Genomic DNA, 144,179 nt, shown 5'->3' with positions numbered 1-144,179 from the left:
TTTTCAATTTGTGTTTGGAGTCAGATTATGGACCTAATAGGTTGAGTAAGATGCTAACATCTATTTCTTATAAAACATACATTTATTGTTTGGGCCAATTATGGTGGCTTTAATAATCTTATATAAATTCCTAACCTATCTCCTACAATTATCCTTTGTGCGCAAAGCACGCTATTAAAAAGGCAGTCATTGTTCAACCTTATTGGCATAAACACTTTTTTACCTGAAGCCCGTCGAGACGTCATTACCGGCATTAGTTTTGAGCGTCGATCGCCGCGACACAGGGTGACTCGTCCGTAAGTTATCGTTAGGTCCTCGTTGCGCTAAATCTGTTATAGTTTGAGCGAACTTCATCCCAATACCGGGAATAACCGGGAAAGTGATTATCAAACAGTCAGGATACTTGTGTGTGAGTGCGTGAACTCGGGACCTGCTCCAGCAATACAGCTGATCAATATCAAGGTTAGTACCTGGATTGAATCATGTATAAACCGCTCTCCTTCAGCATCCTGAATTGAACCCCAAATATACGCCACATAAAAAGCGTTATCATCTGTTAATACAAACACCCACTCTGTTGAGGCCCATATTATAATCTTATTAAGATCGTACATGGTCTAATAAATAAATAATATTTATTCTTGTCTACATAGAATATAACAACAGTATATTATAAATGTACAGCTAAATAAGTATCAGCTGAGACTTCGTAGCTTAAAAAAGCTCCTACTTCATAAGTCTTCTTCTTCTTCTTCTTCCACCCTGTCACGTCCCAACATTGGGGCATAGGGCAAACACAAGTTAGCGCCACTTCCCTCGGTCCGTCGCCAACGCTTGCGCCTCCCGCCATATCAGACCTGCAGCACGTAGGTCGCTCTTGTAGCACCGCTGCATGGTGAGGGAGGGCCGGCTACGGCGACGGATTTCTTGAGGCTGTGCACTCTTTGCCGGCATCCGGAATACGTGTCCTAGCCACGTAAAGCGTCTCTTCGTGATAAATTCAATCACCGAAGGCTTTTGTGTCTGCTCTTTGTGTTTGTAATGCGGTCGTACCAATGTACCCCTAAGATTCGGCGGAGACATCGATTCTCAAAGCTCAAAAGCCGAGACTCTTGAAGCTTAGTAAGATGCCATGCCTCACTGCCATACAGGAGCACAGGTAGCACTCACGCGTTAAACAAACAACATTTGGTCCTCACAGAATACAGCATTGACCTCCATGTGACTCCAAGTTGATTGAACGCAGAGCCCGCCACACCCATGTGGATTCCAAGCTCACTAGAAATACCACCATCATCGGCAACTGTGGCACCTGGATATATAGTATTTGAACCTGGACACCAGCTCGATGGGCAGACCGGAAACCCGCAGTTCAACCCGCAGGAAACACTTCATAATAAGGTACGAATAATAAATTTATCAATAATTACGCCATTAGAGTACTCTGTCACTACTTAGGAAAATTTACGTTCCAACGTACCAATCCAACGACTTACTTGCCCTCGGATATAGAATAGCCAACGTAACAGTGTAAACTACGTGGGGTCGATAGTAATCCGATAACGCTTTTATAAATAAATCATAGACTTTAAGCTCTTTCCTGGACTTACTAGGTGGACAGGTATTGAAAGATAGCATGATAAAGCTTTGAGAATGAACCCGGCTAAAGTATGGGTAATGGAATATATTACAGGATTTAGAACATATCCATTGATGGTATAAATTTACGCTTAACCTGACTACTTGCTAAAATTATAGAGTGTGCAAACGGAATATTAAAATACTCGGTGAGTACTTATACAAGGCTCTCCAAAGATTTTCTTTTAAATTCAATATTAGGTAACATTTTCCAGTACATTTTCCAGTGTAGTATACATTTTTATATTATTTTCCGTCTCCATAATCTTGGTTACCTCGCAAAGATATTTCTTTTTTTAATTACGAGAAATATAATATGTTAGCCACTTGCTTAACCTATTAAGTCTGGTAGCATGTAAATTGTATGTATATATTTCACCGAATCACAGTTCACCGTAAGCCATCGTACTGGAAAGAGACCACAGTATATTTTCTAGCATTAAGATAAAAAAATCGCGTTGTTCATGGAGAATTGCAGATAGAAATATTTCATTTTTATTAGATTCAATAAGAACATTAATTAATGTTTGGCCTAACTCTTTTTTTGGTTAGTCTCTTTGCTAATTCATCGTTCTTTATGCAGTTCCCACGACATATCCAGCGTAGTCTTTAATCATAATGACAAAATGGATCGTTTACATTCTATAAAATATAAAATCACGCGTTTATATGAGATGGAACATTCTACATTCTATAAAATAAAATATTTTATATTATAATGACATGGAACATATGAATACGTGTATTAATTAAGGCGTTAAGTACCAAAAACAAAAAAACTGACATTTTTTTAGAAAAGTGTTCTACATACTAACGCCAATAACTTCAACTATGGTCTAAGTGCCTCAAGCAAGTCAAAAAAATACAGCAAAATATTTAAACCTGTCGACGTTGTAAGTCCGTTGGCCTGTTTTATTTATAATGGTGCAACCTCATTCAATATAAAATGGCTGACGATGGTGTGTTGATACTTGCGAGTTCTTAATACCTAAAATTATAGAAGCTGTCGTGATTGCTTCACACTGTAAAACCACATTTTTCAAAAGGTCTGCTTCATGAAATTTTACTGCAATGACCCGGTATTTTGAAACTACAGGCAATACTACTTTTTGGTACTTAGAGCCTTAATTAATACACGTATTCATATTGTCTCATTATATAAAAATGTGATATTCTATAAAATGAAATATTGAACCAATGTAGCTTTATTCATTCAATGATGACGGTTAATAATTTATAATTTTGAATAAATACTTCGCACCTTTTTACGCAGATTTTCAGCGATAAATTAAGACTATAATCCTAATTCTAGTTTAATTTTAATATGACCTATAACCAAGTGATTTACGTGAGGATTTTTGCCATTAAAATGGAAGGTAATATAAACCTAATTTATGAGTAGAGATTATTTAAAACTCGTGATAAATCAATTACTTATCTTAAACACGCAAGGCTAATTCCAAGAGTATCGTAAATTGAATAACCCGAAAGAAATATATGTTTATTATGCCAGATATAATGTAGTGTGATTTTTCACGATTTGGAAAAATAATAAAACGAAGGACATTTTCTTTCTTTTTTGTATATTTTTAAATCTTAGAGAGAGTTGTAATACTTATGGTCATTGGCATCTCTATCTTAGGGGTCCAAGGGAATGATACCTGGTAACAAATAAAAAATGAAAATTATGAAAGAAAACAAAAATGAATTTGTTTTACAATTTCAATTCAATTTCAATTTCAATTTCAATTCAATTTTTTTTTTTTTTTTAACATATTGTGGACATTACAAATTATAAGTTTAAGACGTTCACAACATGACATTTAGAAACAAAGAAATATAAAACAGTATTACATAAAAAAGAGATAGATAGTATGTTATTAAACAGTAGAAATATGTACATACAAAAATATTAATTAGATAGGTACATGGAAGTACAACGGATGAGTTAAGCAGACCCTATTTCTTCTAACTATACGATACATTTATTGTTTCACAGACAAATTAATATATCTACGGTAGAAATTAATTAAATATATAGGTGTCTACTTAAATTCATTTTATACTTTGTCCATCTATAAATAATAATAATAAATCAATTTTATTGTACAACATGGTGAGTGCGCAAAGTGAACGAAGATGCCGAAAGGCGAAACGCGGGTCGCAAAAAAGACTCAAATAGAATAGTACAAAACTTAAATCTATTATAATATAAATTCAAATTTGATCACGTACTTACCCTCAGTCAATAGTATTAATATTATTAATTAAGTGTATGTATATATTTCTAACGTGTTACAAATTATGTACCTACATAATATTGGATATATTATATAAAATAAGACTTCAGTGCTACATTTTTGAATTATGGAATTATTCATTTAAAAGATAAAACTTAACCGTTAACTTAACTATTACGTAAATCGTAATCGAATCTCTCATGAAATTGTATCCATCGAATAACGACCAATGTACGTTACTGATAAATTTAAATAATACTATCTTAATATTGATAAAATTTACAAAATAATTACGCATACAAAGTGTTCTTCTTCTTCGATGGCGCTACAGCTCAAGTCGAGCCCTGGCCTCTTCCACCGCCGTCCTCCAGCTGGTACGGTCCTCCGCACGTCTTTTCCAGTTCCTGATTTTTAGCAGCTGGTTGGCATCTTTTGTACTGTTATCACCCCATCGTGTGCGTGGCTTACCCTCTGGCCTTTTCCCTCCTGGGTTTCCTTCGAGGATCTTCTTCAGTATCCGTGACGCATTGAACATGGCCTGCCCAGTTTAGCCTCTGAAGTTTTATGAAGGTGGAGAGTTTTGAATCTTGGTATAAGCGGTATAGTTCCGTGTTGTACCTTATTCTCCACTCCCCACCATCATTAATGGGTCCGTATATCTACCTCAGGATCTTTCTCTCAAAGCAGTCCACCATTCAGCTGCTTTCATATTCAGCGTCCATGACTCGCACCCGTATGCAACGACTGTGCGTATGACGGTTTTATAGAGCCGGATCTTAGTTTTTCTGTCGACATTTCTGGATTTGTATACAATGTGTTAATATTGCTGACAATGTGGAGTAAGATTAGTTTATTTTACCTTGATTCCTAAATTGCTTAGGATCTTCCCAAATGTATTTATTTATAATTCAACTATTCGCGTCACTATAGCCACCAGAGAATGAGACAGTCTCCCTTACTTTAAATCTACGCGTTGCAGGAGTAATTCTACTATTAATTATTGAATGAATAATTTACATTATTTTAGAATATTGCAATTTTTCTTATGACTTACTTAATGCATATTTTATTACCACGTTTTTCTTAGCTCATATTCTTGTTTGTCCGGTGGTTGTTTATCCAGTACAAATCTTGCAATCGATTTTTAACTAACTTCCCGACTAGCTAAATATTTGAAACTTTTAGAATATATCAGAACACGATGCCAATACATTCTTTCAATTTTTGGCCATCTTTTAGTAGAATTGAATTCATTTTCAGTTAATTCTGTTTTGTATGAAAAGTTATTTCTTAAGAAATCCGTAATCCAATCCACTATTATTGGTTGCTAAGTGGGTGGTCCTAGCAACTAAATTATTAATATCAAAATGACATTTCAGTATTCTATATTTGTTTGTTTGTTGCAAAATTGCAAAAAAAACTGATTTGTTGACAATTGCCTTATTTGTCCTAAATTATTAATACATAGAATTTAATACATAGAACAAAGAATCAAGTTTATATGATTCAACAGAAAATTTTAAAACGTGGTATATAATAAGTTCTTTTTATCTTGTAATTATTTATACATAGCTTTTAGATACTTAATCTTCTTTATATTGACGGTAGTTAAATCATTTTAGCTTAGACGACTTCAAAAAAATTTTCAGATACACCTACTAACTGCCGTAGCTTATAAAACAGTATTTTAAATGTATTGAAAATCCATACAATCTATTATATACGATATGTACGAGAACGGTTTTCTAAAATCATTACCGTCACTGAAATCCGATAATTATTCATTAAGTGATTATTGACCTTTCATCTGACTTCTTCAATACTCTTCTTTACTGGTGGCATACATGATATTTATCATTCAAATTGTCGACTATCTTTCACCTTTCATATTATTATTTAATTTACAATATTGATATTTTTTAAGTGCAACACTTTAATCGATTCTAACATCCATAAGAAGTGGGTTTCTAATTTACCCTTATAATATTTTTTGTCAAAAATGCGATCCTTTTATAATAAATAATAGCTGTTTCAATATGACTTATCACATATTATTATTATCAAATGCGAAAGAATACGCTGTTAATATTGTCATACCGTTTCGAATTTAAAATGAATGGAACGTTTCAAAAAAAAAATGGCGAACATTAAAATGTTGCGAAATTCCCCCCTTTTGATTATACGGGGTGAATAATTTGAGGGATCCTCACCCTTATGACCCAGTAACATAGCGAGCTTGAATGATTATACAATATTTATTTACAACGTCCGTATATTATTTCCAACACCCTATGAATAGCGTTGATTTGTCTGATGTCCACACTCAACAAACTGTGAACAAAAGCTTTGGTTCAGTAAAGGTCTAACATAACAATATTACATAAAACATTATAAATAATATTTTGAAACCTAATTTTAAGATTATCAGTTTATTAAATGATTTTTTAAATTAATAATTGAACTGACATAATTATATGCGGTACAACTTCATTGAACTGGTTATGAAACAAAGTTTTTGTTATATTTATTATTTCGAGGATAGGTTAATAGCCAGAAATAGATATAGTCCAGTGCATAAGGCGCTGGCCTTTCATCCGGTGGCTCCTATTCTCGGTCACAATACGTTTATGAGATTTTGTCAAAGTCTGGATGTGGATCTTTGTGATTGTTTCTCTTCTACTCGTATTACGAATTCCATAACAATTAGCATTAGGCCGCATAGCCTGATGTGATGTTCAAAAATAATATATAGTATAATAATTTAAAAATAAATGTTTCAGAACAATAATATTTGATTTTTAATATAAAATTATACTGAAGAGAGTGGATATAGAAAATCATATGAAACGTATTTTATAAAGATTGTTCTGTGTTACGAGTTTCAAACAAAATTGAATCAAGATTTAACAGTGTACTATTTTTCATTTAAATACATTGTATTAATTTCAAACCTGGACGATTATTGATGAAATTCAAATCCATATATTATTATCTGAAGATTGTATATTATGGTGTTTTGAACTCAAGTAGGTATTGTTCAAAAATATTAAATTTTTAAAGTACCATTCTTTTGAGGATTTTCCTAAAATATGTTTTTAATATTATTACTAAAGAACTAATTCACTATTAAAATTCACCCCATAATATTATTTTAATAATTATTTTTGTACCACACTCTACAAGAGATGACATTGGGTTTATTGTCTTTACGGTGAATGATGGGAAACTTGATATGATTTCAATTCCAGGTAGAGTATACGTTTTATAACTTTTTTGCCCTTTTTACTACACTGTTTCGCCTCTTTGCCTAATTACTTCACATAAAATTAGATCAAATGATATTCACTTGATTAATAAATGTAGTAATAATAAAATAAATAAATAATATAATATGTAAAAAATATTTTTAGAATATAATATTACATCATTTTCATCCTAGAGCCGAGAGTGCAAAGTTATGAAGAAGCAACTCTAACTCTAAGTATAGGTAATTGATAATAGGTACTTCATATATGATCTGGTCCGACCAAACCACATTTATATGATAATTATTCACAGTTACGAACATAATTTTTAATTTATTGGCGAGGCTCGAGATTAAAATACGCTTTCTCGGCCCGAAAAAAACTTAGGGAAACTACATTTTTAACTGACTCCTGCCTTACGGTATGAATTCAATGTTACTTCATGCGTTAAAGTAGCACGCATATCAAACAAAATCAATCTGGCTTTGCTTTGGTCAATTAATTACGATTTTTATAATACATCATTTAATACGTGTTACCAAAGTATTATGATTGTGGTGATGGTGATGACAAATAAAATCTCCATCCACAAAACCATTATGGTCTCATGTTTGGCGAGTGAGAGCAGATATATTTATTTGCAAGGGTAGTAACAATGTACAGTGGGTGTATAAGAGTTTTGAATAGAGTCGATAATTTACCCTTATGTGATACGCATTAAGGGAAACTATTCTATTGGCGCACTTCAATTGAAGCAATAATAACACTGACTATGCAATTTTAACTATTCGACATGAAAAGATAATTAACTTCAATTGTGAGACTGCAAAGAGTAAATTACTCTGCCATTAAAACAGCTGTCAGAGGAATTACTTTACACTTAAATTTTTGAGTCATCATCATCAACATAGATTAATCAAATATAAAATTAAGATCTCCCCAATTTGATTCTACTCATTCGGTTCAACTTTGAATTGCATTGCCATGTACTTCAGCAGAACTATTAAATTGCTAAATAATTTAATTTTTCTATTACTCGGGTATAACTTTATGACTTGTTATTTATTTATTTAATAAAACAAAACATTGTGGAGATAACAAATCTAAAGTCAAGGTGTTCATAAACAATTTCGAGATTTATCTCGTTCTTGTGGGATATGTGGGTTGCCCCCATTAGATATAATTAGCATTTTATTTAAATGTGGTAATTTGCAGTGAATGGGTTTTAAAAACAGCGGTACTCTGAAATGTCAAGATACCCACCAAAATATTTCCTATACATATAATCTTCAGCAAAAAAATTTAGCTTATTTTAGTCAATATCTTAAGGGCGCGATGAGATGGGTCAACAAATGTATTATATCTGGCTTAGGACATTAATTTACGATGAAAAATAATCATTTTTCAATTCGTCAAGAAAACGATAAGTTTTTCTCTTCTTTTGGCATTCGTTACACTTGTTAAAATTGTAAAAATTGCTACTATGAAAGGGGGTTGCGATCAGTGCTTTATAATAATTATGAGTGCCAACAACTCAATAATTCAAGTAAATTTATTGAAAAATAGAAAAAACGTTAAAAGTACACGGAACACCTTTATTATACCTTGCAGAACCATTGGCTTCTGCGAAATACCATTTGGGGAACTCTACTGAACATCAAACTGCCCTTAAACTTGGCGATAGGTAGGGGGCCCGGCAAAGATCCTGACCTGGGTGTGGGGCCCATGATGTTCCCCCTGGCGATCGGTCACTACGCGTCCCGCCAGAACCTGCCTACCTTTTTTTAGTAACACGGCTATAATTTACGACCATAATCAAATATTGATATTCCATTATCTCGAAGGGATGTAGGTAATTGTATCAATAAAGGCGCAGAAATATTAAATTTGATCGACTGTTATGAGAGAGTTTGGAATAAAGAATCTGGAGGATTATTGTGCAGTCGGTTATAGACCTGAATGGTCTGTGGCGCTAACTTAGGGAAGTAATTTATTTTGCAGTTATTTTCATTTATCCCGTCGAATTAATTAAATTTATTATTCCATTATATGCCGAGCACTTCTCCAAAAATGAATAAATTTCGAATTTTTTTATATTCCGTTTCATCTTTCAATTCTATTTATATTCCGTATTTCTACAAACGCCGATAGCGTATCAATTTATCAATACAGCATTCACCGTAACTGAAATACTCATGGCTCATTACCATAAATCTTACATGAATAAACTTTATTCAATGCGAAATCCGAGTAATTTTACAAAGCCAACCGCACTGCATGCGAGCGGGTCTCATTTGGGGGGTTCTAGAATGGTCTTTTCTAATTCGCCGAAAACTTTTGGCACCCCAATTTTTGTGGCGGGTTTCTTTACTCGTTTTTGAAGTTTGAAAAATGTGCCACGCTTGGAAGTTTCTTTTAAGTATTTATTTAGAAAGGCGACAGGGTGATTGGAATAATTGAAATGGTTCTACAGTTGTCGCGATTGACGTATACACGATAAGGCACTTTGGCCGGCGTGACGCGGTTTCTACTTTGTCAACGCTTTTGTGTGACTGGGCTTTGGATAGTTTAACTAATATCGATGGCCTACCTTATTAGTACCTATACTATAATTGGCTATTGCAATCCGTTTTATACTTAAGTCTAAAGCTAGACTTACTAAATTATTTAGCTTATTCTTGTATATTATGATTCTTGTCTACAACTATCAATTCTTTGTAGTAAGATATTGTATCAAATAAAATAAAATACGTATAACCTATTTAAACTAAATTAATTATACTAATTGAAAATGAATAATATTAAATTATAATTATTATTAAAGTAATGGTTTCTGTGAAGGGAGGTAAAATTTAATTGACCTTATAATCAAATCTTTATCAAATGATCAAATCATTTCTATCAAATGTATTTAGGTATGGTCCTAATATTGAAGCTCGATTTGATATAAGTAAATAAACAGGATTTCAAGTAACACATATTTATATTTTTATAAAAATCGATATTTTTAAAATAGATTAAAAAAATATGATAACTATGAATTAGTCAAAAATCTCTTAGGCGATGCTTAGTAAACTTAATATTTAAACTATTTTTACCACGTTTTTATCAGCTCGTATTCTTGTTTATCCGTTACAGATTTTTTCTTGTTTGTCCAGTATACATTTTTTCTTGTTTGTCCAAGATTTGTATTGGACGGTTGAAGATTTTTAACTAACTTCCCGACTAGCAAGACATTTAAAACTTTTAGAATATATTATCAGAACACGACGACAATGCATTCTTTTAATACTTTTTAAGCAGAATTGAATTCATTTTTGGTTAATTCTGTTTTGTAAGGAAAGTTATTATTGTTAGTTGCTAAGGGGGTCCTAGCAACTAAATTATTAATATATCCGTGCGTTACTATGGAAATCAATATGAAATGTCAAAATGACATTTCAGTATTCTATATTTTATTCAGAATTTCTATCAAGTACAATAAAAAAGTTTTTATTAATACCCACATAGAATTGTCAAGTTTATATGATTCAACAGAAAACTTAAAAATGTGGTTTATAAAAAGTTCTTTTATCTTGTAATTATTTATAATAAATATGACTATAAAATATAAATATGTAATAATAAAATGTGGTCCAATTCGACAAAATCACATTTTATTATATTTATTACAATTTGTTACTTTATCTTTGACTTAAAATAAAAAATATTTTCAGATACATATTTATATCAAAAAAATGTCTCAAATATTTTTCCGCTAGGTACCTCTGGTAGATAATCGTGCTCACGTTCAAATCTTGGATTTCTAATTTAATATATTTATTTTAAATCAAATATTATTTAACTAACACACATTCTAAGTGCACGTTTTTTTTACTTACGCGAAAATATTATTCGAGCACATTTTTCATGTCATGAAAATAATATTACGTATTCTGGTTCAAAAAGGTTGATCCCGTGCCCGTGTGCGACTTTGATAAACTAACTTCATAAGTCTTCCGCTTAGAACATGCTGCAGGAATCGCAAGAGAATCCAGTTACTCTGCACTCGAGTATTGCTTCTGCCTGCCTAACTATGCATGTCACTTCTAAACATACAGACCAATTTATGGAGAACATGTTTCATGCTTTACAGTGCTATTATAAAAGGAAATGAATGCATGAAAACATGCAACAAATTATAATAAGATTACAATAATAAAAACATTAGAAATATTATTACAGTTATTTTAAAATACCATCGACAGGTTATAATATAAAAATATTTTTATAATTATTACCTGTGGCATAGAATATCTAAATTATGTAAAACTAACTAGTTAACTATGTTTCGATTAAAATAATCAAAAATATAAATAAAAATCTTGACACTCGAATCCTGGGTCTGATAAATTCATATGTTGTTTTTTAATGTGTGATTTAACCATAGCATATATAGACTTACGTCTATTTCTCGTAAAAACAAAAATCTGTTTATATAACCTGTACTCTGTGGAGGCCCATGTGATCTTCTTGGGATGGGACATAGTATATACAAAAAATCTACTCAGTTTGATAATAATCAGGACCGGTTACGTCCGCTTCAAAACGATATCGTCAACTGTCACAAAACATATAGATATGAACATTTATTGAATCAAATTCTGTTAAAAATTTAATATTTAAATTTCCCTAGCTTTTTGACAATATTAGTAAAGTTGTGATTTAAATTTCACACGGAAGTTCATTGGTCGGCACTGTTGTTTAAATTATGACAGTTATTTATCCACCATTTACCAATTCAACAACTCACCTGCCTTGTTTAAACGCACTATCTCCAAAATTGTAGACAATCGACCCTAATCGAAATTCAAATGTATGTATTTTCTCATTCCTTACGAGTATTATTATTATCTTTTTATTTTCTTCGTTCTCTTTCACACTAAAAATATGTATAAAATGAATTATTATATATCTTTATTATTATGAAAATGTTTACTTTCGTTTATATTTATTATTCAGTATTATTTTATATTCTTTTTACTATTTTAGGTTATCGCTATCTTGCTAGGCTTTATACATATTTATAAACAATAATATTACTGTTTATTTTACTTAGGTATTTAATGAATTGAAATGAGATAACGGTGCATTTAACTATAATAAAATGTAAATATGAGTACATCATGGCACATACACATCTCAGTGGCAATTAGTATGAAAAATTACAGAGGCATTTTATTTGTAAACTCCGATGATAAGTTTTAGTAGAATTTATTTAAATGTAAAATGCACGTCTCAACTAAATGCTATAACCACGGATATCTTGTGTAGGTACCAAAATATTGTTAGATCGTTTAATTTTTGATCGATGACGTTTTGAATGTTTAATACTTTTTGCATTAATATATTAATTTATCTAGTCACGCGCATCTACTCTATACACAAGACTACTATCATCCGCTATCGGCGGTTATCGAGAGTAGTTTATGTTTGTATTGAGGTGCTGTTAAAATATAGCACTTATTGTAAAAAATATAATATTTCATACAAAAATATGAAAAACTACTCTGGATACCGTCTTGTGTAGAGTTGGGTTTCGGGAATTTTAGAGATTTTCCATCCCGAATCTCGAGAATTGAAATTTTTAACATTTCTTTATTATCAAATATTAATTAAAAAAACGATTTTCTATATGAAAAAAGTAGACAGAAAACACAAAACGTTCAAAGACTGGTCGAGGCATTTAACACAATTAAGCCAACGTCGACTGAAAATGAGCGCAATTTTTGCAACATCGGAGAATTTTGTGTTTTAAAAGCGTACATGATTGTCAGACATAGCGATTGACAGTCTGTGTTTTTTGAAACTCTATTTTAATGAGTAATGTTTTGAATTATTTTTGTTTTCATTCTTCTTTATTTGTCTTCTTACATAAATAAAAAAAAAATCATATTTTGTCTGTTTTTTACACTGTTTTTTTTACAGGCTTTTTTTTGATTTCCCGATTTCTCGAGAATTCTCGAAAATTCTTTTCTGGAAATCCCGAATCTCGAGAATTCAAAATTTCGAATCTCGAGATTGAGATTTTCTCGGGAAATACCCAACTCTAGTCTTGTGTATAGAATAGATGCGCTGAAATGAGATTTTTTTCAAATAAACGAAACAGTATATATTATATTTAATGAGCATAATAACTTAACTGTATTAAATAATAAATAGCTTTACTATATTTAACTTTATAAATACTATATATATACTATTTATATACTACTTATATATAACTTTACTAGATAATAAATAACTTTACTATAAAAGGCGCCGCCTTTTAACTAGTAATGAAGATTAAAATATTCAAAAAAATATGTAATAATATAATATTTACCTACTATTTAAGCTCTTTTCAAAACAATTTATAACAATGGTTTAGTGCTTAATGGTAATTAAATGATAGTCATTAAACAAAATATCCATTATGTTATCTAATTGCATCCAAAGTTAGCAGCTGGATTTCCTGAAACAAGAACTGCAAGCATTTCTAACTAATGTGCACTAGTTGGTATCCAGTTTGTGTAGAATTATAGAATATAATAACTCGGGCAGGTAAAACGTAGGCACCAGACTGGCCGTGTAATCGGCTTACAGTTGGACTTTAATGAAAGTAGTGGACGCTGTACGGCAGAAAGCATCCCTATAGAATGGAGCTTTGAGACTATCATGGGAATATTTACTGAACGAGGGGAAATAATGAAAAGGACTCGTGTTTTTGGGAGAACATGTTAAATTTGTTTGGCTGCTAAGTTTTAATTGATTTGAGTCAGCGAATGTGTACAACCGAAATGTCTAATTAGGCCTTTTATTATCCAATAACTGTTCTAGTATCTATATTTATATTGAGGTCTCCATACACATATGATTAAAAAAAACAGTTGCTTATGTATTATGTAGTATTGAATTAGTTTAAATACACAATATCTAATAATTACTAAGGTATTCCAAATGATATTTGATCAATAAAGAATGCGATATAACTAATTTCAAAAAAAAATATTTCACGCCAATGTGTTTTAATTAATTATTATTAATTATTATTAATATATACTAAGTGAGTTAAGTAATTGCTTTGTGATATATTATCAAACTTGTTAATTTTATAATTCAGATAGTCAGTTAGTAAGTTGACTATTTTTTTTTCTTTTATTTTGTTAACTGTCAATTCATGGTGGAACTGCATTGTATTGTTGTTTAATTTAATAAAACGCAATTTTTTCTAGTACTTATTCCACTTTTAATCAATAAATTAGGACCGGTTTCGTCCGACTCAGAGGGACAGTTTCAACTATTACTATAATATACTAATAACTATAGTTGAAAATGTCTCTCTGGGGCGGACGAAACCGGTCCTAATTTATTGATTAAAAATGGAATAAGTACTACAACAAATTGCGTTTTATTAAATTAAATAATAATACAATGCAGTTCCACCATGAATTGACAGTTAACAAAATAAAAGTCAGTTATTAAGTTGGCTATTATTAATTAATAATTCATTTTTTTTCTTCTTTCTTCACACTATATGCCAACTATCTTCTTTTGAAAAAATACTACATATTATAGACACCCGACGAGATTTGAATCTGTATATGCACTGAAATCGCGATATGTGCTTTAACCAATGCTACGGTCATCCTATTTAATTACGACGATTTTAACTAGGTAGTGGTTCTTACATGAAATAATGCTTATCAAATTGCGTTATTTTTAACAGTTGGTTTTTTGATGTTGTGCTTAAAGTAATTTTCTCTAGTAGGTATATATCTCAGTTTTTTTCAATGTATGTATGTTTAATAATATATAGGTTATGTATTATTGGAATTAACTATATTTAATTTATTTTTGTTAACAGTGTGAGGTTTCTTTGGTTAATGATTATCAATTATCGTCTATTTCATGATGATTTATTAAATTTTCCCTAACTATTTATTTTGAAATATTGTAATTCACTATATTTATATAGCATATTAAGTAAGTACCTACTTAAATTGGATCATAATAATGTTTAATGAAAAGCTATGTAAATTGATTTATTTTAAATAATTTGATTTAAATATTGCTTCATATAAATATATCTTCAATATCTGTATTATTTTGTATTATGTTCAAGTTGCAAAAATTAAGTGGAATTTGTATCACAAATAATTACGTGTTTTAATTATTTATTTAAGAATAAAAATTGTGGACATAACAAATCTAAATTTAAGACGTACACAACATGAGATTTACATTATAACAAAAAATATTACCCTCACAAGAGAGAAGAAGAGAATATAATAATAATAATAATACTTATAAAATATTAACAGAAAAAAATAAATCAAAACATACTTATTAAGTATAATAATTTAATACAGAAAAATAAAGTTTTGAAAACAAAAAACATACAATATAATACAGTTAAATAAAGTTTCAAAAATAAAATGCAACGTACATCATTGAAAATGTATATGTCTTTATTTGCGCTCCCATTTACTAATCTAGCACCCTTCGATAATGGTGCCTGATAGGCTTGATACGAGGAAACGGTTCCGCTCCTGAATAAATCATGGCTGCGACCACGTAAGTAATTTACAGGCGCATGTAAATTCAAATTCATTAGGACACCAGGATTGGAAACCATCCCTCGCTTAAATATTTTTAAGTAATAAATTTTTATCGTGTAAATGTAAAATCGATTAGTCGAATAGCTACTTAATAAAATGCATATGATAATTCTGGAGAAATGTCAGAAAGTACAATACTTTTATAACAAATTATGATATTTTAATATAAATGTATGTTTTAATAAAGTTATATCCGAGGCGGTGAGGCAGAACTAACCTGAGACTATCGAAATCGGAATTTGTCCAGGCGGCATCGAGTCATAAAGTCTGCGTCTCAAACCGTATGGAAAAAGTTAAGGCTTCTTATCTTATTGGATTTGATGGAGGTCATTACGCCAAATCGAGCAGAATAAGTCCGGTGCAGCGGTCCATCGGGAACTAATGGACGGTCCCATTGATTCGTATTGACCGGTCGAGCTTTCCGGCTGGACATCGAAAGCTAAAGTTCGTAAGTAAAAAGATCGCTCCAGTATCGACGTGTAAAGCTATATTCACACACTCTAGTATCAGCATTAAAACAACTATCTTAATATTTAATAAATACACAGGATTAAATATAAATAAACATACACGTCTCGACTGCGATACGTCAAATTTATCGTTGTGATTTTTTTGGAATTTACAAAATACATGTACTTAACTTCTTTTTCTTAAGACTATACCTCAGATGAGGCATGGTATAAAAAGATCGTGACTAGGCGATGCGCGGATTGCGGGTCGCGGGTGCAAATGACGCAAGCCGAACGAAATATAATCTGTCATAAAAGTTCAACATGCGTCCTTTTTATGTTATATTCATTGACATTTTTTCTTTTTCAAGTGCATGCGGAACGTTTTTTAGTCATCTTTACACGATTTAAGAATATTTTCATCCAACTCCATCACAAAATAAATTGACGTGCGAACAGGTCGACTATCCCTCTCCGAATGGCAACGCGCCGCAAAATTTCATTCCACATAGTGTTGAAAATTATTTGCCGTTTCACTTATGTAGGCTCTTAAGTTCTCAGAGCTCTTTGTAGCGTAAGGTGTAGTAATTCTCATGAATATTTTGTCGTATTTATTGGGCAATGAGAACTGTTTTTCTCAAAAAATGCGATTTATAGCCTCATTGTTCGTAGTAAGTATTCCTATGCTGTTACGTGCAAAAAATTTCACTCGACTCGGTCTGTATGTTTGACACAGCAAAATTCTCTTTGCGTTTGGCTAATTGTTTTGGCTTAAATTTTGAACGTTTTTATTATATTTCGATAAAGTTATGATAATAAAAAAAAAATGCGTATATAGCTCAAAATATCTACACAAAATGGTACTTTGATATTTATTGCATTGACACTCATAACATAACAAATGAGCTTTTTTGACCATATCAGACCCTAAGAACGGTCGTATTTTTGTTTTTATGAGAAATGGATGTTAGCCACGTAATCAACCTATTAGTCTCATACTGTGCTCCAAATATCCATTGAAAAACAATATGTGTTTTTGACAGACCTACGTTTTGAACCTGAGAGCCACGACATTATAAACCGACGCATTAGCCGCCCGGCTATCGTGGGCGTTATATGTAATCTATGTGATTGTAATAACAGTCAAGTATTGCATAATAGACATTGTTATGTGCTCGAATTTCATATAAAACGAAACAGCTTAGTTGAACAAATGCAAAAATTAAATATTGGTAGTCATAAACATCATTAATATTACTTATTATACACCGCCAAAATTATATTGACACTATGGCTAAATAACCGTCACTAGACGGCTCTCGTTGTGCAGTGCCTGAGAGTTCTGGGTTTGATTCCCGGTCAGGTCACAATATTTATGTCTTTTTCTTAAAGCCTAGGTGTTTTTGATTGTTCAAAATTTACTAACAACCACCTTGTATGAAAAAGCAAGGACATGATTATGAATAATTCTAAAATTAAAAAAGTCACTGACTGAAAAATGAAAAATACTGATCCGATATGTGTACATAGGCTCTATACATCCTCGTACCAAGGACGCAATATTGTGTAGCGGATAAAAACGATGAGTCGGGCAAAAGCTCCGTCCCGTGTGCACATATGGGACCGGAAGCTCGAATTAAATGTTTTGTGAGCGTTTGCAATATTATAATTTGATCGAATTTGCTGTAAAGTCAACAATAATTATTAATTGAATTGCAGAACTAGTTCGAAAAGTTTAATAAAATTATCTAATATTCGAAATGTGCATATGATGAATTTATGGCTACATTTATAATAATAAATACTATTATGAATGAAAAATTATTTTTGCTGGAAATATATTCCTTTATAAGACTATCGAAAATATATCAATAGTTTCAAAGATGGGCTAGAAACATTGTTCGAAGAAACGACAATCGTTGGACAAATCTAGTCATCCAGTGGTACTTAAAAGGTACAAAAACGTCCTCAAGGTAGACCTAAAGGTCACTGGATCGATGAAATGATAAAGTTTTGCGGAAGTACGTGGCAACACAATGCAAAATACCGAGCGAAGTGGAATCAGCTTGGATAGGCCTTCATCCAGCAGTGGATAGATTCAAGCTAATGATGATGATAATAAAACTATAATAACAGCCGTCATAGTCTGATACTTAAGTTTTATGATAATTTCCATCCTGGGGGGGCGGGTTTAAATCTCGATAATATAAGATTTTATGAAAGTTTGAATATTTTAATGATTGTTTCACTGCTACTTCTACATTACTTCTTTACTACTAGAGTCCGTATATTTATGATGGCGTGCGGTTTTTCCCCCGCTTCAGCATCTTAACACTGCATTCCCTCTCGTTTCTTCCCATTGAAAATTTGCAACAGTCGAACGCGATGACACAATGCTTTCCGTCTGCGAGTTCGAGGCACCACACTACTTTCATTGGGTCTTATGGCTTATTGTAATCTTAAAATAAAAAAATACATTAATAACCTTGATTTTCAAGTTGTTTAATATATTAAATTACATTCTTACACTCAATAACTCTGTTTTAACCGATCTTCGTGACCTTAACTGTGTCATTTTATATACGAACAAGAATACCTTCGGAAGAGGATGCAAAATCTTGCAAAAATGAAAGCCACAGAGAGCGATAAATGTCTCGAAGACTAAAGTAATGAAAAACTATATTGCTGAACTAAAAAGGATTCTCATTAATGGTACTCAAATCGAGGAGTTAACAACTACGTCTATTTTGGACAACAAATGTCAATTGATTAATATGAATGACGAGATTGTTCGCAGAACTAAACTAGCATGGAGTGCATTTGGGCGACTGAATAGTATCATCAAAAGTGATTTTCCATTGTGTAGGTATTAAGCGTGTGTTCAACCAATGTGTGATGCATGAGTATCGAAGATATAATCACCGGATAAATCAATGCAAAGTTATTTGTAGCTTACTTATCGGTAGAAAAGAGCTTTCATATTATTTAAGCTCCATCTCTACAGGAGAAGGTTTTTTTTTAAATATTTGGAAACTAGTCATATTGGTAACTGAATAACCATATGCAATATTTACGTTATTTATTTACTCCATTCAATTTAAAATGAAATAAATGCTTTATATGAATTTACAATAATATCGAATTTAATAGATTATAATTTAATAAACACTACTTCCGAGGTATAACAATTTATATTATCAGTAATAACTAAACGATCTAAATACAATAAAGTGTATATTACTATTATAATAGGTATTTGTTAATCGTAATAATTTAACCCTTTATAGTCAAATTTAAACTAAAATACGATAGTTTGACGTTTAATAGGGTAAAGCAGCAATAAACGAACATCTGCAAATTTAATTCTGACCCAGCTCTTATTTCCATAAATAATCATTAAATTTAATATGGATAATGATTGTGAACTGTGTTTCAGTTTAATACTTTAGCAAACAAAACTTGTATTACATACCGGAACTATTATAAAAGTTAATCAAAATATATTTTAATTTTAATTAACAACAAATTTACGGCTATAAATGAGTACTTAAACGTGAACTGCCGTGTAAGATCTTTTACAAGCTTTCATATCAACGACCAAGAGATGAAGGAGATAGGGGGCCCAGCCCCGGAGCTCCATCCAAATGTAAAAAGCTATACACCAATAAAATAATAATAAGATCTTTTATGAAACTTCGACAGGTGACCATGATCAAAAGTAGACCTTATTAAAAAAAAAACAATAAAAGCACCATCAAAGCAATAAAAGGGCCCACGTAAATAATCTTACGGCGAATTTATTGGAGGTCTCTTCTAACGACAGAATACAAAGTATGCAATTTAATACAATTTAATTAGTATTATTATTTACGTGTTTAAGTGTTTTTATTAATCAATATATTTATTGGTAACTGCAAATAGTAATAATTATAACAAAAATTAATAAATTTCAAAGATAGACTAACAAAGTATTAAAAATAAATGTTATAAAATTTGCGTTAGATGGACATCTGATGTTTATTAGTATATGGTATTTTATAGTTATTTGTATTGTAATATATACGTTTATTATATATATTTTTACATTTTTAATTTTTAAGCCTAAAATGCGCATGGGTCTTTGTTACAATTCCAATTTTTAAAACATTATTTTTAAAGTCGATAACAAGTGAACAAAAAAGTTAAAATAGCGTTACTGTCATTCATGCTACGCATTGAAAAAAGTTTTTAATTAAATTATACGTGCATATTATTATATATTTTGGTGGTGCTTTAAAGTAATATGGAACATTTTGCAAAGCACGAAAATGATTTATTAAAAGGTTTATGAAGATATTCCTGCCATTTGAATGATTTCATTAATTATTCATAATATTACTTTTACATACGCAAGAGATTCTTCCTTAGCAATGTTTAAAAAGTGGAATAAGGTATGTAACAACGTTATAAAAGGACTTTAAGTAGTTTTTTCTGTTATTTATAAGTTCTTTCAACACACATATTTTTTTTAATATTATAGTGTTAAGCTATACACATTTTAATTTAAAAAAATATATATCTTGACTTTTTAAATAATAAACAATTGAGCTTTAATGCGTCATAATAAAGCTTGTATTGATATAGATAACAAGAATTTAGCAATTGTTTATGTATTTTATAAAAATTGATGATTTTTTTAACTACAAAAAATAGATACCTAAGTAATATAAAATATTTCAAAAGCCGTTTGGTCATCTTCTGGACAAACCACATTTACATGATGAAATTAGTGTGTATTAATAAAAATCAGACTTCTGAAAAAGCGTAGATACATACAGTTTTTTTAAATTTTATAATGTTTAAAATGTTGTTGATAATGTTAAAAAAAAAATTTAAGTTGGTATTTTGTTAAAAAATTCGGTACAGTTCGGTTATGAGGAATACAGCGGAAAACACATTTTGAAAATACCCGAAATACTTGATTATTTGTTAGGTTGGGTTAGTTTAGATTTGGTTAGGTTAACCTAACAAATAATCCAGTATATCGGCTATTTTCAAAATGGGTTTTCCGCTGTATTCCTCATAACCGAACTGTATTAAAAATTCTTTTTTTTACATATTTATGTACGTCTAGTTTAATTACTTATTTAAAATAGAATATTTTAAATTGCTATTTTCAAATTTGTAATAGATGCATTGCGCTTACAATTAAGTAGGTACATGTTTTTAGTTATATTAATATAATGGCGACTTCTTTGCAATTCTGGCCATCGAATGCAAACGATACGATTGTGTGAATACATTTACTAAAATGTATTTTAAAAACTTTCCCTGAGGCACTCTTTGTTATTTTCATTTAATATTCTGTATATGGTAAATTATCAATAAAGAAAATAAAAGCCAATATATATCATGTTTCTTTCTACTTTGACAGTTTGAATTCTTGCATATCAGGAAAGAAGCTTTTCAATTGTAAACTGTCTGCAGCTAAGTGGTACATTTGGAATAAATCTATTTTGAGAGCACACTCCTTACATAAGTCAACGGTTTTCACTTCACGGGTCATTTGTTGCAACTTCTGAATGCTGTTACGTGTAAAGTGATTTAAGCCACTCTAAAAAGTGCTCGATCGCTTTTCATAGAAAAATTCAACTGGTTTTTCAAGGTAATGCGATTATGTCAGGGGTATACATTCTAGAAAATAAATATACAAGAACTACACACATTTTAAGATTCCATATTAATAATATAATAACATTATTAAATAGAATAGAGAATCTTATATTATTTAATTAGAGGAAAAAAACAATTTTAAAAAACCTCAATAACCTACATTTTAGAAAAAAATCTAGAAAAAAGGTTGGACCGAATGGAATTCTAACTCACGTCTTTCACTTTTCAGGTGAGTACTTTGGCACTGACTGAGTTAGACTGAGTGTAATCGGCTAGAAGCGGAGAGAGCTCAGGATAAAGATGTTTGAAAGACGGTTGTGCAGTCGACCATGAACCTGAATAGTCTGTAGCTCCAGCGCGTCTATTCTCTACACAAGACTGCTTTTCGGCCTCTACGGCAACTATCTAGGGTAGGTTTGTATCGAAATATTAGCACATTGTAACAATTACAATAAATTAGTTGTAATTGTCACAATAAGTGCTATGTTTTCAGCACCTATCTTGGCTGTGTTAACTTTAGAGTGAGATAGACAATTTTGACTGTTTAGACGGCTAACTTATTGTAGCAATTATTTTACCTCAATACATATCTAAATATGATAAAGTGATAATATTTATCACTTAAGCGGTCGATAATTATAGAATAGAGTGAATAGACCTACAGGTTAAGTAAGAAATAATTAGAAAAAAATGCCTGTTTCTCCATTTTTGGCTATAATGGATGCGCTCCTGATCACAAACTAGTTGGAAACCTCTGGCTTAGGTAATAATCTGTTTAAAACCTTTTTTATTCAATTACATTAATAAAATTACTGACAAATGACCAAAACACTGTATATTATTATCTTACATAAGTTTCATTCTTATACGCGACAAGTAATAACTCATATTGTACATAATTATAATTAATTTTCATTGTTCCCTAGTCAGTCACAAAGAGCACAGATCCAGACTTGCCAAGTAATTTCTCCGAATACAGACTAACTTTGCGTACAATTTAACTTGCTCAAGATTACAGATAACAGTTTGTTGCTGCGAACGTAAGCGCTAACGTCCCTCCAAATGAATCCTCGCAAACAGTGCTGTACCAGGTGTGATGAATGTTTATTACTGGGTACAACATTATTTATGTTTGTATAATCAAAACTTATTTTAAGTAATTACCTACCCAAATAGTAATGCAGTATTGAATACTTATACTAAATTTTTCAAATTAGTATGGATATAACCAATGACTATTTCGGATTACACACAAAATAAAACTGACTAAGATCTAGGACGATTTGGCGCTTTTGTCTAGATATCAGGGCAACTGGACAACGAACATTTGAACTGAACACCGTTACATAATTATAAAGATTTTGTTGAAAAAATACACATACTAATTAAACAAGTAGACTACCTTTAAGTAGTAGGCATACTTAAAGTATGAAGAGAAAATATTGTTGACTTTATGACTCAAAATGACCGGAGTGCACCGGAGCACTGCTCCAGTTCATGAAATCCCCGAGATTATCATTTCGTCTCGTGGAAAAAGTAATTTGACAGTATGAACTACGTAGGCCGTATTATAACAAAAAAACTAACACTTATTTTTATAAAATATTCATAACAATTCAGACAAATTTAGTACCTACTATTTTCGTAAGATCATCGAGTGCTCCACTTTGTAAAATTGTCTAGTTCGAGCGCTGGATGAATTGGCATAAGTTTTTGTGATTTTTGATAGGTGGTTGGTTATTGAAGATTGTGTTCACTGAATACAGGCGTTGCCAACCATTTTTGTCCGTTCTTAGAAATCCTGCGCCGATCTGGTTTAGTTCAGTCATTGATCATTCAGCCGCTTTCTTAGTGATGTTACTCCACATTGAAGGTACGTGATTTCATTCCTTCGACGTCACTAGTGACCACCGAAATCTCCAGCATGCTATTCTGGAACAACTTAAACTTGAAATAGCGCAGATTTCGAGTTCTTCTACCGCGCACGAATTAGATAGGGTATATTTAATAGATAGTGTATATTATTTCCAACTGCTCTTAAATTAAGTCTATTAATTGCATTGCATTGCTCGCCGTTGCTCTAACAATGTCATATTTTCTGTCAAAACTCTCGAAATTCACGCATAAATAGTATGTTCACTATTTATTATTAAAAAGATAATATATCGTCAACTCAATGCTACGACTAGATAACTTGATTTTTACTATTTTTGAGATAGCTATTGAATATTATTCTACGTTTTCTTTTCAAAAAAAAATGATAAAACTAGGTAAGTCGGAAGTTAATGAGAACTGTCTTAATTGAGTTTGAAAATGTTAGATAACTTTAAAACCGTAAATGCATTAAAGAAATAAAATAATATATCTACAATATTTTTTCACGCAATTGAACAATATTTAATTGTTTCCAATTAGACAAGCACAATTTTTCATTTCAATTTTAAATAATAATTATAGCCTAGATTTATGTTAATCAAGTAAAGCTTAAATTTCATTTTCCCAACAATGACCAAATCTATCAAAATTATCTAGTTGTAGTATTGAGGTGACGATATGAAACAATTTATAATATATCTCTAAATTAACAAAATGGTACTTATTTATATATTTAAAACCCAAAGGTCCATAAAGATACTAATGAAACATTTTTCATTAATAAATTCATTCGCCGGGGTAAAATTTTACTTATGGGACTGCTCGAAATTGAAAATCAGTTACCGCATTTCCTGAATCTTACTTCACAATCTTACCTCTAAGTGACTTTCCTTCGCTCACATTATTCATTGATTCAGTTGCCGCCCCTTTCCGATAGCGCCTCCACTCATCCCGGTATCTCTCCCATTCCACCCCCTTGCCATCCTCATTTTAGCCTTCTACCTTTGGTTCTGCCGCCCGTGTCGCTTGAAGTTCGATTTCTGCTTGTAGGCTTCCCGTTTGAATCAATGCTACCTACTAGACACATAAATAATTGCTTTAACCCTCATTCAACTGAATATAACCCCTGAAACAGTTCGCAAGGTTAAGAAACATACCTTCTTGTTGGATATTGATTGAGTTCGCTATCTATATATTCGATATAACGTATTAACCAGAAGTAGTAAAGTAGTAATTACTACACAAAGCCTCACTAAACTTTTGCGAGATTTTACTACTACATAACACCATTATTTTTTTCTGTCTTACATTGAGTATTTTCTCAACATACTATACATTTAGAATTTAGAGGCATTAAAGGAGATCTAAAGCTACATATAGAGAATTCTGGAGATATCTAGAGGCATTACAATAAATAAAGTTCATGAAATAAGCTTCAAGTGAACCTTTACTACTTTTAATATAAAATATTCCTTCCAAATTTCAAGAATAAAATTATATTTTCCCGAAGTATTGTAGCCTAAGATGTTAGACTACCTTTGTCAAGTGAGGGTGTTTTTTTAGAGATGGTTGGATTTATTTAAAAATAGGAATTATAACATTGTCATTATGTTTTTATTTGAACACAAAATTTACATTATACATTAAGTTACCATACAAAATTTGATACCGTTGTACAATACTTCCATAATAAAAATAGTGTAGGATCTAACCTTCCCCCAATAATAATATATTGTATTCACTACTTTATAATAATATGTAAGCAAAATAATATAATATAGTGTCGTATAAAACATTTTATTTGGCATAGAATTTAATATCACATAATTATTTATATATCACTATTAATAATTATTTAACTAAAATGTAGTTCGTCCACTTCACATGTAAATAAAGCCACCATATAGTAGGTATATTCGTTTGTTTTGAAACTCTTCTCTCATTGAGTACAAAATGAAACGACCTGGGAAAAATGTTTCATATCTTTATATAACTGAAAATATCCCTTAGGATTTATTTTAAAACTAGCTGCCTGGAACTACTCCATTTGAGAGCAAATGTAGTGTGATATGGTGTGAGATTTGTTATTTAGTACTGAAAAATAAAATTGGTAGATATAGTGTAAATTTTTTATTTTGGTTTAAATATTATATAATAGTGGAAGATTCTGATCATAGTAATAATAAATGGTATATTAGGTATATAACTATTAATAATTGATTTTTAAATAATGTACTTCATGTTTTTTACCTTACCCACTCCACACGAAATTTTATTAAATGATCAATTCATAATTTATTTATCGTAAGTCATCTGAGAAAATACATCTTAAAAGTTCTCTGCTGATCCGACAATACCACCATATGTCTATTGTCTGCAGGTTGGTATGATAGGTTATAAAATTCGTAGCAACCAATAAACTTGACTTGGCTAGCTTAAACGATCAAAAAAAATTGTACTTGACATGTCATATTTATTTCCATAGTAACGCACCTATATATTGATAATTTAGTTGCTAGGACCCCAGGCCCCCTAGTAACCAATAATGGTATCGAAATAACTTTTCATACAAAACAGAATTAACTTAAAATAAATTCAATTCTACTTAAAGATGGCGTATTAAAATAATGTATTGGTATCGTGTTCTCATATATTATAAAAGTTTGAAATGTCTAGCTAGTCGGGAAGTTAGTTAAAAATTGATTGTAAGATTTGTACTGGACAAACAACCACCGAACAAATAAGAATACGACCTAAGAAAAACGTTGTAAAAATCCGTTTTAAAAATGACACTTTCTGACAATTTATAAATTGTCACATAAAAATAGATTCTATTTAATTAACATTAGATGGAATGTTCTATTGTTTTTTTATAGCTTGCATAAAATCAGTATCATATTTTTGGAATAATATTTTTCAATTGGAATAACGGAAACGGAAGTGGTCATATAAAAAGATCGAAAAATACCCCTTACACATTCAACATAATATAATATATTATTACAATTTTATACAACGGAGCATTTCTTTTCTTTTTGACCATATTCAATTCTAATAAAATCACATATGCCTTCATAGATAGTAGGTTTGTATTAACAGATTTTTGTTTATGTCAATTTATTAATGTCAGTCACTTGCTCAACCTAGTAGGTCCACACTCTGACTCCAAACACAATGTGTAGGTATCTATGTTCCAGACCCAGGATTCGAACCCGACCAGTTAATTTATTACCAATTTCTACAATTTATTTTAGATTCATTTTTACAACGTTTTTATTAGGTCGTATTCTTATTTTTCCGGTGGTTGTTTGCCCGGTACAAATCTTGCAATCGATTTTTAATTAACTTCCCGGCTAGCTAGACATTTGAAACATTTAGAATATATTAAAACACGATGCCAATGCTTTTTTTTAATAATTTTAGCCATCTTTAAATATAATTAAATTCATTTTCTGTTAATTCTGTTTTGTATGAAAAGTTATTTCGGAAGAAATCCGTAATCCAATCCACTAATATACCTATTGGTTGCTAGGAAATTATTAATATATACGTGCGTTACTATGGAAATCAATATGAGTGTCAAAATAACATTTCAGTATTATTTCTATCAAATACAATTTTGTTTGATCGTTTAAGCTAGTCAAGTCAAGTTTATATGATTCAACAGAAAATTTAAAAACGTATATAAAAAGTTCTTTTTATCTTGTAATTATTAGTTAGATAGCTCTACAGTATTTTTTCTTAAGTACCTTCCATGTTTGATCATACATGGTGTAAGTTACTAGAAATGTGTGTTAGTCTCTTGTTCAACATATAAAGTCCATACGTCGGGTTCAAACACACATTCAAAAACGATATTTAAAATTTTGCCTGACCAGGAATTCAATCCTGGGACCCACGACATTACGGGCTGATATATTACCGCACGTTTACCGTATGCGTTAAATAGATATGTAAGATATAAATCTAATAAAATAGTGATACAGAAAATCTGTGGTTTTAATTATTATGAAGAGTCAAACAAAATCACAGCCCGTCTTTGAGATCATCCAAATCCAATCGGGGTCTCCACCCCTTTCATGTAGCCTCGTCTACTGTCGGCCGCTTCACTTTGCCTTTTGAAGAATAATACTATTGTGCCACCCCTGCTTTTTAAAATACGTATTCACACAATTCGCATCACAGTAGCTGATTTCAATATGACACGTATATTTAAACTTTATTAGACACAACGTTTGCTATATATTTAAAGATATCTTCTTCTTCCACGGGGCTACATCCCGAGGTGGGATTTGGCCTCCTCCACAACCGCTCTGCACTCAATCTGGTCTCTCACCACACTTCTCCAGTTACCGGGTCTTCCTATATGAAGACAGTCCTCTTCTACGGCGTCAGCCCATCTCCTTCTTGGTCGGCCTCTGGGTCTCTTCCGTTGAGGTAGCCACTTCGTCATGATCCTTGGCGCGCTAACGTCAAGCATTCTCTCCACATGTCCCACCCATTGTAGTCTTTGGAACTTACAGTATCTTATGATTGCTTGTTGTTCAATCAGCTTTTCCAACTCGAAGTTCATTTTTCTTCTGTAGTTACCATTTTCAAACGTGGTTCCAAAGATTTTTCGGAGTATTTTGCGCTCGAAGACAGCTAATTTATTTTCCTCTTTTTGAGTTAAGCACCAAGTCTCACAGCCATAAGTGACCACCGGCCGTATAATTGTTTTATATATTAGAAGTTTACTTCTTCGGCCTAGAATTTTCGACCCCACCGGTCGCTTGCAGGCATGCCAGCATTTATTCCCGGAGATAAGGCGGATTTTTATCTCCTCTGCTGTTTTATTTTAGGTATTCAGGCTGTATCACACTTAATTAAATAAATAAAAGATAATTAAAAAAAATCATTAAAGTAGAAAAACTTATATCTTGCAAAACCAGATATTCTTTATCCATAAATAAACTCTACTTGTGTGCCAAATCTCAGCTTTCTATTTTGTTATATCTATAACCTAGCCTAGTATTGTCCAATTAGAAAATATTACCAGCTGGCTCTACCTCCTACGACCACCTCATACGTTTACGTGTATGCTCTGTCTTACTATTATTGTGGTGTTTCAGGTGACAGACACAATTATTTATCTGTGAGTTGCTTCATCAGCCTGGCGGACTATTTGTAGTCTCCTGACTTTGCCGAGCACGCCATCGCTGAACTCGTTCATACGTCAAGCAGCAACGCATAACTGATGATTTTTCTTTATCTATAACTTCTCCATTTTTTTATTGATTGTGTATGTTGCCTAATGTTACAGTAGGTTATAGTACCTCATCCCTATTATAATTACCATTAAATCCCTTGGATAACACACTATTATTTTTTTTGATACACTGTTATACGATATGCTATTACCGCACTGTAAGCATTTGTCAAACTATTATGAAAGTACCATTAATTTTATTTCACGACCCAATTAAAATAAACGATTTCGCCGATTTTTAAAATATAGAATATGCGTTTATGTCTTCTCCGTGTCACTCTCTTTTACACATTTTGATATGTTTTTTTTATATTATGTTATAGATAATCTAAGACAAATATATTATGTTAGGTAATAAATTAAATATATACATGCATTATTAATACGTATAAACAACAACAAAACAAGCCTAATAATTTTACTTAATTTTTCACAATAATTATTTATTTTGACAAGACCGATTTTATCCTAACGAATATTTACGATTGGTGACAATTAGTTTTACAATACAATATTATTATACTATTTCTGTTGACACATACCTACAACTTAACATATTATTATTATAATCACTGATAAATAGCACATACTCAAAACTCAAATATACATTAAAATGTTTGGTTTGTCTATTACCATGTCATTCCATATATTCGATAACAGTGCCGCATATTCAACGCTTGCATTCTGACGGTGCTACTTTACGGTAACGATCTATGAAACCTTACAAAGACCCAGAGCGACCGTACACAGATCTGCGAGAATAGATGTTTGCGACTGATACTGTATGTGCGGTGATATGACTTTAGAAGTAATGAAGAGATAATAAAATGGACATTTTATTACATTGCTAGTGAAGAAGTAACATTGGACCAGCCTCGGTCACGTGATGGAGATGCATTTAAAGAACTTCAAACGGGCTTAACTATTCTTCAAGCCAACCGAATTCCGGCATCCTATAAAACTGCTAAATATCATCTACAGGGGTATAAGTAGAGATACAGGATGCTGGCATAATCTGACAAGTGACAGGGATTCTTGAAGATATCCAATTGACATGCTCTAATTAAAGAGAGGGCATGGTTGAAGAAGATGATAATCAGAATCATAAAATATTTTATTAACTTGATGAAATTTACATGACATCACGGCTGCCGTGTCCCCGTTAAACGGCCATTAGATGCAATTAGTATCTTATTTAAATGTGGTAATTAAAAATTAACGCCCTCGGTGGCCGCGCGGCTTAAGCGTTGGACTATAACGCCGTGGGTCCCATCTTCGAATCCTAGGTCTGGCAAGTACACATTTTGTTTTTCAATTTCTGTGTGATGGACCTAATAGGTTGAGCAAGTGGCTGACATCCATTTCTCGTAAAAGACAAAATCTGTCAATACAAATTTCTACTCTGTGAAGGCCCATGTGATCCTATTAGGATCGGATATGGTCGAAAGAAGAATTAAAAATTAATTAAAAGGTACGCAATGATAAAAAATATTTTTTATATCAGAACATTGTTTATTTTTATCTGTAGTCGAAATTCGTGCGGATCAGACATCTCCGAGGCAAGCGATTTCCTATCGAAACCCTTGTTTCTTTATCTCCAAGTCACGGATGAATGATCGAAGCGAGGCGTGATTTGGGAAAGTGGAAGGCGTGAGACAATAGCGCAGCGCCCTACAGATTAATGATCCCATTTGCAATCAGCGGGAACGGATTGTTACGATTTTTATACCTCAGGATTGCCCATTAATAAACCATCAATGCTATTGATATATACGTTCTGCTGAGGTTTTTGTCAACCTTTAAATCACAAATTCCTTTCATTCAATAGAGAATATCTTTTATTGTAAATTCACAATAACAGGTAGACTCACACCTCTAAGAATTAAATTAAATATATGGCGTTAAATATTACTATATACGACAAAAACAAACTTTTCGTTATATTTTCGACATCGGGAAATGTCCGGTGTCCGTAGAAATATATGTACCTATTGTTGTCATCATCATAATTGGTTCTTAATAGTGTAACAGTTTTTAATTTAACTGAATTTCATAATTTTCGTTTCTTCATATGAGTGTTTCACAAGCATAGTGAACCAAGTCCATTCTGGTTATTTTTGAGTAAGCTAGATTCCAACATAATATTTGAGTATTTCTTATTCTCTAAGAATATAATTTCCCTTACATAATAACTTAACTGTACTGAAAATAATACTTTAGAATTGCAATCAGATTAATTGCTTACAGAATTAGAAATACTAAAATTTTATGTTTTGAACCTAGCTTACTCAAAAATAACCAGAATGGACTTGGTTCACTATGCTTGTGAACCACTCATATTATAATAGCACATGTACACTTGCATGAATTTACTGGCAGCAATAGTGCGTATTTTAAACTATCGTGAGACTAACTGTTTACACGTAAAAGTGCTGACTGTCTCTCCAATCTCATTCTTCAAGAGTAAGCGAGGCGCGATGTTGTCATGTTATGGTAGTATTTGACTGGTAGTGAAAATTGGTTAACCTCAAAATGAGTATAGTTAATTTTTTTGCCGGCAGGTTCGCCACTATCGTTTTACTGCGCGGGCGCAGATTGAAAAAATCCCTACTGTCGTGTGAAAATTCAGAAGCTTCCAAACTTTTTTGATTCAAGCATGCAAGCTTGCAACTGTAGGATAATACATGTTTACCCATACATTTTCTTATTATGGCCGCGATAATACTTACTGTCAACAGCAAATCCATGCACGTGGTAACGGGGTATAACTGTTGAAAAAAAAATCTTCCTGAATAGATTTCGCTCTAATTCAGTTATATTATAACTATGATAATGCATCTTAACTTAAACAAACTCAACATTCCAAATAAATACACAATTGCTTAAATGCAGGTCACGTGCTTCCTTTATTTTTCTTTGACTATGTCCAATTCTAATAAGATCATATTATGAGCCTCCATTGTGCAGGTATGTATTAACAGATTTCTTTTTATGAGACATGTGATATATATATGAGATATGAGACATTACCCACCTGCTCAACCTATTGGGTCCATACTCTGACTTCAAACACAAATTGAAACCGAATATGTGTATTTGCCAGAGAACAGGATTCAAACCTGAGACCCACGACATTATAAGCCGACGTGTAAGCCACTCGGCCATCGTGGGCTTACTTTGAGCGGGATATCAAAAATATTGCAATTAGCTACTTTTTAGGTGAACTTTACTGAATTCTCACTCCGAGCTCCGGTTAGAAAATATTGCACAAACAGTTCCGACGTATTTATTGCCGTCATAGTGAACGATCACCCTAAAGCTAATGATTTTAAATGTTAACATCAGAATTCTTACCCGCGTTAAACTATAATATATATATATATATATATATATATATAATCCGTATTTAAATTTAATAGTGGTTGTATTTGGCTTTTGATTGCATATTTAACAATTGATCGCCGACGTAAAACGAGATATTCATTACCGTCGAAATTAATCCGACGTCAAACTCTGCCGTATAAGAGAACATGCACATTCCTTTCTGGTTAATTGTCAATTTATTCGCTAATTCAAACAGTCGTTACGCACCTTATATTGCCGGATATAAACTTAAATTGGGCGGTAATTGACGCTCTTCCGCTTTCGTTTTCGTTTACTGCCGCTGGTGGCGCCCTCTCTGTTTCTATTTTTGGGACAACATCGCGAAATTGTTTTTGCATGCCCATTACAAAAATAAATTGAACCCCCGGCATGAAAATAACCGTGTGCGTTTCATTTTTAATGCACAATTCTATCCGTTTGCTTTGTAATCGCATTGTGATTTTTTTCAATTTCAATCTGTGAACCCTTTGAAGGATACTATCATTAACTCAATGTTAAAATAATGACGTTTTTCTAATTTATGAGAGCTTTACAACTATTCAAAATAATCATGTTTAGCGACGCGAGTTTAATTTTCTAGCTTTAATATGCCAGATACCAGGCGGCTCTCGTGGAGCAGTGCATAAAGCACTTGCCTTCCACCGGAGAATTCCTGGGTTCGATTCCCGGTATGATACACAATTTTTATGTGTTTTTCTCAAAGCCTGGGTGTTTGTGATTGTTCAAAATTACTAACAACCACCTTGTACGAAAAAGCAAGGACATGGTTATTAATAATAATTCTAAATAAAAAATGTCAGATACCTACGGTATGACAGTGTTGTATCACCATCAGTCGAGATTAATCCACTGCTAGATGAAGGTCCTAGCTAATTCCACTCTTATAGATCCCTAGTTCTTCTACATAAATGCTACATAATCCACGGATTACATTTAAAATTGATTATAATTTATATGCACAAGTCTACCTAAATCTCTTTTCTTTGGCATCGAAACAACATCAAAGCGTTTCATTATCATATCATCAATTTACTGCTGGATAAAAGCCTTCCCTAGCTCCATCCACTCTTATCGGTCCCTAGTTATTTAATGCTACGTTCGCTTACCAAACTCGTCGATTAGTGAGATTGAGTGTATCTGTGATCGTTTATTGCCCCTTCGTTACCACTGTATGATCAGCGATTATCCACTAGCCAAGCAACACGTCCACCGCATTTCCATTTCATACATAGCGACCTTTATCTTTTTCCCATTTATGTCCAACGTGGCGTACCTCTTGATATTCTCCACCAACCTCTTTCGTAACAGCCCACGGACCATTAGTAAACTGTGTGTTTATTGTAAAGGAGTCGTACCTAAAAAGAGAGCCGATACATTACGAGTATATTATAAACACGCGTTGCCGCCATGACTAGTATGTCACTGAGAAGTCTTCTATATGCGACTACAACGACTTCCGGTTATCGACGAGATCTTGTTGTCGGGCAGTAACAAGGTGTAGCAGCTATATCAGCCAAGACATTAGCAGCTATATTCGATATAAATTATTTGCAAAACTGGTCATTCGTACGGATGCACACACCTTTGCGTTTCTTTAACTAGTTCAAGTATTCTAAACATTTCGTTTTGGTATACTTCAATAGCTTCATCCTGTTTCTTTGTTAGGCTACATGTTTCACTTCCGTATAGAGCGATAAGTTTTATGGAAAATAAAAAATTTGGAATTAGTACAAAAAATAAAATGAAATAAGTGTCAAATACAATGTCTTTCCATCAATAATTAACAGTGAAAATAAAGTATATAAAATTGTAGGACTCATGGTGTTGTGGATGAAGAATTCCATATTTGTGGGTGCTCCGATTGGTGGAGAAACGAGTTTTATTTGCAGCGTAATCAGTTGGTACAAGAGTATGTTACAATAATACTTATGATACTGTTCCAAGGTCCGAGTCTCGGTAGAATAAGATGTTGTGCGGAGCGATAAAGAGACTGAGATACTCACATTCCGGGAACTTATATTCGTGTGACATGTCCAATGAATTATGATGCGCTATTTATTGACGTACTCACAATCAAAATAATATCTTGAAAAGAATATTTAGGAAATAATTATTATAATTGAATCAGCTACTCTATATGGAGTTTACGTCATTGGATATGGCTGACTATGTGAAACAGTGGATATTGCGGAAATTATAATAAAATTGCAGTAAGCTATTTACTGATTTTGCCATAATTGGACAGTACGGGAATTAATAATTTTGGGCAGTTTTTTAATATCGCAATTCAATATGCTGACACGGATTGAGTTGTTTATCCCCATAAAATGATTAGTAAATTATTTTTGTATCTTTCCCAATCCATATTTATTTTGTAATAACACAATATAATCGAATAACTTTGTAAGTAGATCAAGTCTCAAAGGTGAATATTGCTGCGATAACTAACACGTTATTATTTCAACAATATTAATAATTGATAGAGCATAAGCTACCGACTTGTAGATTCTGTTTTAAATTTAGTTATTACACTATATTACGCCAAAATTTTAAACCCATGGCGACACGTTAACTACCTTCACTATTTGCCGCGTTAAATTGTCTATTAAAGGGGGAAATTTTGGCAAATTGGCAATACAAGCTGCAGACTAAGTGGATAAACGACCATGATATAGTATATTATAATATATATATATATATATATATATTACATAGTATATATTATATCAGTTAATTACACGAAACGCGAAGTCTATCGGATTCATAATTACGTAACATCAGTACTGACTTTCATATTTTTCAACATCGATTATTATAAACATACCAATAAGCGTAAAGATCAATAGTTTTTACATAGTCGGAAATAATAATGGTAACAATATTTAAATTTACGCTCTGTACTTCGTGCGCTGTAGAAGAAATCGCAATCTCCGCTATTTCGGGGTTGAATTATTGTATCAATGTGACAAGTTGACACAAAACATATAATCGATAACATAAAAACATAAGTTAAAATCTGCAATGGTTTTCTGTGGCGGTCAAAAAGCTTTTCATCCTATTTTCTATATACCCACAGACGTTAAATTTGGTACACGGGTGGAAACGCTTTGGAACATATTCTATTAGAATTTTGAGGGCGGTCCGCTATTTGAAAAATAGCGAATACGTACAATGTTAAAAAATCATTTTTTTTTAATGACACTATCAATCTGAACCTTCATTGATAGATTCCTCGTGGACGTTTTTCAGATAAAAAAAAAATTAAAAACAAAATGGATCTTGTTGATCTTCTTTAACCGTATATGGAATTTAAACATTGTGTTCTCGGCGTTTATTTTGGGCCTGTTGTAAATGGGTGGGTAGAAACTCTGCTTTGGGGTAAAGCCTCGTAATGGGTGGTTGGGTTACCGAAGGCTGATAGTAGTGTAAAAATAGGCAAAACTTTGTCCACTTTGAAATAATTTGTTTTCAAAAAGTTAACTTATGAAAACGGTAACGAAAAGTTATTATTTAAATACTATCGAGATTATTTATAACTGATAAATAGTGTAAACTATTACAGTTTCCCTGATACTTTCTAGATTGTCGAATTTGTAAAACTCAATTAAAAAACTGCTTTACGGGCAAAAAGAGTTCCTTTTCAATGGCACTCAGCTCAAACAGGTGAAAAGCTTCATCTATCTGGGACAGCAAATGTCAATAGATGGATGTATATTTGATGAAATTGTTCGCAGAGTAAAGCTAGGCTGGAGTGCTTTTGGCCGCCTGAATAATGTCTTCAAAAGTGACCTTCCACTGTGCCTAAAGCGTAAAGTGTTCAACCAGAGTGTGCTTCCCGTGATCACATATGCGTGTGAAACATAGACCCTAAGTAAAAGAGAGATCCAGAAACTTAGAGAAGTACAACGTGGTATGGAGAGGTGCATGCTGGGCATAACGCGAAAGGACAAAAAGAGGAATGAGTGGATAAGGAAACAGACCAAGGGTTTGCGATGTAATAGAGTTTATTAAAAGCCTTAAATGGAGATGGGCTGGACACATAGCTCGAAGAAGAGACAATCGTTGGACAAAACTAGTCATCCAGTAGTATCCAGTGGTATCCAGTGATATCCAGTAAGTACAAAACGTCCGCAAGGTAGACCTAGAGGCCGCTGGATCGATGAAATGATAAAGTTCTACGGAAGTACGTGGCAACGCAATGCACAGGACCGAGAGAAGTGGAAGCAGCTTGAAGAGGCCTTCATCCAGCAGTGGATAGATTCAGGCTGATGATGATGATGATACCTACATATAAAACAAATTAGAATTTAGTTTCCATCAATTACTTTCAGTCAACTGCATACTTTTTCTTCTACCACCAGCAACGTCTCTAATCCATTTTTTATCGTATACAGTAACCTTAAAAATGCAAATAACCCTTTAAATTTATGCCAGAAGTATGCCAGTAATGTTACGCCAAAGACTAGTCTTAGCGTACACTATAATATACGAGATCATTATTCAATCTATATCAGTTTTTTCAAACCGCCGGCCTGTGTACCAATGTCGGTCCACAGAATTTTTCTGCGGGTCAAAAATTAGTTGTCGCCTATTTTAAAAAGATGGAAAATATCCATCTCGAAACTGCAAACACACTTAATTATTGTGCTGCATTTTTGACTACCTATTCGTGTGAGAAGATTTTTTCGGCAATGCCCAATATTAACAGAGAAACCAAACGGATGTGCAACACTAAAGCTTCGATTATCAAACTATTCTAGCAAATATATCTATAGCTGCAGATTTCGCACTATTTAAAAAAAAATGCTTTCTCAAAATAAGTAATATATTATTCGGTTTTTAATTATTTCAATTAAAAATCGAATCACCTGTTATAGTATTATTTTCTATTCACAATCGAACTGTTATGTTTATTGTTTACTTTAAATACTATTAAACAACATTTATTATATACCTAAATAATATTGTTTATTTTACGTTATCGGTCCGCATAATATTTCTCCTGTCATCACGGTCCGCAAGTATAAAATAATTGGAGAACACTGATCTATGTTATACAAGCTTCGATCGTCGGAAGAGATCTTTTTTATTTCTTCATAAAATGCTTCAATATATGCCTGGTTCAACCGATAATCATACCGACTTCAGAAGGTTTTTTTCAATCGAAATACTATATTATAGGATACTGATTTTCTGTATAAATTGAGTGAAATCTAATACCTCACACCCAACGTATTTTCACCGGGTGCACTACTCACCCGGGTTTTTGAACTTGGTGAAAATTTTCCGATGATGACTGTAAATTGTAGATGCCACCTCACCCACCTTCTTCAATGGAAGAAAATAACTGGAACCCTCGAAAATAAAAACCAACAGCTGTCGGCTCTACATCAGCACATGGTCCCGTGTTTGACACACAATGACTTTACCTATCTAATAACTCACTTTGTCACCTACTAATAGTAACAAAGCCCCTGGGAATCTTTAATCTTTTCGTCAAATATCGCAGAAGATCGAACACCTCTCAAATGCATAAGATTAGGGCCCAACATCTAGGTGCCAGGCGGCTCTCGTGGTGCAGTGGGTAAGGCGCTGGTCTTCCACCCGAGAGTTCTGGGTTCGATTCCCGGTCATGACAAAAACACTTATGTGTTTTTTTCATAGCCCGGGTATTTGTGATTATTCAAAATTACTAACAACTACATTGTACGAAAAAGCAAGGACATGGTTATTAATAATTCTAAAAAAAAAAATCTAGGTGCCTTTAAAATTTTCTTTTACATAATTGTGAACATTACAAATTATTAATTTAAGACGTTCACTATATGACATTTAGAAATAAATAAATATTATTAAAACAGTATTAGGTATGTAAAAGTTATTAAACAGTAGGAAAGTGTAAATAGAAAAAAATATATTTAAATTGGATACAAGAAAATAGATACACTGGATGAGCTAAGCAGACCCTATTTTAAGAATTTATAAAACAATGCCCACCTATCTCATCCTCACGCAGGTGGAATATGTCAATATCCGAAGTGATTTGGTTGAATATAGTTATCGCCCACCCAATTGACATTACCAGTGGCCGGTTGGTTCTGCACATTGGGAGAATAAACAACTGATGCTCTCCATTTCTAAGATAGTTATCAGGGACAGGGAGAGAGTTCTCTTTTTCATTATACCTCGTATGAGTCGAAAAAAATACGTAGCAAAATAAAGATCTCTTCTAAATTGCAGACTGCAGTATATGAGCATACCTTGTGCAACGTTGATATCCAAATTCAAGAAGAGAGTTAGTTAAAAATATGCATCGAATCTTGCAATAATTGCAACTTGCAACGAGTCATCTATCTTAACATCAAAAAAATAGGCAGCAGCCCAACAGTCAACACGGAGGATTGCGACAATATATGATGAATAGCGATCCCTCCCGGGGTTAGAGGCACGAGCCTTTGAACATGCATCACTTGCAAGAGAGACTAGTGGAGGGTCTCTCGACGGCGGCGGGCCACGCGCCTCCCTTGAGATAGTGGGCGGCCGAACGGGGCGTCGCGGCGTCCCCGGCGAAGCCTATTGTAATCATCGCGGAACGACGCCTGCCGGACGACGTCTAACACTTTGATGTCTGGTAATCTGGAGTAGGTACTTTCAATTTCAGCACGAATATATTATAATATTATAATAGTATAGCATTTTTTAAACGAACAAGCATTCTTGAGTTTGCAAAAAAAAAATATTAGTTTACTTAAAGGTTGTTAAATTACAATTTTGATATTCATGACTTAAGAATATTGCATTCTGATAAGGTTTTGTAGGCATGCTTTGATCAGAAAGCTAGCGTGGGGCAGGTTCCAAAAATCAAGATTCATAGCGGAGAACATTATTCATTTTAAGATGAAGTACACTTAAACGTGACTATTTATTACAAGATTTAAGCAGTCTAGTAGCTATATATATATATATCGACCAAACGTAGAAATTAGGGTGACTCATGTATAATATTTCAACAACAAAGATACCCTATTCGATTTTACAATATAAATATATACCTACAAATTATGTATTATATTCTATAAAAGCTAAGTTTGTCCCACGATTTCATATTAAGCAAACCTGGCGTACGATATCCGATAAAGACTGCCTTCCCGGAATTGAGCAGCCACTCTCTCAAAAAATAGTTTTTCCAAATCGTATTCAAAAATGAAACTTATTCCAACAATTTTGAGCTAACTTAATTTATTTAGCCATCAAATGCCAGTTTTTGCTTGTATACAGAAGGCACCTAAGTACACGTCAAATTTTCTTTCAATAATATACTTAAATAGTTTTACATAACATACCAGAAATTAATTAATTGTCAATGAGCTGGCCATAGTAGTAAAAGGAATTGCCAGTGAGCAAGACAGGTTCTGGAAGCCATGAAATATACAACTATTGGAATATCTCATTCTAGATATAGATGACACACATCAAATGCAATCGAGAGAAATAGCAGACATCTTCGTACAGCAGTGTACTCTATTAAGCTGGAAATCAAAAATATAACATTATGATCCCCCACTCAATTAAAATAAAATATATTATGTTTATTACTCGCTCCGCATTATTTAATATATATATCAAAACTTGTCTCAGTCACGTATTAAAGTTAAGGGTGTACTGCTTAACGGATAAAACTAGTGAGTAGTCATAATTTCAAAATAAAATTAGTATCATATTATTTTTTGGTTGAATTACCTAATAAAATTTTTGTCCGCCAATAATTGACAGTTAACACAATTAAAGTGAGTTAGATTTAATCGATTCCAGACAATCACCAAAAACCTCAATTGAATAAAAATCTAGTCATACAGTGGTAGCGAAAAGGTAGAAGACGCCCGGAAAGAAGACATTAAGGCCAATAAATTGACGATATAGTTAAGTTTAACTCATAGGACTGAGAGGAGTGATATTTGTTTGGAAAGGCCTTATTTCACCATTGGATAGAACGAGATTGATAAGGATAATAATTATTATTTTTTTTTATTTTTTATGACCATGTCCGATCCTGATAGGATCATATGGGCCTCCACAGAGTGGAGGTTTGTATTGACAGATTTTGTTTTTTACGAGAAATGGATGTCAGCCACTTGCTCAACCTATTAGGTCCATACCCTGACACACACAAATTGAAAAACAATATGTGTACTTGCCAGACCCAGGATTCGAACCTGGGACCCACGGCTTTATAGTCCAACGCTTATGCCGCGCGGCCACCATTATTAAGTTTCATAAATATTTCTAACTTGAAGTCAATTGGATAATTTAATTTTGGTCACTAAATTCAAACAAATCAATAAAAAAATAAAAGAATTTTTTAAAGTAATATTGTGTAAAGCAAAGTGTTAAATAAATGATACACAATTCCATTTGAAATTGGGCGTCTGCCTACAAGGTTTTTACGACTTTCCTGTTTGCTATTGCTACAGCCTTTGTATTTCAAAGCGTCGCCAACGCTTTGCGGTATATAATTCAATGGGTCATGATAATGATTTATAATATCTGATGCATCATATTACAATGTATGTAACAGTGTTATCTGTAGTGACTTAAAATAAATACGATTTTTTTCAACTCTAACCGACGTCGCGTGTCCAGAACATTAAGATTACAATTGCAATATTTATGCACCGCAGTAGGTCGAAATAAATCAAAAATTTATCACATATCGGTCGCTTAATAATATGAATGAAAATAAAATTTGAATCAACATGTGGGGGAATTATTATATTTTAATGCATTCATGTATAATATCGATGTGTTTGTAACAAAGAATTAAATTTAGTTGCCAAATTATATGTTATGGAACGGCGGAAGAATAAATTCGACAATCTTTTCTTAAACAGATGACTGTACAACTATTTTAGTTAACGATAATAATTTATTACAAATCAAAAGTAAAACATAGACTTTTTTATGGTTTAACTGAAACGTGATATTGGCTTTTGTGATGAAACATAATAATTATTATTGTCTTCAATTATTATAAACCGCTAATAAATAAATTGATATGGGATATGCGACAAATATTATCCTAAACTGTAAAAATATGTATTTTTGTGTATTTTAGTGTCTAAATATTGTAAATTTACAACATACCATTGTTTGAATTATTTACCAACTCAACATTTACAAAATTTATTTATTTATTGACATATAACTTTACTTATAATTAATACTTATATAAATATAGCCTCAAATCTTAATGAATAATCATAATAAAATCGTAATGAAAGTTGCAACATTATTTGGAACACCCGAACGTCGCCGCGCAAAATAAATTAAGTTGCATTGCCGGGCAAAACTTCCGTCCCACGTCCCACGCCAAATTAATGCGTTACATTTGCGCACGTCACACGCCAAAAATACACTCTGATCTGTTTTCCCAAACGCGCCCAAAGAAGTATAACTTCTAAAATCAGTCGTTTCATATATTATGATACATTGTGTATTACAGATCTTTAAAATAAGTTTCGTAAACATATATATTATTTATAATATGAAAGTGGGATAATGATAATGGAAATATTTTTTTCTTTGTTGAAATTAGTATTATAATAACGAAAATAGCAATGATTTATTCAGACAAAAACATCTAAAATCCAAATTTCAATATGTCAAATTGAAACTAAAATAATTCGGATTCAGTACTATCTATGTTAGTTTTTAAAATTTATTATTAAAATAATATCATTAGTCATGGACTAACCGAACTTATTTCTGAAAAATTAGCTGTCACTAAAGGAACAGAATTAAAATTCAATCTGTCATAATGCTATTTAGTGCACTAAAGGGAATACGTATGCATGGTTGGACTCTTTTATTAATAAGTTATACAGTATAGATAGACTCTTATTTATAACTAAAGATATAATACGGCTATGATAGAGTCGTGCACAAGTATTTTCTTTTTCCTTTGTGAAATTGATTCGGGTACAGCGCACCAAGGACTTGAATGAAAAAAAATGAAATGATTGTATAACGCATTCACCCTCTTTCCGCTTAAAAATAATGGCGTGTGGTGAAGTGTGGTGATAATTGGCCTATGGCAACATGCTTTCCCGCTCTTTCTTTTCCACTGAATCATCTCAACGACATTTTTTTTCTTTTTTCAAAAAGGAATATGAAAACAAACCCAGCGGGGGAGTTAATTGAAAATCAAATTATTGGTACTCTGGTGTTTATAGATTCGTGTTTTTATTCCTACTCAAGATGAATGCTCTCAGCTATGCATACTCAAGTGATAGTACATGCTTTTTATTGAAAATAATATTTAATTAAATCTGACTAGGCAGATAAAATAAGTATAACTCGGAATTATTTTTGTATAACAGATAATTTTTTTATACATAATCAAAATAATACGCCATTATTAGAAAATTGTTTTACTACCCAAATATAGATTTTACTAATTTGTTTAACGATTAAAATAAACACTAGATTAAATTTTAAGAATTTAGATTAATTAGACAAAAGAAATGGCGTATTTCAAAAAAACACTACCTTATTCTTAGGTCAATAATTATTATACAGCAATCATTATTCATAAGATCTTTATCACACTTGAATGGTCAAAGACATAGCTTATAATAAATATCTTTAGAATCATCTTAAAATGTGTTAATCTTGCCGATTTTTTGAATAATAAAATGCCTAATTCTTGTCAAATTTGGGATCACAGAGATTATCAATATAATTTTTTATCGTGAATATTTTACGACTATAAAAACTCAATTTTGACCTTCGACGAGCATGTCCCCCCTTAAGCAATTATTTTTTATCTCAATGTGCATACTATTTAAGTTAACGTAACAACTTAATAATTTTCTATATTTTTACGTGGTGCAAAAATATCGTGTGTAACATAATAATAATAATAATATCATTGTTTGACGAAGTGCCGAAAGGCATTCCGATCTGGAAAAGAGTTCCTGATCACCGATCCGGCATGCTCCTATACCACTAGCTATATCTTTATCACGCAATAACTCTTGAAGATGGTGATAAATCATAACATCTGAGAACGTATTATTCGTTATTGAATATACATATTTTGAAAACATATCAGAGAAATATATAATTACTTTTTTTATTAACTAATTAACTATTAACTTTACTAATTAATTTAAATAAATAAAAAAAAAACCAAGCCCAGCGGAAACCGAACCCACATCTACTGGATTCGCGATAATGTGTTCTACCAACTAACTAAGCTTATTTATTTTTATTTTATATTTTTTTATTTTATTTAGAAATTATTTATTTATTTAAAAAAAGACACATTGAGCACATAATAAAAAAAAATATTCAACACGTTCGCAACATGACATTTAGAATAAAAAGTACAGATAAAACATAAGGTACGTTAAAAAAACCAAGAAATAATTTTAAAATAAATAAAATAAAAAAAACAACATTACCTACTTAACAAATACAAATTAAGCAATAAAATTGAATTTTAAAAACAAAATACCTACATATTGCGTCACAACTGCCTAGTGAGCCTGATATGAGAATATATGAGGAATTATGTATGTTATTTAAAAAATAAATAGTTATGCATTATTTTCATATCGATCTAGGTTTTTAAAATAAATAAATTGGTAAATAATGTTTACAACATTCTTTTAAGGTTTTGAAGACAACATAAAAAATATCTCCCAAAAAGTCAAAACAATACAATTTAATAATGTCGGTTGACGAGTTTATGTCATTTTTTTATTATTGAAAAAATGATAAATATTATAGCAGGCCTCCAGATTGTGGTTATAATCAAAGATGTGCTGGCGTTGGTGCGGGAGACCGCTCGTGAGTCGTGAGTGTAGCACGTGACCAGACTGAGAGCTTCTCAAATCTCCAACTGGGGCTGGCGCCGGTCTAGGCAGATTCACTACACTTGATGTACTTTATTTTTGCACTGTTGCTTATAAATAATATACATTTATATTATTCATTTATACGATCGACCAAGGGTACTTGATGGAATTTGTATTAAAATTCTAATTTATTTAAATCGATTTTAATCAATTAGAACATAATATTATATCGTCACCTCAATACTACAACTAGACAACTCTAATTTGGTCATTGTTGGGAAAATGAAATTTTAACTTTACTTGATTATCATAAATCTAGGCTAAAATTGTTATTTAAAATAAAAATGAAAAATTGTGCTTGTCTAATTGGGAACAATTAAACAATGTTCAATTGTATGAAAAAATATTTTAATTATAATAATATATTTATTTAATGCATTTATGGTTTTAAAGTTATCTAATATTTACAAACACAAAATTAATACAGTTCCCATAAACTTATGACTTACCTAGTTGTATCATTGTGTAGAAAAGGTAATGTAGAATCATATTCAATAGCTAACTCAAAAACGGTGAAAATCAGTTATCTAGTCGTAGTATTGAGGTAACGAAATTATTACTGAATGTATTATTCAATATTGAATATATACAGAATCATAGTTAAATTTTTCTTATTGAAAATATTTACATAATGGTGAAGTAAGTAGGTACCTCAAAAAAACATAACATCCATTAGAAAAAATCTTAGTAAAAGGCTTAGTATATTTTAGTAAAAGGCCAAGTAACAGTCGAACCACACACCTTTTCACTATTTGGGTGACTGCTAGGATGGCCATGACTCATGCGAATTAATCTCATATTTTAAATTTAGATAAATCTTAAATATACGGTATTTTTAATTCAATATCGACTCAAACAAAATTAACAATATCACAAATATAAAGCCAGTCATAATTAATTTTGGCTTAACCGCCTATCACTGTCTATAAATCGTGTTAGTGGTGCCTTTTACGAAAATTGTTTTGTTTATTTTTCACTGCATTATGGGCTGGAGTCAATTACATTAAAAATATAACCGAAATACGTAGCCCTTCTGTATGTATGGCGATTTTGAGTTCACTTTGCGTATTGATATAATATAAAGTGATCAGCCCAAAAAAAAGCAAATCGTGCGCCGATACAGCCATGCCTCAAAAGGTCAAAAGTCTGCAGGTGCAGTTTCGTTTCTTTAACGTCCACATATCGACCCCGTAACCCATAATGGATACAAAGTACCTATTTGCCGTCTGTAGCAGTTTAAACAGTTCCAAAATTATATTTTGATTACAGATTAGATTTTTTAGCAAGTTATACTTCTTTAGGCGCGTTTGGAAAATCAGATCAGAGTGTATTTTTGGCGTGTGACATGTAATACATAATTTATTTTTTTCACACAAAAATAAACGCACTCGATTGGATTCGAACCACCGATTGTTCGGTTATCAGCCGAACGCACCGCCTTTACGCCACAGTATGATACTCCAATCGTGACGATTATACAGTATAATATTATAGTTTAGAATTGTTCCGTTGCCTAGGCAGCGAATTTATTATTGTCGGCCATTTACAATTCCTTACGTAAACAAACTTTTAAACCTCATAATGGCAGTTGTTACTTTAAAAATAAAAACAACGATAAACAATTATATAATTTAGTAATATAAGTTAAAGTGTATAAAAATAAGCCAACGGCGTTCCAATAAGCGGTCCTTTTTCTTGAGCGTGTAATTTAACAAGATAATTAAGAGCTAGTCGAAAAATCTAGGTAATCACAAGTTTTGTTTTTGTTTTGTTACGCCAAAGAAGTATAACTTCTAACGCGCATACATAAGTACACACACCGATTTTTTTTTTATATGGTTTTGATATTGGTCTTATGGTCTAGGCACCACTCTTCACGTAGACGACCAAACAGAAGTATTCGAGGTGATCGACATACTTACTTACTAGCTCACCCTTATTGTATTTTTAAATCTAAAAAAAATATGTTATATATATATATATATTGGGATAGAAAAAAGGCCATGTCACCGAACAACTCTTCTTGACTGAGTTATACAAGTCGCTCCCTGTGTTAACAGCTGACAAAAAAGAATCCCGTAAACTTACAGTTCGCAAAAAATAGCGTTCGTTTTATAATATATTATAGTTTTCTACTTTTACTTTTAAGGTTTCTTCTTTCCTTGCCTAAGTTTTTTTCCGCAATAACAATAAATCAAGAAAACTAAGTACCCGACTTACTTAGGTACAATCTAAAAAACATCTACTGAGGAATATTTACTGATTTCAAACTGGATTTTTAAAAGCTTACAACTTTTTTTTTGTTGGCCATTAAATTTATGAGTTCTATTTATTTCAATCTAAGCTTGTATTTTTAAAGTTAACAGCCGCTGTATTATTTAAAACCTGACCTTAAAAATAATTCACGTTCATAAAAAATATTTCTTGAATCCATTGGGTATACACACAACAAAATTTGTTTTTCTATAATTTAAATAAAAAATCTACAAATATCTCACAGAATATATTGAATTTCAACAGTTTTTTAATATTTATGTTTTTTTTGCAATAATTGGCTCTATACTTGAATTTAATACCATCCACTTCCTCAAACTATTAGATTCATAATCTGGGTCCAAACAAATATTGAAAAAACAAATATGTGACATGACTCAGGACTCTAACTCGACAGCCACGACTTTATAAACCGACAAGTTACCGCTCGGCGATTGCGGGCGCATATTATTTATTATGTAATTGTGAAAGTTATTATCGTGTGCCGTAATTAATGCAATCATATAAAAATAGATGCACCCGCAGTATAGAAGTGGTAAAACATCTACAATCAGAAGTATTATCCACATTATAATTTTCATTATATACAAGTTAATCAAAATGATTTTTCTTTTTAGATTTTCCATTAGATTTTATAAGACTAATAATTATTCATAGTTTAAAAAAACTCTCGATGTTCTATTGTACGCACTACCAAAATTATAACGTCAGTAGTTATTGAAACCAACTATTACATAGCATGTATTATTTTAATAAAACTGTAATACCTCAATTAATGTAGATATCAGATCCAGTAGCGCGTTTACTGACGTAGAGGTCTAATACACTTATTTTCAAGCCGCCTACATTAAAAAAATTATCAAACGTATTTAAATTTTCAAATAAATCCATGCATTCAAACGGTATGTTCTTTTTATTCTGCATAAATTATACGAACATGGTTTAATCGCATTTAATTGAATTTATTGGCGTAAACTGATTCCTTTTACATATATATATATAACTTATATCAGTATACCTACAAATTTTATTTAGTGGATTTCTTGAAGTTATATTAAAACAAGAATATTATGACGTAATTCGTTGAATTATAATATTAAAGGTACATTTAATCAAAATCTTTAAATATTATTATAAACTTCCGTGAATGAGGCAGAACGATACGTATGCGTCGCAGGCGAAAAAAAATTACGCCAACGGAATCTACTTCCTGTCAAATAAGTAAATATATAATATTCACAATTTTTGGCTTAATTTTCTGTCTCTTAGTAAACATAAATTTATCATAAATACTAATTTTAGATTTTAATAATTTCATAACTGTTTTGGGGGCCTTCTTTTTAATGTTCTGATGAATCGATTGCATAATTTCCATCAAAGAAAATCACCACTGATTAGAGCTATTGCAACAGATGACGATGACTACCTCGTTACTACTTATTATACCTAACGGTTAATAAAATTATTCATTTACCTACTTTATTATTGTTTATGTTTATAATGCATATTTCTATCCATCACCTTATTATAGTAACATATATCAACATAAAATATAACCATCGATCTCAGACGAAAATTAAATACTATCATACTTATCATACTATATTGCATTAGATATAATGATTAGTCAATATCAAAACTTTCAATCAAGCAGTTCACAAATAATATCTCAATTGAATAATCGTTTCTCGCAAACTGTCCGAAACAGACAGAAAACTATCAGAATAATAAATTCATGCTATTATGCAGTGGCGAAGGGTGGAGGTGGGCTGTTAATATCCGACATAAATAGTGCACGCTATACTTTATCAGTCATACGAATTTGTTTGTATTGAACAGTTTTACATTTACAGTTTGCAGATGGCGTTGGTTAGTCAAATCAATTAAACCCTGCATAAGCCAAACCATAATAGTTTCAGAATGCTATGGATGATTCAACAAAATAGTGCACATTTTTTCATTCACACCTATTATTTCTTTTAAAAAAAATCTAAAAATACACATTTTACATGGTGTACCAAACCATAATATATAAAAACTATCATTCTATCTATAATATATCCAAAATTATGTACGATTTAATGGCATAATTTAAGATATTTTCTATATAAACGAACATTTTTTGACTATCATCTATTATGGCTTGGTTTTCGCATAGTATAATTGAATTTTAAAAACTAACCAATATCATCTGTAAATTGTAGTCTTATTTCAATGAAAACAAATATGTATGACTGACAAAGTTTATTGTGCACTATTTATGTTGGATCTTAACAACCTACCTCCACCCTTCGTCACTGCTATCATGTAATGTTGAAATAGTTTTGAAACAATCAATAAATCAATTTTGAATGTTTGACGTGTCCATAAAAAATTAAACTTAAGTAGTAGTTGGATATCATACCAAATTAAAATTGGCATAAAACTACAAATGATGATGAACAACTCACCTCAACGACGCTATGTCACTTGCATCCAAAACATCCCTATTAGCAGTGATAATTAAATGTTAGCAAAAAAAAGCTGAGCCCTCTTGTAAAACACTTTGCCTAGCTTGTCCTCTGCAATACTTGGCAGGTTATCGCACGGCGAAATCAAATATATGCATGGAAATGGAAAGGAAATCATAAATAAAAAATCAAATACACAAACAGCAGGCGCTAGCTACCAGGCGGCAAGGAGGGCGTATCGGTATATCGCCGTACTCAATCTGAATACGATATGCGGCGCATAGTACTTACTACCCCACTTGTGGTCAGAATACCTCGGAACCCTTCTGATACCCCGTTCGATTTCTTCCATATCGGTCCGACATTCGCACGTCCAGCTACGTTTCTTGTTTTTTAAAGCGTACTTTTCCGAACACATATGGCATGAAATCTCAATCATATGAGTTTCAGCTGAGATATAAAAATGAGCCCGACCTTATTGCTCAGAAATAATATATAATATATTGTAGACATTATAGTATTATAGTATCAATAAAACGTGCAATAGAAAAAATCTTTTTGAAAAAAGTAAGACACCCGGCAGGATCGAACCTGCGTCTTTTGGGTTTCGCGCCCTGTGCATTACCACTATGCTACGACTGCCATGCTTAACTCATTCGCTGCTGACTATATAATGATTTTTTAATTAGCACCTAATGCACGTTAATTTCATCGATCGGCCGCCTCGTCATTACGCACTTCCGCGTCCAAAGTATTAATTGCGACAAATTTTAACTATTGACCATTTTAATACCTCCCCATAAGCGCTCTCTAAATTGAGTTACGGTAGGCAATCAATTTTTGTATTCTAAATTAAAGTACTTATTACTTTTATTACTAACCGATGTCATGGATCACTCCAATATTTTTATGTTGTAACTTACTTGAACTTGAAATGAATGAGTACATTTAAAAAAAAAAAAAAATTAGTTGAATCAAAGAAATAGTTAATTAAAAATAATATATTTTGTTTTAATGTATCCATCAATCTGTCTGTAACGCATGAGAGAAAATATATGTATCGTAATACATTCATGGGTTTCCACCGCGTGTACTTCTTCATTCATTCTTCGACGTTTTGGGCTCGTTGCATATTGTCATCTCATTATCATCTCTTTATAACAGTCTTTGAAACGTCGAGGAAAGAAGGAAGAAGTACCGCGGTGGAAACCCAATAATATAATTATTACGATAAAAAAAATAACCGCGAAAGACTCAAACATTATAAAATATATGTAAATGTGTAGGGTAGAAGAAGACAAGGCGAAGACGCAATAAGGCAACGTAAACATATATGCAAATTTTAAATTTGAAAAATAAACTGACATGAAAATAAAAGAACGTGTATTGTAATTGGATCGTTAAGGGGGGACATGCTCGTCGAAGGTCAAAATTGAGTTTTTATTGTATATTCAAACCATGATCCTGGACACTCCTTAAACGTTGTAGATGATCTATTTATATAATTTTGAAGCCTTATTATCCTTTATAGTTATTTTAAACATTTGATGACTGTATAAAGTATTTTTGTTACATAAAATAGTATTCTTTTAAACCTCTCGCTCTAATGTTTTAGAATATAGTCATATTTCGGTACAGAACTGTGCAGTGGTGTTAAGATTTTTTACATTTATTAATTTTTAAACGCATTTATAAAACCATTAGTATAATTTATTACGAGATAATTTTTGTAAATTATTCACGATAAAAAAATATTTTGATAATCTCTGTGATCCCAAATTTGACAAGAATTAGGCATTTTATTATTCAAAAAATCGGCAAGATTAACACATTTGAAGATGAATCTAAAGATACTTATTATAAGCTATATCTTTGACCATTCAAGTGTGATAAAAATCTTATGAATAATGATTGCTTTATAATAATTATTGACCTAAGAATAAGGTAGTGTTTTTTTGAAATACGCCATTTCTTTTGTCATTCCCTAGTGGTTAAGCTACAACATACGGCCGTAGCCATAAAATGACAAACTATAATTAAAGTAGGGAGTAAAATTATGTTAACGCGCGTGTTTGAACATGTACCTAACCGAATTTTTTTTTATTTTTTTTTAAACGGTACATGTTCAAACACGCGCATCAATATCATTTTACTCCCTACTTCAATTATAGTTTGTCAATTTATGACTACGGCCGTATGTTGTAGCTTAACCACTAGGGAATGACAAAAGAAATGGCTTATTTCAAAAAAACACTACCTTATTCTTAGGTCAATAATTATTATAAAGCAATCATTATTCATAAGATGTTTATCACACTTGAATGGTCAAAGACATAGTTTATAATAAATATCTTTAGAATTGTCTTGAAATGTGTTAATCTTGCCGATTTTTTGAATAATAAAATGCCTAATTCTTGTCAAATTTGGGATCACAGAGATTATCAATATAATTTTTTATCGTGAATAATTTACAAAAATTATCTCGTAATAAATTATGCTAATAGTTTTATAAATGCGTTTAAAAATTAATAAATGTAAAAAATCTTAACACCACTGCACAGTTATGTACCGAAATATGACTATATTCTAAAACATTAGAGCGAGAGGTTTAAAAGAATACTATTTTATGTAACAAAAATACTTCATGCAGTCATCAAATGTTTAAAATAACTATAAAGGATAATAAGGCTTCAAAATTATATAAATAGATCATCTACAACGTTTAAGGAGTGTCCAGGATCATGGTTTGAATATACAATAAAAACTCAATTTTGACCTTCGACGAGCATGTCCCCCCTTAAAGAAAATAAATTATATGATATTATCATAAGCCATGACCTATTTTGGGTGACAGGCTCACCAGGCACCAATAGCAAGGGCTGTGCGGCTAGTCAATGCACTCCCTAGAAATGTAGACATTTTTAGCGATGCAATATGTATGTCGTTTTTTAAAATCAATTTTATTGTTTATTTTGAATTTTTCTTGAATTAATATTATTTTTTTCTATACTAATTTTATTTACCTGTACTTTTTATTCTAAATGACATGTTGTGAACGTCTTGAACTAATAATTTGTTTGTATTTGTAATTTGTGCTCAATGTGGTTTTTTTTAATAAATAAAAATAATAATTTGACAGATGCTTACAGTGCAACACTAGCATATCGAGCCTGTATTTAGAAAGTGTTAAATGACATTACAATTAATTTGTGACAAATTGACGGAAAGGCGTGGAGAAGTATGATGTCAGATAGAAAACACGATTTTTAAAATAATATATCTCAGAAAATGCAAATTTCTATAAGAATAAGCTCGATTCAAATTGAAAAGATTCCGGGAGTCGATGAATCGAAGTGAGACTGTTAAAAAAAACAACAACAAAAATGTTGACGGGTGATACTGCCACCTGGTATTTTTTTCTAGTTATATAGTTGAAGCGCTTCATAAATTGCGTTACAGATTTTTCGACACAGATTTTCTAGTAGGTATATAATAAATCTTTCGATTTGTTGTGAATTTGTTGAATAAAAAATAGTTGATTAAATAGTATAATAGTTTTCAACTATAGGCACGACAAAATTTTGGACTCGCTAGTCGCTGCCATTCGGAGAGAGAACGTCGAGCTGGAAACACGTCAATTTGTTTCGTGATGGCTACGAGCGTATTAATTCTTAAATCGTGTAAAGATGACTAAAAACGTTACCCATTTACTTTAAAAAGAAAACATGTCATTGAATATATTATTATTGTTACTGATAGAACATTAAATGGACACATGTTGTAATTATATGACAAATTATATTTCGTTTGACATGCGTCATTTGCACCCGCGACCCGCAATCCGCGCATCGCCTAGCCACGATCTTTTTAGACCGTGCCTCAACTGAGGTATAAGTCTTAAAGGGAATTGACGCTGTCAAAAAATAAGTCCTATTTTTAACAATTTCATGTTGAACTTGATGAGTTCTGAAAATCACATAAAACCATGTACTCTCAAGAGAGTGATCTGGCATTGCCAATAAAATAACCCTTTTTTAGTCGATTACTATTGAAAATTACCGCGTGATTTGAGAAAACCGTGAACATTGCAACTGACGAAAACTAAAATTATTAATGTGAAATACTGATATTCCACTACCAAAACACCTGTATACCTTAGAATTTAGATTTTTTTTAAATATTAAATCTATTGATCCGCATTCTGATTCAATATAAAGGCCGTGCTACCAAAATTAATTCCTAGAGAATAATAGGTAATACCTACAAAACTCTCATTATATAGATTTTCAAGAATTGCTTTATGTATTATATTAATACACACAATTAGCCATATACCTATTATGTAAACCACCCACTCTAATTTGCTTAGGCTTATTAAACATATCAGGCACGCTCGCAGAAAATTGATGTAATGGGGTCCATTTCAAAAAATATTCATAACACTTTTCTACCAATTGCCACTAATTTCCGCATTTACTCCGCCTTTTACATATAACTTCTCGTTGCGTCAACCGTATACCCATCGCAATTTACCTATTATATTCCCCATATCCAGATACTTCTGACTTTGAGTATAATAAAGTAATAAATAAGAATAGTTTTGGTATGTTATGGGCGATTCGACAAATAAGTGCACACTTTTTCATTCATACTTATTTGTTTTCGTTGAATTAAGAATATATTTTATATTACACATGTTATTGGTTAGTTTTCTTAAATTCATTAAGCCCTGCCTAAACCAAACCACAGTCGATAAAAAATTGTTTTCTATTTATAAAATATCTAAAATTATGTGTGATTTCATGGCATAACTTACGAAATTTAAAAAATATACGAGTATTTTTTGACTATTATCTATTATGGCTTGGTTTTCGCAGGGTTTAATTGAACTTTAAAAACTAACCAACACCATCTGTAGATTGTAGTATTAGTTCAATGAAAACAAATACGTATGACTGACCAAGATTAGTGTGCACTATTTATGTCAGATCTTAACAGCCTACCTTCACCCTTCGCCACTGACATCTACAAGTGCTAATCGAATACGCGTGGAGTAATAGTCATAAAAGTATTTGAATCATTAGTGTCCGTTTATATCGTTTGCCCTGTCTTGTCTTTTAGGCATCCCGCGTGATAATAATAAAGCAATTATTGGATGTCCCAGAAGGTTTCACTAATTCGTGAGTTCCGCGTATCTTCCACTGACACAGCCCTCGCGTGTCGAAGAATGCGGAGAGGAGTAAGCCTAACTCACTGAGAAGGATTTTCAAAGGCCAAATTATTAGAGTCATGAAATCCTGTCACAATGGAAAATATGTTATATTCCATTCATCTAAATAACTTTATAGGTGAATGTATTTAATATTTATTCGTTCTTAGTGGGTCCAAACCCGAAAACCTGTGCAAGCCTGCTCACACAAAGTTAGCTAACCTATTATAGCCTCCTCGACTAACTATCGAGATTTCAAAGTCCTTTGAATTTCTCACTAATACGAAATCCTCTTTTTTCTCCCTAATTCCCGCTTTATCATTTCCTATGGCGTGTATATTAATACGGATGTTTTAGTGGAGGATTGTGACGTCACTCATACAGGGGCGGCTCGTGAAATTAATCACGGGGATCCGATGAATTGAACGGAGCGAGGTCCGGCACTGGCAGATGTCCGGGGGATGGATTGTGTATAGTCACGCGTGACAGACCACGGGTGGTGTAGCTAACCAGCAAAATTAAATGCCGAAATATACAAAATAATATAATATATATTTTTATTTTATTTTTCCGACCATGTCCGATCCTAATAGGATCATATGGGCCTCCACAAAGTAGAGGGTTGTATTAACAGATTTTTTTTTTTTACGAGAAATGGATGTCAGCCACTTGCTCAACCTATTAGGTCCATACCCTGACTCACACACAAATTGAAAAACAATATGTGTCTTTGTCAGACCCAGGATTCGAACCTGAGACCCACGGCTTGATAGTCCAGCGCTTAAGCCACGCAGCCACCGTGGGTGCAATATAATATTACAAATATATTTTGTATTGTTTTCGATTATATGAAAATGCTTCAAATGAGTTCTAATAATATATTACATTCAGTAAACAGATTATAATTCATCTATAATCAAGGCAACATAATTCAATATCATCGCAAAGCAATTTTCTCTTTCGCCCGTAAATCCTACAATATTGATTGTTTCACGTGTTCACTTTGATATACATATATTATACTGTATCAAATAAATATTTTCTTTAAAAATACTTTTTGTATGGAATATTATTTATTAACTATTAATTGGACTGATTGGGCCCAATCGGACCTTGCTCACTAGGGGGCCTCGCGTCCTAGGCGACTTCAGACAATACAAAGTAATGAAATGATAAGGGAAAAAATATTTTCAAATGGATCCTAAAAATACTCAAGGTTTAAGAATGTTATATTTATTCTGTATTATAGAACAAATATAATATTGAAAAACCTAAAAAACAGACATACATATTAGATAAATTCTAGAGAAGGATTGAGCCGAGTAGGACTCGAACTCACGTGTTTTTATTTTCCGTGTGAGTGCTTTTGCTTCTGATCTGAGCCACCGATCTGTATATTATCATCATCATCATCATCAGCCTGAATCTATCCACTGCTGGATGAAGGCCTCTTCAAGTTGCTTCCACTTCTCTCGGTCCTGTGCATTGCGTTGCCACGTACTTCCGCAGAACTTTATCATTTCATCGATCCAGCGGCCTCTAGGTCTACCTTGTGGACGTTTTGTACTTCTTGGATACCACTGGATGACTAGATTTGTCCAACGATTGTCTCTTCTTCGAGCTATGTGTCCAGCCCATCTCCATTTAAGGCTTTTAATAAACTCTATTACATCGCAAACCCTTGTCTGCTTCCTTATCCACTCATTCCTCTTTTTGTCCTTTCGCGTTATGCCCAGCATGCACCTCTCCATACCACGTTGTGCTACTCTAAGTTTCTGGATCTCTCTTTTACTTAGGGTCCATGTTTCACACGCATATGTCATCACGGGAAGCACACACTGGTTGAACACTTTGCACTTTAGGCACAGTGGAAGGTCACTTTTGAAGACATTATTCAGGCGGCCAAAAGCACTCCAGCCTAGCTTTACTCTGCGAACAATTTCATCAAATATACATCCATCTATAGATACTTGTTGTCCCAGATAGATGTAGCTTTTCACCTGTTCGAGCTGAGTGCCATTGATGAGGATCTCTTTTTGGCCTGCAAAGCAGTTGAACATGACTTTCGTCTTTGTTACATTTATTTTCAAACCTACTTTGTTGCTTACTTCAGCGAGTTCCTGCATTCTGCTTTGGAGGTCTTCTGAGTCTTGCGAGAAAATTACTATGTCATCGGCAAAGCGCAGATGACTCAGGTATTCTCCATTTATGGGGATCCCTTTGTCATTCCAGTCAAGTTGCCTGAATAAGTCTTCAAGGGTAGCTGTAAATAGTTTAGGTGAGATTGTATCACCTTGTCGGACTCCTTTGCTGATAGGAAATCTGCGCGATGGTTTATGGAGATTTACAGATGCTGTTGCGCTACTGTATATATTATTGAAAATATTTATATAGCGTCCAGGGATTCCTTGTTTTCTGAGTGCGTCGAGTATTGAACATTTCTTTATCGAATCAAACGCCTTCTCATAGTCTATAAAACCCATGCATAGTGGCAGTTTGTATTCCTGGTACCGCTCTATGATTTCTCTGACGACTTGGATATGGTCCATAGTGCTGTATCCTCCTCTAAATCCGGCTTGTTCTCTCGGTTGGTTCTCGTCTAGTACATTTTGCAGACGGTTTGAGAGAATTTTTGTGAACGTCTTGTAGAGAATAGGGAGTAGACTTATTGGACGATAATTTGCTAGGTCTTCTCTGTCACCTTTTTTGTGAAGAATGACAATGCTGGCATTTTTCCATACCTCTGGGACATCCTCTTTGCATATGCAGGCTGTGAACAATTGTGCAAGTACTTCATTTGCATCCTTTCCTGCTTTTTTGAGGATATCTATCGTTAAACCGTCTTCCCCGGGGGCTTTCCCACTTTTCATGTAATTTAAAGCATGGGTTACTTCCCAGGATGTAATTTCGGGAGTATGGTCTTCCGAATTTCCATTTCTCTGAAGATCTAAGTCTATAGTCGTATTGTCAGTGTCATCACTGTAGAGATCGCTGTAGAACTCTTCAACTCGGCTTAACAAGTGTTCCCAATTCCTGACGATAGAACCATCTTTTGCTTTTAGTGCTGTGATTTGACGTTTTCCTATCGACAAGCATTGCTTGTTTTTGTTTAAACTTCTGCCTGCTTTCACAATTGCTTGTATGAGGTTTACATTGAATTTACGAAGGTCTTCTCTAATCTTCCTTCGGAGGGTTTTGCAAAGTGATGAAAACTCCATATCGTTTTGCGCCTGTCTATCGCTCTTGGTTTTCCTTCTCTGCTCCATAAGATTCAATGTTGCCTTCGAAAGCTTGGTGGAAGGTGTAACTTCTGAGCTTTTTACGCCTGTTTTTTCTGCACATTGTAGAATAATATTCGTTATATCCTCCGCGTTGGATAGGGAAACGGTTTCGTTCTCATCTAAGAAAGCCGATAGTGCATTTTTGAGTTCATTTTGGAATTCAGTATTGTTCTGCAGGTATACGCGAGCATTTGACTTCTTCTGCAGTTTGGATCTTTCTGATTTGACGTTCAATCTTATCTTACATCTCACCATCCGGTGATCACTGCCGGTGTTAAACTGATTGATCACCTTACAGTTTAAAAATGTATATTTTCTGTCAGTGAGGATGTAATCGATTTCGCTGGTCCTTCCTGTCGGGCTTCTCCACGTCCATTTACGTGTAGGTTTATGTTGAAAAAAGGAATTCATGATGTGAAGATTGTTGGTTTCAGCAAACTCCACAAGCATGTCCCCTCTACCATCCCTTGAGCCATGTCCGAAATGTCCGACCGCTACGTCATCTCTTTGGTATGATCCAATACGTGCATTGAAATCTCCCATTATGATGTTGAAGTGGCATTTACTTTTATTTTTCAAGGATGTTATTTCCTCGTAAAACTCTTCCACTTTTTCATCAGGATAGCTCTGTGTCGGAGCATATACTTGCAAAATCTGAATGCGGTACCTAGCATTGATTTTAAGTATCACGCTTGCGACCCTGTCAGAAATGCAGTTGAACTCGACTATGCGGTCCCTCCAGGCTTTGTTGACAACAAATCCAACACCGCTCGTGCGTCCTTCATCGGTTCCTTTGGAGTACAGCACATGTCCGCTTTGTAAAGTAATAATACTCTCACCTTTACGCCTTACTTCGCTGAGTCCGACAACATCCCAGTGGATATTCCGGAGCTCTTCTTGAAACTCTACAAGTTTGGCATCGCTGGACAATGTTCTTGCGTTATATGTAGCAATGGTCATCTGTTGGCAGCCTTTTCCGGGTCTCCGGGGATTTTTAGCACCCTCTGCCTTCCTTCGCTGATCGCTGCCGTGATCAGTATCAGGTTGGCCTCCGGAGAATGAGGGCCGGGTTCTAGAAGTTTTTGTTTTCATATGAAGGTTTTGGACATAACACACCACGCTGTCCAGACGGGTTGGTGTGTGGTTTTTCTGTCTGGGTGATCCTTCCCGTAGCCAAAGGTCTCTCGTTTTAAGGCGCCAGAGTTTCGCCTTGCACCCTTCTCTATTGGCTACTAAATATTGGGTGGGCAAAGGCTGACTATGGCCTCAATGATGTATACCGATGCCAATAGGTATACTTCTAAAAAATGTTGAGACGCCACTGTCCAAGAAAGTCAGCAAATCCTATCTCTAGCCTCCGCGTGGCGTCCCCCGGGCAATGCAGATAATGTGCTGTATAACGCAACATAATATCTGTATATTATAATCTATATGAATTATATCTTATAACTACGTTTTTTGACTGAGTTACTTGAAATTACACAGTTTTTAAATTAAAAAGTTACCTTACTACATTTTAATGATTAAACTATTTATAACATTTTTACTAATAAAAACCTATCTTAAAAAACGCAATTCTAATAGGATGCATTTGGAATTAGTAAGGACATTGCTGTATAATGTATTTAAAAAAATGTTGCAGTACTACTTAACGAAACTAGATGCGCTAGTGTCGCAATGTTAGTACGTATTTCTTTTCTAAATCTCAATTATTAACATGTATTAATAATATGTAATTATTGTCGTACTCCATCTCACTCTAAAATACTTATCACGGTCATGAGCGACCGTGTTCTTTTTCTCTCTTCTAATCTTCCAATTTTATGGTACTTGGATAACCTTATCTTGTTTATCCGCTAGGCTCCAGATTTCACACCCATTTAGGTCACAGTCTCGTTGTATACCTGGAGATTTGTTTTCTTGGACAGTAGCTTGGACCTGAATAGACTTTCATATCACTATCACAATCAGGGTGAGTGGTATATTGCAAAATTTAGCAACAGACTCAAGTCTCTACTTTTAAATTTTCACCATGAATAATTTAAAATAAATAGATTTATGGAGTTTACCATAGTACCTATTATTTTATCGTATTTTTTCATTATTTAATTTGGGGTTCAACAGTTTATAACACCAGACGCTGCATACATAATATTAAGCTCTTTACCTACATGATACGTACATATTAATATGTGTGATGAAATCAGCATGGAACACGAATCCACGTCAAAGGGCGGGAGTATTTAAATAAATCCGATGGAAAAATAATACCTAGCTCATCGTGTCATAATGAACTGTGCCCGACATAGATGGCGGTGGTTTTATTTCAGCTAATGAAATGGCGGCAAAATTTGAATCAAACGATGTTTCATTAACTATTTCCCATCAGTATAATTACTTCATACTATACCACCTGTACATGTGCGTGGATTTACTGCCAGCAATAGCGTACAAATTAAGCTATTTATCTGGAGTCAGCAAGACGCATTTGTTGTTGCGTGTATGTTTTGTATGCTACACGGCGTTTCCCGCTATCATTCTACCGCGCATGCGCACATGTCACGCAAGTTATAATAATTATCGCGTGAAAATTCAGAAGCCGCTGAAATTTTTATATCCATGCATGCTTTTTCCAACTTACACGATAACACGTGTTTAAATTTGCATTATATTGTTATGATTGCGACAATAATATGTACCTACTGCCAGCAGTTAATGAAGACATGTGTATTTTAGTAAGTTGCAGTACCATTACTATGTGAGAGCTTTTTAATGCAAATTTTGCAATTGTATTTAAAATAACATTCCTAATACATATCACATTATTAATATTTAAAAACAAAAACACTTAACAAATAATGTATATGACAGTCATTTTAATAAAATAGGTACTCATTGAACTTACATTTCAATGTTTTTTTTTAAATAATATTTACTTATATGTTTTTTTAAATCCGTTACTTAAGGCTATTTAGATAATATCCAGGGTTTTTGTGGACTGACGTTCTTTTAGATATACTTACACACTGTAGTTGGGTTGTCTGAATAATAATATCTTCAAAAGTAACTTAAAATTGTGTCTTAAGCGTAGAGTATTCAACCAATGTATGCTACCAGTGCTCACATGAAACGCATGTGAAACATGGATTAATGTAAAAAAAATACGAGTAGCGCAACGTGGCATGAAAAGGTGCACGTTGGGCATAACGCAGAAATACCACAAAAAGTCATAAGATTAGAAAGTAGAGTAGGCAGCAAAGGACTAGGAATCGAGAAGAGTGGAAGGAGTTTTAGACCTTAGACTGTAGTCTAAAGGTAGCTATATATTATCCATATTTGATTATTTACGGATATTTTTCGACATTACCATTGTTGGTAGTATTGACCTGAGTCTGAGTGGGTCGCACGTTCTATCGGGTTCCTGTAATAACAAAACGTGTATTTGGTGTCACAGTTAGTTATAACATAATATATACTTGCACTTTATAATGACTTTATAAACTATTTTTTTAATCATCATCAGCCTGAATCTATCCACTGCCTCTTCAAGCTACTTCCACTTCTCTCGGTCCTGTGCGTTGCGTTGCCACGTACTTCCGCAGAACTTTATCATTTCATCGATCCAGCGGCCTCTAGATCTACCTTACGGACGTTTTGTACCTCTTGGATACCACTGGATGACTAAATTCGTCCAACGATTGTCCCTTCTTCAAGCTATGTGTCCAGGACATTTCCATTTGAGAGTTTTAGTGAACTCTATCACATCGCAAACTCTTGTCTGCTTCCTTATCCACTCATTCCTCTTTTCATCCTTTCGCGTTATGCCCAGCATGCACATCTTCATACCGCGTTATGCTACTCCTAGTTTCTGGATCCCTCTGTTACTTAGGGTCCATGATTTACGCGCATATGTGATTACGGGAAGCACACACTGGTTGAACGCTTTGCGCTTTAGGCACAGTGGAAGGTCACTTTTGAAGACAATATTCAGGCGGCCAAAAGCACTCCAGCCTAGCTTTACTATGCGAACAATTTCATCAAATATACATCCATCTATAGACATTTGTTGTCCCAGATAGATGTAGTTTTTTTTTTAATATTCAACAAATAATTGACAATATTTGAAAATGTAACATTAATTATTGAACATACAAATTGTAAGTTCAATATATTAATTATATTATTAATACTAACGACCGAAGGTACTTGATGGAATCTGAATATAAATTCTAATGGATTTAAGTCTTGTACTATTTCATTGAGTAATGGAATTCACTCAAATGGAATAGCGCAAAATTTAAATCCATTAGAATGTAAGTTTATTATTTAACTAAAATAATTACAAGATAAAAAGAACTTTTAAAATACCACGTTTTTAAATTTTCTGTTGAATCATATAAACTTGACAATTCTATGTATTAATAAATACTTTTTTTTGTACTTGATAGAAATACTGAATAAATATTATAGAATACTGAAATGTCATTTTGACGTTTCATATTGATTTCAATATTAACGCACGTATATATTAATAATTTAGTTGCTAGGACCCCCTTAGCAACCAACAATAATAACTTTCCATACAAAGCAGAATTAACTGAAAATGAATTCAATTCTGCTTAAAAATGGCTAAAAAAGAATGCATTGTCGTCGTGTTCTGATATATTCTAAAAGTTTCAAATGTCTAGCTAGTCGGGAAGTTAGTTAAAAATCTTCAATCGTCCAATACAAATCTTGGACAAATAAGAAAAAAAATTATAGTGGACACACAAGAAAAAATCTGTACCGGACAAACAAGAATACGAGCTAATAAAAACGTGGTAAAATACATGTAAGTATTCTAAGGTGGTTATCTAAAATGAAAGTTAACAGTAAAATATTTCAAATTACAGGATTTGCTAAAATCATTACTCCGCCTTAAGCACGGATGAAAATGAAAATCCATTTACATATTTCAAACGATAGCAAAGGGTATTACGACTATTAGTGTTTGACATTAACAAAATCTGTCGATATTCTAATGAGTAATGACGGTGAGATAAAACTTATGAATAATATTTCGCCGAATCATCTAGTCAATTTCCATCACGAGGCGACATGGGACTTTAATTAAGGTGACAAAAGGTCATTAGCCGACCCTAGTCTTCGATGACTATTCATTTGCGTATTGAATGGGACAAACCAGGCCCGCTGTACAACTCGACTTGGAGAGGTATCGAGCACAAAAGTTCTACGTAAAAACTCATCCCTTCAATATGTCATTTTGAAAAGGGGATTTTCCGAATCCGCTCGGTAATTGGCCGGGATGTAATGATGGAAATATGAAAATCATAACGGCGGATTTTCATTTCAAGCTTTTTTGATTAGTCATATAAATGGTTGGTCAAATGATTTCATTGATAGCATACATAAGCTTTTCATCAATTATTTTGAATTAAAGCTTGCTAGAAGGTACTTGATGAAAGTTTAATTTAAATTCTAATTAACGAGAGTAATATGCTTTTTCAAATGTACTGGTTTTAGCTACCTGAGTTAAGTAATTAATATTGTATTTATGTCATTGTTATTAATTATTTTATATATTGTATTTATGACAGCTTCAAGTACCTGGGGGTACACATCACGGAAGATGGCATTTTGCAGAAAGAGCTCGCTATCCGAATGGCAATGGCTGGAGCAACATTCAACTCGATGCGGAATGTCAGGGACTCGCGATTGTACTCGGCCAAAACCAAATGCCGCCTTTTCGACGCTTGAATTCTGACGGTGCTGCTTTACGGTAGCGAATCATGGCACCTTACGAAGACTCAGAGCAACAGTATACTGAGCTTCGAAAACAGATGTTTGCGACGAATACTGTGTGTGCCGTGGTATGACTTTAGGAGCAACGAGGAGATAACAGAACGCACCAAGCAGCCTCTCATCATGCTGAAAGTGAAGAGGCGACGTTCGATCTGGCTCGGCCACGTGCTGCAGATGCCAGAAGAGAACTTCAACCTGGCTTGCCTGTTCTTCCAGCCGACCGGATTCCGGCGTCCTGGAAGGCCACTAAATACAATGTACAGAGTGTATACGGCGGAGCTACGGGATGCTGGTTTGACCTGAAACGAAGCAAAAAGACTGGCGAGCGACAGGGATTCTTGGAGGCGTCCATATGCTCTAGTTAAGGGGCGGATATGGCCAAAAAAGAAGAAAAGAAGACATATTGTATTAACAATGCTATTTTTACGGTGGTATATTTAGTTATTTTTTTATATCATCATCAGTTTGTATCAATTCACTGCAGGTCTCTTAACGAAGCTAAACTTCAGGTTATACTTCAGTTGAGGCATGGTCTAAAAAGATCGTGACTAGGCGATGCGCGGGTTGTGCAAATGACGCGTGCCGAACGAAATATAATTTGTCATAAAAATCCAACATGCGTCCATTTAATGTTATGTTTATTGTTATATTACTAATAATAATAGTATATTCATTGACATGTTTTCTTTTTTAAGTACATACATAAAGTTTTTTAATCATCTTTACACGATTTAAGAATATTTTCATCCGACGCCATAACAAAACAAATCGACGTGCGGACACCTCGACTATCGGTCTCCAATTGGCGACTAGTGAGAAATTTCGTCGCACCTACTATTGAAAATTATTTGCCGTTTCACTGAAGCATGCTCTTAACCATTTCGTTGATGAAACAAAATAATTCAGTAGATACTTATTATAAACAGTGACAAACTTTTATATTTTATCAGTTAAATATGTACCATATTATTCATATTATAATTTAAAACCTAGAACTATTAGAAACCGGGATCATTAAAATTAGAATTCTATATAATACTCACTATAATTTTATATTGCAATTTTATTATAAAATTTAAGTAATAATAATTAATGATAACTTCCAAATTATTTATATGAAAGGTCCACCAAACATTCCCGGCCATAATAACATAGAATTGCAAAGAAAAGTGTTTTTATTAATATGTTCAATTAAATTAATTTATAGCCATCAGTCTTGTACTCATTTCGTATTTACAATGTTTATATTTTATATACGTATAATCAAATTGTGTGCATGAAAATAATAATTAACTACACACAAAATTTTATCTTACTCAATATGTAGGTAATACTGTCAAACATAAATAAATTATACATAGAGTCATATTCATAATAGTTTTAAATCAGTCGAATTATACACAGTCAATGCAATCGATTCATCAGATTATTCTATTCGAAACGGTTCAAAGTATTTATAGAACTATTAAGATATACGAAAATCTTAAAAGTATGCATTTTTATCAGAAATTTTGTATACAATATTACCGCATAACACAATCACTGCTACCAATACCACAGAAGCCCATAATAATATAACTACTCAAAAAATACGTACATATTTATACTAAAAAAAATCCACTATTGTTTTAATATTTCATCAGTACTATGTTCAATAATAGTTATTTGATTAATTTAATTAGTTGATAGTTGGAATTTGTGGTATTGTTTAAATTTTTAAGATGTGGGGCCTCAAAATCAGTCATTCCTGGGACCTCCAAGTCTGTTTATCCGCTACTGCTAATCAGTATTTTTTTAGATAAATAATAAGTAAGAACAAATGCATACTTATACACAGGTGGCTCCTATCATTAAAACAAAAGTGACAGCTATCATATTATTATAATTACGCATTCTAAACAGACACGACATGAATATACATATTATGTACTTGTTTAAATAACAATAATTAATAATATGATTGTTTAATTATGTCCAACAATGTATTTTATACATGTCTTATAACATAATTCAAACTATGAACACTAGATTGACATTATATTGTATGATGCATATTCGAGTGCTTAAAGTCAGACAACGTTATCTACAAAAAAGTGTTTTTTTTTTTAAATAACGTTATTTTACATTTACGGCTACATGATAGTCAAACAACGTTATGTCAATCTTTTCTAATTTCTTATTAAATCGTCAGTAAAGTTTAACGCTAATTACATAAGTTACCCTTGTTTTCATATTTTTTTTAAACTATCCCTATAAATTTTTACATCATCATAAGCAAGATAAATGTACAATACACAATAAATTATAAAATGTTAAAATTAGGTTTTAAATAAACATTTCCCTTGTTAAGTTACAAGAATCTATAATAATGATTTTTGGCTCTCCTGTAAAGTTGCACTTTCGTAGATAGTGTTGTTTGACACTAAGCCCTCGATGTAACAACTAACTATATATACACTGTCGCAATACTTATGATTATCTCGAAAAATAATTCCCAAATAATGACAGGTGTAGCTGATGGCGATGTCTTTACCTACCGGAGGCAGCTAGCGGAAAAATACGATGCTTGCAGTTTGAGATATTTTTTTGATAATTTTATCTGAAAACATTAAAAAAAATATATTTTTTTTGTTTTAGGTAAAAGATAAACTAACAATTAATTGTAAAAAACTGTTATAAAATGTGAATTTGTTAAAGGATCCCATCTTATTTAATATGACATATTATTGTATGATCATATTTATTATTAAAATTTATTTTATTAAGTTTTCTATGTTGTACTTAATAGATTTTTTGACTAATTCATAGTTTTAATATTTTTTTATAATTATTTTAAAAACATCGATTTTTATAAAAATATAAATGTGTATAACACGAAATCCTTAATACCGCTAAAAATAATAATTTATCTGCGATACGTGTATTTACAATAATTGAAACACTGATACTGTACCCATTTATAGCTCATATTAACAAACGATTCATAATATTATTTAAATTTATATTGAGCAGTTTTAATACTTTCGCTTTTGTCACTTAGTTTAAATCAATTAAAAATCATTTTTATAATTTTAATCACTGAAAGCGACGCTGCCATAATATTTACTGTTTCAGCTAAATATTATCATCTATGCATTGGGATCTTAGTCGATTAATAATATTTTAAACTAAAAAATCAAGTTTTAATATGTATATTATAAGACAAGAAGTTAATTAAATGCATAGCACATAATATGGTTGCAAGTTGCATCACAACCAAAAGCATTCTAAAGATCTATCTACTAGATAGTCTTATTCCGGAATATGCATCTTTATAAAATGTTTTACCTGGCACCACATTAAATCTGTACTTCTTTTGAAATAGCAATTACCTTCCCATAGAAAAGTTTCTTAAAGAAGCGCTTTTGACCACGACTACAAAACGCATTCAGAGAAATCACATTCAATCCTAGACAGGAGATAAAAGGGGAAACTGTATTACCTAATCGAATCGAATAAGATGTTTTCCCTGGGAATCACACAAGGGATGCAGGCAGGGATGCGAAAAGGGTGTCAATTCTTACGCCCTCATGCAAAAGTTTAAATTACGAATATCACAAATGAATTACAGCTGGATTCCCTAGAACAAAATGTTAGCGAACAGTAAATAATTAACACTACAGATAATATTTATAATATAAAACAAAATCACAGTAAATGACTTGTTGGTACAATAATAACATTAACTGAAACTTAATAATAATAGATTCACAATAATAAAAAATATAAAAATGTAAAATAATGTATATCTATTTCGCCCCCTGGCTACCTTCGGCAGTCAAACTTCTCATTTATGGGCTTCGCTTCAAAGTTTTTTTTAAAGTTTAATTTAAAAAAAAAATGTATGTAATGTATTTAAATACCTATGTATTCTTTTCAACACCCAGTATAGTGAAACAGTTGTGCAGCCGCAGAAGTTAAACTTTCACATAAGGCTTTGAGACAACCACAAATATGTATGTACCTACTGTCCTTACATATAAATTATTTTTAACACTCAGTATAGTGAAACAGTTGTACAGTAGCAGAAGTTAAACGATCACATAAACACCCAGGCTTTAAGAAAACGACATAAATATATTGTGACCTCGTCGGAAATCGAACCGGGAGCCCCCAGTGCCTTATGCTACCTAGCTGGTTTCGAATATTTGCGCAATATAATCCTGTCAATCGAAAGTTTGTTAAAACTCATTACAAAATTTAGGGAATATCGACTATTTTGTAAATATTATTGCAGTATAATATTGTCATGTGAAAGACAATATTATCGATTAATAAAAATTATCAAGAAACATAAACCTTACTTTAATTTGCACAAGACTTGCTTGTTTAAGTCGTAGCATACATTTGTTTCTTCCCATTTTCATACATCCTATCGTCCAAATATCCTGGGTTCCAATCAGCAGCGTGTAGTCAGTTGCGCCAAATCGTCCTAGATTGAATAATCAAAATTTTGAAAAATATGTTTTAAAATAATAGAGAGGGAGAGAAAGTATTAACATTTGTAATAACAGTGACCTGGCACTACTTTATTTTACACTACACCACCGGTTATAGAATCAGTAATAGATCATACTTAAGTGTTAGATTTTTTTGAAATTTGTTGCCCGGATGATGGATATTTCTGGGACTACTAGCTAGGCGCACCCCTATATGCGGGCACCTCGGCGCGAAGGGAGGCTGTAAACATCCTCCGTCCTGTTAGCAAGGCTCATCCGTCTTGCGAATGAGGCTTCGGGGGTAATTTCACGGTCCGGGAGCCAGGGACGAGGAGGTCTGCTACCATTACCCGCCTACCCGCTTTTTTCGCCTGCGTTGATAGATGGGTCACATTTTACACGGGCTGCAAGTATGCCTACGGAAAATTTGAATTTCCCGGCTGGAAAAGTGATGAGACGTGGACAGATTTTTTCTGGAGACGTTTTGGGATGAATTTAATATTTTTTTTATATTATGGTGACATAATTAATGCCATATATTAATTTTAGTTTCAAAGATATAAATATAACAAAGCTTTCTATATTAAGAGCATACTTCAGTGAACCGGCAAATAATTTTAAACTATAGGTGCGACGAAATTTTGGACTGGCTGCTAATCGGAGAGTGAAAGTCGAGCTGTGAACACGTCAATTTGTTTTCTGATGGCGTCGGGGGAATTAATTCATAAATCGTGTGAAGATGACTAAAAAACGTAACCCATTTACTTGAAAAAGATAACATGTCAATGAATATATTATTATTATTACTAATAGAACAATAAACATAACATTAAATGGACGCACGTTGACAAATTATGTTTTGGTATGCACGCGTCGTTAGCACAATCTTCGCGTCACGTATTCACGATCGTTTTAGACCGTGCCCCAGCTGAAGTATAGCCGTAAGAATTAGTATATTAAACTATTTTTTTATTCAACAAATAATTCACTAAATTTGTGAATGTATTTTTTTTTATTGAACGTAAATAATATCTTGAAAATACCTCAGGTATTATAATATACCTGCCAGAAAAAAATCTTTAAAAAACAAACGACACATGACAGGGTTTTATCAGCCAAGTGCGACCCATCTAATAATGACGAAATTATTTAGTAGTTCATACAACTGAGGCACTTAACAAATTGCGTTATTTTTTGGCAATCGGCTTTTGTGGATTGAATCCAATGTACTTACCTTGATTTGCTTAAAGATGTTAACTGTAAATAAATTATTGATGGGAACACATTGTATTAATACATTAAATCACACTTATTAATACAATATAGTGAGCTTTATTTTAATAGTACTACACTGACGCCAACGTCTGGATCTCTCCAAATTTTATTTTTAACTAGGGATTCCAATCCCGGGATCCTGAGCCATTTTCGATACCTATGAATCCCGGGATTGATAAAGATAATCCCGGGATTTCGGGATTGATTTTTTTATCAATTTTTATGGAACATAAAATAAAAGCGAAAATATAACAGAAAAAATACTTTTAATAAAAAATAACTACATTAAAAATAAACTGAGTTTGAATGAAGTTTGATTTATACCCATGTGTAAATTGCCGATTCATTTTATTTTTTCAAATAAATTATTAAAAATGAGAAAGATTGGCAAAAAACAATGCTTCACACTTTTAACGAAGTAATTCCACCATGATCTCATACGTTTTACGGCAATTTCATATTTGGCTGACTAATTAGATTTATGAAGCGGAAAGGCCATAAGTACACCATGATTATTTGCTTTACTATTTTAAATCTCACTAATCCATTCATTAAGTCTTTACTATCAGAAACAGCCATCTCGTATTAAATTCACATTATTATTTATATATATATATTTAATATTATTTACTCCATTAAACTTATGTATTTCCAAGATTGAACGTAGATATACAATATCAACAATAAATGTCTTAAATATTATAAATTATACTAGATTTATTTTTGACCGATTTTATCAATGTTATGTGTAAATATAAAAATTTTATATTAACAATGGAAAAAATGCCAATCCCGGGATTGTCAAATTGTAATCCCGAAATCCCGGGATCAGAATTTTGGCTCGGGATTGGATTCCCTAGTTTTAACGTACTTGCACTTGCTTATAATTTATAAACTCATTGTTTAATTCAATCACACCATTTGAGATGGGTACTTACATTTTTTTATTGAACACCATACAATACAATAAAATAACGTAAAAACTGTATTATTAAGTAAAGGATTAAATATAATAACTTCACTAATACCTGTAATTTGATATATTTGTAAAAACTTGTACTAGATACATTCGATACTCACTATTGTCAGATTTAGTAACTCCATTAAAACGTCATTACTCATAAACTATGTAAAAAGTTTCCAATTTAATAAATTTAGGTAATAAGAAATGTCACCAAACATACATAAATCTATTAATTTGTTGTACCAACTTACACGTATACGAGAATCATCTGGTTTCTATTCAGTGCCATCCCGTGAGAGTAGATAAGTCATACGTTGCTTAGAGGCGCCACATTATAAATCAGCGGTTTCCAAACTTTATGTTACTACGCCTCCATTAAAAAAAAATTAATCCTGGAGCCTCCCCCCCTTTATTACATCAACTAATAATACAGACACCTTTTTAAATAGTCAAAAATGTACTAATATAAAAATGAAAAATAAAATTATAAAAAAATAAGATTTTACTATTTATATTAAATGTGTAAAATAAAATAATTAATAGTCGCGCCGCAGGCGACTGTTTTTACTATAAGTGTAAATTTGTGATATGTGTTAATCTCACTCGCCGAGCTCGGCCAGGCCCGAGTGCTGTCAACCCCCTCCCCCTTGTGAGGGCCATGGATTCTATATCCACACAAACTTTGTATAATCGAGATCTTTTATTTAAATAAATAAGTGCATTAGCAAACTATCCAAGTGTTCAGTAAATAGATTTTTGTTTGCTTCAACATATCTGGCGCAGAAATCATTTAAAAGTGGAAACATGACGAACTTATTTTTATTGTAATTTTGATTTCCAAAGCTCCATTTTTTATGAATGCCTTCACTTTGTCTTTTTAAATCAGTTAATGCATTAGTGGTCTGGCATTGATTTATTCACTCATTTTTTTCAAATTTCAACCAAATATACAAGTTTAACAACAAAGTTATCGTTCCTAAACAAATTTGCCTCAAATTTCAATATTATGATTTGACCCTTTTATTTCATTTTTTCACGAGATAACCAGCTCGCTTCAAAATAGTATAGAACTGAGGTTTTATAAAATTAGTCTCCATATCTTCAGACAGGTTTGCAAACAACCTTTCATAGGACTTTTTATGCAGTTTATAACTATCGGCCGTTTTGTAAACTATTCATTTATGCATGTTCAATAATGAGAATGGTACATTCTTAAATCTTGTGAATTATTCGTTGAATAAAATAAATAGTTAATTTAGATTTACCGAGCTTCGCCGAACTAAAAGCACTCTTTACAAGACACTTTTAAAGCTAGTGCTCACCTACGCATCGGAAACCTGGACATTAACTCTGCGAAATGAACGAGCCCTGAACATTTTTAAGAGAAAAATTCTCCGCCGTATATATAGACCGATCAGGGACGGCACCAATTTGAGGAGAAGATATTATGCTGAGCTCTACGGCCTGTACGAAGATTGCAGCGCAGTTCAATCAATTCAGATTGGGAGACTGCGATGGCTAGGTCATGTGCACTGTATGAATGACAATGAAACGGCAAAAAGAGTGATGTCCAGCAATCCAATAGGGCGTAGAAGAAGAGGCAGGCCAAAGATTCGCTGGTTGGATGGAGCTGCCAGTGACTGCCGTATTCTGGGGGTACCGAATTGTACCGACAGGTGGAGGGAGCTGTCGGAGGAGGCCAAGACCCACACCGGGTTGTCGTGCCCTTGATGATGATGATGAATTTATATATCAGTAAGTTGATTGCATTACCTATCTAAAAAAAACCTATAAAAAATGAGAATTTGTGATATATACAAAATGTTTGACGATATGCTAAATCGATATTTTATTAATTCATAGTTTGAATGACATATTTTTATTCGTAATATTTCAAGCAAAATTAGTTGCGTACCTACTTATAAGTTTCAAGGTATATCAGTATTAAATAATGCATTAATACCAATATATATATCTACGTTGCCCTCCGAAAAAAGGCTAGTGCCAGTGCTGGATTTTCGTTAATTTGTACGTGTGCAATTGGTAGTATCACAGTTCACCGTCAGATTTTGTATCGGAAAAGGTGACTCTGTAGTATCGAGATGAAATTTATGTATAAATAAAACACTTACAAAATACATAATAAACCTCACGGGTATACAAGGGAAAGGCAGAATAAAATAGGTATGCAAGTAAATTACATACAGATACAATTATGTCGTATACAAAATTCTGGTAGGTGCCCCTAAGTATCAAGTCATACCAATCAAATATTTGATAATGATGACAGCTATATTTGATACCAATCAATATCAAATTAATATTCTTATTGGAACATTAGGTACTGTCTGCCATGCTACATGAACAGCATGTAAGTATTTGATATTAATGCTATATGGCCACCTCTTTCCGGTATGACAGCTCACATTGAACAGAGCTAGGCTAACTGCGTACGCACAGTTATTCGAACACTGCCTGAAGATGCTAAAAGGCGAAACCCAGATCTCAAAAAATATATAAAACACACATAATTTGATAGCATTTCATCCATATACCCCTAGAAAAATACTTTTAAAAAAATACATTACCCGACAAGACTTGAACCTTTAACGCTGAATTCGCGCCAGTGTGCTTTTTCAATTAAGCTACGGGTATCCTACTTAATTATAACGTATAATTAACTAATAGTTCTTACATTAAATGCTTTTCGAATTGCGTTAATAATGTCCACTATCGGTTTTTGTATATTAAATCAAGGTAGCTATCAATTAATAAATATCTTAATTACGAACCGACCTCATGGATTACTCCAAGTATTTAGTTTTTATAACGTACTTGTACTAGCTAACAATTTAAATATTTTTTCAAATTATATAATATGTTCAATGATTTAATATAGAATATTACATTTAATATTATATAGAATATTACTTTCTCAAATCCTATGAATTATTCGCTGTGAATTTGTTGATTATAATATACTTATTGTAATATTTATTATACCTAATAATTGTTTAGTATTATGGTTTACATTTTAATACAGATATTATCCTCAAACTGAGTGTTTCTCGTTTTATTTCGATGTTCGAATAATTTATCGGATGAGAATTATTTTTTTTAATATAGGTCATACACTGTTACTTCTTTCGTATCACGATTGTAAAATATTTTCCGATGATAGGCTGTTAGGCATGTTTTGACTCCAGCGTCGGCCATTTGTACGTCTTATTTTACAGTTCATTGGTGATAAATGAGGGTGTAAACACCTGCCACTCCTCCGAGAAGCCTTTTTCGATTATACCATGTTTACTGGTATTAAAGAAAAAGTCTTTTTTCAGCAAAAAAGGATTTAAGCAAACCCGACGGATATTATGTTTGAACAAACGGTGAATCTGAAACGTGACTCTTTGCAAAATTGATGGATATATTTACGAAAGTAATCGTGGAATTATAAAGAAATATTTTTTGTTTATATTTTTTAAAAAGGAAAAAATGATAAATTAATGTTGAACGATACAAGTAAAGTATGCCTACTTTTTCACGTGTAAAATTTAAAATATGTTTGTTTGATTTCCTGTTCCTGCTTGGATTAAAATTCAATGTTTATTTGTTAAAAAAAACACAATTTCAAAAAACCTAGTAACCATACATAATATTAGAAAAAAAGATATAACGAGTGGGACTTAAACTCTTGTGTTTCACTTTCCGGCTGAGTGCTTAAGTCTCCATCAGTGGATCGACCCTGGCTGATAATGATAATGATATGTTATTAATACTATTGACCGAAGTTACTTGTGGAATTTGAATTTAAATTCTAATTGATTTAGTTTTGTACTATTCCATTTGAGTCGTTTTTTGCGACCCGGGTTTCGCCTTTCAGCATCTTCAGGCACTGTGTACACTCACCAAATGGAAAACAAACACTGACACATAATACTATTAACTCTAACTTATATAATAAATCAATATAATAAAGTAGGTAAAAACTTATCACCTACATATTATTAAGTCAAGGGTCACAGTAAAAAAAATATAACAAACAAATTATGAACAGTCCAAATGTTTATAAAAAACCCTTACCTTATCAATAATAATACTCTCGATAAGACGTGTATAAAAATCGTCAAAACCTAATAATAGATCATTAGTAATAATAAAAATAATCATAAATAATTAAAATACTACACTCAAGACAATACAAGACAATACTCAACTCAAGTAAACCTAACCGAAAAAAAAATATTTTTTAGAAAACGGTAGATGTTCAAACACGCGCGTTACCATGATCTTACTCCTTACTTCATTTATCGTTTGTCAAGTTATGGCTACGGCTGTATGTTGTAGCTTAGCCACTGGGAAATGCCAATAGAAATGGCGTATTTAAAAAAAATACTACCTCATTCTCAGGTCAATAATTATTATAAAGCAAACATTATTCGTAGAATGTTAATATAATAGATAATAATATTAGTAAAAAGTAAATATAAAAGATAATAAGGCTTTAAAATTATATAAATAGATTATCTATAATGTTTAAGGAATGTCCAGGATCATGCTTTGAAAATTGCATAAAACTCCATTTTGACCTACGCGGCGCACGTCCCCCTTTTAAATTGTGTATATATTATGTAGAAAGATTAAAATCATCTAATTTTCATATGACTTACAGATTTAAAATATTATACGTATATCAAAAAAATATAAGCTCTGATGGTGTGAAACATAATAAAAAAAGCTCATATTCTTTTACAACCTGGCACCGGAAGTAATTGGCACTTTTACTGGTAGCCATTAGTCTTCAATCGGAGTACCACCTGTGTTCTATCATTTTGCGATGGAACAAAATTGTTCACCAGTATTTAAAGGTTATAAAGCACAGTGTTTCTCTAAGCTCCAGATGCCTCTTCAATCTTTTTATAATAAAAATAAAATAAAATTTCTCTTGTATTTTTTTTTAATTTTAGTCAGTATACTTCCATATAAAAGCCTATTTTAATTTCCTATTAAAATCCTCTCGGTCTTTTATATTATCGTTGTTACATTTTGTCATATATTTTATTCAGTTAAATACAATACTTTTATTATTGTATATACACTGTATATAATATTTATAATAAACAAAGGAAAAATGACAATTACTATAATTATAGCATATTGGAAATTGGAATTATTCGTACAGATAATAATATGGCAACTAAAAATAGCCATTTCTTCATTTATGTACACAGAAAAGCTCCACGTCCTTTAAAGGCTTTCTCTAAAAATTAATGCATTCGACTTAATATGTACAAACTTTCTTTATGATAATAAATTGTGTAAATTTAAAACTTGTATCGTGATTTTAATAACTTATTTACCAAATATGCTATAAGTATATTATATGAATTCAATTAACAAAAGGTTTAACATTCAAAACAAATTCAAACCTTTTTAAAAATAGTTGTACAATACAATTAATTGCTTAATTATTATAGTAATTAATCATTACTCATTGCACATATGTATTTTCTACATAACAATCATAAGTATTCTTCTTTCTTCTTTCGACCATGTCCGATCCTAATAGGATCATATGGACTTCCACAGAGTAGTGGTTTGTATAAACAGATTTGCTTTTTACGAGAAATGGATATCAGCCACTTGCTCAACCTATTAGTTTCATACCCTGACAGACACAAATTGAACAACAATATGTGTACTTGCCAGACCCAGGATTCGAACCTGGGACCCAGCGACCACCGTAGGTGTTATAAGTATAATCCATATTATTAATGTCCATAAGATATTTTACAATGATTGTTATATGATTAACATTGTTTTAAGGTAGGAGATTTAAAGGTTGCATGTTGACAATACATCGGCCATATTTTTTACTAATGAATCTCTTTGGAAATTATCTTTCAGCAATTAAAGTACAAGACTTCTGGTAAGTCACTTATAATTCCATGCCTAATAATAAGTATACTATAGTTTATTCCAATTTAACAGTACGTCAAATGACACATAAAGTATATTTGACGTATATTTATATATTATATTGTGTTTATACATAAATTTAAAATACCTCAGAGAAATATATAACTAGGTACTAAAAATACCCTTTTGAACAAAATCTAACGCCCAGCTTTCTGGATTAAATTTTCTCTATAAACTAAGCTGTGTTCGTCCTATCTAATTACGACGAAATTTACTAGAAGTTTTTACCTTTGTTTTGAAGCGCTTCACAAATTGCATTAGTTTTGACATTGTTTTTTTTTGTATTTTAAATCAAAGAATCAATTACGTTAATAATTAATAACTTGTATGATCTCTCCAAATTTTAGTTATAGCAATCGAAACCGACCAAAAAGACCTGACTGCTTCTTGGTGGATTATTATGTTGATACAATTCTGTATTTTACAAGCATCTTGTTATGTTTTGTTTATTAATATCAACCACAATTAAATACGCTACTGGTCTGCCATCATTTTCATTTTTATGACCAACATAATTTATAACATTGAATCAAATTATATGTTATGTAAGCCTAAATTACGTTATAATCTACCAAATACACCCAATTTTGTAAAGAAGGCAAAACAAAATGTTTCCTAACATTTATAAATCAAATTATAAAATGTCTTTAAATTTTTTTGGTTATACAACTCTTGAAGGTTCTTGGATTTCTCCAAAATATTTTTTTCCATCCTGAAAGATCATGTTTGGACTGAGCATCTATAAATCTTTCATATAGCAGTCCAGCTATCTTTGTTTACCGATCTATGACTTCTTATATGCCTTCAGAGGATATGTGCATAGTCCGCATAAATGATAATAACAGCAGATTTGTAAACCTATATTATTCATACTTGACATTCGTGTCGATGGCAATATCACAGTAAATGTTTCTATTTTACTAAACAACCTAGTTTCTTCTGTCTTTTCCTTGTATTTCGGAGGTTTTTATTACGTATTTTAAAGTGTTTTGTTTAGACATTCATTTGATTTCAATGCTTTACGACCATGTCTTTTTAGTACAACTGCTCGCAGTGAATTGTAACACGATTAAATGTAATACGTACAATTTACTTGTAATTCTTTGCCATATGGCAACTAGGATCAGCGCGAGAGTCGATAATTTACACCAAGTTGTAATACTTCCTTTGTTGCTCCCCAGACAAGCAGTTGAAGCAGTCTTATTATCATTTATCACTTTAACTTAAACACTTTTGCAACATGTTATAATATATTGTCACGTATCAGATTAATACATTAAACTTAAATGGGGATAATAAATCGGGTTAATACAAAACATATGTCTTAGTTGATTATATACTCGTCGCATATAATATAATTATTATCCTATTTATTGATTTAAATTACAGATATGATGCCATATTATCTTGAAGGAATTTTAAACATTTGAAGTACCTAGACGTAGTTATTAGACATTATTCGAAAGTTGGATACATGTGTCGATAGATTAACAATTGACGCAGAAAGTATAAGGCGTGTCATCAAATTTCGCTTGGATAGTTTTCCGGAAATATTCTGCAGTTTTTTTTCAAAGTTGAACTTATATTGTTATACATGAAAAATGGTCGACTTGATTTGAGAGTCATTGCCGAGTTCATAGGTGCGCAATTCATTCTGATGGGTCATCAAACGGCCGAAGTCGCGCCGGCGATAATTGCGCATGGATGTCCGACGCCGAATAGCTGGCACCGCGACGCCAAATTGCCCTCACAAATCGGACGCCGAAAAAAACAACACATTTTGTAGCCGCTCTAGTCAAGCGGCTCATTGGAAAATGTAGATGTATACTTACACATTATACGGTGGAACGTGCAGATTGAAAAAAATCTACCTGGGAAATAACGTGGAATTTTTTATCTTTTATTTTTCCGAAGAGTAAAATATATTAGAGCAGTATTTCCAAAACGTTAAAAAGAAGCGTCATTAAAAGTAAATTGTATATTATTTGTTATTTGTATATAATATGTGCCCACGATGGTTGAGTGGTTACCGGATTAGCTTATAATGTCGTGGGTCGCGGGTTCTAATCCTGAACCGCAAATTTATATGATGTTTTTCAATGTGCCTATAGAGTTAGGACATAATTGTTTGAGTGGCTCGTAAAAACAAAAATCTATTCATATAACATCTATTCTGTTGACGTTTTTATAATCTTAGGATGGGATAGGGTAAAACATGGGGGGGCTTTATCATACCTACCATATTCGTAATTCATATAATTCCAGATTTTTTTAAACATTCAAACGCTTTCCTCTTGAATTCATATTGCGTATGAGCAAAATTCTGAAATATAATTGCATAAAATATGGAAATACAATGGAGACAGATATACATAATGAAGAAAAAAACGATATATTAATATAAATATAAAACTATTGGGTATAGGCGCTCTCCCCTTTTCTCATACCTTATCTCACTAACCCACCACTGATATCTGACCACTTTAAATACTCGTAAAGTTACTTACAAGTGCGTTTTTTTTTAAATAAGTTTTATCTTACCTTCGAAACCTTTTGACATCCAAATATGAAACTAAATTAATATTTATCAATAATAAGCTATAAGCTGTGTAAGCATTTAATAAGCATTTAATGCAGTGGTAGTCAACCTTTTTATACCTACTGCCCACTTTTGTATCTTTGTTAGCAGTAAAATTTTCTAAACGCCCACCGGTTCCACAGTAATAGTTATTTATAATGTAGGGAAGTAACTTTACTTTTTAAAATTTATAAAGCAGAGTTACCGCAAGTTAAAGGATATACTAATAATTACCTACCAAATACTTTATGTCAGACTTTCGCTAAGTTTGGCAGAATACATCTTTGTAAAACAACTTACTGTAGTTAAATATATCTTTTTATTTATACATTTTATTTGTAGTTTCACTTACGTAACGTGAACTAAACTTATGCGAGGGCGATACAAATAGTATATTTTCTGAAATTTAAATTGTCACGGGGAATTTTATGAAAATATAATGATTTTTTTAAAACCGCCCACCATGAAAGCTGGAACGACCACTAGTGGGCGGTAGGGACCAGGTTGACCACCCCTGATATAATGTAATAACTACTAGTTAAAATCGTTGTAATTTAATAAGATTTCCGTAGCGTAATTGGAAAAAGTATACTGGCGCGAACCCAGCAGATACAGGTTCAAGTCCCATTGGGTGTCGTATTTTATTACAACGTTTTTATTAGCTCGTATTCTTATTTGTCCGGTAACAATATTCCCACAAGCAAAAGTTACTGCACGCATCGAAGATATAAATTTATAAAAAAAATAATTGATAATGTAATTCCATCAAAAAATGAAGACGTTTAAAAAGAGATGTCATATTTTTGACAGACAAAGAATGCTTCTATTCAGTCCTTAATTACATCTAAGCCGGCCATTTAATGTTTACTTTTATTAGACATTAAAGTATCTGCCTTAATGAAGCAATTGGAAAAAAACTACACAGAGAAACATAAAGATATTTTATGACATAATTTTGTGGACCAATTTTATTTCTCATTGCGTTTTCAGAAACAATAAAAAATCGGTACGTAGACAGCGATAAAATTGTTCGCATTTTGCAATCAAGTATGCTATCAAAGCAAATAATTTTATTGTTGTTATTATTCCGTAACCAACTGCAGACAAATAGATCAAATCATTTTCATCTTGTAATAAAAGAAATCTTTTCTACGCAAAGTTTATTGGTTATGCCAAAGACAAACGAGATATTGTGAATACTTTTCCTAAAGGAATTATTACACTGGTTCAATGATTGTGTTACTAGTATTACAGAAAACAAAAAAATACTTCTTACTTATTGAAACTATTCTGTAATGTGTTTTATTGGGTGGATATGAAGGTGATAGAACGTTTTCAAATCATTACTACAATCTCCTGACAGCTCTATTACTTATGTGTTAAGAAAACATTTATTCTCTTTATGTTTGTTCCTGAGAAAAATAAAAACTTATGACTTATTCTCTGGATTAAACTTACTTACTTAGCCTTTTTATGCTACAGCATTCGAGCTAGGGATTACAATACCAGTATTTCAAAAGCGGTATTCAATTATTTATCGATACCGAAATACCGGCTTTAAAAATCAAAAATACTGGTATTTTCAGTATTAAGACAGTATACATGTGTATATTTTTCTAAAATGCATTTATTGTTATTTTTCATTACTTACTACGATATTGTATATTAAATTTAGTGCATAAGTGTTATGCTGCCAAAATGCAAATATATAAACTTTTAAACCAACAAAACTTAAATAACATTAAAACAAAATCCTTCAAATACACTTATGGAATTTTCGCGATGAATTAACATATTTCGAAAAAGAAAATATTCGTGGCAAACATTTCCAATTAATCTATAACTTACTATTGATCCACCAAACCAACAATCGTTGAATTTGAGAGAAGTTTATAATATTTTTTAAAAATTAGCAGTTCTAAAATATGTACTATGATCAATACATACCTATTTATAAATATCAACATAGTAAATGTAGGTAGGTACTTTAGGTTGCCATAAAATAGTGTTTTAAATAGATAATAATAGTTATATGCATTGATAGGTACTTCTTTTTTTATATTATGTTTTGATGAAAACCGGTATTCAATAATTTATACCGATATACCGGTATTGATAATTTATATTCATTCGGTATTCCAATACTTAATTGGAGCATATGCAAGTACCTCCCTCAGCCGATCACCATGTGAGATCTCCAGTACGTAGATCGATTTTGTAGCACTGCTTCAGGGTGAGAGACAGTCGGCCACACGACAGAATCCTCAAACCTGTCCCACAAAGGTACGGAGAGTCACACTCTCCGTTGGCACCTGGAGCACAATATGTCCAAGCGATATGAAGTTTCTCTTCGTGACTACTCCAATGACCGAGACCTGGCGTGTTTGATGATGAATTCGAGTGTATGTAACGTGAAAGTACCAATGAAGCCCGAATACTCGGTGTATAAATCAATTCTCGAATCTCAAAAGTCGAGACCATTGGATCTTGGGAAGATGCCATGTTTTAAAGCCGTACATAAACATAAGTAGCATACACCCATTGAAAAAACTACATTAATTGGTCCTCACATTATACAATCTTAACCTCTATATGACAATTTGGTTAAATAAAGACCCATACCACGCCACAACCATTCCTACTTCACTGGAATGACTGCCATCGTATTTTAACCTGATCACCAACTCGAAAGTCAGACCAGACCCCCGCAGAAAAGTATATGCATCAATGCACGCAAGACTGCACATGAATTTGGTCTTCGTTATATTCAGACGAAGACCAATAAATTGAATGATGGCTAAATTAATAAAATATTATTCGGTACTAGTCGGTTATCCTGGTGTATCTTTTGTACATTTTGAAAATAGCCGATATACTGGATTATTTATTAAGATAACCTAACCTAATGACACGAACAAAAACGCCGACCTTCAGTTAGTGTTTGTGGCAGAGTATAGTTTAACGACGTAACTATAAAAATCTAGCCTAATAGTCAATTCTACTTCTCAATAGCCGTGCGACAACCTCACGACAAAGTACAAACAGGATATATAAGTCCCATGGTCCTAAACTATGGAAGGAGCAGAAATGGAATGGTCAAAAAGACCATGAACAGGTAACCAGTAGCGTAATCGTTTAGTAGTAGACAGTAAATGTATGTTGTTAACCTTTTCTTTTGTAAATGTAATAAAAATTTTACGTAAAAATTTCGCTTCAGAAAATCGATACTGATCGAGTGTAATTGTAACACTGTGATCACAGACATCGAAATGTCACGTCGTGAATTTTAACGCGATCTATTTTGAATATAAATTTCCGGGTAATCTCCATTAAACTTAGAAAATAAGTTATGGGAAAGATTGTTTACGTAAAATTTGACAAGTACATGCTTGAATAATTTTTATATGTGTAATGGAAATGTATGAAAATCGAAAAAGAAAATTTAACATTTATAAATTTATGTACTGTAAAATTATGAGTAAAGAATTTTGACATTAATTTTATTGAAACAAGATAGAAGCAAACTATCATTGTAAAAATATTACAAACGCGAACCTATGTTTATAGACGCGTAATTATTAATTATAGACTTTAGTTATGCTATAACTCGCTAACTATAATAGATATTATAAAAGTAACTATTAGAAAAACTTGAGATTATGGTATAAATGGGTTTCTACCCATAAACAATAATAAATCTTAATCGCGTCCTAGGTAAATAAAAGAATTCAATATCGCAACTAAAAACACGAATTAACGCGCAACCTTGAACTTTTAAAGAAATCTATTTCAGTTAAACGCGCCGATCAGCTGTTTCTCATCGCAAGATAAAAATAGATTAAAGATTACATTTAAATTACTATGAAAAAGCTACTATGAAAGATTAAATAAATCGGTAGTTACTCATAATTAACATCTGGTTAAACTCGAACATTTATATACTTACGTGTAAATGTTAAGTGTGATTTTATAGTATTTTTACGTAATAATATTTGCCCAAAAGGTAGTTATCGAATGAGGAAGTCTCAAAGGGACCCAAACAGTTTTATTAAAACTTAGTAAAATTCTATTGGCCTAAAATGGCCGAGAGTGGTGGAAAGGACCAGGACGTGGGTGTCACCCTTTCGTTCTGACGTTTTAAATTTAAAGACTGCCATCCCCTTATCTAGTACACGAATACCAATTCCGATACCTCGTTGTAAAGCTAAAAACTTTCCCCTTCGTTGGAACACGAAAAATTATATAAAATCAACTATTTTGATTACGTCATCGTAACTGCGCAATTAAGAAACATGTTCTAGAGGGTGTTAGAAACACCCCAATTGCAACCTAATTTTATGAAAATAAAGTAGAGTAAATTCAACCCGACTAAAGTAGAAGTTATCTCTATTAGAAAGTTATCAGGAACGGGAGATATACGTAAATTTATCTCATGAGAGAAAGAGATATATCTCCTTTCCTTTACGGACTGTTTCCTATTAAACCTCTATCCAAAGGGTATAAAAGGTGACACTTTTTTCCGTATATTCATTAGTTTCAACACTCTTCACCAGCGATCTTCAGCAAAGCAGCAGTTCTCACTGCAAGCTTGCGAGACATGGTTCTCAGTAACATTCGCGATTTATACGTTAAGTAAGTCCCCTTCGGCGGGCGAAAACGTAGCGCGAATACCACGTATCTGTCGGTAGTGACGTGTATCGTGGAGTAATTTTATTTTTCATTACGCATCGTACGAGGTGACGTAATCGGGATAAATTACGCGATCGAATTGTTTGATAAAAACAAATTAATAAATTCGGCTTATAATAATAAATTTTAGAAATTATTTCGAGATTATAAAATAAATTTTTGAAACTTTATTAAGTAAACAATAATTATTAAAATAAAATTTAGTAAATAAATTTGTCAATATAAATAAACAATTGTGAACAAGTTTGTAAACATAAACAAACCTTTTGTAAACAAGTTTGTAAACACAAATAAATATTTGTAAACATGCTGTAAACATAAATAAACTTTATAAACAACAATAAAATAAATTCTATTCTTTTATAAACCCAATACTATTTGTTTAAAGAATAAATTATATTTTTTTTACGAGAAAATATTTCGTGAAATAAAAATATTCAAAGAACATCTGCATATACATTCTCCGAGTTAGGTGTGACTTTCTGGAAACTTGTGAAAGATTTCACAGGGATCCTATAGCAAACAAATAAATAGTTTACTGACACTTTAATGGGATTTAATTGCGAGTACAATGACCGATAACTTTATTGTGAAACAGTGAACTAGAACCTGAATAAATTCGGTACCACACCAACTGAGAGTTTTATTCGGGGAATCAAAAGTTGTATTATTACAAGGGAGAATCACACCTCCCCAGTTCATCTTCTGCATCCTTAGTGACAGCCCGGCCACATTTAAGAGCTAGCCGCGAGCCGGGTCATGTCACTAACCTAACCTAACTGAACCTAACCTAAACTAACCCAAACTAACAAATAATCTAGTATATCGGCTATTTTCAAAATTTGTTTCCCGCTGTATCCAGGATAAACGTATAGAACCTATTATTCAACTTCTTTTTTACGTCATCGCATAGATTTGACGCAGATATATGCTCATTAGATAAGTACAGCTTAAAACATGGTTACGACATGAAGTGCCGCAAATAATAATGGTGATAACAATAAATACTATTAACTCTAACGTATACCTACAACAAATCAATACAATAAAGTAGGTAAAAACTTTATCACCTACCTATTAAGTCAAGGATTATAATAAAAAAATATAACAAACAAGTCAGTGTGTATTTGCCTTTTGGTGAGAGTACACTGTACACAGTGCCTGAAAAACGAATCAAATGGAATAGTACGAAACTTAAATCCATTAGAATTAAAACCTATTTATTTTACAAAAAAGCTTTTCTTATGAGTATGTGTTAAATAATAATTCAAAGTCCGTGTTTTATATTTGTGTAACCTTTTAATATTGAGCTTTTAATGATTTTTTTTATAATTTTCACATTAAAAACAAATTAAAATTAAAACTACAATATTTTTTTGTAGTTACATCACTTTTCACGACGAAAACTGAATGCTCAAAACCTTTCTATTTCTCACAAAATTAAATATCAACTTACAGGGTTTCACAATTAGAGGGATTATTGTCACAGAACCTGACAGTTACTTTTCTCTTATATTCTGTCGACATCTCTTGGGAATGACTCGCTATGCTCCCTTTAAGCCCACTGTGACTTCCTTTTGCTTCTTCTCATATTACACGCTTTAATGATATATTAACAATAATAATGCCATATGATTCCCTTCATTTCGCATTTGTTTTTTTTAGTAAAAAAATCCCCCATTTCTTTTTCATGCTAGGTTGAATCATAATACAGCCAATGACTGATTTTTTTAGAATAAATATAGCCAACTGTAATATAATCACGTAAATCTAATGTTATATTTAAAATTTAAATTATGAAAAAATACTTTATGTTCAAATATTCATTACATTATTTATATTATGTATTCTCCTATTCGTAACAGGTTCTTAAAATATCAAATTTAATATAGACATGCCGTTTCTTTTGAAGATTTTTGATCCCACCCAAGGTATAATAATATATCCAATGTATTGTATTTTTATAATCTTTTTAAATAAAGAAACCGATATTCTCCATAATATTTGAGTGTAAATCATTATTAAAATTTGTGTGCTGAATTTTTATTTAATAAATACAATTATAAATGTGAAATGATCATTACTAGGGAATCCAATCCCGAGCCAAAATTCTGATCCCTTGATTTCGGGATTACAATTTGACAATCCCGGGATCCCGGGACTGGTCCCGGGATTAGCATTTTTTTCCATTGATAACATAAAAATTTTATATTTACAAATAACATTGATGAAATCGGTCAAAAATACATCTAGTATAATTTATATTATTCAAGACATTTATTGTTAATATCGTATACGTTCAACCTTGGAAATACATAAGTTTAATAGAGTAAATAATATTGTAATATAAATAATAATGTGTATTTAATATGAGATTGCCGTTTCTGATAGTAAAGACTTAATGAATGGGTTAGCGAGATTTAAAATAGTAAAGCAAATCATGGTGTATTAGTAATAATTAGTCAGCCAAATATGAAACTGCCGTAACACGTATGAGATCATGGTGGAATTACTTTGTTAATAGTGCGAAGCATAGTTTTTTCCAATCATTCTCGTTTTTATTAATTTATGTGAAAAAATAAAATGAATCGTCAACTTACACATGGGTATACATCAAACTTCATTCAAACTCAGTTTATTTCTAATGTAGTTATTTGTTGTTAAAAGTATTTTTTCTGTTATATTTTCGTTTTTATTTTATTTTCCATACAAATTAATAAAAAATCAATCCCGAAAGTTTCGGGATTATCTTTATCAATCCCGGGATTCATAGGTATTGAAATATCTCGGGATCCCGGGATTGGAATCCTTAATCATTACTGACGAATAATTTTATACTCTGATTTAATTGAGGTTTTAGTGAATGCTAAAATTTCGTTTGATTGTTTAGAAATGTTAATGAAAAAAATATTAGAGAGTATTAAATAATAAACTAATTACACCACCTAATAATATATATATAAAAACATTAAGTACGTATATTGCGACTACGATTTGCTAAATTATTGGTACAACACTCATTCAGCACGCGATAGATGAAGATTGAAGACTGATATATCTCTTTTTTATGTAATACTGTTATATTTATATATCTTTGTTTCTAAATGTCATATTGTGAACGTCTTAAACTTATAATTTGTAATGTCCACAATATGTTAAAAAAAAAATGAAAATTGAAAATAAATAAATAAATTGAATTAGAATCTTACGTCTTCCAAATATTGTTCAATGATTTGTTTATATAATATAATGAATTATGTTTATGGGGCTCTTATAATAACGTATTTACAATGAAGAATATTACATTCTTAAATCTTGTGAATTATTACTTTATAATAATAAATATATAATGTCTGTTATTAAAATATGAATAACAATAGCTACTAATTGCGTGTATACATCTTTACATAAGACATGAATCATAAAATTAATTTGGTTTCAGATTGAAAATCTAAATTAAACTCCTACCCAAATTAATAATCTTTCTTCTTTTGGCCTTGTCCGATCCTAATAGTATCATAATATGGATCTCCACAGAAGTTTGTATTAACAGATTTTTGTTTTTACAAGAAAATGATGTCAGCCACTTGCTTAACCTATTAGGTTCATACTCTGACTCCGAACACAAATTAAAAACGTATATATATATTTGCCAGACCCACGACTTTCTAAGCCGATTCGTAAGTAGCACGGCCATTATATATAAACGTTATTACTCTAAAAATACTTTATATTTAGGTACTTTATAAAGGGACTGAATAATTTCACAAATCTTTAACAAAACCTTTTTCAGTACAACATCTAATAAGGATTTACGTAACATAAAACAAAACTCAAGCAAGCAGCCATTTTGTGTCAAAAATAGAAGCATGAAAAATCAAAATGGAAGTCCCAAATGAAACAGTTAGTATTCAGCCTCTCGATTTCACCGCGAAGCCGTCTCGCTTGGCTTCTTGTGTTCCTCACAATTAAGGTCTGGGGAATTATGTAGCAGAACATTCTCCCTTAACCTCTACCAGAGCTACCCTCTCGAAGTCACCCCACGGGAGGGTAAGACTGGTGTCTGGTTTCCACGAAATGCGCCCTGGCAGTGGTCATACCGCTATTACGAAGATATATAGATATCTGGGTTATAATATATTGGTAAGCTTGCAAATGCTCTCTGTCATCGCAAACGTTAATTGAATTATTTTATAGGTAACAGCTAATATAAATATTATTTATTAATTGTAAAATTTTAAAACTGTTTTAAGTGTTTAATTATACATATTTTAATAACATTGTTTGTAATGGATGGATTCAAAATTCTAATATTACTAGGAATTCGTTAAAACTATCATTTATACTTATAGAAATTCTGAAGCTGATTGATTTATTACAAAAAAATGATCGCCAATATTAAAAGAATTCGAAAGAACTCGTCAAATATAATTGTGTTGTATTAAAAAAAAATTGAACCAAATTATTTACCTTGCCCACTCTACATGCAATTTTGTTAGATAAGTTCATATTATATTATGCTGAATAGTTTAGTGAAATCCTCAATGTTCTGTATACGAACATACTTTTAATATAACAGATTACACAAAGAAACCTCAAATTTAACATATTTTATTTGGGTCGTAATTCTCGATTATGATTAGTTCTTTAGTATCTGTTCACCAATTAGTTTTTGCGATATCTTTTAAAAGCAATCGATAAACAAAAATACGTTTTAAAATGATACTTTCTGATATTAGAGAATAAATTGTAATATACAGACCTACAAACTTATCTGAAGAATGGGATCAGGGAGCCACTGTCAAAAACTACCCAATCAAGACTCGTCACTGGATAAAATCGGACATTCGAATGACATTTTCAAAATGGCGTCCTACGGTAGTTCGTAGTACCATTTTTGGCCATTCTTTAGATAAGTTTGTAGGTCTGTAAACATAGTTCGTATACAAGTGACAGAAAATGGAATAGATATTCATTTGTTTGATTTTTTAAATCTTCTATAATATGAGTGTATTATATGCAATAAGTGACAGTAAATGTGACCTTCTTATGTTTGTTTTTTTAATCTTGTATAAAACGGGTGGATACCAAAATATTGCGTTAAAAACATAATATCGAAAAATATTCCTTATGAATTTAATATAATATTCCATGATAATTGAACATTATATAATTTTAAAAAAACACTAACTGAGAGAGTATATCACAACCAATAGAAAAAACTTTTTTGAAAAAAGTAAGCCAACCGGTCGGGAATCGAGCCCGGCATCTCCAACGGGTAAACGCCCCAAACTCGTCGCATTCGACCATTATGCTACGGAAGACATACTAATGACGACAAAATTTAAGCTATTGGCTATTAAATACCTACCACTCAGCGCTCTTCGAAATGTTCAATAATCAGAATGATATATTCTTAAATCTTGTGAATTATTCGTTTGAATAAAAGAAATAGTTAATTAAAAATTCCATGATAAGTTTGATATTAATTAAAAATACTGCTTTGCAACTGAATCCCTTTTCGTAAATTAAGCTTAGCGATAATGCAATCATTACGAAATACAAATTTAAATGCATTAATGCCACGCTTGCATAATGTTTGAAGTTAGATAACAATGCTAATGTTTATGTAACCGCAACTGCAGTCCAAAGCAGCTTCGACGTGGTCAACAACCACTAAATATATATATTACATTATATGTGATAAGCTCTGAAGTATCTTTAATTTCCTGTTACACCGCCTTCTAAGCTGACCAAGTAGGTATTAGGTGCTTACAGATCGTTGGTAAGTGTTTCAATTAAATGGAATGGTACAAATATATACTATAGTAAAAGATCGTGTGGTCACTAGTAGGGATTCCAATCCTGGGATCCCAAGCTATTTTCGATACCTATGAATCCCGGGATTGGTAAAAATAATCCCGAAACTTTCAGGATTGTTTTTATCAATTTTTATAGAGAATAAAATAAAAACGAAAATATAACAGAAAAAATACTTTTAATAACAAATAACTACATTAGAAATAAACTTAGTTTGAATGAAGTTTCATTTATACCCATGTGTGAGTTGCCGATTCATTTTATTTTTTCACATACATTAATAAAAATGAGAAAGATTGGAAAAAACAATGCTTAGCACTATTAACAAAGTAATTCCACCATGATCTCATTCGTTTTACGGCAGTTTCATATTTGGCTGACTTATTATTCAGCAAATCATGGTGTACTTATACACCATGATTTACTTTACTATTTACTATCAGAAACAGCAATCTCATATTAAATTCACATTATTATTTATATTACAATATTATTCACTCCATTAAACTTATATATTTCCAAGATTGAACGTATACAATATTAACAATAAATATCTTAAATAGTGTAAATTATAGGTACTAGATTTATTTTTGACCGATTTTATCAATGTTGTTAATTGTAAATATAAAAATTTTATATTAACAATGGAAAAAAATGCCAATCCCGGGATTGTCAAATTGTAATCCCGAAATCCCGGGTTCAGAATTTTGGCTAGGGATTGAATTCCCTAGTCACTAGTATTGGTGGTTACCTACTATTGATTTTTTTCACTCATTCAAATTCCATTATCAATATTGTGAAATAAACTATTTTAAAACTATCATTGTACCTACTGAATATATTTTTTTAATTTGAGTATTTTACCAATTCCTGAGAGAATGGATACTAATTAATTCTGACAAAAATAATATAGGTACTAGAATACTAGAATAGAATATTAAAAAATACTTTGGTAGGTGAATATTTGATTGAAAAATATATTCTCATACATTTAAGTTTTGTACTATTCCATTTGAGTCGTTTTTTGCTACCCGGGTTTCGCCTATCGGTATCTTCAGGCACTATGTGCACTCATCAAAAGGCAAATAAACACTGACAACGAATACAGTTAACTCTAACGTATATAACAGATGAATACAATAAAGTAATTAAAAACTTTATCACCTACGTATTAAGTCAAGGATCATAATAAAAAATATAACAAACAAATTATGAATAGTTGAAGTGTTTGTAAAAAAAACCCTAACTAATCACTAATAATAGTAATAATACACTCGATAACCGTATAAATCCTCAAAACCTAATAATAGATTAATTATTAATTATTAGTTACAGAGCTTACCTATCTTGAATGATCAACTTAGCTTTCCTAGTAGCCCTTTGTTATATCCTATATGATGTTTTATATATGAGACTATATTATGGTCAATGTTATTGATACAAAATTTATATAATATGTACCTATGTATGGGCGGCTCTTGTGGTGCAGTGGGTAAGGCGCTCGCCTTCCACCCGAGAGTTCCTGGGTTCGATTCCCGGTCATGACAAAAACATTTATGTGTTTTTCTCAAAGCCTGGGTGTTTGTGATTGTTCAAAATTACTAACAACCACCTTGTACGAAAAAGCAAGAACATGGTTATTAATAATTCTAAAAAAAAAAAATATGTATGTATGAGAATGTATGGATGAGGATTTAGGTATGTATAATTGTATATTAGGTGAGTTTATAGATATTATAATAGGTGAGTTTATATGTATTTTTTTTTAATAATGTTATAAAAAATTAGGTACCATGTAAGAGTATTATTAAAGACTAATATCTCATTAGTTAACCCCAATAATTATTATTCTTAGAATTGACGATTTACACCTCTTGAGTGTAGTATTTTTATTAGAATAATGATCTATTATTAGGTTTTGACGATTTATTATAATATGCTATCGAGTTTATTATTATTAATAAGATAGGGGTTTTTACTAATTATGTTTTTTACTGACACTTCAACTATTCATAATTTGTTTGTTGCATTTTTTGTAACCTTTGACTTGATCGGTAGGTAATGGAGTTTTTACAAACATTATTGTATTGATTTATTATATAATGTAGAGTAAAGAGAGTTCGTTGTCAGTGTGTGTTTCCCTTTGGTGAGTGTACACGGTACTCGGGTCGCAAAAAACGAATTAAATGGAATAATACAGAGCTTGAATACATTAGAATTTAAATTCAAATTCCATCAAGTCAATAGTATTAATATGTTAATTAATGAGATATATCTATTTTGTCAGTTTTTAAAAAAGTAATTAGTTAAACAAAAACAACTCAATAATATCCTTACACGATACCTACTTATTTTGTTTTATAATATTATTTTTTAGTATAACAAATCCACAAATAAACCCACAAAATATATATAATATACATATATATATATATATATATATTTACATAGGTACACACACGTATACATACATACGTCCACATTGATAGTATTAATATTGCATATTATGTGTATGTCATACTAGACTAAGTATGTTGTATGAACTAAAATATTATTGCAAAGTATATAAAGTATAATAATATAACATTGTTGTTGCAATACTTCCATAAAGATAAAAAGCGTACATAAAAATAGATAGTAACATTATATTGTATATATTTTCCTAACGGAGGAGATTAATTATTTCCAGGACGCAGATTTACATTACGTTCATTCTATTACGCTGTGTACTAGATCCGTTCTACAGCACGGCAGATACGTTGTAGTATCGGCAGCAGGGAAGATAAATCGCGGGCCGCGCGTCGTTCGCCGAATGACCGGATTCTGGGCCCATATTTCACGCTCGATAAGAGAACAGAATAAATAGCGTCCCGACTTTGCCCTCTAATATTAACATATCTAGAAATATAGCTGGATACAATAATTAAACGCCACGTAGGAAGCGCTGGACCATTTTAGTGTCCGTGTACTTGGTTTGATTAATGATACTTGGTTAGAGGAAGCGTATGTTTACAAATATTATCATTCAGTGTTTGTTTTTAAATATAATAATACGTAGCATATCATTTAAGTATTTTTCATTTTCGTATATGAATGTCAGTATCAAAATCTAAACTATGTATTACAACGTTTTTATTAGGTCGTATTCTCATTTTTCCGGTGGTTGTTTATCCAGTAAAAATCTTGCAGTCGATTTTTAACTAACTTCCCAACTAGCTAGACATTTGAAACCTTTATAATATACCATAACAGGGTGCCAATGCATTCTTTTAATACTTTTAGCCATCTTTAAATAGGATTGAATTCATTTTCAGTTAATTCTGTTTTGTATGAAAAGTTATTTCGGAAGAAATCCGTATTCCAATCCATTATTATTGGTTGCTAAGGGGGTGGTCCTAGCAACTTAATTATTAATATATACGTGCGTTACTATGGAAATCGAATTGACACTTCAGTATTCTATATTTGTTTGTTTGTTGCAAAATAGCAAAAAATGATTTGTTGACAATTGCCTTATTTGTCCTAAATTATTAATACATAGAATAGTCAAGCTTATATGATTCAACGGAAAATTTAAAAACGTGGTATATAAAAAGTTCTTTTTATCTTGTAATTATTTTTAATTAAGCCATGTGTGCCTAATCTAAATATAGTAGTTTTTACATCCTGAAGTGCTTACAAATTGTTTAAATTTTGGCAACAGATTTATATGTTTTAAATCAAGATACCTAACCTAACCTTAATTTCACAGCAATATTTCTAAGGTTTTAATATTATTATTAGTGCGTATACAGTATGGCCGTAAACATAATATTCAAATAACCGATGGGAGAAAAGCATTGAGACCGAATGATACGTTCTTCGTCCAACATTTTTTGAAGTCGTAATTTTTACGAATTTTGACTTTTTTCAGTGTTAAGAGAAAGACATAAGAAAATAAGGTATAGATCAAATAATATCGTGTGTATTACAGGTATTTATATAGTTTCATTATTAAATTTATTAAAAACCATTATAGACATAAGGAAAAAAGTTTAATAATGATTTAAAAGTAGGTACTCGTAAGTACATACTATATTTAATATTTGATACTAATCATTTCCAAACGATCTAATTCAGTCTAATTAGACTAGAACATTAATTAAAAATTAATAAATCGCATTGCAAATAAATGGTGAAAAGGTTAAAATACGTACAAATCACCACTTGGTGTAATGCTCGAAAAGGAATGACGTGTGATCTGGTCTAGATGCTATTCTGTCAACTGTTATTATAATGAACATTCACGGCCATAATGCATACGTACAACTGTTCACATATAAAATATCGGACACGATTCTTACCGAGTTAACGGAAGGGCATCTTATGAAACCGTGTGTCACTTGTTCAACTCCACCGCAGATCAAATATCCACATTGTTTTTTAATGTATGTTTAATCCAGTGCAGAAACTCAATGGATTGGGGGAATGGCTAATATTTATTCCTCGTATACAAGTATTTTAATATAACCTCCACTTTGTGAAGTGAAGTGTCATAATATGTTTCGTTTAGAAACAAAAATGATAATTTACTTTGTTTTTATTTAGGTACCTATACAATGAATAAGTAATACGTAACCGTATTAGGTGATTTATTATGTTTAAATAACTTTAAAATAAATATGAAAAACACATGTTTCTCTAGTTTTTCAGTGAACATTTTCGGACTAAAATGATAAATATTATTAATTGAATCAACATTTTATATTACTACCATTGATAAATACTTTCTTGAAAATATACATTAATAAACAGAAAATATACGTGATGTTGACAATGAAGTCGCGAGTTATGTCGCCTATGGCTTGATAGTACATAAAAAATTTTAACTCATTCATGGCACTATCCAAGTTAATTTTGAAGTTTTCATTGTACATTTAAACGAAATCAACAAAAAAATTTTTGTTCATAATTTGCTTTCTTAATAAACTGCAATTTTCCCAAATTATAAAAAATATTTTTAAATAAACTTGTATATATTTTTTATTATTATTGGTGTCTTGAAACAAAAATCAACAGTATTTTGATATTATTTTCTGTAGTGCATATCGGTTCAAAAAACAAAATAAACTTTGTCTTCCACAGGGAATAAAAAGGTATCCTAACAAAACGTCAATAAAATTGGACAACCAAAACCATACATATAGTTAACATCATAAAAAATGCACACTCTATGCGTATTGTTTGGGCATCGCGAGCCACCTGAAAAAATAACACACGAATAAAGTTTGAGCATCTGCTGATTAAAAATTGAAAACGTTTAAAAAAGTGAACACACGACTGCGGTATACCTACCTATTTTGTTCTTCTTACCATATTATAATATACTTATGTATAATATTCCATTTTACTCGATAGACTATGATGCACAGAAAAATATGTATTTATATTTATCTTGAATTATCTGTAACGCATAACAGAAAATATATGAAAATGTGTAAAAGAGAACAAGACAGGTGAATACGTATTAAACATACACAAATAAATGCAAATTCTTAATTTAAAATCGTTTATTTTAATCGGGCCTCGAAAGAAAACAAATGATACTCGCATAATAGTTTGACAGAAGCTTACGATGCGATAGTAGCATATTATCGAGTAAGTAAATATAAAATATTAAAACCCATAGCTTACGGGCCGCACAAAATTGTGTTTTTGCTAATTACTTTTCAAATGCAAATTAACACGTTCATTACAAAATTAATTAAAAAGGCCCGTAAGCATTGTGTTAAATAATGACATTACAATATATTATTTGTGACAGATAGCAAGGTATATTATTATGGTGTCGGATAGGAAACACAATTTTCAAATTCAAATTCAAATTTCTTTATTTTTACATACCATGAACATTACAAACTATAAAATGTTTGACGTTCACAACATGTCATTTAAAAACAAAGAAACAGTGTGAAAAGTAAAATAAAAGGTACAAAATTATAAAAATATGAATTATAAAGCATGGAAGCACACCGAATGAGCTAAGTGGACCCTATTTTAAGAATTTATAAAACAACGTCTATCTATAACCAATACTAGTTATTTATCGATGAAAATGTTAATTTCTATAATAATATACTATATTCAAATTAAATAAATTTCGGGAGTGGATAAATCGAAGTGGAAGTGTTAAAAATCACAAAGTGTCATTTAGTTAAGAAACTAGTGTGTTACCTAAAGGTAATTATAATAAGGATAGTGTGCTGTAACCAACGGTAACCTTGGACAATATAATATAATCCATCAAAAAATAGAAAATATGGATTAATAAATACCATCAGCTAAGCATTGCCGCTTGACACTGCGGCTCGCAGACAAACAATTGAGTATGAAACACCAAATCTAAGATTGTTAGACAGAACATACACGTTAACTTGTGAGAGAGTGAAAAACAAGGAGATGACGTATGACAATTATGACAGGTGACATTGCCACTTGGTAATATTTGCAAAGTGAACTGATTAAGTGACAGAACAGCTGATTAATAAGATAAAAATTGGAAGCCAGTCGTCATAGATGAAGATTTTTAAGACCGATTTTGTTTATGACTTAATGACGTTTAGGCCATAAAATACTAGAAATACAAAGCCTACGGAATGTCCTCAAAATATCATCAATATTAAATAAGTACGCATTTTGATTACGTGACAAACTTTATTGCATACGGACGTAACTATTGAAAATAGCAATAATATTCTTTAACAGTCGATAACACCCAGATAGTAACGGACATTCCATTATTTCGATGTTCCTTGGATACAATAATATTAACGACATCTAGTGATGTAATTACGAAATATGTAATTTAATACATTTTTGTATTATTATTAAATGTGTATCAAAGAATAATAAAATTATTGTTTATTAAATTATTTCGAATGTAGAGGACAGATTTTTTAATAATTTATATTCTTAGCATAGCAACATCTACTGACGGAATAATGAATCGTGCAATTTAAGGCAAAATTCAGTGCTGCGGTAGTTTCACTAGCGGTATCTAGGTAATAGAATACGAAGTATGCAATTTAATAAGTATTTGACACCCACAGTGGCCGCGCGGCTTAAGCGTTGGACTATAACGCCGTGGGTCCCAGGTTCGAATCCTGGGTCTGGCAAGTACACAAATTGTTTTTCAATTTGTTTCTGTCAGGGTATGGACCTAATAGGTTGAGCAAGTGGCTGACATCCATTTATCGTAAAAAAACAAAAATCTGTTAATACAAATCTCCACTCCGTTGAGGCCCATATGATCCTATTACGGTCGGAGATGGTCGAAAGAAAGATCAACTTTGGAGGAACTGCGTGTAGCAAAAAAACTTGGAACCAATAAAAGAGAAGGAGCATTAGAAGGCTGTCATAATATATATACCAGTAGATTGACATCGCCGATGAAAGAAACTGCAAATTATATTTTATTAAAACATTGCCTGTCAGATCAGATAATATCTTAACAAAACTAAACGCATTTATTGATTTAATATTTATACAAATAAATATAACAGATTGACGTCATAAACATTCTTATTGGATTCACTCCCACCGCACGGCAGTATTTTCAAAACTACTGGCAGAAGTTAGCTGATAAAAAATACATTTTCGTCAATGTCCCCTCGCTGTCAGCTTTCATATATGCATGAGGTGTAAGCACTGAAGAAACGTTCTCATGGAAATATTATCGACATGCGATCGTTTTATTTCCTTTTATTTGTTTGACGTATGATATAACACCGGGAATTGAAACCCTTTGAGGTTATACATAGTATGAAGCTATAATAGCATTTTTTAAGTTCATATATATGTACATATTTTACAATGGCAAAAATCCTTCTAGTAACAAGTTCTAAAACTTGAGTAAATAATATATTTTCCAAAATACCTCAATGCCAAAAAATACTATTATATTGGCACCTCACCACTTGAATCACTGGGAACTTTCTTTTACCAATAAGAAGAATGAGTTTTCTGCAGTACATGATGAACATGTTCATATTATTATATTCATATCAAACTCAAATAGCATACCACCCAGTGGCGAAGGGTAGGGGTAGTCTTTTAAGATCCAACATATATAGTGCATATGTACTAAATGATCCCAGTCAAACGTACTTATTTTCATGTGTAGATAGTATTTGTTAGATTTTAAAATTCAATTAAACCCTGCCTAATCCAATCTATAGTAGACAATTATCAAAAAATATTCGTTTACCTATAGAATATCTAAAATTATTTATTAATACATAATTTGATATATTTTGTATTGATTATGATTTTGTTTTAATGAATTTTAAAAAACCAACTAACACCAACTGTAATATATATTCTTAAGTCAACGAAAACAAATAAGTATGACTGAAAGGGTGTGCACTATTTTTTCGAATCACCCTTAATTGTGGCTTAGTTTTGACAGGGTTTGTTGGGTTTGACAGGGTGAATTTTAAAAACAAACCATTACCATCTGGAAATTGTATTCTTAGTTAAATGAAAACAAATATGTATGACTGACAAAGTTTAGTGTGCACTATTTATGTCGAATCTTAACAGTCTACCTCCACCCCTCGCTACTGCCTGAGTATCAGCTTATAAAGTAATCAAAACGTCAGAAAATAGAAAGATATTGATATAAGAGTAACCATTACCTATCGATTCAATAGGTTTGACTATGTTAAGGTAGGTACAGAATGTGTTAAATATATATTAAGATATATATAAAATATTGCCAATATTCACCAAATTTAACAAAAGTTATAGGTAGTTAATTTTAGTTATTTCGTAAAGCACATTTCTCAGAATCCGATGGACGCAGATTCACCATTTTTTTTCATCTGAAAGGTAGGTAGGTTCCAAATCATGTATACCAAATATTTACTTTTCTTAATTTACAAATAATGATGTATGAATTCAATTATATTCAATTGTTTCAACCACATTATATAAAACAACATCACATTCACCGTTGGTAGATAAAGCTCAAATATCAGTAAATAAAAGCTCTCCGACTTTTCACTTCGTAAATTGGCCGTGTGAAAAGAAAATCCAAACTTTTTCGTTATGGCTAGGCAGTCACGTGACGTCATTCAAACATTGTGGCGTCACTCAGTGGCGTCTCGTCAAATATTTACGCCAACAGCGCCGAAACAGACGCCGCCGCTGACAATAACGGTTACCCGAGTACCGCCTCTAGTTTTATGATAAAAGGAGTGCCGTGCCATTTAAGATTTTCTTATTCAATGTATCGATTTACAAAAGCTTATTTATATATTATATTACATACAGATTTTTGGTATAACACAATTTACATCTTCTCTTTATTTTTTATTTTTATACTCATTACGTTTGCATATTAAATAGCAAAATGGAGTATATTTTTGTCTTGTGCTCTGAGATTAATTACACAGCTCTCGTAATCCAGTGCGTAAACGTACTGGCACCCGAGTTTGATGGTCGTCGAGGTCAAAATATTATGTTTTTATGGTTTTTTCAAAGCCTGGGTGTTTCTTATCTTATTGTATCTCTTTATTACTTAATACACCACCGTTTCACTACAGTGTTAAAAAGAATATTATATAGCATGGCACCCAACATCCTGAAGCGGGCCCTCAGGCTAGGATCTTTGGTGGGCCCTCCTACCTATCGCAGTGTGACCTATGGCAGTATGACGTTCTACAGTAGCGTTTTCCAAATTGTGTATGCGGTAAAATTAATGTGTACCTATATTTAATGTTTTTTTGTATATTTTAACATATCCACTTAAATTATGGAGTTGTCGAGTATCTTATACATAATAAAAAATTGTATCCTACAACTGCATTATTTTAAATAATAATACTAGTGAGGAAAAATAGCGCAACAGGCGACTTTTTTTTACTATGAAAGAGAATTTTTGATGTGTGTTTATATCACATACCTGGTCGACTCGCCACGCCCGCGCTTTGTGGGGGCCATATAATACATAGGTGTATATAAATAAATAGTTTTATCTATGTATTGTTAGATAATAATAATTTATTTCGTACTTTTATTTCACCATGTTCAATCATAAGAAAATCGTAATTATATGCCTCCACAGAGCTACTTGCACAAAATATTAACTCCACAATCTGCATCCTAACACAAATTTTTTTAAAGGATCCGGGATTTGAATCTCTGAGACTCACAATATTATAGACCGACACGTTACCGGAAAGAGGAACGAAGAACATAAATAACCTGGATAGACTAGTGGTTGTCAGTAATCTCCAGGGAAGACGAAGAAGAGAAAGATCATCTGCGAGCTGTATCGACCAATTGAAGGAGTTTACTAGGAGCAGCCTTCACTCTGCTCTGAGAGAAGCAGAAAACCGTGAAAGGTGGATAGTGAAGATGGCTAAATTTTAGGTTAGTCACGATCCTCAGCCAAAAGGGAGCCATCAAGAAAAGAGAGAATAATAATATATTATGTAACATCACCAAGCTAGTATATTTGAACCATAGACTATAGATACATCTAGACGCCACCCGTTGCATTGCTAAATGAAGCCGCGTGCCTTGCGTTTGGTTTGTGGGCGAGCGAACGCATTCGTCTACAAATATTCGAGACCATAGACCATTTTGCTAGTGGTCGCCCAAAGTGCTCGCACTAGACGCTCAGAATTAAAATATAATTTTCTATTTTTTTACGTTATATAGTATTTTTAAGCGGTCCAAATGCAACCATTAGATAAATATATCCATAATTTAAGTTATTTTAAAGAAACACTAGGTCACTGATATTAAAATATATAATAATATACAAATAAATTATCACGAACATGTATCAACTTACCTATGAAACGTAATACCATCTTTTTGCTTATCAGTACGGCTACCACATTTTAAAACAATACACAGAACCATCTTTTCTACTTAATTAACTAAAAATATTTACCACTGACTTTATGTTTAACACAAAAAATAGCAATTTTAGCAACACGAGCTCGTAGGTTATCGACGCTATGTGAAGCGTTTTGTCCCGATTTACCAGCGACACTTTTGGAAACTAGCTCACACATATGTAGACCTTTTATCTTACTCTAGCGCGTGTCGCAGAGATTGTAAGGATGCCGAATACTTTCTCACTCGCACTCATGCATCGTTTTTGTTCAGGCCTTGATTTGAACGGTTTTAATACCACGAGACACGGCCATCGTAGTCCAGTGCGTAAGGCGCTGGCTTTTCATCCGGGAGCTTCGGGTTCGATTTTCAGTAAAGTCATCATATATTTGTATGATTTTATCAAATTCTAAGTGTCTGTGATTGTTTCAGTTATATTAATGCACTGCTGTAATAAAATTGGACATCGTGGTTTATTATAGTGTTTAAAATAATATTATATGGTATTAGCAAAATAATAATAATTACAAGATTAAAAGAACTTTTTATATACAACGTTTTTAAATTTTCTGTTGAATCACATAAACTTGACTTGACTAGCTTAAACGATCAAAAAAAATTGTACTTGAGAAATAATACTGAAATGTAATTTTACATTTCATATTGATTTCCATAGTAACGCACGTATATATTAATAATTTAGTTGCTAGGACCCCAGACCCCTAGCAACCAATAATAGTGGATTGGATTACGGATTTCTTCCGAAATAACTTTTCATACAAAACATAATTAACTGAAAATGAATTCAATTCTACTTAAAGATGGCTAAAAGTATTAAAAGAATGCATTGGCATCGTGTTCTGACATATTCTAAAAGTGTCAAATGTCTATCTAGTCGGGAAGTTAGTTAAAAATCGATTGCAAGATTTGTACCGGACAAATAAGAATACGAGCTAATAAAAACGTTGTAAAATACAACTATCAATAATTAATATCTCCTTTATTCAGCTTATTAATGTATTATTATTATTGTATGTATGCATAAAAAAATTATAAACATTTGAATTTTATTGTCCTCTATTTATAAATTCTGAATGACTCAAAAATGAAAAAATAAACCTCATTTTTCATTATAAAATGATAAGGGGCATTAAACCGTTCGTAACGCTGGCCCATGGGGCCGCTAAATCCGGCCCGCCCCTATTTCCAATCATGCCCCGCTACGAGCCTTATTTAAATTCCTGTGAAGAATGTCTGCCAGACTTCAGCATGATGTGATCAATATTTCCGTGCTTCGGCAGTACTGAATGTCTCATGAAGGCTGTACCATAAAAATGTAAATGTACGCACACAGCGTCTCGTTTTAAGGAGCTAACCAGAAAACAAAGGAGCCTTTAAAATCGACCCCCCTATTTCTTGAGTTTTGTCCACAGTGCATTACATTTTATTTAAGTATTTTATAGAATAAATGAAAATTAGCGTAAATTCTACGAACCAATCGATCGTCACTATATCAAGGGTACCTAGTATTAAAACCATTAGGGATGTAGTCTGAAATATAATATATATCATTTACGGTATACCAAAGAATATTACAACTATGTATTGGCAGGAGAGTCAAAAGAAAAAAGTAAATCAATAAAAATATTTTTTAAATAAATTATTCTCTTGTATCTTTTGATAAATTGACCATTGAGTTTAAAGGTTTTTACTTTAGTAGGTAAGTGAATTTAGTGATAATTAATTTCTTAATAAACCAATTATTTTATTCAAAAAATAATTCACAAATTTTGAAAAATAATGTAACATTCCATATATTGAAATACATAAACTTTAAAACACCTCAGATATATAAATATACCCACTATAAAATTTCACATTTGAAAAAAAATACCTAAAGAAAATAAATTTCATCAAATGGCGACAATTGCGTTTATTTACGAAGTCATTTAACTAAAAATGAGCTTCATCGCTGAAGATGATTTTTTTCATGAAATATTGGGTCTATTTCAAGTTTCTCTAAGTTCAACAAAATTTCGATTCAGAAAATGGTCATTCGATTTAAGTTCTTGTATATATACGCCTTCAGATGCAAAACTTTATGGCAAATATTCCATGTAGTGCCATGAGAAAGCCCAAGTTCTTCAAAACGATGTGTAATAATTTATCGTTCTAGATTTTCATCCACACTTTGATTCACAACATCGATATTTTCAGCAGTACGTTTACGTTTTTTACGGGATTCGATTTTTAACATCATAAAAATTACCATTTTATTTTAATTTTCCAATTAAATTAAGAATAGTAAGCTCTGCAGGTCGATTATTTTGACCACAAATTTTGATTAATACCCAAAACTTAACTCAAATAGATTCATTATTGTTGTTATAAATGTTAACTATTTGTATTTAATGGCGATTTGTGGAACAATATTAAACACAAACGTCAATTTTGGTGGGAATCTGAAAAAAAAAGGCTGCTATGACGCATTAAAAATCTATAGTTCAAATTTGATAACCTATCTTAACAAAAAACACTTGTTATAATGTGAAAGCGGCTTAATGTCGTCTTCCTTTAGCTCTACATACCACTTGAGATCTCAATGTTTTTAAAGTCGCTCGTTTTGAATATCAATGTGCAGAAATTCACGTCAAGTACGCGTTCAACATAAGCCGAGGAGTTTTATGTTTGCTTTCGCTTCATCAAAATATAAATTCAGAATATGTCGTTGCACAAATAAATTATGTGCCCAAGTATTGATCGCAAATCGATGAGTGTTTACTGAAACATGCGTACATTAGCTATTGCATTGTTTCGATAAAATTCTTCGGATATTTTTATATGAATGAGCGCTAACTAAATTTTTATACAGTCACATAAGATTCTAAAGTATGTTTAATACCTAAGTGGCAGATAAAAAAATAAAAAATAGTTTTACGAATGCTATTAAAAAACTTTAAAAATTTCAATTGAATTCTTGAGATTCTATATTTGGCTGTGTTTCTAGCCGAAGGCATATTATTATCTTTTTAATACCACAGTTCAATAGGGGAACAACTCAAAATTTAAAGGTTTTGAGTTAACAATGCCATTCGATGTAGAAAAGTCTTCTTTTTATAATTCAGCAAAAAAGTAGTCAAAAATGTCTTTAATGTGTCATAAAATCAAATAACCCTTTCTGAGATTAATTAGTAATTCCGTTATATAATCAAATTTATTGGTTAATTCCTTATTAAAATGTACAATTTCATTGTGTATTGATGAATTCCACTAAATTAAATATAAAAAAACATACAATTTCAACGAAATCAAGGCTTTAAAATTAAAATGAGAATTACTGCAAAAAATTCAAACGCCATTATCTTGGAACAAGGTTTTATGAGTTGTTCCCCTATTGAACTGGGGGTATCGTTTTATTCGTTGAATACTTTTTTTATTGTCTTCAAAATTTTCAAAGAGATCTTGAAAGCATTTTAACCATTATATATTGAAATTGAAATACCATTATATAACCATTAAATTTCCGATAAAGCGCCATGCAAAATCATCCCACATACCACTAGTGGTACGCGTCCCATAGGTTTGCCATCACTGACCGGAGTGATTTATTTATATCTTTAACTGTGAAGTATAACTATTTTGTTGGCATCGCCTTTATAATAATATTAAAAATCATATCCTAGGTATAAAGCATTAAAAAATTGGCTTAATTAATATTTTAAAAATTAACTGAAGTCTAACATTTCAAAACGTCTTTAATAGTTTACTAATAGTTTATTAAAATATTAGCAAGTGCAAGTGCGTTATAACTAAAATTTTAAAAGATCCGGACGTCGGTTAGTAATAATACTGAATTTAATTTATTTCGTAATTTGATATGCATGTCAAGATGTAAACATGTCTAGTTATTATTATCGTAATTAAATAGTGTTTTTAACTTATGTATCTCAAAAAAATTATCTCTATCAGATTAACTATATTTACAACAACCCCTTTGAAAAATCACCCCTCAATTATTGAAATAAATAACCACAAAAACTTTGGTACCCAGAACTCTCATGTGGAAGGCCAGCGCATTACGTACTGCACCACGAGAGCCGCTTGCCACTTGTAGAGTTATATCATCCTTAACACTTCGACTGTGATTTAGAAAAGCAGTTGTACCTATAATCTATCACATATAAGTACAATATCATAAAAAAAACAGTTTTGCTCAAATATGTCCCTATAATATAAATATATATTATACAATATACTTGTTTCTTAAAGTCAATTTTCCCAGCCGCATCCTTCAGTGTAGTCTGGGGGTGTCTAAGGAAATGCTTCTCCTTGATTTATAAGGTACGCGTAAGTGGATAGTTAACTTTCCTCATTTGTCCGGGACATAGTTGCAATATATTCTCATAATTTGTTTGGCCATACGACTTGCACATAAACGACGTCATGAAACCTTATTACTGGGATTATAGCATCTTTAGCCGACGCTGTAAGGGATAAAGTCTTTAAATTTGCTAAATTATCATTACACGTCTCGCAGACTATCCTACGATAGTTGTAGTTTTTTCTCATCTAAATAGCGACATTAAATTAGAGTTATCTTTTGTATAAAAATCACATTTTCTCTTACATCTTTTTTAATCAAATAAATCGTTACATTGTTTCGTCTCTTTAATAAGCGATTCTTGTAATGGAAAACATTATCTTTACTCTCTAAATGCTATAGTTTAATGTCAACTAAAACTCTTATTTATATTCTAACACAAAACTATTTCAATAATAAACAACCTTTTCAGCTTTAAAAATAATATATAATATTATATTATGTTACATTCCTCTCGTGTTTTATTTAAAAAATATAGTATGTACACAAGGCCTGAACAAAAACGATGCATAAGTGCGAGTGAGAAAATATTCGGCACCCTTATAATCTCTGCGATACGCGCTAGAGTAAGATAAAAGGTTTACAGATGTGTGAGATGGTTTGCTACGGTGTCGCTGCCAAATCTTAATTTGTTGCTTAACTAAGCGTCGATAACCTGCGAGCGCGTGTTGTTAAAATTGCTATGTTTTGTGTCAACATAAAGTCAGTGGTAATTATTTTTACTTAATTAAGTAGAAAAGATGGGTCTGTGTGTTGTATTAAAATATGGTAGCCGTACTGATAAGCAAGAAGATGGTATTACGTTTCATAGATAAGTTGATACATGTTCGTGATAATTTATTTGTATATTATTATGCATTTTAATATCAAGTGACCTAGTGTTGAAATAACTTAAATTATGGATATCTTTACCTAATGGTTGTATTTTGACCGCTTAAAGATACTATATAACGTGAAACAAATCTTTCTGAGCGTCTAGTGCGAGTACTTTGGGCGAGCACTAGCGAAATGGTTGGTCTATGGTCTCAAACATTTGTATACGAATGCGTTCGCTCGCGCACAAACCAAACGCACGGCACGCAGCTTCATTTAGCAATGCAATGGGTGGCGTCTAGATGTATCTATAGCAAAGAACAGATAATAAATAGAATACCAATAGGCTATATTCAATACGCCGCATGGTGAAGCAGGCTTTTGAATGTGTGAGTGTCCTACGAAAATGAAGCACGCATTATGCGTGTGCAATATTGTGTGTAATACACCAACATTAAATGAGCGTAAATGCATAAGCCGAGAGCGGTTTTCAGTATTCGACGTTAAACGTATTCTAGACACGTGTGGAAGTTTAACTCGAATTCATCCTTACTCGAGTCGGTTACCTGCTATCGCCTTACCCGTTGTGTATTTCAGTACCCATTATTTCTGAGTTCCCTGATCTATAGTCTAAGGTATATTATGTACAAACAATGTGTACTATCTTTTTAAATACGTAGATAATATTATTTTATTTATTTACATAATTTTCAAAGTAATATTATGCTACAAACATATATTTAAATTAATTAATCAAACAGACATATCTACATAATTTGAAAATACTTTACAATCATATTTATTAAAAATAAAATGGTGTCGGGCGGGACTCGAACTTGAATCCATTGGATAAATTAAACAATTCAATAAAGAATACTACCTACTTTCTTAAATCTTATGAAATTTGTTTTGCTGAATAAAAATAGTAATAATATTACTTATTTACTTCACTCTATTGCCCTATACTCTATACCAGGGATTCACAAAGTGTATCCCGTGGGCCAATTATGTCCCGCGTGACTTTTTGATGTGTCCCGCGAGATTTCTGTTAAATCTGTATTATATTTTATTCTTCATATTGAATATTAAAAATTACATTTAAAATTAAATAATTACAAGATAAAAAGAACTTTTTATATACGTTTTTAAATTTTCTGTAGAATCATATAAACTTGACTTGACTGGCTTAAACGATCAAAAAAAAATTGTACTACATAGAAATAAACTGAAATGTCATTTTGATTTGATTTCATTTCATATTCAGTTCATATTGATTTTCATAGTAACGCACGTATATATTAATAATTTAGTTCCTAGGACCCCAGACCCCCTAGCAACCAATAATAGTCGATTGGATTACGGATTTCTTCCGAAATAACTTTTCATACAAAACAGAATTAACTTAAAATGAATTCAATTATACTTAAAAATGGCTAAAAGTATTTAAAAAATTCATTGGCATCGTGTTCTGATATATTCTAAAAGTTTCAAATGCCTAACTAGTCGGGAAGTTAGTTAAAAATATATTGCAAGATTTGTACTAGATAAACAACCACCGGACAAATAAGAATACGACCTAATAAAAACGTTGTAAAATCCTCTGGCATGATAGAATGGCCAGACACTTTGATATTTGTGTATGCAGTTTGAATTAATAGATTTGCAAGAGAACGTGGAAGCAAAAGCATTTTATCGTGATAAGAATTTAATTGAATTCTACAAGGGACTTTCAATTGTATAGTTAAATATGCTCATTTCTTTATTTTGAAGTACCTACCTATATTTGTGAAAAAACATTTTCTACAATGAGCATTAATAGATCAAACATAAGATCATAATTAACAGACAACCATTATCTGTTTGGCATATTCATACCACAAAATTTGAGCCTAGATTGCAGGATTTAGTTTCAAATAAACAAAAAGTACATAAATCACATGTGAAAAATTTTAAATATTAGACAATGAAATTATTTTTTTATCTTTTTGCCTTATGTTTTTTTTTTAAACAGAAAAGATTTACAAAAAAAGGGCGGCCCTCCAAATATTTTTGATTTTTTAATTTTCCCCTTGACGAAAATGTTTTTGAACCCCTGCTTTATAGCATCGGAGGATAGAGTGACTGCAGGATCGCACCACTTCCTTCGGTCCATCACCACGTCTCACGTCTCTCACCATGTGAGTATATTTATTTAGGTATTTCTAAATGGTGTACTATCTGTGAATAAGTTATAAATTTTCTATAAGTTATTTAAATACTAGATAGAATAAAGTAGGTACCTACCTAGTTATATCTTTGAAAGTAGTTTATACATTTTATTACATTGAAACTGTAGTTTGGTGTATTGCACCCACCGCAATTATAAAGAATCAGTCAATTACGCAATGTGACCATTACGTACAGGGTCGGATGCTCAGACAAAGCCGCCCAATCCGCAGATAATTACAAGAGATACGGAATGCACCGAATGCACACGATAATGACGGAGATTAACCGAAAGCTCACGTGTCTGCTTATCTTCCGGCGAGGAATGCGTCACGCACAACACGTGGCCGCAGTGTCACCACGTGGACAGCTAGTATTTTTTTCATAGTTCAAAGGATTTGTTGGCTCTACGATTAAGATTATATTTTACAGACAAACGGATAATTTATGTGTACATTTAAATAATAGTGTGTATAACAATAAATGTATATAATATTTGTAATACTATTGTCAAACAAAGTAGGTATCGACTTAAACAGTGAAATAATAATATTATATTAGGGTTGCTTGTCCAGTCAGTAATATTAAGTAACAAGTTTTGTATATTCCGTTCTTATGGATTATTATTTTTCTATAATCTAAGCTTATGGTATTATTTTCATTTAATGAAATAGTACTATATAATAATTCATATAGATAATATTTCTTTACACAAGACATTTTCAATGTAATTTATTATTATTATTATTCTTTTTCTTTCTTGTGAGAGTAATATTTATTATAATGTAAATCTCATGCTGTGAACGTCCTGAATTTTGATTTGTTATGATCACAATGTTTTGTTTTCTTAAATAAATAAATTTCATTATTTTCATTTAATTTAATAAGTGAACAATATAACTCTTTCGATAAATTTACAATCACAATTAATTAATACTTAATTAACAAATAATATTTGCGTTGATTTATCTGTCTATCTGTAACTCAGTACAATACGGTACAGCAGTGGCGAAGGGTGGATATATGATGTGTAAGCTAGTAAAAGTAAGCCCACGGTGGCCGCGCAGCTTAAGCGTTGGACTATAACGCCGTGGGTCCCAGGTTCGAATCCTGGGTCTGGCAAGTACACATATTGTTTTTCAATTTTGTGTCTGTCAGGGTATGGACCTAATAGGTTGAGCAAGTGGCTAACATCCATTTCTCGTAAAAAAACAAAATCTGCTAATACAAACCTCTACCCTGTGGAGGCCCATATAATCCTATTAGGATCGGACATGGTCGAAAGAAAGAAGAAACTGGTATAGGCATATATACCATGAGTCGATCGTGAATGGATTTTCATACCATAAGTACATAGGAATTGATCAAGAAATTTTAAAAAGAATGTACATTCTGTATATTATGATTTCATTGTGATTTTCATAGGTAAGCATTAACTATTCTAATTTTTATTTCATTGACCAGCTTGCGTGAAAGTCGTTGCCTCATCTTATCACTTGAGTAGAACACTCTCTCTCTGTTTATCATATTCACAGCTAACAATAGCCTGTCTCTCTCTGACGCGCGTAATTTTGCATGAGAAAGACTTTGTATTTTTGTTGCGCGATCGCATAAATAGAAAATGCATCCTTAATGTAAATAGATATAACTCCAAATTCCCATTTCGCGTAGTAACTTGATGTTAGGAGAGGAAAATGACACAGAACAACGACAGTCAACGGTTGGTTGGTGACGCACTTTGTGAAACATATTAGATTCTTGATATATGTCTCTTCTTCTTATTGTGCCATCCCCTAACGGAGGTTGGCCACCATCAAAGCGATCTCAGCTTTGTCGTCTGCTACCCGAAACAGTCCAATGGAGCTGCACTCGTATCAATCACGGATGTTCTTAAGCCACGAAATGTGGCGCATCCTCTGCTACGCTTACCATTGATCTTTCCTTGAATGACAAGTTGGGGAATACTGTACTTTTGTCCTCTCATAATGTGGCCGAGGTACTGTAGTTTCCTGGTTTTGACACTACGTAGAACTTCTCGGTCCTTTCCCATTCGATTGAGAACTTCAACATTTATCACCCGGTCAGTCCAAGGAATTTTGAGGATGCGTCTATAATACAGCCACATCTCGAAAGCTTCAAGTCTCCGTGACATCTCTTAGTTTAGCGTCCATACTTCCATACCATAGAAATGAATTGAGAAAACATGTAAATAAATAAATCATTAAATCATACAACATTCATTATTCTATTATACACCTTTATATTACCTACCTTTTATTAAACCATACCTGACACTGACTCGTAGTTTTACGTATATATATAAAATTTGCACGCTAGATTGTCAAAATATTAATAATGTTATATTTGGTATTACTTCAAAAGAAGAAGAAGAAAAATTAATTCAATCAAATAAGATTTTTTATTTCGAAAGATTACAATTTTACTATTTTTCAAAATATGTTTATAAAAATACCTTCCCTGAATACAGATACCTACGCCAATGCGTATACAATTAGAAGAATAGTGACACGACACTAAACAGTGACAAATAGTTGTTTCAAAATCGCCGCATTCTCAGATCACAAGAAAAACAGCGTGAATTCTTCAGTACACATGACGTTACAGTTAACGAGCGAAATTGATAGATTTGAGGAAACGGAGTTGATATTGTGTAAACATTGGGAATTTAAGACTTTTCGGAGAAACTTAGAATTGTTAACTTACACGATGACACTTCCATAGATAGTAACTGTGTCATTTGTAATTCATTATTTTATTTATGTATCTTTTTACGTAGCTTTCTCTTTACAGCTTTACTACGACCAATGCACCACAAACTAATATTATATCAAACATACCGCAACATTCTACGTTTAATTATTATAATTATTCTCTACCTAAAATATACTAACTATATTATATATACAATATCATTATTATTATACATTGAGGCGGTTTGTAAAATCTTCCATTTCGAGCACTGCAAAAAATATAAAAGTCAGTTTTTTTTTGACCATGTCTGATCATAACAAGAATGTCCAGAAAATTGTACGTATGCAGTTCGCCGTAATTATAACGAAGTTCAATATTATTTTGTCTCTGTGGCAGTGATTTCCAGACAGTAGTTCTTACATGAAATGCTTGTCAAATTGCGTAAATGTTGGCTAACGATTTTTGTGTTTTTAATTAATCAAGATATGAATTAAGGACCCTAATTACTAACCGATGCCCTGATCATTCCAAATTTTAGTTATAACGTTCTTACACTTCACCATGAAATTTTGTATCGGAAATATATGGTCCGTCCAACTCTTTGGGTTGTATAGTACTGAGATAAAATTCATTTCTAATTAAAACACACTTCTTGGCGGTTTGTAGGAAGCCAGCGGCAATTAAATTTTGAAAATATCCGATATACTGTATTATTAATTAGGTTAGGTAAAATATCAAATCGAAAAAATTAAATTTAAAATCTGATAACAATGATGATAGCATTATTATCAGATATTTCAAACCAATCAATATCAAATTAATATGCATATTGTATCTAATAAAATTAGAATATTATTCTCATCACGAATAACGCGTAGGTATTTTTTTTCATCTCGGTGCTATAGAAATAACGTTATAGTAAACGGTCATATCTTTCCGATAAGTAAGTTCATAGTGAACTGTGCTACGGTGAAACGTAATACGTACAATTTACATATAACATAATATGAGGTTTGTATTAACAGATTTTTGTTTTTATGAGAAACGGATGGTAGCCACTTACCACCTATTCGATCCATTCTCTGACTACAAACACACATTGAAAAACAATATGTGTATTTTCCAGACCCGGGATTCGAACCTGGGACCCATGACATTATAAACCGATACATCAGCCGCTCGTACATCATGGGCATTAATTTTATATTTTAAATTGTCAGCAAATTCGTTAAGTACCAACGTACCTATTTTATTACTAATTTTCGGATATATTAAATTTAATAAACACACAATCTACTGACAATTAGAGCATTTCTACCAGGGAACTCAGAAATAATGGGAACTGAAATACATAACGGGTAAGGCGATAGCAGGTAACCGACTCGAGTAAGGAAGAATCCGGGTTAAACTTACACACGTGTCAAGAATACGTTTTACGTCGAATACTTAAAACTGCTCTCGGTTTATGCATTTACGCTCATTTAATGTTGGTGTATTACACACACTATTGCACGTGTATAATGCGTGCTTCATTTTCGTAGGACACTCACACATTCAAAAACCTGCATCAAGATGCGGCGTGTTGAATATACCCTATCGGTATTCTATTTATTATCTGTTATGTGATTTCTACGTAAACTACTCTCAAATAATAGTAATTTTAGGTACGTGGAGGTTTTTGCATTGACACATTTGTAAGCAACCTTGTGAAAATATTGCCTGTACAATAAACCGTCAATGGATATTAAAATACAACGGCTATGTTATCATGATTTTGTACGCTTCGATTATTTTTTTAAACTATGACGTAGATACTTTCTAATGATGCAACCGCATAGAAAACCACCACTGATCTCAAAGCTGTAATATATTTTGTATTCGTTCCTTCCCTATGCAACACATGACCGGATTACCCCACGGAACGTCAGTAAAGAAGATATTCTTTCTAAAAATTACATTGCAAAACTTTTGTAGCTATGTCGAAATAATATTGATCAAATAATTTGGTGTTTATTTGTTCCAGGCCTTACAGCCGTTTGTCGATCGTAATAAATACGAAGGCCGAAGCAATATTTATCCCATTTGGAAGTTTAAATAAAAGATTCATCCCTAATGCCTTTTGGTCACGTATTTCTTGTAAATAGGATCATTTTCTTTTCTCCGCCCTAGTAATATGGCAGGGGATCTTTAGTAGCTTTACTTTGGGACAGTTTGCAAAATTATTGCTCTGATTCAGTTGTTTTTTGACAATTTATACGCAGCATTACAACGTCACTTATTTTTGCTGAGTAAAAGCTTTCTGTGTAGGTAGCTGTTGTTTTTCTTACAAAATAGATAGAAGCTTGTTATTAATATAAATAATAAAAAATAACTGACAAAAGCTTCACGTACCAGAAAACAGCAATAATAATTATTACATATTTTATCTACATCTACAACACTAAAAACCCATTTTATTGATAATCACCAAAGATATTAAAAATCCCTTTCTTCTATAGAGAGTAAGAAATTGAAAAAAAAAAACGACCTGTAGAGTTTAGTCCACGGATTCAGTTAGAGTTTTTTTTATTTATTTAAGAAAACAATTTAAACTAAAAACAAATCATACATTAAAAGAACAGTATACCTATAACAAAAGGAAATGAGTATTTTCAATCGTATTGCTGTGTAGTACGAGTAAAATCACACCATGGAATGCAAATAAAATGCTTGATATGGAAACAATTATTATAATTAATTAATCACTACAGAACTGATCAATACAATCTTGCAGCAACCTTAGCTTGCTTAGGTATAATAAAATGATCTTAAATAATATCAATACGGAAGCAACGATGCATATAGGTAATATTTACGATGTATGGTGGTCAGGCTTCTTGAAATTTTAAGGAGTCAAAATTATCAATATTAAGATTTTTTATAATTCAGCCAAATATCAAAGCATTTTTGTGTATCCAAATGTTTTTATAAAATATAATCTGCAAAAATATAAATAATTATAATATCACATGGTTGAATCTAACATAATATAATATCAGTAGGTAACCCATCGCTTTAAAAACTAAAAATAACTCACTGAAAAGCAGCTGTTGCGTAGTCTGCCCATCGCGAAAACCATGCAACAGAAGAATCAAATCGTAATGAAATTTTCTAAAACATTAATGCCTTTTTATTCGATAAAATCATTAACTTTATTATCATTTTTAATCGTTTATTTAAAGACTCAGGTAAACAATTAAACCAACGTCTCTGACGGGTTGAATTATTTAAACGACTTTCGACAAACAAAATATAGGTACCTCGAGTTTAATCACATTTTTTTCACGGCCGTGAAATAAAAAAAGTCATAAATGGAAATCACGTACTCTTAGCTATACTACCTCTCCTACAAATACGTTTACAAATGCAAATATCTTTTTCCGCAGCAAAACTAATTAAACGTAAATGATATTTATTCTAATTGGGCCATTTGCATTGCCGGCAAAGTGCTTTTTTAAATACTCACCACCAGTGCTTTCCATTTTTCACCAAAATATTGAAACGAATATATTTTTAATGAATAACTTTTTTACATCCACTAAATTGATCCCTTCGTGGATTAGATCAGAACTGGCTTTTAACAATCGTATAACTAGGTGTTGACTGCAATTTAGCTAAGATTAATATTTTTATGTTTTACGTTTCTGTACATATTTTATTGGCTTTAAGAAACACGTGAAACTATAACTAACCTCATTATCTTGCTCATGTATTACTTGAATTGAAAAAAATTGAGAATACTATAAAATCACACCAATAGGTCTTTTCCAACTACATAACTCCATAACACCCAATAACACCATTTCATGACACCAAATAACACTAAAATAAAAATAATGTGTTACAGTGATGTATCCTGTGTTTAAAACGATTAGGCATTTACAGTTTTTTTCCTAAAGTTAGAACTTATGCTTTGTATCGAGATCATGCTTGCGCAATGCGCTATTGCTAACTTAACACGAAATAAACAGGTGCAGGGCTATTCTAACATACTACTTAACTACAAAATAAATAAAAATATATGATAAATATGATATGTCGAATTCAGAAAGTTCTGAGCACTGTCAGGCGTAATATTTTTGACACCGCCCATGGCCGCGTTAACCGCGAGCTGTCAAATAATGTCGTTGAGTAAGACGTGTTATTAACTATCCCGACAATAATTCTTGTAGATAGCCGCCTCGTTTATGGAATTGCTTCGAGTGATATCTGTGTTATTTTGGAGCAACAAAAATAACGGAAACATATTACAGTGCTAACTATTTACAATAACCCTGCAGAGGTTATTTGAATAACACATCCTGTTGTTAAAAGTGTTATGGCATATTAAACGCGTAGTTTTTTTATAATTTTGTTGTATTATAATATTAGAATAATATACATTCATGATGAGTTTTGAGGGAATTGGCTTAAATTGTAACTGATATTAATGATTTGTATGTATTATGCAGAATACTTTGTCTGCTTCATAAACGTAATTAGGACACCTTTGTATATGATAATATAATGTATTTTTTGCAATCACAAATTTAAATTTATCTGAAGCTTATATTTTTTTACATTTTTACAAGCCACGGGAGTCTTTGAAACAAAAATATTCAACATTTTAAAGAACTTTGTGTTATACGTACAGAGGCATTAAGTACTTAACTAGTAGTGCGAGACGTCTCGGAGAATAATCGAAGTTTGTTGTAGTCTGAATGAGCTTTTGAAAAGCTCACAAAAATACAATTAAAGAAGAGAATTAGCATTAATAGGATATTAAAAGATAGACTTCCAATTATATTAAACATCTAGATTGAAATTCAAATTTTATTTTGTAATTAAATAAAAATAGTTACTGAATAAATTCAACCATTTTAAAAATATTTTTTTGTTGTTAATTCTACTGCATTTTTACTATTTTAACAATAATTGTATTCAGATAAGAAATAATTTAACTCTTTAAGCCAGGGAACACAAAAATAATAGAAAACGTTAGTTACTTATGTAGGTGTAGTTATGAGAAGGTACGATCCTCTACTTAACTGTGGATACATATGGGCTAATGTTAAATAATATGCTAATTTTAATAGTTATATCTGCATCACACGGGAAATATAAAATGAATGGGAACTGGCTTACCCTACCGTGTGTGGCATAACAGGGTACTGATAATATCGATCATTGAAAAATATGACATAATCTTAAACACGTGTTAAAGAATATTATGTTAATTTCAATAGTATACTCATAATATGCATAGTTTGTCACGTAAATGTATCGCGCATTCAATATTTAACGACAGTGCGTGCTTTGTGTCTCTTGGTTTTATGGCCTAAAGTAATAAAGCGAACCATGCTTCAAACCTTTGGTCCATGGCGTTTGACTTTCACATACATATTTATTTTCTTAATCTGTTCTATAGTCTTATATTTTGTATTAAATGTTGTCACGTAAAATAACTGATTTCGCATTTTCATCTTAATTAATCTGTTCTGTGGTTTTACCATATATCATTGATTTCTAGTAGTAAAATCATAAAACAATTATTAGCTGAAACTAGTAGTAGATGAATATAAGAATAAACAAACCAAGTGTGTGAGTGATCCGGCGACCAGTTTGTAGCAGTTCGACTTTCAAAAGGTTAGGGCCTGGACTACTTCTCTGCGTCCACTATACTCCACAAAACTCCAACTTTCTCAAATACAGTCGACTCAAAATTATCGCCATTGAATAATGTAATTATTAGTTTTTTTAATTAAGTAAGACAAATTTATATCGATCGAAGCCGCGTATTTCAGCTAGTTAATAATAAAATGAATGTTGGCATAATAACAATATTTTTGAAGTTATACTTCGGGTGACAAATGTTGAAGTTCTCAATCGAATGGAGAAGGACCGAGAAGTTCTACGTAGTATCAAAACCAGGAAACTACAGTACCTCGGCCACATTATGAGAGGACAAAAATACAGCATTCCCCAACTTGTCATTCAAGGAAACATCAATGGGAAGCGGAGCAGAGGACGGCGCCGTATTTCGTGGCTTAAGAACCTCCGTGATTGGTACGAGTGCAGCTCCACTGGTCTGTTCCGGGTAGCAGACGACACAGATAAGATCGCCTTGATGGTGGCCGACCTCCGCTAGGGGATGGCACAATAAGAAGAAGAATACTTCTTATGGGGCGTTTGATAGAGAGTGAAATTGAGAACTGCGCGCGCACAACGTTATGAAAGTGCGCGACAGTATGAAGTTTGCTGTGAATCAGTCAGCTGTATACAAACGCAAGTTTGATAGTAGAATTGTTCCATTATTACTATACGAATTTATTATTGTCGGCCATTTGAATTCCATATGTAAACAAACGATTAAACGTTAAAAAAGTGACAGTTGTTAAGTACTTTAAAAATAAAAACAAAATAATTATATAAGTACCTAATTTAGTAATATAAGTTAAAGTGTATAGAAATAAACTAACGGCGCTCCAATAAGCTCACGAAAAATGTTGCGTGTGTAATTTAAGGCGATACTTCAGTGAAACGGCAAATAATTTTCAACTATAGGCGCGACGAAATTTTTGATTCGCCGGCAGTCTGAGAGCAAACATCGAGGTGTCAATACGTCAATTTGTTTCGTGATGGCGACGGGGGTATTAATTTTTAAATCGTGTAAAGATGACTAAAAACGTTACCCATTTAACAAAACATGTTAATGAATATATTATTATTGTTACGAATAGAACAATAAACAAAGCATTAAATGGGAGCATGTTGAATTTATATGACAAATTATATTTCGGTCGGCATGCGTCATTTGCACCTGATCGCCTAGCCACGATCTTTTTAGACCATGCCTCAACCATAGCCTTAATAAGATAATTAAGAGCTAGTCGAAGAATCTAGGTTATCAAAAGTTTGGTTTTTGTTTTGCTACGCCAAAGAAGTATAACCTCCAACGCGCGTACGTAAGTACACATACCGATTTTTTTATTTCTCCACGCTAATTACTTAATTCTTTGGAAATTCAAAACCCAGTAAGTAACTTCAGAAAAAAATGAGAATTAATTGCAAAAAAATAAGTTTTTTAGAATCTCATTGCTATAATTATCATAAACTATATAATTAATATGTATTATATTACATTTTCAATTTCCTTCCAATATATCAAAGCATTATTTCCTACCAATATATTAATATTGCAATATTTTATGACCTATACTAACTATTAATGTGTTTTTTTTTTTGTATCGCAATGTATTCCTATGTATTTATAAGCGCGATTACGCATTAAGGGTAATTTTCTTCCGAGAAACGGTTTATTATAGAGTGAAAAACAGACGCTTCCTCAGCAGAGCTTTTATATTCTTCTCGGTTCCTCGGGGATGACGTAGCGGACGCGTGAGCCTGCTTGACAGCTGCTTTGTCTTACCGAAAAAGGGATACAATGGCCGTTTCCCTTTCACGTCTTTATCATAAAAAATACAATCTTCATACCGAAATATCTTTACAAATATTTAACGGATGCGCAATAACAAATACCCGAGAGAAAATAATCTGACGGAAAATATTGTTCGGACGCTTCCCCTGAATCGGTAATTTGGCAACTTTTTTATGTCTTGAATTTCCTTGACTTCCTCCATAATTGTAACCCTAGCAGTGGAATGCGGTCCAAAGATGCTGTAGATGCACATCATCCTCAGAAATATTCAATCAAGTACCCTACTATGTTTTATGTAGTAACTAACATACATAACTTGAAAACATCTCAGATATATTTTTTTTCCGACCATGTCCGATCCTAATAGGATCATTTGGGCCTCCACAGAGTAGAGGTTTGTATTAAGGGAGGACGTGCTCAGCGTGGGTCAAATAGAGCTTTTTTCTATTTTCAAAGCATGATCCTGGACATACCTTAAATGTTGTAGATAATCTATTTATATAATTTTGAAGCCTTATTATCCGTTATATTTATTTTAAACATTTGATGACTGGATAAAGTATTTTTATTACATAAAATAGTATTCTTTTAAACCTCTCGCTCTAATGTTTTAGAATATAGTCATATTTCAGTACATAAATGTGCAGTGGTGTTAAGATTTTTTACGTTTATTAATTAATAAACGCATTTATAAAACCATCAGTATAATTTATATCGACATTATTATAGTGAAATATTTACGATAAAAAATTGTATTGATAATCTCTGTGATCTCAAATTTGACAAGAATTAGGCATTTTATTATTCAAAAAATGGGCAAAAAATCTTAACACCACTGCACATTTATGTACTGAAATATGACTATATTCTAAATCATTAGAGCGAGAGGTTTAAAAGAATACTATTTTGTGTAATAAAAATACTTTATGCAGTCATAAAATGTTTAAAATAAATATAAAGGATAATAAGGCGTCAAAGTTATATAAATAGATTATCTACAACGTTTAAGGTATGTCCAGGATCATGCTTTGAAAATAGAACAAAAGCTCCATTTTGATCTACGCTGAGCATGTCCCCCCTTAACAGATTTTCTTTTTTACGAGAAATGGATGTCAGCCACTTGCTCAACCTATTAGGTCCATACCCTGACTCACACACAAATTGAAAAACAATATGTATACTTGCCAGACCCAGAATTCGAACCTGGGACCCACGGCGTGATAGTCCAACGCTTAAGCCGCGCGGCCACCGTGGGCGTCGACAAAATACGAACCTCGATGGAATATTCAAATATGATGACATGAATATGTTTTCAAGTTATGTACCTGTGTTTAATATGGAAAGTTAAATTCTCATAATCTTGTGAATTATTCGTCGAATAAAAGAAATAGTGTATTATTATTAGTATTGAGTATTTATTATACAATTATTTTAGAATAAGATTTTTAATTACAAAATACTAAATCTCACTAGTAATGTAACGAAAATCTATTGCATAATAACACACTCTATAGGACATAGGTACTACTAAGTCAGCTGTAAAAATTAAAATCTCTACAAATTAGATATATGGTGATACCAACTCAATCCGTGCGAGCATGTTGATCGGCGATATTAAATAAATTACCGGAATCACAAATTCTCTATTAATATCCATTTCCTAGGGTATCCAATTATTGGAAACTCAGTAAATAGCTTACTGCGGATTATTTCCACGATATCCATTTTTCCACATAGTCAGCTATATCCGATGACGTAAACTCCAGATAGTAGCTGACTCAATTACAATAATTATTTCCTAAATAATCTTTTCAGGATATTATTTTGATTTTGAGTACATCATTAAATAGCGGATCATAATTCATTGGACATCTCACTCGAATATAAGTTCCCGGCCTGTTAGAATCTCACTCTCTATATCGCTCCGCACAACATCTCATCCTACTGAGATTCGGACCTCGGAACCGTATCATAAGTATTGTAATCTAAGTACTGTAACATTATCTTGTACTTACTGTTTACGCTCCAAATAAAACTCGCTCCAACATCCATCGGAGCAACCACTAAATCTCGACTTTTCATCTCTCATTCTGACGACTTCATCATCCACCATACATGACTCCTATAGATAGTAATATATCGATTGGTAGGTAAAATGTATATACCGTTTTTCAATAGCATCTCGCAAATATAAGTAACCCCACGCATCTAATACCCAAGTACATATTTTTTTTACATATTATTTAATTGATACTAAATAAAGTTTAAATAGTGATTTTAAATCAGAGTCGATTCGATGAAATCTTTAATAATATTAAATCAATGCCATTCAAAATATAGCAGTTTCGATGATAGTGTTAGTTATTGTTTAAATATGAATACAATGCGGTTACCACAGATGATAGACTATCATAATTATAAACATATTTTATTGAATGATATAATTTTAAAGAATGAAAACTTATAAACGTTAATCAAATAACTGCTTTATTATTACATCGTTTTACGTTAAGTAAATACAAATGCAGTCGGCTTGTAATTAACAAGGCGAATCCCCAGACGGTGCAGTGGGCCGGATTTATGGAGGATATTAAATACATAATTAAGGTCGTCAGCTTCCTCCAACTTCCGCCGCTGCAAGTCTCATCTAATTGATTAATGGATTCCCGCTCAAAGATCAAGTGAACCGTGCAAGCGGAATTGGAGAAATGAATATCTCATTCGCATTTCACTGGAGAAATTATTAGTCTGATATTTTTGTGACAAGCGCCTAACTTCGCCTAACTTAAGACACTATCAATAATTTTATATTTGCCGTATTAATTATAATTATATTATATGAAGAAGCATAGAATATTAAATGAAACAATACAATTGAGCATCCAATAAACTGGGGTAAAATACTACCGTTTTTTGGTTTTAGTAATCGGTTAACCGGTTTATTGAAATCGAAATATTTTTCTTATTTAATTGTGTTATTGTCAAGGCCTGAACAAAAACGATGCATAAGTGCGAGTGAAAAGTATTCGGCACCCTTATAATCTCTGCGACACGCGCTAGAGTAAGATAAAAGGTTTGCAGGTGTGTAAGATGATTTGCTGTGGTGTCGCCGCCAAATCTTAGTTTGTTGCATTGCTAAGCGTCGATAACTTGCGAGCGCGTGTTGCTAAAATCGATATTTTTTGTATTAAACATAAAATCAGTGGTAAATATTTTTAGTTAATTAAGTCGAAAAGATGGTCCTGTGTGTTGTATTAAAATGTGGTAGCCGTACTGATAAGCAAGAAGATGGTATTAAGTAAGTTGATACATGTTTGTGATAATTTATTTGTATCATATATTTTAATATCAGTGACCTAGTGTTTCTTTAAAATAGCTTAAATTGTGGATATCTTTACCTAATGGTTGCATTTTGACCGCTTAAAAATACTATATGACGTAAAAAAAAAAAAAAAATATTATATTTTAATTCTGAGCGTCTAGTGCGAGCATTTTGGGTGAGTACTAGCGAAATGGTCTACGGTCTCAAATATTTGTGTACGAATGCGTTCGCTCACCCACAAACCAAACGCATGGCACGCTGATTCATTTAGCAATGCAATGGGTGGCGTCTAGATGTATCTATAGTCTAAGGTTATTATTATTTTATAATGGTATAAAATGAAAAAAAGGTTTTACAAAATAATACAAATTAGTAATTCGGTACTTTTATCAGTTTAATGTCGCCGAACAATATGCTGACACGGCTTGAATTGTTTATTCCTACAGCGTCGGGGTCACCACTTTGGTGGTCTTGTTGTAGTGAGACGAGACCGCGGTAGTATAATGGCCAGGAGGAGTGATGAAGAGTCGTCAGGAGAAGAGGTGAGAAGTCGTGATTTGGTGATTGCTCCGATGGAAGGAGAAGCGAGTTTTATATGCAGCGTAAGCAGTCGGTACTAGAGTATGTTACAAGAGGTATGTTACAATACTAATTATGATTCTATTCTGAGGTTCGAGTCTCGGTAGAATGAGATGCTGTGCGGAGCGATATAGAGACTTAGATACTAACAGACCGGGAACTTATAATCGAATGACATGTCTAATCAATAAATTATGATCCGCTATTTATTGTCGTACTCACAATCAAAATAAAATCTTGAAAAGAATATTTAGGAAATAACTATTATAATTGAGTCACCCACTTTATATGAAGTTTCCGTCATCGGATATGGCTGACTATGTGGAAAAACGGATATTGCGGAAAATATAACTATTGCTGTTAGCTATTTACTGAGTTTGCAATAATTGGACACTACGAGAAATATTAAGGAATTTGTAATTGCGGTCAGTTATTTAATATCGCCGATGAATATTCTGACACGGCATGATTTGTTTATCCCCATACATTTATAATAAAAATAAGATAAATATGTAGGTAATGGAACTTGTGACAAAAAATATCACAATTGGTATTTACAAATTTCAAAATATTAAAATACGATAATATCTAAACCAGTGTAGTTGTCTTTAATTCAAATATCTCTTTTTTAATAAACTTATAAAAAATGTAAATTAATGTTATAATTGTCATAATAATTCCCGAACCGGAGTGCCGTTTCAATTATTTCCACGAGACGGAGCGATAGTTTCGTGGATATTACAAACTAGAGCTGCGCTCCGGTGCATTCCGGCCCATTTTGAGTCCTGCTCATAGCCATATTAGATCTTAGTATGCACGCATTGAACAAGTGGCATTTTTGACAGTTATAGAATGCTACATTTACCTCCACAAAGCTTTGTTAGCGTGTTGGCTAAATGCCGATCCCGCCTTGTCCAAGCGGATTCCAGGTTCACTAGATTGACTGATAACTATTTGGCGAATGTAAAAAACGCCCTGCAGGGCTGCTAGATAACCGATCTACGTATTGCAGGTCACCCATCACGTAATGACGGATCGATGCGACCTTGTAATTTGCCTATACCCAAACGGTAGAGGTTGATACTTCAAAATAAATTAATAAAAAAATAAATACATAAATAAATACGTAACCAGGGCACATAAGTGGGTTGCATTTTTTATAAAGCCGTAACAAAGCTTAATTCTTTAGTAATTTTCAATACACGCGTCTGTATCACAATATTATGTATTAAAGTTTTCTTTAAAAATGTTTCTTTAAAAATTAAAAATGTCCCACTGAGGCGGACGAAACTGGTCCTAATATATTAATTGAAGTGGAATATGTACTATATATAAAAAAATTGCGTTTTATTAAATAAAAACAACAATAGTATTAAAGTTTGTCATGTAAACGAAACGCGTATTAAGTACTGGCGTATTAAATATTTGATGATATTCCGGAGGCTTTGTATGTTTTATGGCTAGACCATCAGTAAGTCGAAAACCAAATCTAGCTTTAAATTCTTAGTCTATGGCGACTGATTTCTTCTTTCTTCTTCTTTCACCCTGTCACGAACCAACATTGGGGTATAGGGTAAGCACAAGTTCGCATCACCTCCCTCGATCCTTCCCCAACCCTTGCGCCACCCGCCATTCTAGACCTACAGCGCGAAGATCGCTTTTGTAGCCCCGCTGCAGGGTGAGGGAGGGCCGGTCACGACGATGAAATCCTTGATACTGTGCAACAAGGGTACGAAGTCTCGCACTCTTTGGCGGCATCCGAAACAGATGTCCCAGCCACGTAAAACGTCTCTTCGTGACTACCTCAATCACCGAAGGCTGCTGTGTCTTCTCATGAACTCGGATGTTTGTAACAGGGTCGTACCAATAAACCCCTAATATTCGGCGGAGTCATCGATTCTCAAAGCTCAAAAGCCGAGACCTTTGAAGCTTAGTAAGATGCCATGTCTCACATCCATACAGGAGCACACGCACGCGTTGAACAAACGACATCTCTCGTTTATATCTTATTTATCTGTTCTGTATACAAACTTACATAAAATATTGTAAAAAATACATTATTTTATAAATTAAAGAACTAATAATGAGCTTTTTCTTAATAATTTTCACTTTTATAATCTTAAAAGTTTATACCTGCCGGCAGAAAACTTAAACTACACACACATACGACATGTTTTTCCGGCCATCCTTAATAAAGGTATTGAGTCTACTTCCGCACGGATCCCCTTCACTTCCGGTCTGCAATACTCGGTCGGTTCGTTTACTCTTGTTAGCACAAGTACAAACCAATTGTTAGTGCACCAGAACCTATTCGTGACTTACTTGACTCCAGTGGACCGTGCTTTACAAGGAAACCTGCCGTCTAAGATTTTATTTGTTGGCAGTTGACTTATATATTTGTTCTTATCACATTTTATCACGTAGAAAACATAAAACATATAATATAAATCAATGACGAAGACTCCACACTAGACTATTATTTAAAACCTACTTTTTTAAGTATCATAATATTATTCTACAAAAATAATATAATTTTCCAATGACTTCTGTCTGTAGGCAAGTATTAAAGATTGATTGTCGGCTTTCCTAACCAAACGTGTCCAGCTACGAGACTAATATAATCAAAGGAAGGCTGCGGATATTTGAAAAATTTCACGCATATAACACATACATACTCATTTTTAAAAAACACACACACTCAATGTCAAAACCAATATCATACTATTGCGTGCTCTGAGGCTATAGGTATTTTAGCCTAATGTGTTATATATTTTTTACAACGTTTTTATTAGCTCGTATTCTTGTTTGTCTGGTGGTTGTTTGTCTAGTACAAATTTTGAAATCGATTTTCAACTAACTTCTAGACTAGTTAGACATTTATTTTGAAACATTTAGAATATATCATAACACGATGCCAATGCATTCTTTTAATACTTTTAGCCATCTTTAAGCAGAATTGAATTCATTTTGCATGGAAAGTTATTTCGGAAGTTATCCGTAATCCAATCCACTCTTATTGGTTGCTAAGGGGGTGGTCCTAGCAACTAAATTATTAATGTATACGTGCGTTACTATGGAAATCAAAATGAAATGTCAAAATGACATTTCAGTATTCTATATTTGTTTGTTTGTTTTTTATTTACTTAATATCAAGTACAAGTTTGAGCATATTGAGCATAATAATTCAACAGAAAATTTAAAAACGTTATATATAAAAAGTTCTTTTTATCTTGTAATTTTTAAATATATACATTAATTCACGCGTACCAGAGTCGATACCACATGGTCCCTAGCCCGAATTCGAATCGTCGTTGGGTATAAATATTTATTTTAGTATAATATTATAATAAAATAATATTTTTTCGTGAAATATCTATTATTCAAATGTATTACTCGAATCCATAAAATTCAAGCTTTGTCAATATGCGTGTCCTGGGACTTTTTTTCAGTTACCTACCTTCAACAGGAATCACTGGCCAGTGATATAAATAAAAATGACAGCTAATCATCATTGGATCTACAATAACATTGTGTACCTACATCTTAACCGCGTCCAAGATATTTCTCGATGACTGCCTGTCCTGGCTGTGGTTTGTGATACTTACTCCGGCCTATGGTGAAATATCTACTGATGCAGTAGAAAAAAACTGAAAGCCTTGCTACCTTTATTTTTGTGCTTGTAATATTGTAGTTTTTTGTCTCTCCAGTAAACTTTCAACTTTGATTTTTGTCATACCGAAGATTTTAACTTCCAATTTGGTATTACCAATAGCAATTTAATTTTATACCTTATTCGAACAAAAAACTGATGGTTCCAAATTTTTTATCAGCTATCATTGATATAACAATTGTATTTTTTTAAAACTGGCAGAGATTCATTGACAATAACCAAGTAAAAATAATATTTTTTTTTATAAAATGAAATCGTCTTCCATAAAATACGACTGCGAAGCCTAAGCGGGTGGTGGAGGGCAATAACCCAGAACCGTGAAAGTATGCAAATGTTCATTTGATGCTTTTGAAATATTGTTTCAAACTTTCTGTAAGAGCAATGTAAAAAATAAAGATGCCCCTCATCCCCTTGAAGACGAAGACAAAACATCATCCTTCAAGTTTGTTCTATCGTTTGCTCTAAAATTCATAAATAGGGTCATTTTGAATTAACGTCCCTCGCATTAGGCGAAGGCGGTGGGGTGAGGGGGCTTTTAAGTAATTAAGCCTTTTCATGCTCGTAAAAATATTTTACGCCTGAAAATTCTTGCCTGCAGGTTCGACGTTGTAGTCCACTGGCTAAATCTCAGATATGGACACTTCAAAAATGATCACAAAAAAAAAAAACAGTTAAGAGCGTACATAAGTGAAACAGCAAATAATTTTCAACGCTATATGGAACGAAATTACGGCCGCGTTGCCATTCGGAGAGCTATAGTGGAGGTCTCTGCACGTCGATTCGTTTTGTCATGGCGTCGGATGAAAATATTCTTAAATCGTGTAAAAAACTTTTCGTATGTACTTAAAAAAGAAAACATGTCAATGAATATACTATTATTATTACGAATATAATCATAAACATAACACAAAAAGGACGCATGTTGAATTTTTATGACAAATTATATTTCGTTCGGCTTGCGTCATTTACACCCGCGACCCGCAATCCGCGCATCGCCTAGTCACGATCTTTTTAGACCATGCCTCAGCTGAGGTATAGCCTTAAGTACTGACACACGTTTTTATAACAGCACCCTTATGTACGCATTTCTTCCACCGCTGTCGGTCATCAAGCCGATTTACCATACATGTTGGGTTTACGATGCGTATATTGAATTGACGGTAATAGTTCAACCCCCCCCCCCCCCCCATTAAAACAGTGTTTTAGGATTCAGTGTTTGCCTTATTAATACCAGATTAAGATGTGTCCTTAATTTATTGATACTCCTCTCCCGTACACGCTTTATATAATGAGATAAATAATAGGTAGGTACATTATAACAAGAGTATAAAGAGTAAATACAAAAATCGTACGAAAATACACCGAGCGACCATATTATAAAATTTCATAAAACACGGGAAATGCTTACATCAATAGAATCGAAGTGATTCAATTAAACACTGCTATTACTGGCCCAATTGGCATTACCAATTACATTTGCACCAATTTGCATTTTGAGAGGATAAATAACTGATGCTCTCAATTTCTTAGAGATAGTCATACATGTCACTTTAATATCAAACATACATAATTTTGAAAACACTTCTGAAAAAATATATTATTATCAATAGCAAAAATCTTTTTGAAAAAAGTAAGAATCGAGTGATACGTGACGTCGGTTATTAATTAAAGTAATACCTACTTTGATTTAAAATACAAAAGCCGATCGCCAATAGTAGCTCAATTTGAAAAGCGCTTCAGAGAGTATTAAAAGCCATTAGTTAAAATTTGTCACAATTAAGTATGACGCCTTTAGCATATTGGTATATGTGCATGGTCGCGATACCTGAGAGATTCCGGTTCGATTCCTGCGGGGTGTCTTACTTTTTTCAAAAAGATTTTTTCTATTGAATATAATAATGTGTAGAAAATTATGCAGAAGAGATACTTACTGTCTTCTTCACCTCCAATATATTTTTTTTAATTTGTTTAAGTAAGCTTTTATACCTGGCAAGCGATCAAGCTGTGGGTTTTTAACCTTTCTGGTATACAGTTCTACTTTGTGATTGAAATACTTCTCTCGCGGCACACTAATGTACCACGGCACATAGTTTGGTAGACCCTGAACTAAATAGAATATAGGTACGCAGGTTTATTTAAGAATGTTAGATCTTACACATTATGTTACAAAGTTGAATGAAATGGCGTGACCTTGTGTTTAATATTTATTTTTCGTGCAATTCACTCATTCAAGTAATTGAAAAAATCTATGCTTGATACAGCGTCCGTATTAGTGAGAAAAATATTGTCATTCATTTATTTTGATTCAATTTTGACTTTTGAATATAATATCATTGTATGTGTGCAATTCTTAATTTATCTAACGAGATTAATTAAAGCGGGAGATTCAAATTTAAAAATGCGTTAATGGATGACAAGCATCTTTTATTAATGTACTCTTAAATCACTGCAGATAAACTGCAAATTTCTAAAAATCTGTTTTTCTTAATAAAGTATGGCAACTGTCCGTGAACAATTATAATTAATAACAAATTTCAAGCCCAATTTAAAAAGGGGGATTCAGGTATCTTTTTGTTTCAGTTTACTTCAAAATCTTTTTGATTAATTACTCTTTAAAGTAAGTGAAACAGATGAACATAATAAACACGGACAGAATCTAAAGCCCTTCCAATAATAAGTGCTATATTTATATATACAAAATCTTAGACAATGAAGCTGCAGTAACAATGAACGTATTTTTGACTTCTTCTAATGTTCTTTGTTAATTTTTAATGACTTTAAGGTCTTTTCAAATACCTTCTACTTTATTTTACAACAAAACAAAACGATACCCTTTAAATTAAAAATGCTACTTAATTAAATTAAACGTCTTCTAACGGTTTCACTCCCATCAAAGTTCAAACAACATCGTCGCATTTTTATTCCTTGATATAACTGCACTACATCCGAATGGTTCCAGGACAAAAACCCCCGGGTAATAATATTATGTCTCAAACCCCTGTATAAAAATCCGCTGTTTAAAACCCCCTAAGTATTAACCCCTATGTAAAAATAAGAACTTTTTAAATACAATATCATTAACACAGGAAATAATTGATACAAAAGTTTATTTGAGTTTAAATGAATTTGATGAAATAAAAATTTATTTGATACAGAACAATTTGAATACAAATTATTTTTAATTATACTATCATCTTATATATACATACTTTTAGAGATAAAGAGAGGAATAAATATTGATTACTGTAATATTGAATTATTGTACCTATTTATGAATTTAATATTATTATTTAATTAAAATACCATGGGTACTGCCAAAAGTTGGTAAGATCGAAATCATGTTATGGAGTAATTGCACTTTTAAGTTTAGCATGACCTCTAAAATCAGGCATTTATGTGCACGTTCTATAATATATCAAATGACCTTGATTTTTTTCTAGCATACATATTTAAATATATACATATAATACGTTGTGAACTTAATACTAACTAATACCTAAATTATCGACTTACCAACTTTTGGCAGCCACCCCACGATAAACTCATTCATAAAAAATATTTATGAATCAACAACCAAAAGTTTACGAGCTCTGCAGACAGGTATTTACAGCATAATTTCATTTTCTTCTTATCCAATTTTTTGTCAAATAATTAACTTAACCTATTAATTTTTTATCACATTTAATGTAATCTACGGACATTTCAAATGGGGGGTTAATCGTCTTTTTATACGAAGGGTTAATGTACGGGGGGTATTTTTTCTGGTACCTTCTGAATTATTTTTGTATGTCAATCAGCCAAAAACTCCTTCATTTTCCTTTTTAACATTTCTTGTGATATTATGCCCAAAACATCTTAATTTTCATTTCGTTATAGATTTTCTTTGTCGTGTAATTGAAGACTTCCTAATCGTTGATTTTTCAATGATGAAATGATTAATATACTGAAGAGTGTCTATATTATTATAAAGCTTTATTTAATATACATACTTTGAAAACATCTCATGCATATACACACTATAAAAATCATTTTGTAGAAGAAAAAAAAGACACCCAACGGGACTTGAATCAGTATCCGCTGGATTCACGCCAGTATGCTTTTCCAATTAAGCTACGGACATCTTATTTAATTACGACGATTTTAATTAGAAGTTATTACATGAATAATTAATGCTCATCGAATTGCGTTATAATGTTGGCTATCGGTTTTAGTATATTAAATTAATGTAACACGTACTTAGACTTGCTAATAATTTAATAAACTATTTTTCAAGTCCCGTCAGGTCTCGTATTTCTTTCTACAAAATGACTTTTTCTACTGTGTATATGCATGAGATGTTTTCAAATTATATATATTCAATAATATATAGAATGTTACATTCTGACATCTTATGTCTTATTCGTTGAATAAAAAAATGATTTATTTAAGCTTTATTTGTTTTTAATTATTTACAAATCTTTGCTTATAGTAAAGTGGTAAAATATTCACTTCTATAACCGTGGATTTTGAGTTTGAGCCGCATTTACATATTGTTTTTTAATTCAGATTATGGAACTAAAGCGTGATTGATAAATAACTAACTTTCATAAAAAATATAACTTCTTCGATGGCAACCTAGTCCACGTCGGATTACAATCAATGCAGAAATATCTTTTTTTATTGTCATGTTTCTATACTGCACACTATACAGTAATAATAATATAGAGCTACGATATAGGCATTTGAGTATTCTTACCTTCATTTCAAATAAGATATCTCTATTGTGGACAACTGGTGTAATGCCTGAAGTCTTGAGAAGGGTTCTTCGGGCCATCTCGTTTCGTACGCATTTTATGTCTGTGCTGTGGTCCCACACATAATTTAGTCAACACTTACACATTATTTCTGGACCCGAGAGTATATGAGTCGTAAGTGACGATATCATATTTTTTCAGTCGCGTCAATAAATGAATTCATGTCACAATTTTCGTTCACTATTCATTACTTATTAAGGTATAACAAAATACATATTTCAAATAATGAAGAATGCATCAAATTTTTTTATTCAACGAATAATTCACAAGATTTAAGAATGTAACATTCTAATTATTGAACATACATAATTTTGAAAACACGTCTGAGAAAATATATTTTAAATAGAAAAAAAATCTTTTTGAAAAAAGTAAGACACCTGCAGAAATCGTACCTGCATCTCTCGGATATCGCGCCAATGTACATATACCACTATGCTAAAAACGTCATACATAATTGCGACAAATTTTAACTATAGCTTTTAATACTTTTTGAAGCGTTTTTTTTATTATTATTTGTTTATTTATTATACACCACAACAAGCCGTGAAGCTCCATAATAGTGGTAAAACTCCCAGGCTTGAGGAATTTACATATTAGATTATGTAAATATATTTTGACCTCACCGGGAATCGAAGCCAGAACTCCGGGATGGAAGGCCAGCGCCTTACGCACTGCACTTAATTACTAATCGACGTCACGGATTACTCCAAGATTTGTTGTTGTAACTTACTTAAACTTGCAAATAATTTTCAATTAACAATTTTTTTATTCAACGAATAATTCACAAGATTTAAAAATGTAACATTCTAATTATTGAACATACACAATTCCTTTTATTTTGTTAACTGTCAATTCATGGTGGAACTGCATTGTATTGTTGTTTTTATTTAATAAAACGCATTTTTTTTTATAGTACTTATTCCACTTTAAGTAATATATTAGGACCGGTTTCGTCCGCCTCAGAGGGACTCAGAGTTGAAAATGTCCCACTGAGGTGGACGAAACCGGTCCTAATATATTAATTAAAGTAGAATAAGTACTATAAAAAAAAAGCGTTTTATTAAATAAAAACAACATACACAATTCTCGTAATAAAACGCAATATTGATTTTCAGTGTGTGTTTAGAATCATAAGTCTATGATAGGTTGAGCGTCCACATTATGATTTTCTTAGGATCGGACATGGTCAAAAAAAAAACAAAATTCTTGAATTTCAAATTGTTATTATAATAGGTATATTAAATAAATGATTTAAATATTAACATCTGTAATAATTACTTTCTTGTATTTTTTCCTTATTTATATTGTCAATATAATAGACTCCTGAATGTCTTTCAAGAGACTCTTTGAAATCTATTTTCTAATGAATTATTTTTAATATACTTGGTACGTCCCTGGATACTAAAATATTATTATCACATCGAGTAAATTGAAATTTTCGTATATCTCTGGTCTAACTGGTTCAGATATTTATTGTTCTAAAATATTTAATAGAGCGTAGATATCTCATGAATTCTGTATCTTTACGACTACATACCCATCGTTATACCATAGTATGTATAGTGTAAGATAATGCTTAAGCAAATTTTTAAACCACTCACGTTTTCGAAATATCCAGCTCGGCATACATTGAGAACAATGAAAAGCTCGCTTCGGTCGGCACGTCCGAGCTTAATAATCCTCCCGCTAAAACCCCGTACATATTTACGATAATAGTATCGATTGCCGACTAAACTCGAAGGATAAAGTTTGTACCCGCACGGCTTATAATTAAAAACACATACGCTCGCCGATACAAATGAACGCCGTTCCCCGAAAGCACAATATGTGCTTACGAATTATCGTAAGTACGACTTTACCCAAAACCAACAAAACAAAATGATTGCATCGATTTAATTTCACGTTGTTTGTGATCTCAAATTACTATACTGGTAGTCTTCCTAGATAATTTATGTCACGTTGTTTATTAATTTTTTGTTGATTGAAAAAGTTTGGGTATCTTATACCTGCTAGGGCTGTTTTGACTTCTGGACAATTGAAAATCAGGTGTATTATACTGTTCATACAAAATATAGTACATAAATAAATTCTAATGGATTTAAGATTTGTACTATTCCATTTGAGTTGTTTTTTGGGACCCGGGTTTCGCCTTTCGGCATCTTCAGGCACTGTGTATACTCACCAAAAGGCAAATACACACTGACAACGAATACTACTAACTCTAACTTATATAACAAACCAACACAATAAATTAGGTAAAAACTTTATCACCTATCTATTATGACAATAAAAAAAATATTACAAACAAATTATGAAAACTTTGTAAAACAACCCCCTACCTTATTAATAATAATACACTCAATAAGCGTATAATAAATCATCAAAACCTAATAATAGATCATTAGTAACAATTATAAACAATAAAAATACTACACTCAAGAGGTGTAAAAGCGTCCATTCTGGGAACAATGGTAATTTATTGGGAATTAATGGAGTTAACTAAGTTAACTGAGTAAGCTATAAGTATCTATGATATCAGTCTTTAAAAGTTACTAGTTAAACAATTAATATTCAATAATATTTTTAATGATACCTACTTTTTTATAATATAATTTTTAAATATAACAAATCCACAAATAAACTCACTTAATATATATATTTATACACACACGTATACATACCTACATACACATACATACAGCTATTATTGTACGAGTAGTTTCTTCTTTATAACCCTAAAACCCCGCTGTAAAAATATACTCTTGCTTGTCTGTTCTCGATATATTTAATTCTAGGCAATGTAATAAAAAATCATTTTATATTGACTTTTCATTGCAAAAGAGTTATATCGCGTAAACACCAGCGAATAATAATATACTAAACAACTCTTGTGCATATAAACTTTGATTTATGACATGTCATAATTTATGTATTAACTCAGTGACAGTGTCATTTTGTAAGTCATGTAAAATAAATACTTTTTAGGGGAGAGAGAGTCTTAAAAACCAACAAACGTTTATGTGGGTTATAAAAATATTCAATGGCTTATACGAAAATGTCAGGGGGGCCTCTCGGGAGAATATTTTTTTGATGGAAAAATAAACATTCGGGAGAGTTTATAAGCAAGAAAACTTAACGATCTGCCGGTCACGCGACATTGCCTGATTTGTTTTCGGCCATTTTCTTTCCCTTGTATCTCTTTCAGGTTGGAAAACCTTTCAGGTATTTCGTGAATTTGTGGCAATTAACAAGAGATGAATGTTTAATTAAAATAACACAAAATATATACTGCCCTTCCAAGGAAGAAGGCAGTAACTCCCAAAATTTGTGAAATTGAGTTATGAATGCCATCCGTTAGGTAATTTTGAAAGCTATAATATTCTGTTCACTTTAAAATCAGTATTATCACTAAAATACCGTTAAAATCATTAGTGAAAAAATAGACATCTTCTAAAATAATACATTTGTTTTAGCAAAAAGGCAGTAATTGCACCTATTCATCTATTGCAGCTTGTTTATTATTACTTTGTTTGTATTTTAACATCCTACTAATAAAAATTACCACCTTTTTTATTAATTAACAGTACTAAAGTTTGAGAAAAAACACATTATGTCATTTATCTCGAAAGTGTGTGAGAGTCAGTTACTGCCTTCTTCCTTAGAATGGCAGTATAGTAGGTAGTACTTTACGATCAAGTTCGCTTTTACGCCCTTATGCGTCAATAACATTGAGCTACTTTATGAGCTGCTTGTTGACAAATTTATAATCTGCCTGTAAAGTCGCCCAGTGTCATCATTAAACAAGCTAACAAGCAAATTGTAAACAATCTACCGAGAAAAGTTGAAAGCCGGTCAACTTTACACGCTACACGCCGGCGTGTGGGCCTACTGCGTCTGCGCAGTAGAGCGCAGTAGCAACCTCCCGGTAAAAAAACGAACCATGTTCTGTCAAAATAGTCGCTGGCTTGTGGCTTCTCAGCGAATGGAAAGTTTTGTGTGTCATCATCACAATCGCAGTAGCTGAATCGCCCGCTATTAAATTCGCCGACAAACAGCTAATAAAGTTGTTCAATGTAATTTACGCTTTAGACGCAATATCTTTCTGCATCATCGTCAACCTGAATCTATCCACTGCTGAATGAAGGGCTCTCCAAGCTGATTCCACTTCTCTCGGTACTGTGCGTAGCGTTGCCACGTACTTACGCAGAATTTTACCATTTCATCAACCCAGAGGCCTCTAGGTCTACCTTGCGGACGTTTTGTACCTCTTGGATATCACTAGATGACTAAATTTGTTCAACGATTGTTACTTCTTCAAGCTATGTGTCCAGCCCATTTCCATTTGAGGTTTTTGGAGAACTCTATTACATCGCAAACCCTTGTTTGTCTCATTATCCACTCATTCCTTTTTTTTCTTTCGCGTTATGCCCAACATGCACCTCTCCATACCACGTTGTGCTACTCTAGGTTTCTGGATCTATCTTTTACTTGTTTGTACATTTTAAATTGTACGTATTCAGTTTAACGTATCAGAATTCACAGTGAGTTGCTGTATCGGAAATAGATGGTCATATAGATTTGAATTAAAATTTAGAAGGGATCTTTATTTAGCTACATATTTTTTCAAACTTATACGCGGCGTAAATGTGAACTCTGCCATTATTGGTGGTGTTGGGTTGTGTGTCTCTGATAATTACCTTAGGAATCGAGGTCATCCGTTGTTTCTCCCACGGTCGAGAACTAAACTGCCATTAGTAATGCCAATTGGGAGAGCAATAACCATGTTTAATGAAATCGCTTCGGATATTGATATATTCCACTTACTTACTTAATTTAGGTAGACGTTGTTTTATGAGTTTTTCAGATAGGGTCTATCAAAGTTCACTCTGTGTGCTTCCATCTACTTTTACTTGGTTATTTTATTTTATTTCTTTTCTTTTTTTATTACCTATTGTATTATTAGCTCACACTTCTCGGTATTTTATTTTTTTTTAATTATTAACACTTATTTTATGTCATGTCGTGAACGCGTTGAATTTATAATTTGTTATGTTTATTATATGTAAAATAAATAAATTTGATTTGATTTGATTTTGATTTGACATGGTAAAGTAATAGTAGTATATTACATATTAGTTGGGCCAATTATTGTCGCTTTCATCCCCCCTACCTTGTCGCAAGTCCAGATGACCAGCAGATATGGATCATCAGTCGACCGTAATTGAATAAAATGCAGTTGCTTCAAGTTACCTCAAGACATACATCTAGAGACCGTCGTTTAATGAGTTATTCCAAGTGCATACAGACTGATTCAAAAGTTAAGTGCAGACAACGAGCGTGTACAGTGCAACCGTGGTAAAAACCGTAAGTCTATTTAAGTCTCCCTCCAAACTTCAATAATAAAACCACCTGTGTCCGTGTTACCGACACAGGATGTTTCCTCATGTAATTTCCTTATGTGAGAGCATCCATCAGGGACCAGCTTCAGCCAGACGGCTGAACATCAATAAGGTTAGTGCCTCGACTACCTACCGTATAACTGCCCCTCTCCCATCACCCACATCCACTATCACAATCATTCCACCAATCAATTACAGTCCACTATAAAAAGCGCAACACATCATTTTGTAATCATACGGAATAAGTGCAAACTCAATTAATTAATGATATCCTTATTAATGAGTTTTCGATCAAGATAAATTTAACCCATAGCTTACGGGCCGCACAAAATTATGTTTTTGCTAATTACTTTTCAAATGCAAATTAACACGTTAATTACAAAATTAATTAAAAGGGCCCGTAAGCATTATGTTAATACTAGTTTAAGGGTTTAACGAAATATAATATTTTAAATATTAATTGGAGCTTACCTGTAATAAGCAATCTGATACACGCCATTTTCTGCACACACGCAAAAATCACGTAAGGGATCATAAAATAAACCGATCCTTTTATTCATTGTCCATAAAATGATCTTAAATGTGGATAAATTTAATAACCAAAAGCAAATAACAATTTAATTATTTACTTAGATAATAGGTAAGTAACTGATTATATTTCCTTTGTTCATTTGGGTATTTCGTAATTAAAATAAAGATCCTTCCTTTCTTTGCTCAAGTATACAATATGTTTTGAGATTACTATGAGAGATAACTGAGATCTTCTCAAGTTTTACAGTCACTATTATTACTTTATCACGCTCCAGCTTTGGAGCATAAAACAGGCATAACGTCGCATCATGTCCTACTGTCCAGCATCACGTATCAAAGCTTTTGTATTTATTAATTCCACCTAGTATCGCTGAAAATTAAAATAGGGATGACCACACTTTGACATCCATTGGTTAAGCCATACGAACGGACTATAGAGCTCTCTTTGCGGCATCCGTGACCGCATCAATACTCAATAACGATACCAAATACCAACTAGTCTATTCATAATGTAGCATCTCCTAAACGTCAATGGAGACTAAAAAGAATTTTCATGAGATTTCATTTGACGCAGATGACGCAATTGGTACGTCAGAAAATTTAAAAGAGGACCTTGAAACTTATAATTGAAATTATAAAAGTATACCAAAATCTTAAGAACATGCTTATTTCTCACTAATTAAGTATGTATAACATAATTTAATACATTTTTTTATTGTCGTATTTACACCATAATCGTGGGGTCACTGCCAAAAATTGGTAAGTTACGAAATCATGTTATGGAGTAATTGCCGTTTGAAGTTTGACATGCCCTCTAAAATCAGGCTTAATGCTAATTTCTTTGTGATTTATGTGCATCTTCTATAATATATGGGATGACCTTGATTTTTTTTTCTGGTATGCTTACATGTTTTTATGTATAGATACATAATCCGTTGTTAGCTCTTAATACCGAAATTATCGACTTACCAATTTTTGGCAGCAATTTGGTAGCAACCCACAGTATAATTATTCAAAGGTATAGTACAAAGATTTTTTTCTATTACGTATTTTAAATGTATATACGTATACATAACATAATTACCCAAAGTATAGCAAAAAAAAACGTGCAACAACATCAGAAGGGCTTATGACATAACCACACAAACAGATACATACTTGTATACAAGTAAATATTCTAATTCTTAAATAATAATTGGATAGGGGGGAGATAAATTAATGAAATGCATTGTTTTCATTTTTTTGTCGTCCTTAAACCCGCCATTGAACTTATGAAAAAACACATTTTAGAAAATGGCAACACGTTATCATTAATAGTGTATGTGATAATCAATTGGTTTTACATCACGTCAATACTTCGTGCATCATAACCATAGATATTAATAATTAAGATCAACTAGGTACCAAAAAACGTGTATAGACACTTACACGAAAAATCGTTTAAAATACACACGCACAGATTAATCTATCAAATGGCCTTATCCCAGTCGCGACCCAATTCTTTCATAAAAGAAGGCTGAAATTTCATTACGCGGGTTTCATGTCGGGCAACCGTTAGCCTTTCTGTCCAATATACGTCGCACTCGACTCAGTTTCCCCCGTCGCTATATACATCGCGCCAATCATTTTGTATCTGGTGATGAATGCGTGCTTTTTACATGCACGGATTATATCAATGAATTAATTCAGGCTAATCGTTGTCAATCAATATTACTACGGCAAAGAGTATTTATCTAAAATAATTTTTGCTATCATCATCATTATAAGTGGCTCAACAGTCCATAATGGGTCCTAGCCTGTTCCAAAAACTTTCTCCATCTCCTCATATATTACTCTAGGTGTCTAACATCATCCAACCACCAGAGTCTAGAATTATTCTGATATCAACGAACATCCCATCTACTGCCACTTGCGTACAATCTAGGTGTATACGATAATAATTTATTCTCTAATGTCATAAATCATCATTTTTAAAACGTATTTCAGTTTATTGATTTCTACAAATTTTAAAACCTATTGGAATAACTTGAGTTCTTTTAAAATGAGAAATTTTAAAATGAAATTTCTCTGTAAGTATATTATTAATATTTTTTTATTAACTTTTTTTCCGAGCGTAGATCTAAGAATTATAGTGTTTAAAATTCTAATTTATTTTTACGAGGTTTCGACTTTGGGATTTTGGCCTTCGGAATGTCAGCATTAAAGATTCGACACACGTCCACCTTTGGTAATTTTGATAATTTCGTTTTCTTGATGCTCATTTTTAAACCACACAAATAATTGCTTACCTCATTTATGGATTCTTCCAGGATTTATCCAGGATTCGAACCTGGGTCGCGCGGTCGTCGTGGGGCCGTATAGTACTGACATAAAATTCATGTATTATAAATAAAACACGGTTCTTATCAGTTTACACTTTACAGGAAGCCAGCAGCAAACAATTTTTTTAAATAGCCAATATACTGTATTATTTGTTAGGTTAGAATAGGTTTTCATTCTTGAATTCATGAATTTTGCCAAAATCAGCTATGAAAATTGAATTAATGAATCTAATAAAATTGGAGACCGTATAATATACGGTCATCTCTTTCCGATAAGAAAGCTCACGGCGAACTGTGCCACGGTGAAATGTTTTACGTACACTTTACATGTAACCCTCGTGGACACAGTATCCGTTGTATTTACTTTCGAACCTCAGTACACGGTTCTTAAGGTACCATGATTCGCTATCGTAAATCAGTAGAAACAGCCATAGATACCGAGGTGTATTATGTTTTATTTTAATACATATTAAATGATATGCATACAGAAATAATATGATGTTTTTATCATTCGTAATCCGCGAAAAGTATCTCCAAAGCAACCCGAAACTCGTCCATAAAACAATGCCGGCTCTGAAAGCGAATTCGTTTTTAAAATGTTAACTCTTCATAAAAACCGTCGGAATAAGTAATATTTATATGCGAATCGTTGAAGCTTTGTTTATTTTTCCTAAAGAGTCGCGGCTGTAAAGCGCCTACTTCACTATTCATGCTTCATTTCTATGCAATGAGCCATTATTTTTCATTTTTTTCCCAGATTTATTTCCGCGTCCTTTCCGAGAATAATTTTTGCGATGTGAACGAACAAAAAACACAAAAAAATTGATCTCAATTTACAACGGACCATTACGTCAATTTGTTTTGATGTTGTTTTCTGAGTTCACTCATATTTTAGACTAATACTTACACGTTTCATAATAGTATTAATAGTGATGTCTTCAATCATATCAAGTTTTTCATTCACCTATGTCCTATACAATTCAAATTTATTTTTAATTAGGTAACTATTTTTTTATTCAATGAATAATTCGCAAGATTTAAGAATGTAATATTCTAACTATATAAGTATACTTAGAATATTACATTCTTAAATCTTCTGAATTATTCGTTGAATAAAAAAATAGATTATCAAAAATTATTAGAGAGTTCAAGTAAGTTACAACCCAAAATATCTTGGAGTAATCTAGAGTGACGTCGGTTAGTAATCAAAGTAATAATTATGTACCTACTTTGATTTAAAGTACAAAAGCTGATAGCCAATTTTATATCAATTTTGATAATCGCTTCAGAGAGTATTATGAGTGCAAGAACGTAGTGGTCGCGCGGGGGCATTGCGGCGGCGTCTTGCGCAACTCAAACGTATAACCGTGTGTGAAATGTTCGTAGACAGTGTCTTTTTTGGGGCATAATACACACGGTTATACGTTTGAGTTTCGCAAGACGCCGACGCACCGCGCCCGCCAAATCACTACGACCGAGCACTATGAGCCATTAGTTAAAATTTGTCGCAATTAAGTACAGCGCCTTTAGCATTGTGGTCAATGTGCACGGGCGAGAAACCAAAGAGATGCAGGTTCGATTCTTGCGGGGTGTCTTACTTTTTTCAAAAAAAAAATTCTATTGGTTATAATACATTTTCTCAGATGTGTTTTCAAAATTATGTAGGTATGTTCAAATTTATTTATTTACGCTCAGTGAACTTCACAGATTATAAATTTAAGACGTTCACAACATGACATTTAAAAATAAAGAAATAGTATTAGAACAGTTTTATAAAATAATGAAATAAATACAGAATTAGGAAAACCGTACAAAGAGTAAATAAAATAAAAATATAAAATAAATACATTGAAATACACGGAATGAGCTAAGTTGACTCTTTTAGGAATTTATAAAACAACGCTCACCTATATACTCATTCTCACATAGGTGGAATATATCAACATCCGAACAATTTGGTTGAACTGAGTTTTTGCCCTCCCAATTAGCATCACCTATAGCAGGTTAGTTTTACACATTGATAGAATAAACAACCGATCCGATTTGTAAAATAGTTATTAGGGATACACAGGTCAATACTAGCAATAATGGCAGAGTTCTCATTTACACCACGTATAAGTCGGAAAAAATCTGTAGCCAAATATATAATATATATTCTAGTGCTTAAACAACAGTATGCAAGCATACCTAAGAGAAAGCCAGTTGTGTAAAGCCACGGATAGTAGCAATACAACCTCAAGTAAAATTTTCTTTTGAACCTGCTCCACCATAAGGTCGTATTTCAACTGATACGACATACGATATCGACCCACTCTCGGGCTGGCTTCTAACTAAGAAATTATAAAGGAATGTCATTATATCGATTACTAAATAATTTATATGTTCAAGCCATATTATTAATTAATCTTGTGTTATTAATTTGAATAAAATAATATTTTAATTTTTAAAATATAATAGCATGATCCTGGCGCCATCTTTTTCCAGATTCAAGATGCCTCAAATAAAATCAATTCTTTTGACGAATTATTGAAAAGAAAATGGTCATAATATTATGTGTTAAAAAAATGTCGATAAAATTTCTTTTTGATGCGCACTGAAATTAACCAGTAGTAAACTTAATAATAACTCCAGATCCAAACTAATCTCCATATAGGAACCATCTCTTTCTAATCTATTTTTATATATATTTATAATCAAAGGAACTGTTTGTTTTTATTTCACGATTCGTGGCCCTTTGGTGCGATTGACCAAAATCCATTCCACTATCGACGTAGTCAATCGATCTAGCTAGTGGTGACAACTACTGACAATGATACTATGTATTAATTACATTAGAGCTTTTCTCAATTCATTTATATTAAATTAGTGAGCTTTCTTTATTGCGTCCTTCAACTTTATTCAAGCCATATTATTATTCTAGAGCTAAGATATTTTTTGATTACCTTCATTATTATTGAAAGAATTTGTTCTCTAAATAAGTTGCTATCATAGCAATTTCAATTAAGTAGATTATTTTGTCACAATTACTATAGCTAAGGTTCGCGACATTATTTAAATACTTTTCCTCTCCTGCGCGCCTCGCATATTTTAATAAGCCCTCCCTTATAATTGACTGAAAAATGGGATCTCTCTTATAATTCGTTCCAACAATGTGGAAAGAATTTCAGACTCTCAGCGTATTTACAGTATGTTCTCCTTAATCAGATGAAGCATGTTGATTTTTTATTAAATATATTTTTCACTTTAATTTTAATTTATAAAATTGTTAGACGTAATTAAAATAAATTTGAATTTTAATTCAAATATTTAGACTTACATAGACTTACATTCAATGAAAAATATAGAAAATGTTAAATATCATATTATGTAAGTTTAGTTATAATAACTTTATCTTTTACATTAATCTTTATAAAACAAAATAACAGTAACGAGGAGTGGAGGTAGGCTGTTGAGATCCAAAACCAAACTAAGACTAAACTTCTTCATCCCAGATGGTGCTAGTTAGTTTTCAAAATTTAATTAAGCTCTACCTAAACCAAAACCATAATAGTATCCGACAAAAATAGTGCACACTTTTTCAACAATACTAATTTGTTTTACTATCACAATATTTACTACCGAAACCAAACTAATGTGTGATTTAATGGCATAATTTTAGATATTTTATAGACGATGTTCGCCCCATTTCCCTCGGTCCATCGCCAACTCACGCGCCTCCCGCCATGCCAGACCTGCAGTGCGTAGATTGCTATAGTCGTAGTTTAAAAAAATCAACTACGTATGACTGACAAAGTTTATTGTGCACTATTTATGTCGGATCGTAACAGCCTACCCCTACTCTTCATCACTGGCACATAATATATACTAGGCATGTACAACCCACGGTATGACTCTGTATGAGGATTGCTCCATCTAATCAAAAATCGAAGCCCCAATTCAAAGGTTCTAACCGCTTCCTTAAAAAACAGAATACTACCCTAGCTATATGTAGTAACACCGCCAAAAGGTGTCATCCCCTAAGGATCAGGATCAGGAGGAAGAATTTCATGGACATCTAAAGAGGCCGGAATCATTATCGGGCAGACTCATAGAAATATGAGCATCGTTGACGATGAGACAGCAATTTTCAAGCTAAAAATGTAATTGTTCGTTGTTAATAATGATTTTTTTGGCATTCGCAATGTGTTAAGAGGGCGCGGATATGTCACATAATCCGACTCGTTGGTGATTGTCTGACGCAAGAAAATCCGCAGAGCCCTTTGAACGATCGATTCACTCGGTACTGTCACCACACCGCCACTTGTTCCCTTTATATCTTATATTTTTTGGTATAACTATCTTCAACATTAGTAAAATATGACCAATAATAATAGAATGGAATCTCCGGAACCTACTCATTTTGGGTTCGGGTTTCAGTTCGGGGTTCCCAAAATTCGGATTGATAGATTAAGGCGTCTTCATAGTCCCGGTTATATTTCTTACTCTGGTTTATAATATAATAAATGCAGATAAAAAAGTTATTTAATTCACATTTAAATTTAATTTTAAATCATTACGTCATGTGGTTGATATATTTTTATTCTTACTGGGAATAAAAGCACCCATTATTTTAAAACGCTTACAAATTTGAGTCCAGAAATTTAAACGACTTTAATGTCGACGGGAACTTGTACATTTGTAATCTCTCATTAACCAGGGTGCAGTAAAAGTTTAAAGTTATAACCGCCGACTGAATGTAAGGGTCCTTAGTGCGCCGCCCCGACCCTTAAAATGAACCTCTTAGTGGTTCCAAGCACTTTCACCCCAGCACCTGTCTATAATAAATCACGGAGATTCCATAACTCAGTTTAACCTGAGTTTGGTCATAAAATACTACCTACCTATTTAAAATTCGCTTATTCGGTTAAGTGTTATTTAATAAGGGTTACTAATTTGGTACATCCATACGTTACGTTTTACCTAACAGTTTCTGGAATGTAATTAACAGAACGCGTGATTTAATAATAATCGACTTGTTCAAACAGTACTGGGAAAGTTTAATGGTAGGTACCCTACAACTAAAACTGGATAATTACACTAGAATATTGTGCTCCGTGCTACGTTCACATGACCTAGAACACATAAAATTGTCGAACTGTAGGTTTTGGAGGCGTAACATGATTCCCACATGGAAAAAACAAAAATAATAAATACATAATATGACATATTTTAATATTTAAATTAATCCTTTTATAAATTTTCTTCATTACCCATAAAAATAAAATTTATTTATTCAGAAAAACAATATTATGACGTAGTAGGGTGAATTTAATATTTAAGACAGTCAATAACACCAATATAATATTTGTTATCCGATAGAATTTGCTTTATATGGCTACCGATTGACCGATATAAATAGTCAGTATTATCAGTTATTTTAATTAAATTTTATTGTATATAATCTTTTAGTTTAAACTATTATTTTTGAGAACAAAAAGCTACACAAAACCGTCTTATAAATTTGTACTGAGTCTACCCACCTAACCGAGATTAGCCAATGTGCAACAGTTTTCTAATGACTGTGAATAGTAAAAAAAAGAATATGCAATAGACAAAAAAATAAGAAATATGCAATAATAACAATATTTCTGTGTAAACGGTCGGTGGTGGTAATTGGTTTAAATAAAATAAAATTAATAAAAATTATACATGTATCTATGGCAATAAACAACTTAATCAGTAAGTATATAATATGAGGTCATATTTATTGAATTTAAATCTGTTATGGAAATCTATAAAGCCGGGTACTCATTAGCGAGCCGTACTGATACTGTAACCAACTCTAGATGAGAAATAATTATTTATTAGTCTCGCGAACTAAGTTTTTGATGTCCATACTGGTTACTGTATCTGTATCGGTCAGTTACTGTTCGCTAATGAGTACCCGGCTTAATATTGCATTAGTATGAAGAAGTTTTCATTCAACAGTAGTTTGGTGTAAGCTTAGTAATATGGTGATGTCATAGATTTAACCTTCGCTTTGGTGG

The sequence above is a fragment of the Rhyacophila brunnea genome, unplaced genomic scaffold (genome assembly GCF_057557595.1).
Source record: "Rhyacophila brunnea isolate RB1 unplaced genomic scaffold, BYU_Rbru_1.0 scaffold_8, whole genome shotgun sequence".
NCBI lineage: Eukaryota > Metazoa > Arthropoda > Insecta > Trichoptera > Rhyacophilidae > Rhyacophila > Rhyacophila brunnea.
This window is presented reverse-complemented; position numbering follows the sequence as displayed.